Here is a 139,800-nt window from a genome sequence, read left to right on the forward strand (position 1 = left end):
ATGAAGCGAGGCGGAGGGGGAGCAGGAAGAGCCCCAGCTTAGCCCGATCCTGGGGGGACTCAGGAGTGTAAATTACACCTCGGCGATCGTCCGCCTTCTTCCAGGCAGAGCAGCTGGGCTTCCGTACCCCTGTCCTGTCCCTCCAGTGCGATATCCGGGCGTCTTCCATCACCCACACCATCGGCCCTCCGGGCAGCAGCTGGTGGCCTGGGAGCGGATCGCCAAGGACAGCGCAGGTGCGGCCACCAGGCCGGGGGCGCTCACGGAAGCGAGAGGATGTTCGCACAGACACATCTGCGGGGTCGGGATGGAGGACTGACCATGCGCATCTGCAGGAAACCTGGGCCATCCCATGTGATGTGTGTCCCTCTCTCCCAGGGGCCAGCAGAAGGGGAGCGGCATCGGTGAGCAGCTCCCGGGAGCTGGGAGAGGGGTGTGACGTCAGTGGGCATTGTGGTACCAAACCTTTGCCCGGAGCTTTTGCCACGCGTGCCCCTCCTGCCATAGAAGGAGACAGGCTTCGCTCCTCCTCCTGATTTATGTTTTTACAGAGGTTGCCCATAAAAAGAGCATCCGTACGTCAAGTCCACTTGGCTCCATCAGCTCCCAGGGGCTTCTTCACTCCCGCGTGCAATCCTCTGCCTCTTTGAGCCGCTAGCCATCTCCAGGAGGTCTCTCATGCCACGGATGGACAGATGGATGGACGGACGAGGTTGGGGATGGCTAAGAACTTCCGGAAGTTGTTTTCAAAATTCCATGTGGATCTGGGTTTTCAAAGTGAGATCTGTGGGTACCCAAGTGGCCCGAGACCCAAAACACACCAGAAGGTAGAAGGTAGACGTTCCCCTGGCTGCAGCATTGAATGTTCTATTTCACTGTGTTTATTGGTTTGCTCAGGCTGCTGTAACGCAATGCCGCAACGCACATGACTTCCTCTCCCAAGATCAAGGTGTGGGCGGGTGGTTCCTTCTGAGGCTGAGCGAGGAGGTTGGCGCCTCGCCTGTCCCTGGCTCCCGGTGGCTTGCGGGCAATCTTTGGAGTTTCTGGCTGGAGGGTGTTTCACCCTGACCTCTGCCTGCACCTCCCGGGGTGTTCGTGTTCCCCCCTCCCCCCATGTGCAGCTCTGTACCCAAAGGCCCCCTTTTTATAAGGATGCTGGTCCTATTGGGCTAGGGGCCACCCTGCGCCAGTATGACCTCTGCAATGACCCTATTTCCAAAAAGGTCAGGATTTCAAGAGAAGAATATTCGGGAAACTCAATTCCCTGCCCCTCACTCCTGCTCCCTGGGCTCACCTGCCTGACAGGAGCCCTTGCCTCAAGCTCTGGTTCAGACCTGGGCTACGATGTTCTGCAGGTGGTGGTGACAGGGGAACAGGGGTGGCCTTCTCTGTGGTGCCATCAGCACGTCCTCTGTGGCCCTGATGAAGCTCTTAGAAGGGAGAGAGAAGTGGGAGGTGAGAGCAGGAGGCGCAGGGACGGGGGCATCCGGGCCCAGGGACAAGCCACCAGGACAGCCCTGTTCCCCAAAAGCCCCGGATGTCACACACTGTTGTTTGTAAACTTGCTTCCCTAACACCCCCTCTCCCCCAAATTAGAAAAGCACTCCCTGCTCCCGAGCAGCAGGAGTGCACAGTCCTGTGGCCACAGCTCGAAGCTTTGACACTTCGCCAGTTACTCAGAGGCTCTGCACCTCGGTTTTCTCATCTGTAAAATGGGGTCATCGCAGAGCTGGCCTCAGAGTGTGGGTGAAGGTTCATGTGAGGTCAGTGCTGTAGGCGGCTTCCTGCCCTGCCAGTTCCCAGTGAGTGGCAACCGAGAAGAACATAAGCCAGTAATTTCCATGGAGGGGGCGTGGCCAGGGGGCGTGGCCAGAAGGGGGAGTGACCGGAAGGGAGCACGTTGACATTTCCTGGGGCTGAGAACCTGCTGCTGGTGTCCTGGCTGTGACAGCTCAGGGCGCTGACCCGCACCCGCTCCTGCATGTGTTACGCTTTATTTAAAAAACATGTTCTTACTGATTTTTACAGAGAGAAGAAGGGAGAAGGATAGAGAGAAACATCGATGAGAGAGGAACATCATCGATCCGCTGCCTCCTGCACACCCCCTACTCGGGATGGAGCCTGCAAGCCAGGCATGTGCCCTCACTGGGAATCGAACCAGTGACCTCTTGGCTCCTGGGTCAATGCTCAGCCACTGAGCCATGCTGGCTGGGCTGCGTGTTATACTTTAATGAGACATTCGAAGCCAGAAAGTACTAACATTGCCCATTGCTGCTGGTGGTGGCGTCATCAAACCCAGCCTGCGGAGGAGGTGGGAAAATTCTCGGCCTCAGTGAACAACCCTGTAAGCAGTAGCCCAGCCCTCCCATTTAGGGTTTGGGGTACCTCCCAGGTGGGCTGGTTCCTGGGTGCATGACTCCCCATCTCCAGACCTCAGTTTCCCCACGGGTGACATGGAAAGCAATCCCCCTTGCTCAATTGCAGCGTCTCGTCCTGGCTCCCCATTTTAATGATGGGGAAACTGAGGCCCCAAACAGTTCATTACAACTGAGGAGGTACTGCTATTCTTAGAATGGCCCTAACTGCCCTGGCCGGTATGCTCAGTGGTTAGAACGTCGACCCACACACCGAAGGGTCACGGGTTCAATTCCCAGTCAAGGGCATGTACCTGGGTTGCAGGTTGGATCCCTGGTCCCAGTTGGGGCACTAGTGGGAGGCAACAATGTGTCTCACATCGCTGTTTCTCACTCGCTCTCTCCCCATCCCTCTCTCCCTCCCACGCTCTCTAAAAATCAGTGGAAAAAATATCCTCTCGTTTTTTTAAAGCAAAGAATGTCCCCAAGGGCACAGTGACAGCAGCTGGCCTGTAGGCGCTCCGGGGACCAGGCACCCCTGTCCTCGCTCATTCCATCCTTCCTAGAACTCCCATTGTGCAGAGGAGGAAACTGAGGCACCAGGGAGTCAGAGCTACAGAAGCTAGGCTCCTGCTCCTGCCTGCCCTTAGCGCCAGGCCCCGCGGATGGGGGGGGGGGGTGCTCCCGGCTTCCCCCCTCCCCAGCCCCGCCTCCCCCTCCCCCTCCCCCTCCCCCCTCCCCCTCCCGAGCATTAGCCGGGCTGGGCCCTGGCCAAGTCTCAGCTGTCACAGCGTTCCCACCTTTGATCACCAGTCAGCGTGCTTGAAGTGCCGAGTCTCCCAGATGTTGGGCTGATCAAAGGCAGCTGTTGCCCGGACCCTCCCCAGAGCACGAGATTATGGACGAGGGCGGGAGGGAGGCGGGCGCTGGGCGGGGCAGGCACGACGATAGAGCGGCGGCCAGCGGGGTGGGACGAGGCGGGGCGCAGGGGCCGCAGGTTGAAGAAGGACCAGGTTCCGCCAGCGCTGGACAGAGAACCTGATGCTTGGAACACATACGCCATGGGCTTCACTTCAACACGCCGCTACAGGGACCCTCCCACCAGATCCGCAGCCAAATCTCAGAGATTAAGCTCATTATGTCATTAATAATGACATCATTCTTTCCCATGACATCCCCGTGCCGTGGACGCTGGTTTTTCTTGCAGGTCGTCAAGAGCTGAATTTTATATTTCCAATTAATTAAAACCCCGGAGATGAAGCAGAGTGTATACATAATGGTGGGAATCTTGTGTTTCCAGCAGTTACAGGAAGGGGGTGGGGGGGAGGCGGGAAGGGCTACACCAGAAACCTACGGTGGTCTTTGACTTTTATCCTCATTCATTGATTCAACAAAATGCATGGGCATTGTTCTCCAATAATGGTGCCTAAGGTTTGTTAAGTGCTTGTTGGACTCAGAAACAGCTTGTCTCTGTTTCGCACTATTAATATACGCTATTTTTATAATAAAGAGATTTTTCAAATGTAAGCAAAATGTTAAATGGCGGATATCAATTTTCTAAAAGACATGACATAACTACGTAAGGGATAGATGATAGAGATAGAGACAGATAGATACACCGTCAAGATAGAACGCTAAAAAAAAAAAAAAAAAAGCGCTGATGGCCCAGCGGGCATGGCTCAATGGTTGAGCGTTGACCTATGAACCAGGAGGTCACGGTTCAATTCCCGTTCAGGGTTCAATCCCCAGTGGGGGGCGTGCAGGAGGCAGCCGATCAATGATTCTCTCTCATCACTGATGTTTCTATCTTTCTCTCCCTCTCCTTTCCTCTCTGAAATCAATTTAAAAAACTATATATTTTAAAAGCATTGATGTACACAAGAGCCCCAGCACCTGCAACTTGATTGGCAGGTGGCTAATCGCACCCCCGCCCCTTGCCTCAGTTCCCATTTCCCGCGGGAGAAATAGAAATGCCTGGAGTGTGAGAATGGCTCCGATTCCCACCCTCAAACCCCACGGCTACAAGCTCTAACCGGACCTGGGATGATGGCGGTTCCCTTTTCTGAGTGTGTGGCCCGGGCCAAGCCTTTGAATACATATTCTCTAGCCCTCTCAACACCGAGTTAGCAACACTGTCCTGGTTTTACCAGCTGAGGAACCCGAAGGCAGGGGTGCGCAGGCGCGGCTCTGGCCAGCTCTTGGGAGCAGACTGTTCAATTTTCAGGAATTTTGTGCATCGGTTGTTAAACAAGGCTGTTATTAACAATTAAATTGTGTAAACTTACAATTAAATAGATTATATTAAAAATCAAGGAAATGCTCAAAACTCCCCCCTCTCTCATGGTTTTACTGTGCTTTTGTCTATGCTCTAGAGCAGTGGTTCTCAACCTGTGGGTCGCGACCCCTTTGGGGGTCGAATGACCCTTTGACAGGGGTCGCCTAAGACAATCGGAAAACACATATATAATTACATATTGTATTTGTGAATAATCACTATGCTTTAATTATGTTCAATTTGTAACAATGAAAATACATCCTGCATTTCAGATATTTACATTACGATTCATAACAGTAGCAAAATTATAGTTATGAAGTAGCAACGAAAATAATTTTATGGTTGGGGGTCACCACAACATGAGGAACTGTATTAAAGGGTCGCGGCATCAGGAAGGTTGAGAACTGCTGCTCTAGAGGTTGCTTCTGGCTGGTGGAATGCTACCTTGTGTTTATAGAAATAAGCCACGGCGGGGGCATTGACACCAGGGAAATGGGCAAATGCCTTAGAGCCAAGGTACCAAGTCTCCCAGGTATGTAAAGAAATAAAATGCTAGTTTCCTTTAAGCGAATTGAACCCTGTCCTGGCAATGTGACGAGCTTTAAACAAGGTGCATCCTCGCTGCACCCCTGCCCGGGAGATGGATGCTGCTTCCCTGACACATAGCTGAGACTCGGTGTTGGTGAGGATCGTGGCTCTTTATTGAGCACTTACTGTATGCCAGGGTCCGTGCAGAGCCCTGTAAGAAAATCATCTCCTCTATTCCCCACAACAGATGTTTGGGCATTTAACACATTTGGGAAGACCCACCCCCTTCATTCTCCTGTTCCCCTAGTCGAGGCCCCAAGGTTACACGTCACCCTTGGGAATAGGAGGTGCCCTGATGCACAGCTAACGGTGCCCCACCTGCTCCTCCTGGCCTTGCAGAACCCGTCCTCCTCCCCAAACGCTATTTCCTCAGACATAAGAGCAGGCGCAGGAAGTCACTGCCCGTCGTGAGGAAGTCCAGCGCCCGTCCTGGTGCCAGCAGCTGACTCGCACGGCCACGGGGTTGGAGGTCAGGTCGACCACGTCCCTGCCCCATCCCCCAGTCGAGATGTGGCAACGCAAACTCCAGAGCAAGGTCAAGGCCCAGCGTGCTCGGACCCACACTTACGCCTTCAGTTCATCCTCGCGGTCCCCATTTCCTTTATGACCCGGCTCCCCAAGCGTCTCAGCCCTCACATGCCGAGGCCCCCACCCTCTGCCCTGCACTCAGGGTGCCCTTCCCCGAATCGTCTCCTCCGTCCAGCGCAACTCTGGGGCCTCCTTCTCACTTCCTCTGGGTTTCTCCCTCCTGACCCACCCGGGCAGGTGAGCGCCTGCTCTGTGGCCCCCAGGCTCTCTGAGAAACCTCAGGAGGGAGCATTTAGCATCTCTAGTGAGCAGCAAGCTGGGTAGCAGCCCCTCCAAAGACTTGGACCCAAGCAGAGGGAGTGTGTCTTGGAGACAACTGGTCTACCCGCACTGCCGAGCACGGCGAAGCATCACCTCTGCTCAGCCCTCTCCCCAGCTGGCCCACACGGTCTCTCTCCAGCTCTACCCGCTTGAAGGTGGGAGCTGTGTCCCTCTGGAGGTAGGAACCACGTCCCACTGTCTCGGTCAATATTTCCTGCGTGTCAAAGGGCCTCCAGCTTCCCTGGTTACCAGCTGTCCTGGGCTCATTGGTAAAATGGATCAATAGACGTATCTGCCTGTGGTTTGGCATCAGAGGGACAAAGAGCTCAGCCTGATCCCCATCAGCCAGGGGAGGTGTTTGTTATGACTTTGCGGGGTTGGTTTCCTGGGCTTGTTGGCTGAAAGAAGTCCTTCCCAGGGAAGGAGAGAGGGCGTGAGCGGCGTGGGTGCCAGCGAGGGAGCCCAGGCTCGGCCTCGGTGCTCCCGGGCTGGAGTCTCCTCGCCCCTCCGTCCCGCCCCTCAGAGCATGAGACCAACGGGGGGCTGATCAATCACCAGGACTTTAAAGGCCGCGGGGCTCTCATGCCCGTGTCCTCCCAATGTTTCTCTTAGCTGCGTGCTAACACCCGTTTGTTTAGGGCTCACAGCAAATACATCTTGGCGAGGACTTTGATCGCTGGCAGCTGTGTACGTGTGAGTGAGGCGGAGTCCCAGGGGCAGACAGAGCCTGGGAAGGAGGCGGGCTGGCCTTGCCTCTCTTATGCCCTCTGGGTCCGGCCCTTCATCCCCAGAGCCCCACCCCAGCGTGCTACCCTTGGAGGCAGAAGCAAGAGCCAGAGCCCCTGGCTCCAAAGTCACAGAGTCCTGGGTTCCAACCAGAATCTCTTACTTTCCAGCTGTGTGACCTGGGGCAAGTCACTCAACCTCTCTGGGCATCCCTTTCCTCGTCTGTCAAAAGGGCATTAGCATAGTTCTGGAAGCCAGTAGTTTGCCCAGGAATAAATAAGATCCTGCCCTAAAGCACTTGGAGTGAGGGAGGAACTTAAATGTTCGAAGGAGCAAGCATTTTGGTTCTGTTCGCAAGAAAGTCACCACCACATTGTCATTGCAAGCACAGACAGTCAGGTGCCGGGTGCCGCCAAGCCCCGAGGGCCCTGCTGTGCGACCTTGGGCATGTCACTTCCCCTCCTGGAGCCTCAGTCTCCTCATCTGTAAAATGGAAAGCATAACAGCACCTCCCTCATGGGGAAGCGAATGGGAACGTGATGAAGGTGGGACTTTAAAATGCTAGGACAGCGCTCAGCCCATTGTGCGCCCTCAGCACATGTGATCTTCACCCCCATCGTGTCTACAGGGTAGCACCGCCCTCACCTCTCTGAGCGACTCCTATCGGATAATAATAACCCAGATTTGGGGAGGCACTGAGTGAGACCACATGGGAAGAGCCGGCCTTAAGGTGCCTCCATGAAGACAGATGATGTGGTGGGTCAGGGGGTCATTTAGTTCAGCTTTTCCTCAGCTTCTCCAACCCGGGCCGCAGGACGCCGCCCCCCACCGAGGATTCAGATGTGGTGTTGCATGCGGCCCTCTCCGCGGCCGGTGGAAGCGACATCTTTCCCAGCCTTGCTGAGAAGGCCCCCTCTGGCCGAGTAGCGTGCTCCATCGGGACCACGCAGGAGGGCAGGGGCTTCTGACGCTTTCCTCTCCCTTCAGCGTCAGGGGCAGCGAGTGGGAGAGTCTTCCAGGCTGGCTCAGAGCCAAATGCGAGGAAGGACCCAGACTCGTGCCTCTCCATCCCCAGTGCCGCCCTCCCAGTCCAAGCTACCATCCCCTCTCACTGGACAACCGTGGCAGCCTCCTCCATGGCCTCCTTGTGCAGAAAGACCCAACACCCATTCCTGTCTGCTCCATTAATAGGACTCTGAGTTGGCCAACGGTGGCAATGGTGCACCTGCAGAACTACACTTCCCAGCATCCCTTGCAGCTAAAGAGCCTTGGGTTCTGGCTACTGGTAAGTTGTTGGGAGACTTCTGTTGGGAGGACCTTTAAGGGCATCTGATTCACTGGCAAAGATAAAGGAGAGGGAGCAGGAGGAGGCGGGGAGACCCTCCAGGTCAGGATACAGGCCGGGCACTTGGGAAGAAAGCGGGGAAGAAACAACAGCAGCACAGCCTGGGGGTGGGGGGGGCGGGGTGGGGGTGGGGAGCAGGAAGTGGGGGAATCTCAGCTAGCCCACTAGGGGCCCAGAGCAGAGAAGGTCCATCTGGAGTCCCTCCGCAGCTGGGCATAGCCTGGCTCTAGGACCCCATGCGCTCAGGGATGGATGGAGACCAGCCTGGGAGAGAGTGTGGCCTCCACATGGACCCAGGACCCAAAGGCGTGGCACCTGCAGGCGTTTGGACAGCTGTCCTGCCTGTAACCGGCTTTGGTGGACGGAGCTGAGTGGCTCTCCACAGCTGCAATGTCACGTTCTCCCCTTACCTTCCCACACTCCCAGGAGGGACAGCTCCCCACTGTTACTAATGCCCCCCCTCCCCCCTTTTGTTCTCTCGGCCCCCACACGTCTCTGCCTGAGTTAGCTGGACTTAAATAAAAGCAGTCCTGGCCTCTAGGGGGCGGTCCCACTGACTAAGCCAGTGATAGCGAACCTTTTGAGCTCAGCGTGTCAGCATTTTGAAAAACCCTAACTTCACTCTGGTGCCTTGTCACATATAGAAATGTTTTGATATTTGCAACCATAGTAAAACAAAGATTTATATTTTTGATATTTATTTTATATATTTAAATGCCATTTAACAAAGAAAAATCAACCAAAAAAATGAGTTCGAGTGTCACCTCTGACACGCGTGTCATAGGTTCGCCATCACTGGAATAAGCAAAGCCTTGTCGCCTGGGCATTCTAGCCACTGTAACATGTTCTTGTGATGTGTGAGGCAGGAAGGGGCAGGGCGTTACTTTGTATCCAGCTTCTAATAATAAGAGCGTGCAGGGCCGCCTGCAGCACATAGTAGGCTTTATCCACATAGTAGGCTTTATCCAGCAAGGCGCCCCCTGCGGAGAGGAAATGATAAAGCACCAAGGCCATAGCAACAGCAGGCAGCTGCTGTCTCCGCAGGAAGCTAAGGCTCTGAGGGGGACTCCTTTAGCTTGGGGGGTAAAGGGGGGCGGTTGCCAGCATTCCTGGCTTGTGGCTCTGGCGCCCCAGTCTTGAAGGCTGTAGTCTTGAAATCTCTGCTCCGTTTCCCATCGCCGCCTCTGTGAGTGTCATCTCACTCCGATTCCTCTTCCAAGGACAGGTGATTGCACTTAGGATCTGTGCTGCACCAGCACGGCCAGGCTCGGTGAGCCTGAGAGGGGGCGGTGAAGTATTAAGAGCAGTGGTTCTCAACCTTGGCTGCACATTAGAATCACCTGGGAATCTTTTTAAAATCCTGATTTCTGGGCCTCATCCTCCGGAAATTCTGTTTCTTTGTTACTAATGTGGCCCCACCTCATAACAAAGAAACAGAATTTCTGGATGATGAGGCCCAGAAATCAGGATTTTAAAAAGATTCCCAGGTGATTCTAATGGTTGAGAACCACTCATTTAGACAAGAGAAGAAAGCTGAGTCTGGGTAGGACACTGCCCTCTCTGATGGAGAGACAGCACCACGGCCTGCGAGCCGAGTCTTTATTTTATAGCCAGATTTCTCGAGGCAACGTAAGGGCTTGGTCAAGATTCTCTCGGGTTTCGAATCCACTCAATTACATGCACCTGATCAAGCTTTGTTTACTTGCTGCACCTCCCGCAGCCCATATCACTCAGCCACGTGGGACCACAGGTTTGGACCATAAGGTCAAGCTCACAACCATTGCCTTTGGCTATCATTGTGCTGGGACTTGCACGCGGCTTTGCCACGAGAGGATCGTGCCCTCTCATTAGTCCCAGGCTTGAACCTGTCCAAAGGCTGTAGCCGCTCTCCACAAGGATCCACCTGGAAAATCGAGATGCTATCACAAAGCCCTTAACCTAATCACACGTGCAAAGACACCCATTTCCTTTCTCTGGCCACATAAGTCTCAGGTTGAGGGTCTGGGGTGTGGAGATCTGTCTAGTGGGGCCATTTCTCAGTCTGCTGTGGGCTCCCACTGTCTTCATCCTGGGAATCTCCTTCTCCTGCCGCTGGCTCTGCAGACCATCCCTTCATTGAAGAGTCTGCAAGCCCTCAGCGGCCTTCTCTCTGCTCCATGCCCTGCCCAGCAGTGTCCTGTCTTTCCTTCCCAGACAGCACTCTCGCTCTTGCTCTCTGCACTCAGGCCCCTCTAGCTTCCTTTAGCTTCCTCCAGGTTCAGTCACTTTATCCAGAATTATGCAGGGCCCCACTGTTGGGTTCAGGCTCACAAGTGGGGTTCCAGGGTCCCGTCTCTGCACGGGTTTATACGCGATCCTCTGGCGCCGCCTTGTGGCCCACCTGTAGATTTGCAGGGAGCCGTTCTACTTGGGCAGCGCAAAGATCAGCTGAGAAATGCTGCTTCTCGCTGGATAAGGAAAAGGGGGAAAGGGATGGAGGGTTGTGGGACGCGATGGGCATTTAGCAAGAGTCCTGGGAGAAAGAAATGCAAAATGAGCAGAAAGGCGCCAAGCTGACCCTGGCCATTCAAGGGGCTGCTTCTACTCTGTTCGGAACAGTAGGTGGAACACAGGCTCTGGATCCTCGCCTGCTGGCTGAGCGAGCTCATCTGCGAGAAAGTGGCCGCCGGTGTGGCCGGGGCTGAGGGATGGGCCGTGGTGGTCAGTTGGCTGCATCTCACAGGAGCTCCAGGCCAAAGTCAGGAAATGAACTGTCTTTTCAAACCAGGCCTTGGGGGTTTTCTTATGCATAGGAGGCATCCGCCCGCAGCACAGCTGAAAAAACGAGGAAATGAAGGACAGTTCTGGTTTTATTCCCAGTTCATCCCCGGATCATCCTGCCCAGCCTCGGGCCAGCAGGCGGCCGGGATTAAACAGGAACGGGAATTTGGAGCCTCCGGAGTCCAGAATACGGCCCCCATCCACGTGCCTCCTAGCTTTTCCTGGCCACACTCTGACGGATGAGCGATTTGTGACGTCGGCTAAGAATGTTTATGGTTCAGCACCAAGAGCAGGAGGGGCCCCCATTCTCTGAGGTTCAGTGCCCAGCAGGGCCTGGGGGGAGGGGCAAGGTTCAGCCACCACCTGCCACAGGTGAGCCGCCCGACATCCGTGCAGGTGCGGCGGAGGCTGGTGCACATCTGCCCTCCGAGGGGCTGCGGGGGGGGGGGGGGGGGGGGGGGGGCTGTGTGATGCTGGGGCCCCATTCAAGGTGGGAGGTGGAGACCCCCTGGCAGTGGTCCCCAGCACCACGTTGCTACCCCCACTTCCTGACCCCTGGGGGTGACCACAGGCAGAGAGGAGCAGCCCCCTTGAACCTGACCTTGGTTTCTACTGTGTGATCTTAAGCTCGTGTTTTCTTTCCGGGCCTCCATTTCCCTGTGTATCAACAGCTAGGAAGGCCATGGCCTCAGAACCTGTCTACACCTGTGAACGCTAACATGGTCTCTGAGCCTTTCTGAATACTGACACGCTTTCTTACACCCACACGGGACTTGTTAATGACAAAGGGGAAAGTTGTCCAGAGAAGGGACCTGGCCGACAGCTCCTTAACCAGGCAATCAGAGGTACCGCCACCCACTTGGGGGCAAGTTGACATCTTAACCCGAATCTAATCACACAGAAATATCAGATTAACCCGCAGCAAGAGAGAGAGATGTACTGCTCCACCCATTTATGCATTCATTGGTTGATTCCTATATGTGCCCTGCCCAGGGATCGAACCCCCAACCTTGGTGTATCAGGCTGACGCTCTAACCAACTCAGCTACCCAGCCAGGGCAAACTTGATATTTTTGAAGAGTTCTGATCAGGATCTTCTTTTAGGATGTTCCTCTACTGGGTTTGTCTGATGTTTCCCTGTAATTAAACTTCTCACGTGGAGAATATTGAGTTCCGTGTCCTCTCCTCCGTCCCTCCTGCCTCTCCCAACTCCTTCCAGGCTCTCTCCTCACTGCTGGCCTTTCCCTGTGAGCAGTTAATTCCCTCAGGTCCCAACAGGACTTCTCACAGCCCCAGTGGGGAGGCAGCCGTGGGGGGGGGGGGGGGGGCGGGGGGCTGGTCGGACCTGGCTGATCTGTTGTGGTGTTTCACCCCCAGGTGTAATCAGAGAGGCCGGCCCCATGGGCTCCAGGTGCCCTGGGTGACATTTGCTGGAGAGAAAAGGAGTCAGGAGACCCAACAGGAAGTCAGGAGAGCAGCGAGACTAATAACAACCCTCTCCCGGGCTGTTTATTAAATGCTCGGACAGACAGCCCGGGACACCCCTCCTTCCCTGACATGTGGCGACCATATTTTCTCAGCCCGGCGCTGAAACGTGAGGATTGGTCAAGAGCACTTCGTTTCCTTTTAATGCCTCTGATTTGTGAATTTCCTTAGGGAAGGCTGCGTGTAGTTGCGCATTTTTCAAAGGGCAGTTTGTGAAAATAATGAAATAAAAGAATTGGAAACCAGGACTGGCCGGGCAGCCCATACTAGCCCTCTCCTAAAAGGCCAAGGTCTCGGAGCTGCTCCGGAAAGCCCGCTCCTTCCGTCCTGACCCAGGGCACAGGTTGCACAAAACAACCCCTAATGGCCATTTCACTAAAGGGCGCTGGCACGCAGATCCGTAAATATGTTGAATAAACAGGTGACTTGAAGCACAGTGACCCCTGAAGTCAGCTGCTCTGGGCCTGAGGGCATTTTTTTCCACGTGTAGGTATGTTTGCCCCAATAGACAGTCAACGTGCCTTTTTTAAAATAAGGCATGCCGCCCGGGGGCCGCGAGTTTGACATGCTTGGTCTAGATTTAAGATGGGCCTTAGCCCAATGGCACTGTCCGGATAAGAGGACAGAGGCAGATAGATTTGGCTCGGACACCAGGAGGGAGGCGCCCACGTGAAGATGGAGGTAGGGAGTGGAGTGGTGTGAGTTACCAGGAGCACCTGGAGCCTCCAGGGCCGCCAGCAGCAGGAAGGCCGCCCCTAGAGCCTTCCGGGCTGACACCTGGAATGTGGGTGTCTGGCCTCCAGAGCTGTGGCAGAGTAGACTCCTGTTGTTTTAAGCCTCTAAATTTCTGGTGATTTGTTACCGCAGCCCAGGGAACCAATACACCCGTAATCCTATCACTTAAAAAGACTTGTACTTAATACTGCTGAAGAGCCACACGGCTTTGAGCAAGCTGCTGCTTCACTCCTCTGGTTCCCAGTTTACTCGCCGGCAAAATGGGGATGTTTTCTTTCCAATGTCCGCATTCCAGGATTTGCAGGTGATGCTCAGCAATCGGTTCACGGCTCCCGGCAGCCTCTCTGAGCCTCCGTTCCCCATCTCTAAAAGAGAGGCAAGAGCCCTAACGGTTTGGCTCAGCGGATAGAGCGTCGGCCTGCGGACTGAAAGGTCCGGGGTTCGATTCCGGTCAAGGGCCTGTACCTTGGTTGTGGGCACATCTCCAGTAGGAGGTGTGCAGGAGGCAGCTGATCGATGTTTCTCTCTCGTTGATGTTTCTACCTCTCTATCCCTCTCCCTTCCTCTCTGTAAAAAAAAACAATAAAAAAATAAATAAATAACAAGAACCCCTAACCCTGTCCCCATCCCCAGGCTTAGAACTCGATACTAAAGTGCAATAGAAAAGAAGGCTGGAACACTGGGCCCGGCGCCCATACACTAAGCGGCCACCTCAATCCCATCCCCGGCCAAGGGAGCAACACCGCCCCCTGCCGGCTGAGCATTGGTCTCCTCCGGGGCGCCCGACAGCCTGCGCCGGCGCAGAAGGCAAGCGCTCAGGCCCGCCCCTTGTGGGTGTGACTTCCTCGGGGCACTCGGTCTGGCCACGCCCATTTCCGGAAGGGGCTGTCCCAGGCCTGGAGCACGTGACTGCGATCCGGCTCGGGAAAGATGGCGGCGCCCAGGGCTGCGGCGTGAAAGTGTCAGTGGGAGACTCCGTGCGCCGTCGTGGGGTCAGAGCCGCGGGGCCGGGCGCCATGTCGCGGCTGATCGTGAAGAACCTCCCGAATGGGGTGAGTGGCAGGGGCCTGGGCCCGGGGGTCTGAAATGAGGGCCGGTCGGGGGCCAAGGGTCGGTAGGAAGGCGGCTGCGGGGAATTGAGGGGTTTTCCCTCCGAGGCAGGACCCGCGGCTTTCCCCCCTTTGCCAGTGGGAGGGAGGGATCGTAACTGCTCACGGTTTCACAGCCGCCGGTGGGTCCCTGACGCGCAGCCCGACACCCTCCCAGGGAGGAACCGCCCCCACCTCGTGCCGGCCTGGCTCCCCGGCCCCCTGGTCCAGTCGCATTTCGTTGTTGTTGACTCGAGGCTGGGTCACACCCGGTACCTGCAGCCCTTTCCTCTCGTGGGGCTGATGGGCGGCACGTGGGGAGTAATGGGCTTAGGGCCCGCGTTCCAGTTCCCGATGCCGTCATCGGGGCAGGCGGGTTCGATTCAGAACCGAAAACGGGCTCTGAACCCTTTATCCAATGCGTGAACTCCGTTTCCCTGGAGTCCATGGGCCATCCTCACCTCCCTCCCTGTCACCTTTCCTGCGTGGGAAACTGCACACGCTGGTGCGGCCGGTCAGCTCATGCCCCACACCCAGAATGTGCCATCTTGGTCCGAGGTCTTCTGTGCTCTTGCCTCTACTACCCCTTGGGACGGACTCTCTCCCCTTAGGAAGAGGAAGGACCCAAAGCCGTTGCTGTTTCATTGTTCTGGTTTTTTAACCTTATCTCCCCGTTGCCCCTCCCCACCACAGACTGGGCATCGGGAGGCAATGACACAATTTTATTTTTTAAAATATATTTTTATTGATTTCAGAGAGGAAGGGAGAGGGAGAGAGAGATAGAAACATCAATGATGAGAGAGAATCACTGATTGGCTGCCTCCTGCATGCCCCCTACTGGGGATCCAGCCTGCAACCCGGGCATGTGCCCTTGACCGGAATCGAACCCGGGACCCTGTGGATGACGCTCTATCCACTGAGCCGAACCGGCTAGGGCGGCTATGACACAATTTTAAAAATTTGAACAGCACAGTAGTGTATAAGCTGAGAAGCAGGGTTTGTTCCCTCTTCCCCTCCCTCTGTCTTTCTCCAGGAGTAACCATCTTCTCTGGCTTATTTTAGGACTCCCCATAGGTTTCTTCCTCTGCCCAAATATGTGCCCCATTTCTTGGCCTGTTTACCCGATGACTATCTGCTGACCCCCCACTATGAAAGATGAGGAAGCTAGATCATCTGTTCCTCCGTCAGTTATTTTTTATTTTAAAAAGTGTTTTTATTGACTTCAGAGAAAGAAAGGGAGAGAGACATGGCAACATCATTGATGAGAGAGAATGATCAGTCAGCTGCCTCCTGCACGCCCCACCCTGGGGATGGAGCCTGAAACTCAGGTGTGTGCCCTGACCGGGAACTGAGCCTTGACCTCCTCTCCTGGCTCATAGGCCGATGCTCAACACTGAGCCACACTGGCCGGGGGTGTTATTTGTTATTTTTAATCCATCTATCATTTACCTTAAATGGTATACTTTTAAAATATCTATTATTGATCTATCCATCATATCCATCAGCTTTAGGCAGTGTCTTTTTTTTTTTAATCCTCAAGGATATATTTTTATTGATTTAGAGAGAGAGAAAGAAACATTGGTGTGAGAGGGAAACATCAATCATTTGGGGGCCTCCTGTACGTCCTGACTGGGAAGCGAACCCGAAACCTTTGGTGTATGGGACGACGCTCGAACCAGCTGAGCCGCCTGGCCAAGGCGAGGCAGTGTCTCTTGATGCCTCACTGTGATGAATGAGGGTGGCTCCCCTTCCCCTCCCAGCTTCCATTCTGTCCCTGGGCTCTGACCTCCCCGCTCTCCCTCACGGTGCCCCTCTGTCCTAGATGAAAGAGGAGCGGTTCCGGCAGCTGTTCGCCGCCTTTGGCACGCTGACCGACTGCAGCCTCAAGTTCACCAAGGATGGCAAGTTCCGCAAGTTCGGCTTCATCGGCTTCAAGTCTGAGGAAGAGGCCCAAAGGGCACTGAACCATTTCAACAAGAGTTTTGTCGACACGTCCCGGATCACGGTGAGTTGACCGGAATCTCGCCACTGCCTGCCTGTGGAAAACGCTCTTTCCCTCCTACCCCTCTCCCCTTTCAGGCTGTGATGTCCTCCACGTCTCACTGCTTCTCAGTCTTTCCTGCCTAGAGATCCCCGGAGGGTTTGTTAAACTGGTTTCCTGGGCCCGTTCACGGAGTTTCTCATTCAGTGTGTGCGGGAGGGGGCCCAGGAATGTGCACGTCTAACAAGCTCACAGGTGATGTGATGCTGCGGTCCCCACATGAGAACCACTGGTCTACGTCATTCACTCACAAACTGCTCAGCCAGCACTCAAGCGCTTACGTGATGCAGGGGATTTGGAGCGGATGTGGCCCCCTGGCCGGTCCTCATGGAGCCAGCAGCCCACGGGAGACAGGGGGCCGCTTTCAATCACTGTGGTCAGTGCTGAGGAACAAAGGAGGTGCCTTCCTTGCTGGGGGGTGGATGGGGAGTCAGGAAAGCTTCCTGGAGGAGGAGGTCCTACTCTGTCACTCACGTGCATTTAATGACTCGGTAAAGACATCGAGTTCCAGTCGCCATTCTGACCCTCTCTGACCTGGGTGATCTGGGGCAAGTCACTCCCTGTGCTTCGGTTTCTGGCCTGAGAAGTGGGGTAGTCATGGTTCCTTCCTCGCACTGGGGGAGGCTCAGTGTATTTCTACTTGCAAAACAGCAAGGTAAACGTTCACGCCCACAGTGCTGTGAAGAGAGCAAAGCCAGGCGAGGGGAGCATGCGGAATTTGCTTCAGCCAGCTCAGCTAGGCTGTGGCAGCGGCCTTTTTAAAAGCCCGAGCTCCTGGGTGTGAGTGTGGCTGGGCTGGGGCAGTGGCAGGTCCCCTCTGACCACCCTCCCTCGCCTGTGCAGGTGGAGTTCTGCAAGTCGTTTGGGGACCCGACGAAGCCACGGGCCTGGAGCAAGCATGCCCAGAAACCAAGCCAGACCAAGCAGCCTCCGAAAGACAAGGACTCGGTGCCCCCAGAAACTAAGAAAGTGTGTACACGGTCACTCCTGCCCTCGAACCCGGGGTCAGCAGGGTGGTCACCACTTGGGGGCTCAGGGCAGGGGAGCAGGGGTGACCTGCGACTCCCTCTCGGATGGTTCCTGCAGGAGGGCCCTCCCAAGACAATTCAGTTTCGTCTCCCCTCGCCCAAGCCCCCCACTTCTCAGGCCAGGTGGTCCTCACCATCTGCGCCTTCTGTTTGTAGGACAAGAAGAAGAAGAAAAAGGCAGCGAGTGAGCTGGAGGAGGTGAGTCTGTCCTGGTGCCCAAGAGGGTGGGCAGTGGGAGGGGTCCTGGGAGCGCTGGAGCCGAGTCTGGTTTCTTAGGCTTCTTGTCCGGTGAAGCGTCCACTCCGCCCTCCTAGGGCTGACCCGGCTGGCCCCAGGGGACATGAACGTGGAGGGTGCTCTGACCCGCCGGGAGTCAGGAGGGGTGAGCTGACTGAGTCGTCCTGGCCCGTGTTTCCCTCTTCCCGCTGCGGTGCCACCAGCTGAAGGAAAGCACCGAGTTCCGGGAGTTCCTGTCGGTTCACCAGAGGCGGACGCAGGCAGCCACTTGGGCTAACGATGCCCTGGACACGGAGCCCTCGCAAGGGAAGAGCAAGCAGGCCAGTGACTACCTGAACTTCGACTCCGATTCGGGCCAGGAGAGTGAGGAGGGAGCCGGGGAGGACTCAGAAGGTAAGGCATGGACACGCCCCCTCGGGTCCCTGCACGCCTACGGGCCTGTGCTCTCGCGGGCTTGCACAAATGTGGGTCCCTTGGTGCCAGACACTGCCCTCTAGTGGGGTGGCTATCCCAACCGCAAGTACCTCGGCCTTGACTGATCTTGGTCACTTATTCAGCCACTCAAATATTGAGTACCTACTATGTGCCAGGCACTGCTTTAGGCATTGGGGATACAGCAGTGAGCAAACGACGAAGAATCCTGTCCCCACGGAGCTGTCACCCTGGTGGGGGGGAAAGACACCGTAAAGAAATCACTCACTAGTTAGTGTGTTACGTGAAGACACAGAGAGAAAGCGGGGCGGGGGATAGGAGAGTTCCTGAGAACAAAGGTCGGAAGGTGAGGGGCAGCCCCGTCCTCGGAAGGTGCCCACGGTGTAGTGCGAGGACGGCGGGTGTGTGAGCAGTTGCAGCCGAGGATGGCACGTGGCGGGTGAGGGTCGGGAATCCATTGTGGCTTAAAGCACAGAATGGCTTCAATGTGGATGTTACATACGGTAAAGTTTCCGTGCAAAGCTGGGGTCCGAAGAACTCTCTGGGAGTTGGTGGGACACAGTCATGGAGGGGACAGGTGGGGGTGCAGGCGGAGGGAACAGCGTTCTGTGTGGCTCAGGTTGGCTGCAGCCGTGGGAGCTGGAGGCAGTCAGCTGTCCGAGGGGCAGGAGCTCGGGTTTCTCCCTGCAAGCACCTGTAGTCACTGGAGGGTTTAGTCCAGGAGTGGCCAAAAGGTCCTCCAGGTCACAGTTGAAAGAGTGGATGATGAGGGCAGGGCTGCTGCTGGGAACACGCAGCTCCTGACGTGTGGCATGTGGCACCTCAACACAGCAGCATCTCACCATGTGACTGTTTATCAGAGGACTCACCAGGGCTGCGTGGCACAGGGCCCCTGGTGATGGTGGGCTTGGCACCTCGTGCCCCCTGCCAGCCCAGGCCCCTTGCGGGCTGCACAAACACAGTCCCTCGGTGCCAGGGACTGTCCCCGACTCCCAGCCTCCCTGTTTTCCCAGAGGAGGGCAGCCTTGAACCGAAGGCAGCCGTGCGGAAGGAGCTGTCGGACATGGATTATCTGAAATCCAAGGTGGTGCAGGCCGAGTCGCCGTCTTCCTCGGAGGAGGAGGAAGAAGAGGAAAGTGAAGATGAGGCCGTGAACTGTGATGAAGGCAGTGAGGCCGAGGAAGAGGATCCCTGCGCTGCCCCCACCCGGCAGGGCCAAGAGAGGACAGGGCCAGGCCCAGAGCAAGGCACCCTGTCTGGGACCAAGAAACCCCAGGAGGCCAGTGCCCAGGTGTGTGGATCGGGGTGGGTCTGGGGGTCCGGGAGCCAGTTGGTGGTTCACCATGTCCTCACCCATGTACCCTGCGGGCCCCAGACCTGGCTACACATCTCAGCTCTGCCACTTGCTCTGTGACCTGTGCATGCACTTCTTTCTGAATCTGTTTCCTGTCACTGGAGAGTGAGCTGCTGATGGATGCAGCCTGTTATACTTTGTATTTAGTGGCAGTGTACGCAGATGTCAGCCCACAGTCGACAACAATGCGTATGATTAAGTGAGCACTTACTACGTGCTGGGTGCAGTGCCTGCCGTATCCTTTGTTGTTGACTCTTAAGACAGTCTTGAGGGGCAGGCGTTCTTCATGTCCAGTTTCACAGGGGAGGGCGCTGCAGTCCAGGGGAGGGATTGTTTTGACCCAACCAGACAGCAGTGCCCGATGGTGCTCTGCACAGTGGGCACAGAATGAGCTCCGAGTCGGTGGCAGCGAGCATCACGTGACCTCAGGATGCTCTCGGCATCCCCGGCTCGCCGTCAGCGCGCCTCTGCACACTCAGTGCCACTGGGCCGGGGACTCACTCCCACTCTGTTCTCTGCCGTCACTCAGAAAGAGAAGCCAGCCGTCCAGTGGGAACCCAGCACCCCCCACACCGTGAAGCTGCGGGGAGCCCCTTTCAACGTCACAGAGGTGCGTGCTGCTAACTGGGACAAGGACCAGAGCTGAGGGTGGGTGCTGGGAACCCCTGCTGCAGGGGGTTCAGGGTTAGCGGAGGGCTGGAGCTGGGAAGAATTGGGGCTAAGAGGCCGCTGAGTGCGATCCCAGGCCTTGCCTTTCACGGGACGGTGGCTGACCAGCCGAGGAGGACCAGCTGCCCTCACCCATGGTGCACGCTAGGGCTGCGCATGCTTCTCCTGCTGGAAGAAGGAGAGGGTCAGCTGGTCAATATTTAAGGCTTTAGGATCCATACCCTGTGTTAGTGCATTTTAAAAAATGTGTTTGAATTGCCCTCATGTTCAGAAGAGAGAGACTGGAGAGCGTTGGGGACGGCCTGCAGCAGCACTGTAAGTGACTGCGAGCCGTCACCATGAGGGCACAGGGACAGATAGTCCAGCGCTGATGAGAAGCGGGAAAGGCCAGACTTAACCCCAAATATATAAAAGGTACTTGCGGGGAGGGATATCAGACATAGTGCCTTAAAATGCCGATGGTGGCGTTACTATTTTATATTTACATCCTTCATCTCCAGCTTTTCTTCAGATTTTTTCCAAGTTAGTTTCATTTAATGATGGAGAAAAGATGTGTATATACATTTAGAGGAAAGAGAGAAACGAGAAAGGACGAAACACTGGTAACCTTTCTGCGTTCAGAACTTCGGCCCAGGTTTCTTTGTTTGGGCTGCGCTTTTATTACCAGTTGATACAGGGGGAACCTTTCCTTCATCTAGAAAAACGTTACGGAGTTCCTGGCGCCCCTGAAACCGGTGGCCATTCGGATCGTGAGGAATGCTCACGGGAACAAGACAGGTGAGGTCTGGGTGTTGGGGGTCCAGAGGCAGCTGAGGAAGGTGGAAGGTCGGGGCAGTGGAGTTGGGGGACACTTGAGGGGTGGCTGTTCTTGTTTCTGCTTGTGGTCCCCGGCTCCGTGGATTGGCTAGACCCGTGGCCGGTAAACTGCGGCTCGCGAGCCACATGCGGCTCTTTGGCCCCTTGACTGTGGCTCTTCCACAAAAAACGACGTGCAGGCGCGCACGTACAGTGCGATGAAACTTCGTGGCCCATGCGCAGAAGTTGGTATTTTATCTGAACAGGTGGGCAGGGAGAGGGACGCTGGCCACTGGGCCTGCCTGGAGAGCAGGGCTGCGGAGAGCCAGGGCAGGGGAGAGCCTGCCCAGCTTCAGATCCCAGCTCGGCCACTTGCCAGCCCTGGGGCCCTGACCAGGATGAGGGGTCAGTTTCCTCATCTGAGCAATGGGGTGGTCGTGTCTCGTTTAGTTGTGAGGACTCAGTGAGTTAGTGCGCACAGTGTTTACAACAGTGCTGAGCACCCATCCAGGCTCCCTGCGAGTCAGCGTTAGGACTGTGGCGGTGCCCCGCTCGCACGCCTCTTCAGAGACCAGCAGGAGGGGTAGGGAGGGGCACACTTGAGGTGTCAGGACGAGGAACCATATTGGAGGCCTTGGAGCTGGAGAGAGCTGGCCTGTGAGCGTGACGTTTCAGGGAAGTAATCGGATGCCCCCATGGGAGCTGCCGAGGAGGCAGGCTGGCCCCGTGCTGAGGGCTCAGTAATGACTGGACTTCAGCCCCGGGTGCAGGCCGAGGATGGACAAGACCCCCACGCTGGCTCTTCGGGCCTCGGGCTCCGGCAGAGTGGCTGTGGAGATGGCCCCTCAGGGTGGGTCACAGGGTGTGGGGGTGGGGCTGGAAGGGACAGAGGCCTCCTGTGTTCTGACTCCGACATCCCAGCTTGGGCATCCCAGCATTGTCATCCCAGTGTCATCAGTGTAGAGCCAGGCCCCAGGGTCTGAACCAGGGGTGGGGAACCTTTTTTCTGCCAAGGGCCATGTGGGTATTTATAGCACCATTCATGGGCCATACAAAATTACCAACTTAAAAATTAGCCTGCTGTATGTGGTCAGACATTTCATTAGCTCACCCCTGATGCCTTGGCAGGGCCAGATCAAATGATGTCGCAGGCCTTCGACAGCCCGTGGACTGGACTTCCCGTCCCTGTCCCCCTCCCACCCCAGCCTAAACATTCTGTGAAGGGAGATTTGGCCACAGTGGGAGGGAATCTTTGCATTTTGGAGAACTGGCAAAACTGGAAGTTCTTCCCCTCTCTGCCCAGCTTCTCCTGAACACCTAGCACAGTGTGGGGGACTCCTGCACGTGTCTGTGGACTTGACCTTTGTCATTGTCCTTCCTCAGGGTATGTCTTTGTGGATTTCAGCAGTGAAGAGGAAGTGAAGAAAGCTTTGAAGTGCAACAGAGAATACATGGGTAAGGACAGGGGGACAGGCCCGGCTCCGCGTGGAGACAGGGCAGGGTGCATTCATTCCTTTATTCATTCCTTTACTCCACGTTTGGTGAGGGTCTGCTCTGTGCCAGGCACTGCTCTGGGCACTGGTGAGACAGCGGCAAGCAGAACAGCTTGAGCAGCTGCTGTAGAGTAAATGGACATAACGGGGGGAGAGAGGGAGGCATCTGATGGGCTGTGCTGGGGGGAAATGCAGAGCAGGAGAGTCAGGATTGGAGGAGGCACGTTTATGAACAGGAGTGTGTCCCCTTGGGCCTCCCCGAGAAGGTGAGAAAACCCAGAGGAGCAGAGGGAGCAAGCCCTGGCTTGGTGGGGCAGGCGTTCCATGCAGGGAGCAGTGCAGGCAGCATGTGCAGGTCCCTGAATTGGGAGGTCGCCGGAATGGTCTGCGAGACGTGATCGTTGACCTGACCTTGGCATGGACAAGTGACTCAGATCCAGCCGCCGGCCCCCAGTGAAGACACAAGTTCTGTCGGGGAAGGAGAGAAACCAAGCAGTCTTGTCAGCCAGTCAGGCAGTAGGTGTTTATTGAGCACCTACTGTGTCCACGTGGAGGAGATAGTGGTGGTCACGGTCTAATCAGGCCCCGGGTGATGCATGTAGAGTTCACTAGTGCAAGGCGACGTGCTCCTCAGCGTTGGGTGCACACGTCATGTGTTGTGTCCTGAGGCAGAGTAGCCGTCGGTGCCAGGACACATGCCCTGAGCTCAGGATGCAAATCTTGATGGAGGCGGCCCAGGCAGGCTCCCCCCAGGTTGACACTGACTTGCAGGATGGATGACATGGGGAAAGGGCCTTCGGGTCAGGCCAGCTGCAGCCTGAGCCTGAGCCTTGGCATCTGGAAGGAGGCAGTGGCGGTGATGAGTTTGGAATCGTCAGTCAGGAGTCACTGGCAAGTTCCAGGCCTCCCCCGGGCCCTGACTCCTCTCCTTGTGCAGGTGGCCGCTACATCGAGGTGTTCAGGGAAAAGACTGTCCCCGTGGCCAAGGGGCCCCCGAAGAGCAGCAGCAAACCCTGGCAGGGCCGGACGCTCGGGGAGGACGAGGAGGAGGAGGACCTGGCCGACTCGGGGAGGCTCTTCGTGCGCAACCTGCCCTACACCAGCACCGAGGAGGACCTGGAGAAGATCTTCTCCAAATATGGTGGGTGCAGCTCCCCCGGAGCAGGCGGCTGAGGGCAGGCAGGCCCGGCTTCCAGTCCCAGGCTGCCCCTCAGCTCTTGACCTAGAGCTCATAACGTCCCCTCCTATCTCAGTTTCCTCATCCATGAAATGGGCTGATGATCCCTGAGGTGCTGTGAGAATTCACACACGCTGTGTTTGACAGTAAGGGTGTTTTTGCTATCATCATTGTTGCTATTTCACAGGACATGAACTCGAAGACCTGTAGTTTAGCTGGGTCACCCTGGGCTGTGTTTGGTTGTAAGGTCACGGCTGTGAAGGGAAGGAAGTTAGGGTTTAAAGTGACGGTGAGGTCTCAATGCCGCTGAGATCCCCTGGAGGGTCTCCCACTTTTATTCGGAGGCCGTCTCTGGGTGGTGGGGGTCGGGGCGTGGTTGAGTGCCTGGTGTGGGGGCAGGGAGGCCCTGAGCAGGACTCTGCCATTGGTGTAACCTTCCAGCCTGCGGTTCCTGCTGTCCTGAGCACGGATCCTTCCCCCCAGGCCAGCACCCTAGCTGATAGCAGGGCCGGCTGCACACGAGAGGGAGTCAGTAGACTGCAGGCACTTCCAGGGCACTGAGCAGGCGCTGTTAGGACACTTCACGTGTCAATGCCTTTAACCCTCCCAGCACCCGTGAGTCGGTGCTCTGATGATGCCACTTTACAGATGAGAAGACTAAGGCACCTGAAGACCACACCTATAAGTGGTGGAGGCAGGACCCAGCCCAGCACCTGTATTGTCAGGAGAGACGCATAAAGGGTTGTGTCAGGGACACCTTTGACCTTTGAGGTGGTCTCACTGCTGCCTCTGGCCATGGGCCAACCCAGAGTGGCAGCCTGATGCTCTCGCCAGTGAAGACTGTCACCTGCTCAGTGCCGAGCGTGCAAGCCCATCCCCACCCCAGACACTGACCCCTCTCCTGTCCGCAGGCCCCCTGTCCGAGCTGCATTACCCCATCGACAGCCTGACCAAGAAACCCAAGGGCTTTGCCTTCGTCTCCTTCATGTTCCCTGAGCACGCGGTGAAGGCCTATGCGGAGGTGGACGGGCAGGTGTTCCAGGTGACTGCCCTGGGCCCAGGTGGCCAGGAGAGGCCGTGTGTGTGCGTGTGTGTGTGCGTGCGTGCATGCGTGCGTGCGTGTGCACACCCCCCATTTCTAAGGAAGCACACTAGTGGCCTAGGAAGCTGTCCTCACACCCACCCAGAAGGCAGTGCCCTGATGGCCGGCCGGCTCTGGTTCCACTGATCCGTCAGCACCTGGGACAGCGCCTGGCACCTAGTGGGCACTCCCAGAGGGTTTGCTGAATGAATGAATATGCTCTCCTGGAGAAATAGCACTTGGAAGAGGAAGAAGGAAGGAAGGAGTTGGGCGCGGTCATGTTAAATGGCCACAGTGGAGTGTAAGGCGCTCTTGTCTTTTCCCAGCGCCTCCAAGTAAGGTGCTCAGTGCGCACCCCCAGCCGAGGCTCCTGTCCCCCTCTTTCCTTCTTTCCATTTGTGCCTGCATAGTGCAGTGATCTCCCTGTGGCCTCCGGACCAGACCTCCCGTGCAGGCCTACGTGTGCAGGGGCAGGATGGGCCCTGGCCTCGGGGTGGGGGGTGGGTGGCACTTACAAGCTGACCAGTCTACCTCATGAGGCTGTCACATGGCCTCTGTCCCAGTGTCAGGCCCCCGGGTTCTGTGGCCACATCCCCATTCTGGGTCGAGGGTAACCACATGGTCGTTCAGCCTGAGGCCACGTCTGAGAGGGTTTTAGCAACGCGTTCTGCCGCCTGCTCTCTGAGAGGCTGCTATCCTGGGGAGGATGTGGAGGCACCTTCCCCCTCCTCCCCCTGACTCCCTTCCCCTCACCCCTCTAGGGCAGGATGCTCCATGTATTACCATCCACCATCAAGAAGGAAGCCAGCGAGGATGCCAGCGCCCCGGGATCGTCCTCTTACAAGAAGAAGAAAGAGGCCAAAGACAAAGCCAACAGCTCCAGGTTCTTACGCGCACTCGGCCTCGGGCCCTGACCAGGCTCCTGCTCCCTCGCCCCCTCTTCCCCAGCCGCTGTGGGGCTCTGGCTCCTTGGGGTGTGTCTAGCCTCGCCATAACCTTGCTGAGCCCGTTTCTCACCTGCAAAATGGGAGAATCGTAGTTGTGCTTAGCTATGCGGAGTCCTAGGGGTTAGACAGGTTGACAAGCAGAGCTTAGTCCCTGGCACAGAGTGGGTGCCTGACACAAGTGAGGGTTGTTCATGTCATCGTCGCTGTCCTCATCTGCAGGCCCTGGGAGGTGGCCCACACCAGGGAAGCTGGGGGAGAGAGGCTTTGGGGTTCAGAACGGCAGGCCGAGGGCTCATTTCTTAAATGTTTCGCATCTGAAACAATATTCCCGTCACTGCTCTGCGGTCTGACGCCCCTCTCCTGCCTCTCAGCTCTCACAACTGGAACACGCTGTTCATGGGCCCGAATGCAGTGGCCGACGCCATCGCACAGAAGTACAGCGCCACCAAGAGCCAAGTGTTTGACCATGTGAGTGAGCGGCCCGTCTGATGTACCCGGCTGAGGGCCAGATGTGAGGGGCCAAGGGCCAGGAGGGGCCATCGTGCTGGGTCGCCTGGGAGGGGGCCTCTGCTGCCGCATTATGGGCATCCTGGGCCCTGGCACGTCCCAGCCGCCCCTCGACCCTGGCTCTTGCGGGGTTGTGTGGAGCCACCCTGAGAGGTGACAGCCAGAGCCAACCGGTCAGTGGGGTCAGGGAGGGCATCGGGGGGTCCTCTCCATCCAGGCCTTCCTCTCGGGCTGTGGGACACGGGAGGCTGCTCGTCACCTGCCCGACAGCCAACAGGCCTCTTCCTTCCCTCCCACAGGAGACCAAGGGCAGCGTGGCTGTGCGCGTGGCCCTCGGGGAGACCCAGCTCGTGCAGGAAGTGCGGCGCTTCCTCCTGGACAACGGGGTCAGCCTGGACTCCTTCAGCCAGGTGGGTGCACACCGGGGGAGCTGGGAGCTGGGCTGGGTTCAGGTTGGCAGCGTGGCAATAGGTTTGAGGACCCGGCCTGTTGAGGGTGATGTTTGCCATTAATTTTTAGTCTCCAAAGATAAGAAGAAAATCACACAGGTTCAGACAAGGCGCCTATCTGACTGGATGGTGTCTCTCAGAGGCCTATGCAGGAGGGCTACCTCGTAACCTTCATGCAGACCAGGGGGCCCAAACATCCTGTCCCCCCAGCTCCTTTCTAAGAGCACTGCTGTCTATCTGAGTGGTAGGCCATCCTTGAACCAAGTAGGGGAGTGGTCACCTCCACGTGCTCCCTCCACCAGGTGGGGTTCTCGGGGTTATGGCTGATTAAGTCTCGGGGGTCCAGTGAGCACCTAACATCCTTATCCCCCCTTTCATTCTACAGACAAGGAAACTGAGGCCCTGAGGGTGGGGGCTGTCTTAGAGGTCCAACAAAGAGACTGTGGCAGGAGCCTGGGCTCAGTCTCAGCTTCCGCCTCCCAAACAGCAACTTCCTGAGGTTTACCTGCCTTAGACTTGACCTGAGCAGGGTGGTTAGGATGGAAGGATGGGAGGATAGCTGAGTGGGTGGAAAGTGGGGGCGATGGATGAGGTGGGTAGGGAGGTGGGTGGATGGATAAGTAACTATCACTAGCTATCATCTATCAGGACTTACCAAAGCGCCCTTCCGAGTTTCACTTTCCTAACCCTCGTGGAAAGCAGCACTGCTGTTCCTGATCATACAGAAGGGACCGTCACAGGTGCAGTCCCTGCTTCCAGGTCACGCAGCTCTTCACGATGGAGCCAGATTTGAATGTGGCCCCAGAGTCCACGTCCCTAATCGTTACACTTGCAATCTGAGTTGCACCTACAAAGCCCATGGGTGCCCCGCCTTTCCCACCTACAGATGTGCCCACCCCTATGAGGAGAGCCTGTGGGGCCTACAAAATGGGTGTTAACCATTAGCCCATTTCACAGATGAGAACACTGAGGCCCACAGGGAAAGCAGACCGGGGTTTAAGGCCAGGTCAGTGGCTGAGCTGAGACTCATGCTCATATGATCCCAGACCTGGAACTTTCCCATTACATGTTTTTGGCTCTCTGCCCACCTCCAACATTGTTTTTCATGAAACAGTTGCTGACGTTCACACAGCGCTTACGCTCTATGCGCCCTTTGCCTGTGTTAGCACAGCTGTTGCAGCCTCTCCCGGAGCGGTCCTGGAGATAGCCCGTGTCCTTATGTTAGTGAGGGGCCGAGCGCAGGTCAGTGCGTCTCTAGTGTCTAGTGCAGCCGTGGGCAAACTACGGCCCGCGGGCCGGATCCGGCCCGTTTGAAATGAATAAAACTAAAAAAAAAAAAGACTGTACCCTTTTATGTAATGATGTTTACTTTGAATTTATATTAGTTCACACAAACACTCCATCCATGCTTTTGTTCCGGCCCTCCGGTCCAGTTTAAGAACCCATTGTGGCCCTCGAGTCAAAAAGTTTGCCCACCCCTGGTCTAGTGTCTAGGTTTGTGTTCTTCCAAAAGCAGACTCAAGAGTCAAGGGCAAGTATGGTTTTGGGCAGCAGACACAGTGAGAAAGGCCAAGGGGAGGGCAGGAGCCCAGAGGAGGGCATGCTTATGACAGCACCTCGTCCGGCAGGGCCGAGCTGGATCTGGGGCACCGGCAGAGCCCTGCCTGGAACTGTCCCACCCTCAGGACCAGGGATGCACCAACCCCTAGGAGCCCAGGCTGCTCCCAGCCCCTGTCGCCTGCCATGATGTGACAGCAGGCGCCTGCAGTTGCAGGAGAAGGCCCTGGGCCTGGGCCACGGATGCAGATGCTGCCTGAGCTAGAGCACCCGGATGTCCCACAGGGCTGCGGTGGGCAGTGGCGGGAGCTGCCACGGCTCCACAGTGGAGGGACAGGGATTTCACCCAGGGGGTCCACTCTGGTGCCCTCACCCTTATCCACTCCACGGAGCCTCCTCTTATCCAGGGAGCCACGTGCCTGAGATGGTGCCGTCTCCTGGGCCGGCCTTTGAAGTGCCTGGTGACTGAGGTCCCAGGGGGCACCTGGTCTGGAGTCGACCACACATCAGTGCTGGTGGCAGGGCCTGCCCTCCTGTTGTCCCTAATATGTCCATCTCCTCCCTGGCAGCCCGCTGCGGAGCGAAGCAAAACCGTGATTCTGGTGAAGAACCTGCCGGCAGGCACCTTGGCAGCCGAGCTGCAGGAGACCTTCGGCCGCTTCGGCAGCCTGGGCCGCGTGCTGCTGCCCGAGGGCGGCGTCACCGCCATCGTGGAGTTCCTGGAGCCGCTGGAGGCCCGCAAGGCCTTCCGCCACCTGGCCTATTCCAAGGTAGGGCGCCGGCCTGCGTCCCGGGGATGAAGGGAGCGGACACAGCGACTATCTGAGCAGGGGCCTGGCACATGGGAGCCCCTCTAAAGCACTTGCTCTGTGCTCACTGTGAGCTTGGTCCCCACTGAGATCACAGGTGAGAAGCTGGAACCTCCAGAAAGAGGTCTCAGCCTCGGGCTCCTCGGCGTTCTGCTCCCTCGGACTTGATCCTCATTCTTCTGCTTGTGGGATCTCGTACCTACAATAGCTTAGCAGTCAGTTCTGCAGGCGGACTGTCTCCTGTCCTTGGTAGAAACGAACATACACTCACACACAGATAGTAATGAGTGTGATAGTCTCCTGTGGCCGCCATAACAGGTTACCGCCAACTCTGTGGCTTAAAACAGCAATGTGTCCTCTCACAGTTCTGAGGCCGGAGGTGGGAAATGGGGGTGCTGCAGGGCCGTGCTCCCTCTGAGGCTCCAGGGAGGCCCCCCTCGCCCCTGCAGCACCTGGTGGCGCCAGTGCCCGTGGCTGTGGCTGCTGCACTGACCTCTGCCTCCTCACGTGCCTTCTCCTTCCCTCCATTTCTGGCTGGATCCAGGGCGACCTCACTTCCAGATCCTTCACTCAGTGACATTTGCAGACCCTTTTCCCAAATCGGGTCACACAGGTGCTGGGGGTCAGGACGTGGACGGCTCTCCTGGGGCCACCTTACAGCCACTGCAAGTAGCTTCTCTCTCAGGCACGTTAGCCATGTGCAGCCTCTGTCCATGTCTGGTTTGTCTTTTCAAAGAAGAGCCGCACGCACGTATGTGCACGTGCGTGGCTGAGAGTCTGTTGCGGGGAGAGAAGTGTGTCTCCAGTGGCCCCACTGCATTTCCTGCACGAGAGCTGCTTCTCATCCTGGTTCTGTCCCCCGCCCCCTGCCCACTCACACCCCGGCCAGAGCAGCCCAGGGGACACACGTGCTCGGCCCCTCCCCCAGCCCTGAGCTGCAGCAGGCCCCGTGGTTCTCAGGGATCAGGCGGCGGAGGGCTCTGGGCTGTGTGCCCCTCCTGGCTCTTTCCGGGGCGAGTCACTCGTACTGTCTCACCCTCGGGCTCTTCGTCTGTGTAAGACACTGAGTCCCTCCTCACCTCTGTCTGCAGTTCCACCACGTCCCCCTGTATCTGGAATGGGCTCCCGTGGGCGTCTTCTCCAGCTCAGCCCCACAGAGGGAGGAACCCCAAGACACACCGGTGGAGCCTGCGGAAAAGGATGGGGCGGAGCCAGAACCTGGTGAGAGCTGAGTCCCGGGACAGCGGTGAGGGAAACGGGTGGGCGGCACCATTTATTAGGTTTAAAGTTCATTATTCGTCCCAGAGACCAGTGGGTCTCAGACTCTTGGATTTCATAGGCGCATTAGAAAAATAGAGCATAAACATGATGGGTGCAGCGCAAGGCCATCAGCTTTTTGGCTTGTCAGTTAGAGGTTGCAAGGAAAATAAACTACTTAGGATCTATTCCTAGGGACTCAGAACACAGCCAGTGAAAACAGCCTTACTTCACCCACCCGCCCTGATGCCTCCTGGGCCAGGGTGGCTGGGGGAGGAGTCAGTCTGGAGGGTGGAGGGTCCGGGCGTGGCGCAGCGCCCTCTGGCGTCCAGGGGCTGCAAAGGCAGGGAAGGGAGGTGGGTCCCCAATCACAGTGGGGACCTCGCAGTTCTCTGGTGGAGACTGTCCTGAGGATGGGGAGACACTGCACGGGACCCACCAGAAGGGTCAGGGGCGCCCCAGTGATGGCTCACCTGAACCCCCCTGTATTCCCAGTGCCCCCTAGGCCAGTGCGGCCCCCAGTTGAGAACCACTTAGTCTGGAGACCGTGTCCGCATCCTAGAATGAAAGGCCTTTAGAAAAGTGTTTAAAAGGACTGTGATGGTCCTTTAGCCAGGGGCCATGATCTTGCCCATCAGTAATATTTCTCCCCCTTTCCCTCTATCCCTTTGGGGTTACCAGTTTATTGAAAAAATAAGTCTCCTATCTACCGTATCCATTGTTCCTATTTTTAAAGTGTTAACAGTAAAAAGCAAAAGTGCAGGTTGAGGCCATGTCTGTGCTGGTTGCCAGCCCTGTTGTCAGGTGAAGCCCCAGAGCTCACCCGGGGCCTCTTTTTGCCCTTTTTGTTCCTTTCTAACACCTGTCACGTACACAGTCCCCTCTGTCCCCTGCGCTGTTCCTTGTCACCCGCTCCTCCCTGACGGCCGCCTCTCTGCATTGTTCCCGCGGCTTCCCCAGGCCCGACCGCACTGCACGGGGCTCAGCAGCCCAGCCCTGCGTGTCCTCGGCTCCCCAGGGAGGCGGGCAGGAGGGGCGTGGACGCGCCTCTCTGTTCACCCCCCTCTGCGCAGCCCTCCGCTCTCTGTACCAGTCCTGAGGGAGGGGGGCTGTGTGTTTTATCTCCCCACAACCAAGACCCTCACCTCCAGATAAAGGCCTCCGAGGGGGAGGGGGCCCCGAAAAGCTGCTCGCTGCTGATAACAGTCTGTGCTGGCGGCCTTCGCCCAGAGCGAAGGGGAGGGGGCGACTAAATTCTGCCCCCTGATTACAATGAGGCCCCACGCGGCGGTGCGTGACTGGATTTTGTTGTGCTAACCCGATGGCAGCGCGTCCTCCCAGGCCTCCCCAGCTCCCTCCAGCCCCCTCTGCCCACCCTGGGCCCAGCCCTGCCTCCTTTCTTACTTCTTCCCTCTTCTGGTTCCTGGTGATTTCGTTGGCAAACATCTGTTTGAGTTTCACAGTTCCTCGTTTATGCTTTCTAGTCTTTCTACTGCCTCTCCATGCGGGCCAGGAGCAGAGGGTGTGTAAGTGGGCGTCTAACTCCATTTTTTTGGTCAGGAGCTGCGGCTCCGTGAGTAAGACAGTTGCCCAGGGCCACGCTCCTATCGGCATCACTCTCATTTCCCAGGCCGCGTGCTCTCCCAGCTCTGCGCTGCCTCCTGACTGCGGTCTGGGGCCCCCTTCTCGTTTTTCTCAGGCCCCCTTTTCTCAGCAGATCTCAGGGCTGCGGTGCCCTTGTCTCCTTAGTTCTTCCCGCAGCCCAGGGGGTTGCAGGGGTTGCAGGGGCAGGAGGCGGGCGCTGGGACACAGGTTTAGGGAAACGGCAGTGGCGCTGTGCTGTTGGAGGAAGGCCAGGCCCATTCGATCGCCTTGTATTTCAGTCGGATGCTCCTCCCAGGTATGGGGTCAGGAGTGCTGGTTGGCTCACTAGAGTGGGAGGGACCAGATGAGCAGGCAGGTAGCAGGTCCTGGCTGTCCTCACAGTCCCCTCATTCATCCTGGGCCGGGCCTGAGGGCAGCTCACTCGCCAGGGAAGGAGGCTCCGCCTGGTTCTGGGGTGCTGTGCTGCCTCTCAACTCAGCTCTGTCACAGCCCCGACGTCACCCCTTCTGGGCAGGTACCCGGGGCTTTAAACAGACACAGACCAGCCCCTGCCCCTGGCGTGGGGGGACTCTGGCCACGCTCAGAGCTGCTGGGCCCCCGACGCCTGGAAGCCACACTGGGCCTGGCTGGAGTCCCGACCCCGGGAAAGGCCGAGGGAGGGGCCAGTGGGCTTTGCCAGGAGTCTGCCCAGGCAGGGGGCGCGGAGCACAGAGCCCCGGCTGACCGCTGGCAGCCACGAGCTGACCACTGCTTGGTGCAGAGCTGCGACATGCCTTTGAGCTCATTGCCGAGGCTTTTTCTTTTTAATATATTTTATTGATTTTTTACAGAGAGGAAGGGAGAGGGATAGAGAGTTAGAAACATCGATGAGAAAGAAATATCGATCAGCTGCCTCCTGCACACCTCCTACTGGGGATGTGCCCGCAACCAAGGTACATGCCCCTGACCGGAATCGAACCTGGGACCCTTCAGTCCACAGGCCGACGCTCTATCCACTGAGCCAAACCAGTTAGGGTTGCCGAGGCTTTTAAACTGGACTTTCAGCTTCTTTGGAAACATCTGAACGTCTGACACCCTGGGCTGACCTTCCTACGTGGCAGCTGTTGGCCAGTGTCAAGAGGGGGCTGCCCCATAAACTGCCGTGAGCCCTCTTGGTCTCCATCATCCCCACTGTTCTTTTTTTTTAATCTTTGTTAGTCTTTCATAAACCTCTCTCCAACCTGCAGGCACCTGAGACTTAAAATTCCGGCAGCCCCAGAATTTTCCCTGGGAATGTGGCTGCTGAGGTCCCTAACAAGACAGCACACTGAGGCCTGGAGCCGCGTGCAGTGTGGGCCTCAGTCCCTTCCTTTCTCCTCTCATCTCCGACGCAAATGCGAGGAGAGCCAGGGTGGAGCTGTCCTCCCAGCTGAAGGCTGTAGCCTTCGTTTCCATTGAGATCTCATTCGGAACCAGAGTCTTAGCTGCTTTGCGTGGAGTCCCTTGTTGGGTAAATTGTGTGGGAAGGAGCCTTTGTGTAGATGATTCTTTTTGTCCTGTAGAGATGCTGGGTTCTAGCTTCACCTCCAAGGGAGAGAGGACGCCTGTCCCACTGCTGTTCAGCTGTCACCCATTCCCTTAGGTCAGTGGTCGGCAAACTGCGGCTCACGAGCCACATGCGGCTCTTTGGCCCCTTGAGTGTGGCTCTTCCACAAAATACTGACTTCTGCGCATAGACCACGAAGTTTCAATAGCACTATATGTGCGCGCCCGCACGTGGTATTTTGTGGAAGAGCCACAGTCAAGGGGCCAAAGAGCCGCATGTGGCTCGTGAGCCGCAGTTTGCCGACCACTGCCTTAGGGCTTCAAAGGGTTGTCCTGTGACAAAGCAGTTGAGGCTTCACTAGGACTTGCAAGCATTAGGCCTGCAGCAGAAAGGGAGCGGGATGGAGAGGCTTTGGTGCTCAGCACAGGTGTGGGGACAGACCTGAACCCCAAGCAGCCCCCGCGGGTCTCAGAAGTCTGAACCATTTGGGTGCTGGTGTGTGCGAGAGGCAGGGATGTCTCCGTCAGCTCTGGGTGGCACGCTGAGTTGCCTCGCCCCGCCCCGTGCCAGCCAGCCAAGCAGGGTCTGGATCTGCAGGGAGGGATGGGCCCCCTGCTCAGAGCCCTGAGGCCGAGGGGTGAGGGCCCAGCTGGTGGCTGCCTTTGCTGAGATGGTTTATTTCCTAGAGGCTGTGGGAGGGGCATCAGAAGCTTGGATGTGGGGGGGGACGGACTTGTCCCCAGCCCCGACCGTGTGACTTGGGGGGAAATGGGGGAGGTTGATGGAAACTGGAAACGTTTCCGGGGCATCCCTGTGAGGCTTCCGTCACCTTGGGTGGAATTCACACTCAGCACCAGGGCTGCCGCCTGTGTCGCAGCCACACACCCGCCTGCCAGCTCCCCGTGTCACATCTGCTGTGCCCTCTTCCCACAACACTGTTCCTTCGAAGCAGGAGTTGGGGGTGGGGGGGGGGGGGGCAGATGAAGCCACAGCCTCTGTCACCCCGTCTCCAGAAATAACCAGGAGCACCCTAAGCATTGCTTTCCTGCCTCGTGTGCGCGTGCGTGTGCGTGATAGGATGGAAGTTACTAAACTCCAGAACATTGGGCATACGTGAAATAAGCCCAGCCTGCACAATGGGCGAGTAAGTAGAACCTTAAAGTGTCTGCAGTCACAGCTGGTTCGCAGGACGTACTTAAGGAGGGGTGAGAACGCTTGTTTGAACAACTTGAAGTATGAATGAGGGCACTCAAACACAGAACCGACCAAAACGCTATTTTTCTTTTCTGAAAGAAAAACTGTCCCACCCTGGCCACTGTACCTGAATGGTTAGAGCATTGACCCACACACTGAAGGGTCGCTGGTTCGATTCCGGGTCAAAGGCACATTCTGAGTTGCAGATTCGATCCCCAGCCCCGGTTGGGACGCGTGTGGGAACAGCCAATGTTTCTCTCACCGATGTTTCTCTCGGTCTCTTCCTCCCTCCCTTCCACTCTTCTAAAAATCAATGGAAAAAATATTCTCTGGTGAGGCTTAAAAACAAACAAAACCAGTTGTCCTGCTTCCTTCCAGGCCTGCGAGGAAGCCTGCGAGCCCTCAGGACAGTCCCGGGAGCTCTGCTCTGTCCCCAGTGTACAGAATGTGAGGGCACTGAGTGACCTTGTGTATTGTTTCCTGTCTTACTTTCCTCCTAATTTTTTATCACGAGCATCACGTTCTATTTAGCACCTCGAGCTGCCCGTGAACTTGTCCGTGTGGTCGCACATCCTTCGGAAGCATCGTTGTCAGTGACCACACCCCTTATCCCAGGCGTTGGTGGCCCTATAACTCTCCTCTCCTGCTCAGGAGCGTTTGGTGTGTGTGTCCCGCGTTCCCACGTGATGCCTGACTCTGAATCGAAATGTCACGTGTGGGTGAAAACACTCCTTTGTCAGTGCTCCCTGAAGCTGAATGGAACATCCCTTAGCTTCAGGGCTATTGTTCGCGTTCTGTAATTTCTGAAAAGTTGTAAAGCTGAGTTTTAGTTTGAAAGTTCACTAAGTATTTTTTCTTTTAGAAAAAATAAAACTTGCTGAAGGTTTGGGGGTCAATAAAACCGTTCACACAGCAGTTTACTTGGAAGTTCAAATGAGTGTGGGGAGTCCGAGCCTTCGAAGGGTCATAGTTTGGGGTCTGTGTTTCACGTTCCTTTCTCTTCAAAACAGAGGAAGGGGCGGGACCGCCTCTCCCTGTCCATCAGCACTTGCTAACCCAGCCCAGGCTGCGAGTGGTGCCCCTCCTGGCGCCGCCCCCCGAGCAGAACACTCTGGATCCAGCAGGTTCTGAGCCTGAGGCAGAGTAGGTGTCATTTAATGGATTTTGGGTGCTTCTTTTTGTTTCTGTTGTTTTGATGGGGATCCAGTGCCAGACAGCGAGACCCGAGAAGGTGAAAAGCCAACAGAGGGAGGAGCAGCCAACTCTTCGTTGAAGATGGAGGAAGAGGAGGAGGAGGAGGAGGAGGAAGAGAGCCTTCCTGGGTGTACCCTGTTTATTAAAAATCTCAACTTCGACACAACTGAGGAGACGCTGAAGGGGGTGAGTGATGGCTCCGGGGTGCGGGCTGGGAACCCCCCGGCTCACGTAGTCGCTGCCTGGCCTGCCTGTCAGCAGGTGCTCGTGTTGATCTAGTTGAGCAGCCAACGCCCACCGCCTGACATCTCTGCTGGGCCGTCCAGTGGACGTGTCGCCCAAGACCCCAGCAGCAGCCAGACCAGCCTGGGTCTGGGGAGGGAGGGCACCCACAACACCCAAGGGACACGCCGGATGCCTGGGGAGACGCCTGTCCTGCGAAAGCGCAGTCAGTGTCAGCGGCACGGACTTAGGGAACAGCCTGGGCACCCCCGTGTTTAAGGCCCCGCCTGGGACGGTTGCCGGATCAGCCGGGAACGGCGGTGACACCTGTTAACTCTCTTCCAGGTGTTTTCCAAGGTGGGCGCGGTGAAGAGCTGCTCCATTTCCAGGAAGAAGAACAAAGCAGGTACTGCCTGCGGAGCCTCAGCCGGAACCAAATGGTTCCGGAAGAAACGGGAGCTTTGGGTGGGGGGTAAGGGCGACTCGCACCGGGTTGTTTTGAGAGTCCTCTTGTTCTGAAATATTGTCACTGCTGAACCCGCTTGGCAGAGCGGCCCTGGCTCCTGTGTCCCAGAGACCCTGGTGCCCAGCGGGGCAGCCGCGCACATCAGGGTCTGAGAACCTGGACTCCAGCCCCTGGACTGTCAGACGGTCTGGGAGCAGGCACAGGCCGGTAGAGTGGCAGACACCTCTCCCCCCAACCCCCCCACCTCCCCCACCCCCCCAGCACCTCTGCCCTGGGAACTTGCTAGGGAACAGCAGGAAATGCCGATCCAGGGCTCTCCCCTTCCTCTCTGAGAAGTAGCCCAGACGGAGAACATCTGGAAGGTTCCACCGAGGCATTAGCCACGCACCTCACTGGTTGGTGGGTGCCAGGGCCATGCAGAGGCCACTGTGGTATCTCCATTTGGCCTCGGGTGTTGTCCCGAGTTGCTCGGCCTCTGCTGTGTCTCCTCTCCAGTCCTGGCCTCCTGCAAGATGCTCTTAGAGATCTTGTTTTGTGTGTCCTGTAAACACCCCTTGTTTCCACAGCCATGCAGTCCCCCTCCCTTCAGTTTGGTGGCATTTGCAGGGATGCCGCAAGTCCGCCTACAGCTGTGTCCTGAGAGACACACAAGCTGGTGGCTGCAGCACAGTGGGAGGGGGCCAGGTGGGGCAGCCCAGCTCAAGGTTTCACGTCAGCCCGAGGCTGGGAGGTGGAGGCAGCAAGCAGCAGGCAGCAGGCAGGGGACAGAGGCTGGAGGTGGGAGCAGCCGAGTGCCGGCGGGAGTGCGCAAGGCAAAGGCAATGGCGGGAGACGGGAGAGACAGGCTGGTTCCAAAAGACAGGCCTCCATCAGACCCCAGCCAGTCCTCCTGGAGTTCACCTTGTGGGGAAACAGAATAGGCTCAGGAAATGTGTGTGAAATGCTGGGGGAGGCATGCATCACGTTTTGTGTCGAAAGGGCAAGATGCAATTAGAAGTCTTATGTTGTGTGTGTGTCCTCTAAACCCCGCCCAGTGCTATGCATCCGAGGTCGGGAAGCCAGAGCTCATACAGTTTGAGCTCCCCATCCTGACGGCCTGAGGCCGCCTCCCTCCCTCCTCCAACCTCATGCCCGATCGTCAGAAGCACTGTTAGAGTGAGCTTTGGGCGTGTGGGACTGTCCCGCCCACGTCCACCTCAGCATTACCTGCAGGAGGGCAGGGGACTGCCCGGGAGAGGCTTTGCTGCTGGTCACTGCCATGCTTGTCCCCATCAGTCCCCTCTCCCTCCCAAAGGCGGAATTCTATTCCGAAGCTAATTATCACGCCAGTCATCTGTTAATTCCAGGCAGCCTGCCTTGGGGGTGGCTGTATCGCTTCCCTGGCTGACTCTATGAGATGACTAGTAATGAATGGCGAGCCAGGAGCTGAAACATTAGGGGGAATGAAGGAGGGTGTGAGGAAGAGGATACGAAGCCGAGGGCCAAGGGCCCTTGCACTTGGCCTTGCGCTCCTTCTTTGTGTTCCCCCCCACCAGCCCCGCAGCGTGATTCCCGCCTCTCTCTTCCAGGGGCGCTGCTGTCCATGGGGTTCGGCTTCGTGGAGTACAGGAAGCCGGAGCAGGCCCAGAAGGCGCTCAAGCAGCTCCAGGTAAAGGGTTTCTCGGGAGAGGGCCGAGTCACAGGCAGGCGGGGGGGTGGGGTCCCGTCAGCCCTCCATACTGAGCGGGAGCGCGGATCGCCCACGCTGCCTCCAGTTCTCCAGGGACTGTGGCCCAAGAGCAGCCAAGAACCTTCCTCAGGGTCTGTAGTCACTGTGGTGCATTCATTCATCCATCCACAGCTCGTTATCAAGGCCCGGGTGTGCTCACCACCCAGCTCTCCTTCCTCTCCCAGAGGTGCGCGTGGGCCGGGCCCAGTGGCAGGGCGCCCTACAGGGTCACCGCCCTGGGCAGCTTCGCTCACTTGTAGGAACAGTCCAGAGCTCCCTGGTCACGGGAATGGCCTTACGGGTCATAACTGGGCACGTGGCCAGTACAGTTGTTCTAGTAGAACTTGACCTTCCCCTTGATTCAAGGCAGCTGCACGGAGGGCTGAGTTGGGTTTGGGTAGGATGATGGGGACGTGATGGCCTGGGGGCCTCCCTCCGCCTTCCGTTTGAAAGGCTCTCTCCAGCAGGGCTCGCACACGCAGGTGCCCACGGGGGCCAAGCGGTCAGTGAAGGGGCAGGCATGACCCAGAACAAACCCCACACTCCCGCCCACTCCTTGGCCTCAGAGGAAGGTGGGCCCGGCGACCTGGGTCCGTGGTGTTTTGTTCCTGCTGTTTTCTGAGCGGCACTAGGAGTCGGCCCTCCTTCCCGCCCATGTGAACCCGGATCTGCGAGGCTCTGCTGGGCACAGCGTCATCTGTCCTCGCGGTGCGCGCACGTGTGCACATTGTGCAGAGAGTCGTTCGCACGGAGCCATGTGTGCTGTGTCTTATGGGCGATTTAAGGGATTTTTGAGGGTGATTTTCCTAATATGCCAGTTTTGCCTCGAGGGACCGACCTCAGAGCCTTGCTTAGATGCAGCTCCACTGGGCTTAGCCCTTTTTTGGAAGAGCATACAAACCAGACTGAACTCCGCCAGCTGCGCCGAAGGGGCTCGCTGGGCTGAGAACACTTGCAGCCGTGGAAAATCCTGTGCCCTCGCGTGGCAGAATGGTCCCAGTCCCTCGTGGCTTGAGAGGACATTGGAGTGCCAGGTCTCTGACCACCAGCTGCTGCCGGCTCAGCACGGGCGTTTCTAGGAAAAGCCCTGCTCTGTCCTGGGCTCCAGCTGATCCCTCCTCCCGGGACCTGTCAGTCCCCCCGAAGGTTCCCGTCCCCTCGCTCAGCCGAAGCCAGACCTGGGGCAGGGCAGGGGGTGGGTGGGGTGTTTCTAAGAGGAAGAGGGACAAGCGTGTCGTCTTACCTCGTAGGGTCACGTCGTGGACGACCACAAGCTGGAAGTGAGGATCTCGGAACGAGCCACTAAGTGAGTCCCCGGGGCCTTCCCTTCCCTGCCATCCGGGTTCATCCTCTCGGTGGTGCTGCTGGTGCCCCGAGGGGCGTCTCACGGCCCTTACATCCTCTCCCCAACCCTTCCTAATTAAGGTGGTGGCGTGCTTGCCAGCTCTATCACCGTTTCCCTGAGGGACGGGGGCCGGCCAGTCCTTGGGTAAATGTTTAATACACGCAGCGGAAGGCAGGGGCGCAGGCAGGAGAAACAAGCACACCCCACTACCTTGGCCGGGCCCGTAAACCAGGGAAGGTGTGCCGCTGGCTGCCATGTGGGCCGAACCAGAAGTGTGAAACCTAGACGTATCCCTTCATGGGGCTTTTTATTATGGAGCCAGACAACAGTGCCCACACGGCCTCCGTTAACTTGAGATTCAGTAGGTGTTAGAGGTGGTGACCAGCGACAGACCAATGCCCAGGGCCAAGCTTCCTGAAGCAGTGAGCTTTTTTGAGCTTTAGTTTTGCCCCGACATATCCACCTGTCCGTACGTCTAAATGGGCTAGTATACGTGAGGGGCTTCGCACAGCGCCCAGCACAGAACGCGTGCGCAGTATACGCCATCGTCACCATTGCCATTGCCATCCACCGGCCTCAGGCGATGAAGCGACCACATCTAACGGCCCTAGGGCCGGTCTCAGATACTTACTTGGTACTTTCCAGCCACTCGGTCCTTGTGTGGTCCTGGAGCAAACTCGCTCTCAGTGAGCTCACCTGCTGTCTCCTCCCTCTTCGTCTGCTGATGCTGCCTGACATTCCAGCCCAGGCCGCCCGGATGCTCCCATCCCGGTCTGTGCCACAAAGAGCATCCTTAGCGAGAAGAAGGCTCAGTACAGGAGCCCTTGGAAACCCGATGGGATCCCGAGCTGCGGTGTGAGCACAGGGTCCAGGCTCCTGAGGCCCACAGCTGTGGGTTCCAATCCAGGGCCGGGTGACCTTGGGGGTGACTGTGCCTGGAATTGAAACGCAATGGCCGGAGGTTGTGCGGAGCGTCCGACACGCGCGGGGCACACGAGAACTCGGCCAGGGGTGGATCTGGCGACCTTTCTTCAGTCCCTGTGCCTAGGGGGCCGGGCTGTTGGCCACACAGCCCCAGACACAGTGAATAGAAACGTTGTTGAATGTCCTTGGCTGTGAGACAGCGATAGGCCCAGGAAGAGAAGTGAAGCCGGGGCTCCTGTTTCAGCGGAGATGGTAGGGAGGGCCTCTGTGGAGGTGACATGGGGCGGACTTACAGGAAGCAGCCGTAGCAGCAGTCATCAGAGGGGTGTTTATCACACGTGGGCGCTGCACAGTGTTTGACATGACCTCTCTCGTTAAGTCCTCATGCATTTTGAGGTTGGCACCATTACTAGACCCTCCATGGTTAAGGAAACTGAGGCCTTAGGGGCCAAGTGACTTGCTCCAGCCACACAGATCCCAAGCGGCCGAGTTGGCGTTTGCGCCCGGATGTTAACTCGCAGCGAACCTTGGCCCTTCCGTAGAGCGGGGGGGCTCCCCGGGAGCAGGGGCAGGAAAGGCAGGGCTGTGTTGGCGGAGTTTCTTCCCTCCCCCCTGGTCCAGCTCCCTGAGCAGAAGCTGGATATGCTTTGGTGAGTGATGAAAGCTCACCAACAAGACCTTTGGACCAGCTGGGGTCTTCCTGCGTCTGGAATGAGACAGAGGAGACTGGGTTTGGGGAGAGATAGGCCTCTCCTCACCAGGGCTCTGTCTTCAGTCCCAGTGGCCTCTAAGTCTCTTGGATGAAGGGCAGGAGACCCCCAAGGGTGGGATGTGTGACCGGAGAGAAGATGATTATGGTCTATTCCCCGGGGAGGCTGCCTCCTGCCCTGTGCCCGCAGCCTCGTGCACACTCACTCCCTAACTCCCTCGCCTGAAGGGAAGACCAGCCTTGGTTTTTGGGGAGGGTGGTCAAGTCAGTGTAAGGCAGCAGCTACCGACCCCCAAGTGACCAGCCCCTCCCCCACCCTGCAGGCCAGCCCTGACATCCGCTCGGAAGAAGCAAGTTCCCAGAAAGCAGACCACCTCCAAGATCCTGGTGCGGAACATCCCCTTCCAGGCCGACAGCCGGGAGATCCGAGAGCTCTTCAGGTGAGCAGCGCCGGCTCCGTCCCGGTTCGGTCCGGGGGACGGCATGTGTGGGAACCTGCCAGAGGTTCGGGGAGGCGGCCTTGGGGCCGCGGTGGCACCCCTGAGGGCCAGCGCCGTGGTCTCTAAAGGTCATCTGTGGCTGCCTGTGATTTATCTCCGAGTCTCAGCTCTGCTCTCCAGAGCGTGGGACAGAAAGTAGTAGAAAGGGCCGTCTTCTCCCCCATCAGCTCTCCCCTTGGTCTTGCTGACGTTTCTACCGCTCAGGGCCCTCCTTTGGTTTAAGCCAGTGGTTCCTCACCTTGGCAGCCCCTTCGAATCACCTGGTGACTTACAAGCTTGCCCCTGTCAGGCCCAACCCCCAGCGTTGGATTCCCTTGGAAAGTCCAGCCAGGGTGGGGACCACGGGGCTGCATGGCTGTGTGTGGAGAGCACCTTTTAAAATGAAGGTGCATCCCCTACAGAAGTAATGCCACCCAGCAGAGACCTCTCGGGCCCGGCAGAGGAGGGGACCTGCAGGAGCAGGCCGGGCAGGGACTGACGTGGTGATGTGCAGAAATGCAGGTTTGATCAGCCAGTTCTTCCCACATTTGGAAAGAGAAACTGGCAATCCGAATTTTTAGGGGAGTATGTTGGCAAGTCATTCGCTTTCTAAAATCAAACACCGTGCAGGACAAAGTCTGTGTGGACTGGATACAGCGCAGGGGCCACTGGGCTGCAGCCCTGCGCTCGTACCTCACACTGTCCGCTTTCTCAGGTTGGTTAGCTGCCCCCCAGCACCAAGTCCCGGATGCTATGAGAGGTAATAAGGAGGCTGTTTAAGCCCAGGCATGCCCAGGTGTGTGCTGGGCGGCCCAGAGAGAGGCCTTCTGACCCTCAGAATGGAAGGGCAGGTGACATTAGCCCCAGCCAGGCAGCTCGTCCAGGCTTGAATGGGACCTAAGAGAGTTCTGGAAACCTACATGGGTGAATAATGAAGGATTCTGGATACCAGGCCTCGGCCATGCAGCCTGTGTGTGTCTAGTTCCAACATGAAGAGCTGGGTGTATTAGAACTGCCAGTTAGCATTTTACAAGGTCAGCAGTGGATGCAAAGTTAAGTTCTGTGTTCCAGAGACTAGAGCGAAGTTTCCTGGTGTGAAATCTACCCCTTTGCTCTCACTCGGTGGTTTAAAGAAAGGGAAGCTGGTTAGAGGACCTGCTTTAAAATTCTCCGTCCTCCCCGCCGTGCTAAGTCACATGCTGGCGCACGATTCCCGCAGGCCTGGGTCCCTGCAGGCGTGGTTGGCCGGGGTTGAAGCAAAGACACCGGCCCCACCGGGTTCTGAGTAGCAGGGCCTTCACGGTGGGCCAGGTCCCCTGTGTGGGGGCAGCCTGGTGAGATGGGGTCTCACTCTGGGGGGTGTTTTCCTGCAGCCTGGATAGCAGTGGAGAGGAGTGTGCGTGAGGGCGTCGCTATAGTGCGTACGGGTCCTGGCCTGTGGTGTCCGCTTGGTTAACATGCCTCCACTCTTTAAAAAGAATCCAATTTAAGACCTGCCAGCTCCAAACGGGATTGCTCCAAACGGCACGTGTGGATCAGGAAATAGTATCCCGTCAAAATGACAGTTTTACTTGGTTCGCAGTCTGTTTAGGATGACACTTATCCAGGGAACAAAAGACCACACGGCAAGGGAACAGCACTTTGTTTAGTCTTGTGTTTTATAATTTATTTTGAGAAGACAGGGAATTAGCGTCCACTGAGCGTAATTACATGCGGTGCCTTCCCCCTGCCATTGTTCTGTTGGGATTTGCATCAACCCCTGGAGACGGGAAGGCCTCTGCCAGGGCTCACCTTGCTTTGTTGTGCCTGTGAGATAGGAGTTTGAGGCTGTTCCGAGGGGCGGCCAGCAGGGGTCGCTGTGAGCCTTCTCGGGGAGACCAGCTTGTCCAGGAAACCAGAGACTGATTTCAGACAAAGCCAGTGGCCACCAGGGTTTGGGGGAACCAGTCTGATCCATTTTGCCAGGCACGTTTTGTGGACTTGCCCTACCAGGTGTAATCAAGATCCCAGCTCCGTCTTATGGAGCTCTCACTGCTGTGGGCGCCTGGCTGCGCTCCTTCCCAGGCAGTGTCTTCCCCTTTAGCTGCACAGCAACCTGCAAAAAGGGGGGAGGGATGCTGTTGCCTCTTCTGCACCCCGAAGGGAACTGAAGACCGGGACACAAAGCATCCTGCTGAGACCACTCAGCTGAGCCCGGAGTTGAATGTCAGTGTCTGACTCAGAGCCTGGGCTCGGCCCACTCCTGTCTCCCAGGTCTAGAGAGGGCACCGTCGTCTCCCGGAGCACCGAGTTATAGCTGCTAAAAGTGAGGCCTTCAGCTCCCCTCCCACTGGCTCACTCCCAACCCCAGCCAGTGTAGCTGGCCTGGCCTGTTCTCCCGCAGCCCACATTACTGTCCGCCATCCCGTCCCACCGCTGCCCTGGGAGTGCTGTCCACGTGGTGATTTAGTGTCCACCTTACCCCTGCCCCAGACTACAATCTCAGACACACTGTCTGCCTCTCTGCTGTGTCCACAGCTCCCTGATACAGAGCCGGTGCTCAGTAAATGTTTGCTGAGCACACACAGCCACTGTGCAGAGCCTTGCTCCATGGAATCCTGATAAAGACGGAGCTCGCGAGGCACAGAGAGGCTAAGGAGTTGCGCAGGGTCACACAGCTCTGCAGCAGCATGGCCAGGTGACTCTCAGTCTAGAGCAGGGGTCCTCAAACTTTTTAAACAGGGGGCCAGTTCACTGTCCCTCAGACCGTTGGAGGGCCGGACTACAGCTTAAAAAAAAAAAACTATGAACAAATTCCTATGCACACTGCACATATCTTATTTTGAAGTAAAAAAACAAAACGGGAACAAATACAATATTTGTATTTGCATGTGGCCTGCGGGCCGTAGTTTGAGGACCCCTGCTCTAGAGGCCCTCCCCCAATTGTCCCCAAGGGTCAGTGATGTCAGTGAGAGCTGCTGGCTGGTCAGGTGGCTGCAGGCTGCAGAGGGAGAGCTTTTCATCTGAGCCTCTTTTTTTGTTGTTAGTTTCTTTCTTGGAGGTGTGAACCACCTGCTAGGGGTGTGAATGGGCGAGCTCACAACAGGTGTCTGGAGGCCTTAATTACACGCTTGCATCTCCTGTGCCCGGTGCACCTGTTGTGTCGGCTTTGTGGACAGCGCTGTCTGTCCCTGATCTCTTCTCCTCGTTTCCTCTCTCAGCGACCATGACCATGACCGTGGAGGGAGGGCTGAGGACAGCTCGCCTGCTGAGTCCTCCCTCGCCCAGGTGTGGGGTCATTGCCTGATTAACTCCTGGTTTGTCAGCAATACTTTTCCAAAGCTCTGAGCCACCAGCACTGTCATCTGCCCTGAGCAGAGGGGGTTACTTCCTGTTTACCAGGCTTCTTAGGGAAGAGGCCCTGCAAAAGAAAGAAAAGAAAAGAAAAGAAAACAGCCTTGAGCAGCTCCAGTGCCTTGGAGAAGGGGTGTGGGGTGGGGAGAGGAAACCCTCAGCCGAGTTCTCTGAGGGGAGGGGTGGGGAGGGTGAGGCTTCCCTAGGTGCCCCTCCCTCACCCCTGCAGAGAGACCCAGGATAGAGGGTACCCCATCCCATCACTCGTTTTCGTGTTGTAGGTGTGCGTCACACCAGTGGCAGCGTTGAGTATTAGTGTCAGAGACCAAATGACCCTCAAGCCTATAAATGATTGGCTCTCAGGGTGCTGATCCCCAAACAAAGTTTAAACATGGCCTCGTGGAGATGGGCACACCCTAGGTAAGGGTTTTGGTTTTGTTTCTAGTTTTAGTTACACAACTAAGGTGTTTTTTCTCCCCCTTTTATAAAACGTACAAACATTACAGGCAAGGCTGTAGCCCGTTGACCCCCGCTAAGGACAAGAGGTGAGGTCCCAGCACCATCTCTGGGTTCCCTTCTCCAGCCACTCCCCACTCTGACCCGTTTCCTCATGGGGGCTCCTGCCCCTCCCACTGTGCTGAGGTTTGTCTTGTTTTAAGACTGTTTTTCAGAGCAGGTTAGGTTTACATTGAGAGGAAGGTGCAGAGAGTTCTCACATGTCCCTTGTCCCCACCCACATAGCCCCTCCCTCATTACCCACATCCCCCACCAGAGTGGGACATGGGTTACATCAGTGAACCTACACTGACACACAGTAATCACAGATGGTTCCCCCTTGGGGTGTACATCCTGTGGGTTCGGATAGATAATGACACTGTCATTACGGTGTCAGAGTAGTTTCACTGCCCTAAAGTATACCTACTTTGCTGGGAGCATTTGGGCAGTTTGCAGTTCTTTAGCTAGTTCACGAATAAATGTTCCTGTGAACATTCCCGTGTGTGTCTTGGTGACCGTGTGCCTGGTTTCTGTAGGGTGTCCATGGAGGAGGGGCATTGCTGGTCATGGGGTGTACACAGCTCAGGTCACTAGATACTGACTCGTTCCCAGGGCACTTGTATCAGGTGGCACTGCCACCATCAGTTTGGGTGTTCTGGTTGCCCCTCATCCTCGTCAACACTTGGTATTGTCTGTCTGTCTCTTTTTAGCCATTTTGGTGGATAAACAATGACATCATCATATTGTGGTTTTATCTTGCACTTTCCTGATGGCTAAGGAAATCAGATGTCTTTTCATATATTTATGAGTATCTGGACACACTGTGTTGTGGAATGCCTGTTCAAGTCTTTTGCCCATTTATTAAAAATTGGGTCATTTGGTTTTTTTCTTTGCCAATTTTTCTTACTAACTTTCTAGTCACTTTTTGTATTATTTCTTGAACTATTCTGAATCCTAGTTCTTTGGTGGCTATATGATTGGAGTCCCTCTCTCTCCCATTTTGTCGTTAGCTTAATGGTGTCGTCTTAATGGTGTCCTTTGGAGAATAGAGGCTCTTAATATTGTCAATTTGTCATTTTTTCCTTCATGGTGAGGTTTTCTGTGTCCTGTTTAAGAAACCTTTGCCTCCTCCAGGCTCATGAAGAAAGTCTGCTTTCCTCTGCAAGCTTTGACCTTTCACCTTTAGTCATGCAGTCCGTCTGAATTGATTTTTGTGTATGGCGTGAGGTAGCGATCGAGGGACATTTTCCCCCACATGGATATTCAGTGGGTCCAGCATCATTTATCGCAGAGACCATTCTTTCCTCTGCTCTGCAGTATTGATTTTGTCATAAATCAGGTGACTGTGTGTGAGGGTCCGCTCTGGACGCTGTGATCCGTTCCATGGGTCTATCTGTCTACCCTGTGCCAATACCTGCGGTCCTAAATACCGCGGCTTTGTTATCGAGTGGTGTCTAGTGTCTTTGTTCCTCAAGATCGCCTGGGCCCGGTCAGCTCTTTGCATGTCAGGCCTCTGGGCTTTTATAAAACCACAGCAACTGCAGGTTCTGAGCAGAGGGGGGTTGGGGGGGTCTCGCTTATATTGTCAGAGATCTTGTGGGGAGCAGAGGGGTCAGCATGGGTTTGAGGAGGCACCCCGGGTGGTTTCTGTGGTCACCTGGGCCAGAGCTGACTGGCTGGACCCAGTGTCAGGTGGAAAGGGGGAGCTGCCGGGTCGATTTGGGGATGCATTTGCAGAGAGCCTGATGGCTTCAGTGCGGACTAGGATGCAGAGAGGACAGCGGCTGGGAGACGGCACAAACGGGTAGAATAGCCCGAGCGAGGCCTCAGCCCCACTCGGCACACCACCCCTTCCTCGCTATGATGTGTCACTCACAACCACTGGCCGCAGTGGCGGTGCCCGGGTCGTGGGTCTCCGCTGGCCTGTCCATGGGTGCGTGAGTTCGTGGGTTCTGGTGAACACTCCTGTGGGGAACACCTGGTTCAGGGTCGCCTCCTAGCTCCTGGATGTCAGCGGCTGCACCAGCATTGCTGTATCGCTGACCTGGGATCGAGGCTGTGTTGATGTGCCTCCGGGCAGTTGCGCAGCCCTTACTCTCTCTAAGATCAATAAAATAAAATATTTTTTAAATGTTATTTTTAAAAAGTTACTGCCACTGACCCCGGGGCCAGGACGCAGCAGCGCTTGCTCAGACAAGATGTCAGGTTACCCGGGTTCTCCTTTCTTGTGCCTCCTCGTCCTCATCGTCAGCAGTTGGCTTGGAAAGGAGACTGTGTGATTTTCCAAGTGAGAGAACACGGGCGGGGGGTCAGGAGACCTGAATTCTCGCCCAGCTCTGCCCTGTGTGACCTTGGATGTGGCGTGACTTCTCAGAGCTTCCGTTTGTTGAGTGAATCGGTGACGGGTTGGGCGAGGCCAGGCAGGGTGGGTAGCTGCCGCCTTGCAAGCCGACACCCAGCCTGGCTGGCCATGGTGGCCTAGAATTGGGTTGGAGAATGGCAAGGCCGCCTGGGCTCCTGGGAAATGGCATGGCAACTGGTGAGTGATGTCCGCCACGGACCGTCCGCAGTAGGTACACCACCGCCGCAGGCGTTGGCCTAAGAACATGGTGTTCGTGGCATGTGGCGAGGGCTTTTCCGATTCTGTCCGACTGGCCGTGCATCCCAAACCAGGGCCCACAGGAAGCCACGGAGTTTTCCTCTAAAAAGCCACAGGCATCTCTGAGGGCTGGAGAGCGTGGGGTTGCAGCTTTCTCCCTTCCTTTGCGATTCCGGAGGCTTGGGCTTCCATTGCAGCTGATGTTTTCTTTCTCTCCACAACCGGCCGCTCCAGACCCGGTGACAGAGGCCCAGGGAGCACCCTGGGGAGGCCTTGTGGGTCCTTGGGGGCCAGGCAGGGTGGCACTGGGCGCCCTGATTCCCTGCAGTCGGACGCCGTCACTGCAGCCTGCGCTCACCTTGCCTTCACACCTCCTCTCTCTCCATTCACTTCCTTGCCAGCTACAAGGTCTCTGCGCTTTGTCTGGGCTTGTGGGGAGGACGCCGTCGGCTCATTGTTGCGGCTGATAATTGTGCTCCTGTCTCCGAGTCCCGGGTGCTGAGCAGCAGCGGGAGCCCCGGCCATCTCGGGAGGCTTCCGTTTCCTCCTGTCTCGGAGCTTCCCCTGGAAAACGGAGGTCTCCACACACTGCTTTCTGGTTAAGAAAGAGCTTGTCCGTTTAGCAAATATTTACTAAGCATCTCTAGTGAGGCAGGGACGTGGCAGGTGCTGGGTTACAGAAGCAAACGGGAACTCCGGGAAGGGACTGCCTTGGCCCAGGGGGCCGTGCACCCCAGGTCCACCCCACTGAAGCCCATCCGTAGAGGGCAGGTCTTCTACATCGTCAGCCTGGTGACAATCCAGGACTCAGAGTCCATCCCTATAGAAGGGCCAGGGTAACACTGTCTGGTTTGCTGGAAGGACAAGGTCAGTGATGCTGGCAAGGATTTGGCCTTCGGCCCGGCCCAGGGGTAGCTGTCATCTAGTGTGGCTCACACCTACAGCTCCTGCAATGCACAGGGCAGCCCTGAGAGCCAAGGGACGGGCTCCTACGCCCAGCCCTGCTGCTAGTTAGCTGTGTGCTCTCAGGAACGTTACCTGACGTTACCTGACCTTTCTGGTCCTCCCGAGGACACTGGGCGAGGGAGGTCAAGTGCACGATCGTCTGTGAAAGGGTTTTCTGCTCTAACGGAACATTTTATGAAATCGGGGGCCATGCCCCGTGTTTCTCAAACCCGAGTAATGCCTAAGGAGTCCTCTTAAAGACAAGGAAACATCTCGTGGCCCTTCCCCCACGGCAATCATGTAAATATTGTTATTAATATGCGACTTAAGTGTGTACAAATGTAAAATTCCGAACAAACTGACAACTTATGCTCATGGTTCTCTTAGGACTATAAAACCAGAACACATTTTCAAATTAAACACAAACAAAATTTAAAATCAATGAAATTCAAATTAAGAATGTTAGTTTAGTGTGATGGATGGCATTGTTTTGCAGGAACGAGATCCAGAATGTGGGTTTTGGTATTAGGAAGATGTGCCGCGGGTCCAAATCTATAATCTGTCTCGATACTCTCCCATCAGTAACACCAATGCAGAGTGCCTTCTGGTGGCTCTTAGCACCGTCTCTGCCCCCTCTCTGTCCATTGTCGCTCTTTAACTCCAAAGCCAACCCTTTTAAAACTTGAATTGCACCCTAGCAAAATACTGAGCGTGGTTAGAGAGTCGGCCCATGGACTGAAGGGTCCCGGTCCAACTCCGGTCAAGAGTACCCCTGGGTTGCAGGCTCGATCCCTGGCCCTGGTTGGGACACATGCAGGAGGCAACCAATTGATCACATCCGTCTCTCACATCAATGTTTCTCTCTCTGTCTCTCCCTCCCACTCTCTCTAATTTCTCTCTCTTGTGTCTCTCTCTTCCACGCTCTCTTGTTGAATATCAATGGGAGATTATCCTCAAGTGAGGATTGACAAAAAACAACAACAGCCTCCAATTGCATTAAATGAAGATAGGACAGTGCCACTTTGGTGAGGTGTTGTTTTGACCAGCGTTTTATGTCATTTCAAAACTCTTTCATATACAAAACTCTTTGGAATCTTTCTCTGTTATTAGCAAGTCAGACCTTTAGTCCTTTAAAAGTCTTTCTTCTGATGAGAAAAGCAACCCATTGCAGAGAGTTTGGGAAATTGAACAAAAGCCAAAGCCACCCGCCCACATTCCCACCAGATGACAGCGATCGCTCTGACGGGCTTTCCCGCATCCCTCCTCTTCGCACGCCTTGGTAGGCGGGCAGGTACTAATATCGCCATCTCATGGGTGAGGAGCTGGCGGTCAGAGAGGCTAAGGGCCTCGCCGGAGGTCTTGTAGCTGCTTAAAGGCCGCACCGGCCCGAGCCTGAGTTCTAGTCTCTGCCTCCTTTCCTGGGCCCTGGAGGTGAGGTTTGACGTAACCCCGGATTGGCACCCTGCCTTTTCATGGGTGCCAAGAGCCTCTTGTCCTTCCGAGTGTGGCGTGTAAAAGCCCAGCTCCGAGTAAGTGACGGGGCTGGCGCTTCCTGGGAGGGAGTTTATATTTAAAGTGGCCTCCGCTGGCACCGACGGGGTTATTCAGGTCGCACATTGTCACATGTGAGCCGGAAAAGCTCCGTGTTTACCCGACGCGTGGACGGAGGAATAGAGGCGTCTGTGAGGGAAGGCGTGGGCAGAGAGAGAGAGGCGTGTGGAGAAGGTTTTAATCCACGCGCCTGGATTAGACAATTAGACTCAGCCTACCTTGAGTTTAAATAAAGATCCTTAATGGCTTGTTCGCAAAGGTGCCTTTTTTTTTTTTACCTCAGCCTGAGCCTTCGCCTCCGCTTCTCTTAATATAGCCAAGCTTAACCCAGAACAGCAAAAGAACAAAAAATAATAAAAAATTCAGTGGGTTTTCTAAGGGCCCTTGAACCTCTTGGGTGAATGTGGAATTTTCCCAGACATTCTGAAGCCTCGAGTAAGTGAATGTTAACAGTCCTGCCCACCTGGACAGCCCAGACCCTGCCTTGACCGGCAGAGAGAGACCCAGCAAGGCCCAACCCAGGCAAGTGCGAAGGAGTTCAGATCCGCCGCCTCTCCCCGCTCGGAGCCCCTCCGTCCTGGGAGCCGGGAAGTGCTGACCACACAGTTTACCCTCCCTGGGGCTGGTTTGTGCTTTTCTGAACACGCTGTGTGTGCTGGCATCCCCGTCCCCAGGGAGAAGCAGCCCACGTTCTAGGGAAAGAGTTGGCTTGATGAATAAAAACAGAAAAAACAGCCCAGCGGCCTGCTGTGGACTGCGGGAGCGGGGCCAGGCCCACGTGGTGTGGCCTGGGAGGGAGCTGCCTGATTGATGGACAGAAGACTCCCCACGGGTCGTTCCCACTCAGGTTCCGTCCGCACATCCAGTGCAGCTCCGCCTGTGCAGCATCCCTCCCGGGGAGGATTCCGGACCCGCTCCACGGCCCTGCTCTGAGGCCCTGCGGGACCCCTGGGAGCCGAGGGGATCAGGACAGCCTTGCACGTCTAGCTGGTTTGGTTGGGTTTTTTAGTGGATTTATTTTTTAACTGATCTCTCCACGGTGGCCTGAGCTTCTCTCCAGCATCCCCACGCATTGCCCGCCATGCTCGGGAGCCAGGGGTGGGGAGCATGTGGCCGGTCCCACTCACGAAGAGTCCCTCATTTGTATCTCATTTTCGAGTTATTATCGAGCCGCCGGTTGTGAGAGTGTTTTGACAGCAGCTGTCAGCAAGGTGCAAGCGGCTGCCATCGCCTCCGATTGGCTGAAGACACCTATGGCAGCTGAGTAATGCCCAAGCCTACCCAGCCCTGCCCGAAACGGGAGCAGGAGGCCCGGGCGGGGAGCCCAGGGAGGAAGAGCAAAGGCAGGGTGACCCCCGGCCACTCCAGGCCCAAAGCCGACCGTCTCACTGCAGCCTCCGTGTCGTTAGCATTTTTCTGACTCCTGCTGGAGAACCGGCCGTAAAAGACTCGGATAGTGTCTCGTGTTTTATTTGTTTAAATTGAGGTTTGGGGCAGCCAGGGGAGGGGAGATGAGAGAGGATCCATCCAAACAACCATTTAGTCTTGTCAGAGTTCATTTACTGAATTAGCGAGGTTACTGCTCCCGGCCCCCAGCTGTCAGCCCGGAAGCCAGAGCGGGAGCCGGGAGGGCAGCGATGGAGAGCGGAGCCCAGGCACTTGGCTCAGTGCAGGCTGCTCCCTCCGCTCAGCTGGAGAGCAGGGAGCGCACGTGTTCCCTCTGCCTCGGAGAGTCTTCTCTCCACAGTATACATCGTTCCGCATGTGTCCTTCCGGGCGTGGGCATGAAGGCCTGGGATAAATAATGCTTAGTATTCACTGCCTTTTACCCAAGCAGTTTAAAATTCATTCCCTTCTTTTCTTTCTTTTTTTTTTTTAAGTATAAAAAAATGTTAGTGCCACCAGAAAGCAGATGTTTTGTGGTTGGGAAGCGTGCTTCTACCTTAAATTGAGGGTCCGTGAGGGTAGTCTCAGACATGGGGACTGCAGGAGAATGTCAGCTTTGCGTGTTGGACAGGGGAAACCACGTTTCATTCCTGTTTGCTACCCCTCACACCCCCACACCCACGCGGACTTCCACTTCTCTCACTTTGGGTGTCAGCTGCTGCCATCAGACGAGATGTGGGCTGACGGGGTGTTACAGGTGCGTGCTCACTGCATCCCCACGGATCTCCCTTGCCCGCTGGGACCGGAGAGCTGAAAACATAGGTTCTCTTCGTGTTCAGCGCCCATCAGGGGACATTGGGTCGTGTCTGAGGTCATGTAGGGTTGTCACAACGTGGGGGGAGCTACTGGTACCTGGTGGGTGGGAGCTGGGCTGCTGCCAAGCACCCACCAGGGCACAGGACAGCCGAGGACGAGGAAGCGCCCACCCCAGGTGTCGGCATGCTGGGGTGAGACACCCTGGGCTAGACTGCAGGGCAGGGCTTCTGTGCCGAGGAGCCGGGGCTGCGAGTGTCCCTCAGGAGGAGCACTGCAGGCATGGTGGCTGTGCCTGGCCACCCAGCGCTCCCATCCCTGTGACAGCCAGAAACAGCCCCACAGCTTCCCAGAGGCCCTCTGGGGGGCAGTGCCCCCGGCGAACCACTGCCGTTCGTTGGCTTTTCATGGTGACCACGTGCGCAGTGCCAGGCTGAGTTCTCACCCGCTCTTTCCATGTTTAGTCTCCATGCAGTCGCAGGAGACCGCTGTTTTCACGTGCGTGTGAGAGGCAGGAAGGGCAGTGAGGTTAGAGAGGCTGCATCCCCTGCCTGCAGCCCAGAAGCAGGGAAGACGGGGTTAAAACCCCTACTGTCGGGCCACAGCCCTAGCCACTCTGTTCATCTTTGGTCCTCACAGAGCCTCAGTTTCCTCATCTGCTAAGTGGGAGCAAATGATACCCATCCTCCCACCTCGTCTTTTTTTTTTTGTGGATCTTTTTTATTTCTTTTTTAATCCTCACCCAGGGTATACTTCCATTGATTTTATTTTTTTTTAAATCTTCATTGTTCAGATTATTACAGTTGTTCTTTTTCCCCCCATAGCTCCCCTCCACCCGGTTCTCACCCCCTCTGCCCTTACCGCCCCCCCACTGTCCTCGTCCATAGGTGTACGATTTTTGTCCAGTCTCTTCCTGCACCCCCCACACCCCCTTCCCCCCGAGAATTATCAGTCCACTCCCTTTCTATGCCCCTGATTCTATTCTATTCACCAGTTTATTCTGTTGGTCAGATTTTTTATTCACTTGATTTTTAGATTCACTTGTTGATACATATGTATTTGTTGTTACTTTGTTGTTCATAATTTTTATCTTTACCTTTTTCTTCTTCTTCCTCTTCTTAAAGAATACCCTTCAGCCATTGATTTTAGAGAGAAGGGAGAGAGAGAAACGTCCATTGGTTGCCTCTTGTATGCGCCCCAACCAGGGATCGAACCTGCAACCTAGTGTACTGTCCAGGTGCACAGTCAGTGACGTGTGGTCCATGGACATGCACCCAGGAGAGGAAGGTCTGTGCACCTTCCTGTCCTTGCATCCACCCAGCAGAGCTATGGAGCCTCCTAACGAGACACCCACGAGTCGGTGGTCCAGGGAAGCGGGGGTGTTCGCAGAACGAAGGGTCCTCCCCAGCCTACGGAAGCTGCCTCTGAAGGCACCGGAGGTCACGGGGCGGAACAGCGCTCCCTTTCTTGTCCACACCCACCGTCCAAACTGCAGAGGAGGCTCCTTGCCACCCTGTCCTGCCCTCAGCTTCATCCTCCGCCCTGAAGGAGGGAGGGGGCCAGTCACAGGCTTTGACAAGCGGTTGCTTTAAAGGGAGCCGCTCCAGGCTCTGGTTATGAGAGGAATGTAGCTGGCGGCCGGAGGAGGATGCTTGGAGTAGACATCCCTCCGGTTTCTCTGATTCGCTTGTTTCCCTCCCCCAAGGCAGATCGGGAAGACATTCCCACCTGGGTCCCGTACAAAGCGTCCTCTCCCTTCCCTCTCTGCAGCTGCGGGCTGCCCTGGCTACGGAACGAGAGTATTTTGGGAGGTGGGGACATCAAGCCACAGGGCACTTGTCCTCCTTCCTGCCTCCCCACGACAGATCGTTAAAGTATTCCAAGGGAGCCAGAGCTCTGAGGCTGAGTCACGCGGCAGCGATGTCATGGCAACTGTACCGTCTCCCGTCCTGTCACTTCCTTCTGCAGCCCGAGCCGCCAGGAAACTTGGTCGAGAAAAGTCATTATGGGGCCAGGTGGGGAATCCAGGACAAGAGGGTCCCAGGGCTCCCTCCGGGTCCCTGCCCCTGCCCTGGTAGCGCAGTGTCCGGGGGGCAAGGGGGTGCAAGTGCCTTGCCTGTGTAAGGAAGCAGATTGGGGCGGGGGCATTTGTATGTGATATGGGTGCTCGTGTTGACAGGCCCGGACTCCAGGGTGTCCACAGACGAAGTCAACTTCAATGACGGCCTGTTTTCCAGGAGTGGGGGCGGCAGAGAGGGCCCCCTTCTTTCTGCAGACCTCGTTTCCCCTTTGTTCGTTTCTTTCCTGGGTTATCGAGTGCGTGTTAGAGCCATGGGGGTCTGGTCCTGGCAGAGCTGGAAGAGACACGTGGGGAGTGGACAGTAAAGGGGTGACGTCAGAGACGACACGCACCGTGCGGACTTTCGGGTGCTGGGGTCGACGGTGCCTGGGAGTGTAGGTCAGGGAAGGCTTCCCTGAAGAGGTGGCTGTGACCTGAGACCCCGATGATGAGAAAGCTCTAGCCTTCACCCCAGCCCTGAGTCACATGGCTAACCCAGAGTCCAAGGGGGGGGGGGGGGCTGGCAGGGCGGAGGGCGTGTGAGCACTCGCGAGACTGGCCACCGCAGCCCGCGCCAACCTCAGCATGGGGGCGGGGGAGGGGGGTGCGTGAGGTCTGGCCCCTCGTGCTGCTCCCCACAGGCAGCCCCTGCAGCAGTGTCTTGTGTTTTCTGTGCACATGTTAACACACCCCTCCCCGTGCCACCCTTTTTTTTTTTCTTCTTTTAACTCTTTGGCTCTTGGCTTTTTTTTCTTCCACTTAGTCACACATCTTGGTGAGGCTCTAGTTTAGGGAGCAGTTTCCTAACGTGGCCCCCCACATAGGTGGCCTTGGACTGCCTTCCTCCTATCTCAGGTCTGTGCTGTGGTGTGTTGGTGAGTGAGGGTGTGTGCCAGGCAGGGAGCGGGACGGGGCGCCCTGTTCCCTCCCAGTACTGAGCACTGAGCACTGCGTCTTGTCACAACTGTGGCAGAGTGAGGGGGTTCCCTTACCCCTCCCTGCAGGGAGAAGCTGGGTGGGGCTGCGGGGCCTGCCAGGCTCAGCCTCTGTGATGGCAGCTCCCAGGAATCAGTCCCTCGTGAGGGCCCCGCAGGTAACGGCACGTCAGGAGGGCGAGGTGAAGAGGCCTAATGACTCTCACAAGCCTCCCTCATTACCGCAGACTTGGGTTTTCTCTGGGCCTCTAATGAGTGCCCCGATCTAATAAGTCCCTGGTTAAGGAAAACAAACAGCTCAGGGAGCCGGAGGCAAGGACACCTGGTGTTGGGGTGATGGAACAGCGTGGTGCAGGGATGAGGCCCGGGCTGGGGGCCAGTGAGGGTGGTGCCTCCATGTGGAGTGGGTTGGGCCAGGGCGTGGGATTGGCGAGAGCTGGGGTCGCCGGACTCCTGTAAAGAGCCTGGGCTGGTTAACTTTGTGTGCCAGCTTGACAGGCCACCAAGTGCCAACACCTGGGAAGGCATGGTTTCTGGAAGCTGAGGCCCAGCGTGGACGAGCCAGCTCACCCCACACTTGTGCTGACAGCCTCTACATCATCAGTGCCCCCGACTTCCATCTCCCCCAGTCTGAACACGGGGTGCTAGCTCGTCCTTGCTGTGGAGGAGCAGCTCCCACCAGGGTGGGAACACCCCTCGGATCCAGGTGGGCGTTCTGTCCCCCTGGGAGCATGGATCCCTGTAGGGGACCCACATCAGGCATTATTTACTCCCACCGGCCTCGCGAGGGTGGGAAACCTCTTGATTATTTTCCTCCAACGTGAACTCCCACGCCGCCCCTCGGCACACGTCACCCGAGCCTGCTGCCTCCGAACAAGCTGCGGCCACACTTCCTGTCTTCCACGTGGAACGGAGCGGGTGGCACAGCAAAATGCTCGCAAACAGCCCCTCTCCTGTGCGAGTGAGCGAGCCCGTGTGTGAGCGAGCAGAGATAAAGCGCCGCTAGGGCTTTGTGCGTCGCCAGAGACAGATAATTTACCTTCCCTCCTCGCGAACTTTGCAAACGATGCTCTTTAACTGGCTTGTGAGATCAACAGTGCTTGTTGCGAGGCCTGCCTCCCCTCTGACTGTAGATTTTGCCTCTTCTCTCCACCTCTGCTGGGTGCCTTGGGTTTCTTATCGTGGCCAGAGCCCTCCCCACCCACGCACACCCAGATCCCCCTGGTGGGACCTCCGGCTCTCACACACACACAGCTCCCCGGGAACCCACCCTCCACGGCCTATTTCTCTCTGCCCCTCCTCCCAACCCCCCCTGGGTCTCTGCTTCCGATGGACCATCCGATTCTAAACTTCCTCTTCTCCTTCTGCAACCGAATCACATGCTGTGTTGGTTTATTTGGCCCCAAACAAATGGTCCCCCTCACAGATCCATTTCCACCTCTCACTGCATCTTAAACCTCGCCAGCCGTCCTGAGCTCGAGCTGTTTTATTGTTGTTTTCCTTCCCAGACTTTTAAAAATAATACTTGTCCCGGCCGGGTGAGTGTCCCTCCCCGCCCTCCGCGCTGGCGGGCTCAGCACCATGAATCACCTCCGCTGCTCCCTGTCTCCCTCCTGCTCCGGGAGGGCCTCCAGGGCCTCCCATCGAAGGCCCGTGCTGTGTTTGCATCTTGCATCCTGCAGGGTGTCTCAGCTGTCATCCCCGATGACAATCATCCTGGCTTTTGGTGATGCTCAGGTGTTGAGACCGCTCAGTTGCCTGAGGCACACCCCAGCCTGAACCCTACGGCACCAGAAAAGGGGTCACCTCTCACTGTGACTTGTTGGTCTGGGGGCCCCCAGGGAGACAGAGTGACCATATTCTGCCTCTTCTCAACCGTAAAGTCAGATGGGCGCAAGAACCTGAGGAGTGAGTTCAAGGGCAGACGCGGCGACTCTGCCCAGAGCGGGCGTAGCGCAGCCAAGTAGGAAGTCTGCCAACTCCACAGTCCTGGGTGAGCGCCCTGCGAGCTTAGACAGGCCTCTCCTTGGTGTCACGTGTACCCTGAGATGCTGCCACCTCGGGATTGCTCTAGACCAGGGGTGGGGACCATCTGGCCCGCAGGCCATAGAAGGCTGGTGAAGTCATTTGGTCTGGCCCTGCCAAGGCAACCGTAGGCAGGACTCGAAATTCAATAAATCTAGGAGCTTTTCTCATAGCAACATAAATTTATAGTAAGTGAATTATATTAAGCAAATGATGTTATAAATATCCAAGTGGTCCTTGGCAGGAAAAAGGTTCCCCACCCCTGCTCTAGACCGTGAACATAAGAGTGTCCGGTGCAGGGTCGGGCACGGGGAGGCGCTTGGCAAATGTGGGCCCTTCCCCACTGTTTCTTGTTTCTGGTTTTGAGGACCTGGGTGCTGAGAGGGCCCAGAACAGAACAGTGAAGAAGAGGCAAGCATCCTCTCCTAACTCACTCACTCAGCAGTCTGCTTGTGCTGAGTGGCCTGTAGGTGCTGTGGGCGCTGTCCGGGGTGCTGACCGTCAGTGTCCAGCTGGGAGACAGACTGGAGCAAATAGAGGACAGAACACACAGTAGAGTGAAAAGTCTGCCGACCAGGAGTTGGAGGGAGGCAGGGAGCAGCAAGCACACGCCTCTGCAGGTGGCGGGCTGGGTGGGAGAGCCTTCGAGGCGCGTCCTCCTCCCGGCGTTCTCTGCCCGTCTCGCCGCTGAGCGGGGCAGCTGCTAGGTTTATGGTCCCTTACTTTTGTCTCGTGCTGAGTAGGTCTCTAGGCTGCTGGCAAGACGTATGGTTCTTGGCTCTGTGGGACCTGGCACTCACCGCTAGGTGCAAACACACCATAACTCAGCCTGTCACCCGCACGATGCCTGTCACTTCTCCCGTCTCTGAGGAATGAGGGCTTCCCCGGCAGCGCCCGCTGCCTGGCCTCCAAGCACCAGACCCCTGAAAGCGCTGCTGTGCATGGGCGCCTTTCTGAAGTGCTCGGGGCCTTCCCCGCCTGTGCAAAGAGGGCTGCGCCAGGCTGCACTGGGGCACCGTCCACCAGCGTTGCGTCTTCTGGCTTCAAACCTCCCAGGATGTGTTCCTCTGGACCAGAGTGGAGGTGTTGGTGATCGAGGGCTGCGCTTGGCACTCTGGGGGTGGAGTGGGGGGGCAGCATTGATGGAGAGTTTCCTAATTCCCCATGACCGGAACTTTCACCTACTCCCATATGCTCCTTAAAGTCCCTACAAAGCCCTGCAGGCTCTGCAGAAGGTCTTTATCTGTTCGTAAGACCATGCTTCTCCGCCCGTCTTGCTCCGCTCAGCTGCCTCCATGTTCCCCAGTCAGGAGGTTCCAGATCGTGGGGAGACTGGCAGGGAGTTAGGACAGGCATGGCTCATTAGAGAGCAGAGAAGGCTGATAGCCTGAATTTGTGATGTGCCTTCCTCGTTCAGGGTCTGAGAATTGAAATCAGTCCAAAAGAAATGAAGGCGACAGGGCCCCTGTGTCGGGGGAGATGGGGCCAGGGAGTGGACAGTGAAGGGAGGTCCCAGGTGCTGGGGAGTGAGTGGCCATCCTTGTCAGGAGGCCTGGCTGTGACCTGGCGGCAGGTGGCATGAGGGGGTATGGGCCAGTGGCAGTGGGTGTCACCCACCTTAGCACCCAGACCCACCCTGAGGCAGGGTGTCCAGCTGCCTGTTCCGTTTTGCACGGAAGCTCACCCCACCTTCTCCTGCCTCGTAGAGACTCTGGGAACAGCATGGTCAGGTGTCTGGATTCGGTGGTTACATGGGGGCCCAGGAGTTCACCTCTTAGTAATCCTCCGAGCGAAGCAAAAAGCATGGAGTAGACACAGTCCCACCGCAGCTGCTGACCTCCCCCACCCCCCACCCCCACCCTCCACCCCCACCCCCAGAGTCACTGTGGAGATGTCGGGCATGACGGAGATAATGGCGATAAGCAAGATTCCCGGCGGATTAATTCTTTAACCAGATTTACGCGAACAAGAAAGAGGCTGGCTTTTTTTTTCTTTTTAATTTTTTCCTTCCTCCTCTCAACATTTCCTGTACTGCGGATAACAACACCAAAGGGTGTTAAATTGGTTCTGAATGTCCACCTCTGGCTGGCCACATTCTTGCAACGATTTCATTAGCCTGAATTATCCACTTTATTTTCTTGTAATGGGATTAGCTGTACTTGAGGCAGCTGAAGACCAGAGGGGGAGAAAGTGAAGGAGAGCGGCGCTGTGTTTCATTAACTCACTCAGCAGAGGCGGGGACTGACCGGCGTGTCCGCCCCGGGCAGAGGAAGGGGACACGGCTGCTCCAGTGGGCTTGCTCAGCCCAGGAAGGACTTGGTGCCTGGGTCTGGCTGAGGGAGGCCTCCTCGGGGACAATTGCTTTCAGTTATCTTACAAAGCGAGCAGGACATGTGGATGAGATGGAGAACTGCGTCTGTTCTCAGGGCTCTAGGAATCACAAAGCCACACCCTGCCCTCTTAGGTCGGCTCTTTGCTGGGACCTCTGGGGTCCCCCGGGAGGGGTCTGCCTGGCCCACCTGCTCCTTCTCCGCTTCCATCCGAAATATCCCAAGGGCTTGGGGGGCGTACCTTGCTTGGCGCCTGTACAGATTCTTTTAGTGGACATGGGCATTGCCAACAACTTCTGCTTCTTCATCCCTGAGAGGCTGGAACCGTGGAGTCAGCAGCCATGTGAGGGGGAGGGGGCCCACTTTACAGGTGACAAAACTGAGCCTCAGAAAGGTGACATGGGGTGCAGGAATGGGTCTGAACCCAGGCCTGACTCCAAACTTAGGTTCTTCCAGTGAAGCTATGACCTGGCCCCTCTCTGTCAAAACCAGGCGTCTTCTGTAGCAGGTCCCCCCGCACAGTCCCCGGAGAATTAGGTTTCGCTGAGTGTCAGGGCAGAGGCCTCCCACCTCACTGTGTGTGCTCAGACCGTCCGCAATGACCGCCTCATTCCTTTTTATTTCCCAAGCTGTATTTCCCAGCTGCGTTTCATGGAATACCAGGGTCCTGAGAGATGCTAATAGGTTTTCTTGTTTCGGGGGAGGGTGACTTTGAGAAACAATCTTCTCTCTCACTCTTCCATGCACCTAATATATATGGATATTAGTTGTTGTTAATCCTCACCTGAGGATATTTTTTTATTGCTTTTCAGAGAGTGTGGAAGGGAAGGGAAGGAGAGGAGAGGAGAGGAGAGGAGAGGAGAGGAGAGGAGAGGAGAGGAGAGGAGAGAGATATGAGAAGCACATCGGACTGGTTGCCTCCCACAGAGCCCACAACCCAGGTATGTGCCCTTGACCTGGAATTGAACCCACGACCCTTAGTGTGCGGGGCCCACACTCTAATATCTTTAAGGTACTGACAAGGTCTGCAGTAGAGGAACTTTAACTAGATGTTTCCCAAACTTATTTAATCCCACAAGCCCTTTTATACAAAATACCTATTAACACCACTCAGGGTAAGTTTGAGAAGTACTGTTTTTTAAAAGTTATCTCTGATTTTAAAAACTATTTTGATGACATTTCTGCCTAAGGACTCTACTCAGGTTCAGCAGACAGCGTCCAATCTTAAGTTGCTTCTTCAATTCTTCAGCCGTGCCAGATGGGCCCCTCACGCAGAGCAGGGTTTAAGAGCACGGCTTCAACATTCCATCCGGCCTGAGGGAGTCCTGGCTCTGCCATGTACTAGCCTCTTGAGTTTTGGCAAATCCCTAAAAGCAGCCTGAGCCTCGCTTTCTCCATTTGGAAAATGGATGCATAATCCCTGCCTCACAGGGTTGCATAAGGTTATACCTGGGATCTGCTTGCTGCAGGACCTGGCCTGTCGTGTGCCTTCAAATCGTGGGCCTCCAGAAAGGGCCCGGTACTGTCATTTGGGGGAACAGTGGAAAATGTTGGAGATTCCTTTTCTATTTATGTTTTCTCTCATTCATTAAATTTTGTCTGATGTTTAAATATCTAACGATGAACATAAAAGAGCAGCGCATACAGCCATTGTTCATAAGTTACAAGTGTGCATATACTGGGGATAAACACTCCAAACTATTTTACTGAAGGTGTGCACAGAACCTGGAGCAGGGGGACTGAAAACCACCAGCTTACGATCAGTGAGAAAGAGGCGGTGCCTGTGGAGGCCAGAACATGTCGGGTCCGCTGTCCTTCCCAGCACAGAGCCCGGGGCCTCACACAGGACGTGCTTGGTCCACAGGCCTGGATGGCGAGGCATTGACATTCCTACCGAGCCTCCATCTCGGTCTGGGTCCGGGGGCGGGGCGGGAGGGGGTGCGTTCAGTGCATGTGTAGCCACAAATGTGTCCACGCCTTGGGTAGATGCTGGGGGACAAACCACAGTGGCAGGACCCTCTTTGTCCTCCAGTTGCTTAGAATCCCACACATGTGAACACAGGCAACCGAGGGGGCAACAGGCTGCAGCGGGCCAGGAGGACAGACAGAGAGACCCTCTCGGGAATAGGGCCTAAGGAGATTCCATGGTTTTCTAAATAGACAGGCCCTCTGACCCCTTAGGGCCAACTCAGAACGGGAGTGGAGTGTGAAGGTGCTGCAGGCTGCGTGTGTTGTTCTTGGTGACACTGTGGCTGGCCCCTGCGCCCTCCGTTAGAGCAGACTTGTTCACTTGGAGGGCTTGTTCCAACCTGGATTGCCCCACCCCACCCCCCAGTTTTGGAGTCAGAGAGACCGGTGGCCTGAGTCTTTGCACTTCTGATGAGCTCCCGGATGCCCCTGATGCTGCTGGCCAGGGGTCCCACAGAGCTGGGCTCTCCGGCTCCCTTCTGTCATCTGCCTGCCCCGAGGTCCAGGACCTGGTGGTCAGCATCCTCCCCCTTCTGCTGGCCTGGCTCTGGCATGTCTCAAGGTCTCAAAATGCCTTCACCTCCCTCTCTCCTCCTCCCCCTCCCTCCCTCTCTCCCTCCCTCTCTCTTTCCTTCTCCCTCTCCCATCAGTTCAGCCTGGAGCTTTCATCTCCCGGTGGCCTGTCCTCTCTGCCAGGACCTCTCAGGAGAGTCTGGGTTCTGCCTGGACCAGGGGCGCTGACTGATTCAGAGGCACCATTTACTGCTTGTCCCCGGGATCCCTCATCTAGAAAACGAGAGGGTCACGCTCGCCTGGAAAGGGCCCCGTGAAAGGCTATTGAGAGCAGCTAGGCGCCGTCCTCCGCACTTCCTTCCCCACTTTCTTGGAAACCAGGCCATTTTTCAGCCTTCGAGAGGCAGACATGAAAGGGAGCCGTGCGCTGATGGTGATAAGGTAACCTTTCTCCCTCTGGCCCTCACCGTAATGAGCGGCGAGTAATTGGAAAAGTTCCTTCTAAAAGGCCCTCTTTAAAAAGGAGCGAGAGGGAACAAAAGAGGAAGAGACGCCGCGAGTAACCACCTCCATTCCGCGGCTCCCAGTGCCAGCGCCCCTTGCTCAGCGTCGGCTCCATGGGGTTGGTACACGCTCACCTGCATGACCTTTTGGGGGAGTGGGACCACGCTGAGACCCCTGCCTGTGCCCGGGCCAGGGTTGTCTGGAAGGAACCCTGTCTTTTCTCCAACGACAGGACCTGATGGTGGACTCATCCTCCAGCCACAGGCCCTCGGTTAACATCTAGTCGCCCGTTGTGCTGACTGTGATTGATTTCCTGCCATTGAAGGGACAATGTGAGCCTTTGAAAGGAGCATGGACCCCCCCCCCCCCCCCCCCCCGCCACACTCTCCTGGGGTAACTTGTGATTGTCGTGCATGCAAGGCTGTCCTCAGGACAGGGGTAGAGACAGACGGAGTGTCTGCCCCGGCGTGACGGTGCTGCCACCATCGCCTGGGCATCGTGTGTGGTGGTTCCCGGGAGAGCAGGGCCCGGCACTCGGGGCGGTTAGCGCTGGCTGCGCGATTGAATGAGCACATAGTGTCGTTTATGTGCCAGGCACCGTCCTAGGTTCTGCGGACACTGGGAGCCTGTCATCTCGGATTGTTCCTCCTGTTTCTAGAACAGGGAGGGAAAGACAAAAAGTAAACACACCGTCTCAGACCAACTCGACAGTGGCCGGGGGGTCAGGCCCAGAGCATCACCGAGCAGAGTGCCCCCTGGAGGTCTCTGAGAGGTGGCGTTGGAGCTGAGATTGGAAGTTGGTTGTGGGAATATCTAGGGAAGGAGGTTTCCAGGTTATGGAAGAGCAAGGTCAAAGGTCCTGAGGCAGCTTTGGGACGGGAGGAAAGCCAGCAAGGCTGGAGGGTTGGGCGAGGCTGCCTTCCTGTGTGTCCGCATCGCAGAAGTGGGGGAGTTGGACAGCGGGTCCTGTCCCCCAGCCTCCCCCACTCACCTGTCACCGAGGGAGACAGAGGTTTGTCCACTCCACTGGGGCCCTTGGCCGCATGGCCACTCTGTAAAGAAAGGGGACCTGGGACAGGACACTGGGCAAAGCCTCTGCCAACCTGCCACGTTCATTCACCCAGTGGGAGTACTCCATGCCTGTGGGTTCAGGGGTGGACGCTCCTGAGGGTGGTGAGCATGGGGGGGCGGAAGTGCGCAGAGATCTGAAGCCCTGACCATAGCCGTTCGCAGTTGAGATGAGGGGCTTTATCCCGAAGTCCTCTTGTGTCTCTGAGGCTGAGGGGGGCCCACTGTCTGCTCTTCCCGAGGTGAGGGTCGCCTGAGCACAAGGCTGACGTCTGGCACCGTGCAGGGGCTCAGGGACAGACCCCTACTTGGGGCCCTGCTCGGCTCATTATCACCTGTGGGACCTTGGACAGGTCACCCCTGGGGCAGGTGCTGCCTCTCGCGTGACCTTGGAGGAAGCACATGACTGCTTTGGGCCTTGGTTTTATGTTACGTGTGTGTGATGTGTGTTAGAAACTCCTCGCATATGTGAAAGGCATTTTCATGCCAAGAGATTTGGCTCCTTTTTCTGACCTGGGGAAGGAACAGAAAGGAGCCGTAGTTGATTCTTAGAAAAGCTCCCCTTTGCCTTGCGCGGAAGCTGCTTCCCCTCAGCCATCCTTGAGCGCGGGTGGGAGGAAGTCGTGCCCAGACTTCCCCACAGGACCCCGCACTCCTGCTGGGACCGGGTCCTCTCACGGATCCCGATGGGAGAGTGATAAGGACGATGTCCCGGGAGCAGCACAGCCTGGGCTCCTCCGTGTGCCCGACCCCCACTTGGTGTCAGCGTGCGGGCCAGGGGGGTAGGGCGCCTCCCAGCCTGGACTCGGGCATCCACCGAGGGTTCTCTCTGCCTCCCGGGCCCCTCCCCCCTCGCTGCCTTCCCCTGACCCATCATTTCCATCCAGGAGAGAGGACGAGTTGTCCCTTGTTTGGTAGCAGAGCCGTTGCCATCCAGGGCTGCAGGCCGGGTCAGGTGCACAGCACACCCGGGGAGGAGGTCCGCCTGCACGCAGGGCTCTCACGCGGACGTGCCTGCACTCGGGCTGTGTGCAAACACGATTTGCACGCCCAGACTTGTTTATGAGGCTGGCGTAATTGGCTTGCCCGGCGCAGCACCTCGGCGCCCCCTCCCACTCCCTCCTGCCCCTCACCCCCACCATCTGCACACACCTCAGAAGAAATTAGAAACGTGACCACAAACGCCAGTTGTTGGAAACCCACAAATCCGCCACCAGTCATGCGCGCTCGGTGTGGCGGAGGGGGCGGGCCGCGGCGTGGGGGAGTAATTGGTGAACCCGAGGTGAATGAAATAATTGGAAAAGTGAGGTGTGAGTTCGTTACTGAAGTGTGAGCGTGGTGGGGGAGGGAAGGAGGGCCATGTTTAAAAGCCCGGTGTGTCCCTTTTATTCACAGCTTCTGATACAGTAATTGCTATTTTGTGGTTTCTATTATCTACACAGTGGGGAGTGTGCGTGTCTCGTGTCTCCTTCCCCAAGCGGCGGCGTCTGGGCTCGGGGAGGAGTCCTGGGTGCCTGCGGCTTCCTCCCTCTCCGGGCCCTGCCGGCCTCACCCGTGGCGGCCTCGGCTCCCAGGACACGAAGTCCACACACAACTCCCTCCCAGAGCCACTTAAAATGGCTCCGCGGGCTTGGCTGTCAGATAAGAGCCTTAATAGTGGCTGGTAGATTTATATATCGCTCATCTCCAAGGAGCTAAAGTTACTTCATCGATTTTTTTGTCTCCCCCAACCCTTTCTTTCTCCCCATTTTAATTCTCTCGCTCTCAGATCACTAGCATCACCCTAATACTACCCCCACACGCTCATACAGGAGCCAAAGCCCTCCACGCCGGCCTGGTTCTGGCTCCCGGAGGGAAGCCATAGCAGGTTTGAGCCCGAGGCCTGGCGGGTCACATGGCCTCGCTGGCCCTTGGTTTTCTCACCTGTAAAATTAGAGGGGTATCACTACTGCCCCCAGTCATCGTGCCTGGAAACAGTACATTGAAAAGCCCCAGCCCCTCACAGGCCCCCAATCACTGGGCCCCGGGGTGACGGCAGCAATGGTGGTGGTTTCACAGCCTCGGGAAGTTCCTTCCGAGATGTAGCCCTGATCTCCTGCTGCTCCATGGGCCCCAGCTCTCTCCTGTCCTCTTCCCAGACAGAAGGGGGCAAGCTCCCATCAGCCTCCCTGAGCCCCTGAAGAATCATGGGACACAGCCTTTCATTTGCCCGGCAGATATCTGCCTGCAAACCCCAGACGGGCTGTGATCCTCCCCCGCCCGGCCCCCTCACTTCTGATCCCTGCCCACCATGCCCCCTGGATCCAAGGTACCCCTCTGTCTTGCCCTCCCACCCCCCGCCGAGCTCTCAATGCCACTTCCCCAGGCCACGTAAGCATGGCTCCTCCAGCCTCTCCTCATCAGCTCTGTTCTCCACCTTTTAATTATTTCCCTCGCCTTTCTCCGGACCCCGAGCTGCTTACCATGCACGGAGCATCCACAGCTTGCCGTGTTCTGCAGAGAGGGAGGAATTAACCTCTCAGTCTCTCTCCCTCTCTCTCCTCCTCTCCCCTCTCCCCCTGTCCCTCTCTCCCACATGCGCACACACAGGCTGCTCGCCGGAAATGAGAGAGGGCTGAGAGGAGATCTGGGCAGAGGCTGTGAGACCATCAAGGGTCAGGACTATGGCCGTGGGCAGAGGCAGGAGGTTTGTCCACGGTGCAGGTGGGGGGAACTGGGCTTGGTCAGCCTCCCTTGTCCTGGGGTCTCGGACAAGTCACTGGACCCCTCAGAGAGCCCTCAGGGCATTCCTAGCCTCCCCATTCCTGAAAGGGGCCAGTCCCCTCCAGGTAACTGAGAGGTGAAGCGGGCGCAGCAGAAAGGGAGCTCAGCATCAAACACCCCCAAATTCACATTCTGGCCCTGCCACTTACTAACAAGAACTGCTGCCTCCCTGAGCCTGTTTCTTTATCTGTAAAATGGGATGGTAACTCTGGTCATTAGCATTCGTGCTGTTCGTACGTGGCCCGTGGCCTGTTTCAGGTAACCCTCATCACAGCGCTCTGAGTGAGGATAGGCATAATGTACCAGGGGTCGTGTCTGCCCTTAGGGCTACCGTTCGCATGTTGGTTCATTTCAAAAATACCGCCAGGCGTCCACGCTGATCCAGGCACTGGTCTCCCTGCTGCAGGCCCCGTGAGAAACAAGACGGTGTGATTTTTACTATGGCAGAGCGGGTCCCAGCCCCAGGGGAAGGCAGAGAGCTGCACAGGCGTCCACAGCCCATCACAGGCTGCTCCTGGCTGGCGGGTGGTGGGAAAGCGGGGCCTGAAAGAGCCCGGAGCCTGGGCTGGGGTGGGAAGCGGGTGGAGAGACCAGCACAACCACAGGTTGTCCGGGACGTGTCTATACTGGACCTAGCGTGGCCTGGGCACACAGGCAGTCTCTCCGAGACCTCCCTGTGCCCGTCAGCCTCCTCACACCAGGTGTGAATGCTCGCAGACTCCGCCCTCAAGGCCATCAGACCCTCCGTGCCTGCTTCTCTATGGCTCTCTGAAGAACTGGAGCCCAGGCCCCTCTATCTGAAGGCTCTGACGGAACCTCAGCCACCCCTACCCCCAAGGCCAGCCGGCAGAGGCCCGGAGGCCAGGCTCCACGGAGGAAGAGGCAGCCTGTCTGTCGTGGGCCGCGGCTGCCTTTAGGTGGCAGAATAAAGCAGGGTTTGCGGCCTGGCTCCTCAGCTGTCACATCATCTTCTTGCCTGTCCCCACCTGCCCGGCTTCTGAGCCCCAACCCGCCCCCTCCACATGGGCCAGGAAGACTGACAGGGCTCCACTGCCCGAGCGCGCCAGCCCTCCCCTCCCGGGAGGCTGGCCTCGGCACCAGCAGCCCCGGTTCTGGGTTCTGTCGCCTGTTCACAGAGGCGCCAGGCGGGGGGAGCGGCGCGGCCGGCACAGCTCCGCGGAGACGTGCAGATTCATCCTGAGGACTCATCATGCCGCATTTACACAGTGTCCTGACTTGGGAAATTGGGCTGGCAGATGCCTGGTCATGCTGGCAGGGCCTCGGGTTAACGCTCGGATTCAGCTTATATCGTTTTGCCAGAGCAAACGGCCTTTACCGTGTTTTTTACCCGCTCGGTCTTTGGCCCCAAAGCCTCCTCAACCGCCATGTGTCTGTGTGCCCAGGCGCCATCAAGTGTGCAGAGATTTTCAAATACAAAATAATTCCTCTCCTCAGATGCCGGGCACATTAAATATTTACCGGCAGCAGTTTGCACATGTACATTTGATAAATGGACATTAGGCGGGGTGGGGCGTGCGGGAGGGGGAGGAACGGAGGCCCGATGCTTTTGTCTGGGAATTTCTCAGAGGTTTATGCGGGAGGACAGGCGGGCCAGGGGTGGTCCCAGCCTGTTTACCTGTTTGATCCTCTCTGGGAGTCGAGCCGCCTCCTCCCCCAGAGCGCTGCCTGACCGGCTTAGCAGACATCAGAACGGACGTGCAGAGAGAGGGGACGGGCTTAGAGAGAGTCGCTGTGTGTCACTCCGGCGTCTTGCACTGAGGATACATCCAGGCCCGGCCTTGTTCAATGCAGAGCTCCGCCGTGGGGTGGGTTCAGGGCGGGAGACAACGCCGACCCCGTGTGGAGCCTCGGCTGGCACACACGAGCAACCCTCGCCTCCGAAAGTCTGGCCACGTGTGTACAGGGCTGGACACCCCGTGGGCCAGGGGGGGAGGGGTGTGCCAGCCTGTCAAGAGAGGAGCTGAGTATTGTTCGTTAGCATCTTCAGCCTGCTCATTCCCCCTGTGCCCAGCATGGTGGCGGGCCTGGAGGAGACGGACGCTGGTGCCCTGAGCTGGCGCGAGGCGTGTGCGCGTGCTTGTGTGTGTCCACCCGCGCTTCCCTCTCCTGCAGGGAGGCACCGAGCCTGTGAGCATCAGCCTGCCCCTCCCCCTGGGCAGACCTCCATTCTGAAACTGCCCTGTGTGCCTTCCTTTCTAGCACCTTCGGGGAGCTGAAGACCGTCCGCTTGCCCAAGAAGATGACCGGGACGGGCGCGCACCGGGGGTTCGGCTTCGTGGACTTCCTCACCAAGCAGGATGCCAAGGTGAGGGGGCCCCGACCACCGCCTCTCCTTTCCGGGCCTTTTGTAGGAGGGGCAGTAGAGGTCTGTGGATTCTCTCTTTGTTGCACGCCCCCCCCCCCCCCCACCCTGCTAATTTGCACGGTGTCTGGGGAGAAAAGGCCCCGGGTTTTGTGTTTGGAGAAAGGCACAGTTCTGTGCTCCCTTCCTCCCTCCCCCACGTCTCCATGCAGGGACCTGGGATACAAAGTGGGCCTCCCAGGCCTCCCAGGTCAGACAGAAAGCACCTGGTCGTGCTCCCCAGTGGGCAGCGCAGAGATGCTGTGCAGAGGGCCCCAGGGGCAGCTCCTGACAAGGAGAATCCAAGGCACTGAGTGGGACCTGGGGGACTCATCTCTCCCTTCCTCCTTCCTCCTTCCTCCTTCCTCCTTCCTCCTCCCTTCTTCCTTCTTCCTTCTTCCTCCTCCCTCTTCCCTCCTCCCTCCTAGTGGCTGGGGCTTCGGCTTTGAGCTGGTTGCAGCCCAGCCTCCCTCCAGGCTCCCTGGAGATACAAAACGCCCTCCGATCTAAGCAGGGCAGCCTCTGGATTGGGGTGTAGAACTGACTGGTGCTGCCTGGCCTAGCAAATGGGGGCAGAGGCTGGGCCAGGGGTTCCAGCTGTGTCAGCGGTCACCGCCCTGGCCAGACCAGGTCAGAGTCCCTGGGAGGTGGCGATGGCGCTGTCCTCTGTCCTCTCCTGGAGCCTGTGCCTCGGGCGGCATCTCTCCTCTCCCGGCCGATAAAGCCTCGCTCAGGTCTCACTAATGGCTGCGAACCCCCCACCTCCAAGAATAGCCGGGTGTTTGCTGGGATTGCACCTCACGGCCTTTAGCAAGTTGGTGTTGCCAGCGGCCCAGTGGGTGGAGCGAAGGTGATGCCTCAGACACAGCTGCGGCCTTTGTGGGCCCTGGGAACACGCACAGGCAGAGAGGGCGCCGCGGGACCTCAGGGAGGCTGCCAGCCACCTTTGTCTCCGTGTCTTGAGCTCAAGTGCCTGTTTTGTCGACACGTGGCCACGTTTGTCCAGACATCTGCTCCTCTTTCTTCTCTGCTGGCAGCCTTTCCCTCGCCTCCCACAGTGGCCGCAGGGACGGCAGCATTGCCGCGTGCACCAGCCCTGCCTCGGCTCAGGAGCCGGCACAGCCGTCCAGAGCACCGGCCGCTCAGCTTTCCTAGCCCCGAGCCTCAGTTTCCTCATCTGTCAAACAGCAGTGATAACAGGTGCCTCCTCACAGGGTGAAGGCAGACGGTGCCCAGGAAACCTGGCACCGGGCCTGGCACACAGGCGCGCTGTTTCCTCCTCGTTTCCGCCAGCCAGGTCCCTTCAGAGCTGTCCGGCCCTTCGTGTGTGGGCCAGTGCCAGGGCCCTGCTGGAGCGCAGACCTTGAAGCCAGGCTCCCCGAGTTCAGATCCTCGTGCTGCCGCTCGCCTGCCCTGTGAGCTTGGGCAGGTGGCTTATTTGGCGTGTGCCTCGCTTTCCCCTTCTGAAGCGGTGGTAGGGTTTTCCTCCTCGAGGTGTCGTGAGCTTTGGGTGAGGTGACTTTCTTAGGACAGGACTGGCCCCAGCAGCTCTGCCTGTTAGCTGTGAGGAGGAAGGGGACGGTGCGGACGGTGATGATCTGAAAAGGGGGCGGGAGGGAGCCATCCTCCACACTCGGCCTCTCCGGGATGGGCGTGGCTCGCAGGCCTAGCGGGTTAGACCCGGCACAGGCTCCCTGTCTTGAAATTTCATGGGCCCACGGCCAGGTCGCGGTCGTCATCAGAACAGAAATGGGGGAGCTCTCAGGTGGGCAGGGCAGGGCGCGTGCCCGGGTGGCCAGGCTGCAGATGTGATTGCCAAGGCCCATCCAGCATCTGGTGATGTGTGAACATGGCTCCTCCCCTCCGTCCTTCCCTGCCACCCACTCTGGGCTCCAGGAGGAAGGGCACCCAGGGGAGTGAGGACTCAGCCCACAGCCCCTCGCCTCCAGCAGGTGGCAGCCTGGCTGGGAGGCTGTTTCAGGCCCGGCCAGCCCGGCAGAGGCTCTTCCCTTTCACCATTGTGCGGGCACCCATTGTGCCGCCACCGAGCAAGCGGCCTTCCGCGAAGCCCGGCCCACAGAGCGCGTCTCTCCTGCGAAGCTCCCTGTGCTCTTTTTGCTTCCCGGGAAGCTGCCTGGCTCTCCCGTCTGCCTGAAGGACCTGATTGTCTTCCGAGTGGAACACGTAGGGCTCTCCACTGACCCCGAGGCGCGCACTGCCTCCTGGTGAATGGAGTTGTGAATATGGTAAATATCTAGTTAGCTCGAGAGTGGGCGCGAGTTACAAGAGGGTGAGCAATGCTGCAAGGAGATGTTGAGCAGAAACCCCGAGGATCTTTTCTGCCTTCGCAGGAGGAATGCTGGGACTCGTGGGGCTGACAAAGGCGGTTCTGTGGGCCCTGAGCCCCGGGTCCTTGGGGTGGCCTTCCTCTCTTGGAAGCACTCCAGGAAAGCGACCTTTTGAAACCTCCCCGGGCCTTGATGCCCCCCCTCCCCCCCTGGGCCTCACCCCTATTACCCATCATGGGAAGATAGGTGATCGGTCACTCTTGGCTTCAGCACCTACTTGAACTTGGAGCTATGAGCCTCCTGTGGGGGCCCCACGCAGTCCTCAGATGGGAGTGAGGGAGGAAGGGAAGAAAGGATGAGAGGGATGGATGAGCAGATGTTCCGGGGGAGACATAGGGAAGGAGTAAAGCTGATTGTGGAACCTCGAGTCTGGAAAGCAGTGGTTTCTGGGCAGGGCCAGGCCGGAGCCTGAACCCAGATGTGGGCTTCCAGCACAGTGCTCTCTCCCTGCACCTGTCAGTCTGCTGGGCCCCAAGCAGGTGTCATCTGCGTGCCCCCTGCCCTCAGGGAGTCTGAGTCTTCCGACCCTGCTCCATGACCCGTGTTCCACCCACACCTCGTGGGGAACTCTGTTATCTGGGAAGCCCCTCGGGTCGAGACACACCTGGAAACAGGAAGAGGATTCTAGCACAGGCCCCAAGAGGCTGCTGGGGCCCAGCTCAGAGTAACCAGGCAACTGACTACAATAGCCAGAGGCTCCCATGGCCGACGGTGTGGCTTTGTACCCGGCATGGATACCACACATGCAGTGTCTTGCCCCAGCCAGCAGCAGCCCTGGGCTTGGGTGGGAGGTTTGCAGAAGTCCCTCCGCGATTCTCTGAGCCTTCGCTAAGCTGCGTCTGTGCACCATGCCCTGTGAACCTGCCCTGGGCACAGGCTCAGCCCGATGTCCCACGCGGTACGTGTCATCCCCCAGGTGTGATGGTCCAGCATTCTTCAAAGAACCTTCCCCCGCATGGTGGAGAGAAGCGGGGGTGGGCAAAGGTAGATGAGGACAGACAGGAAGTCAAGGACTCGAACCTTCCCGGGTGCCCTGGTCTGCCTGTACATGCATGGCTGTCCGCAGTGTCTAAGGCGCCAGCCACGTGGTCTCTGGGTGCGGATGATGTTTCTGGAAGGGCAGCATCTTGGCTTTGATAAAAGCTATCAACTCCTAAAAGCCTGATCTGCATGTGTAATTTTTAACCCTCCAGGGAGTCTAGGAGATGGGAGGTGGGGAGCCATATGACAGATGGGAAAACCGAGGTTTGAAGGGGTGCAGTCACTACCCCAGGGTCCTACAGCCAGAGCTGGGCAGGGCTGAGAAACCATCTACCACCATCTGACTCCAAGCCCAGGAATGCAGGGCCTCCTCCCTCCCTTCATCCATTTATCCACTGAGCTTGTGGACCAGCCCCTCCTCATTCCAGCACCCCCATCACCTCTCACCCAGCCCCACCATTCCCAAAGAAAAGGACTTGCCGACAGTTTGTAAGAAAACCCAGAATTGTCCCTTAAAACATCCCTTGGGATCAGGCCCAGAGTGGCAGCTCATCCCGGCCCCAAGAGGAGGAGTGGGCTTCCCTGCAGCAGGATCCTACCTGGGCAGGTGACCTGGGGTTCCCAGCGCGGTGTGCCCATTCCCATTGGCCGAGAAGCCACCAATAGCCACTGGGATTCCATTTAGAAGCCACCGCCTCCTTTCTTCTCACAGAGCAGGTTGGTCGTGGAGGAAAGAGGGAAGGGCGACAGGGAAGGGAAGGAACGCAGAGAGGAGGCTAGCAGCCGGACACCAGAAGATCCTCTTCCCATGCACGCGCCTTTAATTCTTCCTCCCCAGCCCACCACGCTGTGTACTTCTGCAGTTGCAGCTGTTTTTATTTGCCGCCGCCGCTGTTGCTTTAAAAGGTCTATTTTCACATGGAATGTTATCCAATTAGCAGAGCAATGTGTTGGCTTAAATAAACACTTGGGGGGAGCCGGCAGTAGGGAGACGTGATGGCGGTCAGCGTTGGCAGCCAGAGCTATTCTCACCGTGGTAAACAACCACAGCTTTAATTGCAGGTCGCACAGTGAAAGTCGCCTTCCTCATGTCTCACTTTTGGATGCTGCTAGGGGAGGGTGCAGACACGGGGCCGGGCCCATCCCGGTGGGGGTGATGCTGAGCGCCCTGCTGGGGCCCCCGTTAGGCTCTCTAGGCCTGTGGCCTTCCCCTTGTAGTCGATGGACCAGGCGTCATTGGGATAAGCGAGCCAGACATGGCTGCTTAAGCAGTGCTGGCTGCGTAAAGGCACAGTGAACAGTGATCGCCACCAGATGGTCAGTGGCGAGCGTGCAGCACACGCGTTTGCTTAGTTGACTGCAAGGAGGGAACAGAGCGCGGTCTCCATAGGACTGTGGGGAGGCAGCCGGGGTCTGACGGGGACATGGCTGGTGGAAATGAGGGACCTGTGGGGTGTGTCATCCCTGAGCAGCCGCGCAGTGGTTAGCAGTGTGGCCTATGGAGTCAGCTGCCTCCTTCCAGCTGCGTGACCATGGACAGGGGACTCCATGTCCCCAAGCCCAGGTCACTCCTCCGCTCAACAGGAAATGGTCACGCTGCCCCTTGTGGCGATCGAGAAGATAGAACAGAGCTGCGCGTGAAGGGCCTCACGCAGGCTGCGCACCAGCACCAGGGAAGTGGAGGCAGCTGGTGCTGGGGCCCCGCGGCTGCGCACCAGCACCAGGGAAGTGGAGGCAGCTGGTGCTGGGGCCCCGCGGGTTGGAGGTGGTGGCTGAAGCCCGGGTATCAGTAGTTCTTTGTTCCCCAAATGGTAACTGGAAGCAAAGTCAGGGCATGGGGTTTTGTCCCGCTTCTCTGAACGGGTGCTGGGTGTGCGCCTCACCCAGGTTTTGTGCAGGCGTCGGAGCCTCTGGGTGAACAGAGAATGTGCTGGAATCTGAGCCTTGGATTTCAGGGCAGAGGCTCGGGCTCAGCCAGCACCTCTGTGGCTGGGAACCCGGATCAGGACAAGCCCCCCTCCTTCCTCAGCGGGAGCAGCACAGGGCACACCCGACTCCCTGGTGCACAAGCCCGGGAGACCAGGGTGGAGAGATGGGGCTGCACAGCCTGAGAGGACGGGGGTTCGATGTCCTCCTGTAAGTGCCTCGGAAAGGCAGCGAGCCCACCCCGTGCCCCTCCGTGGAGCCCACGGCCATTACCAGGCCACACGTCTCATGCCTTGTCGCTTCTGACCTGGGCTACCTGGGACTGGTCCTCGTTTATCTCCCAGAGGTCAGAGGTGATGTCCCCTTCACATCCCCTCTTTTGGTCTTTGGCTCACAGCAGGGCTTCAGGATGTTGAGTTGAATTGATTGAGCTGAGGGGATGGAGGGATAACTGAATGGAAGAGACCACTGTTTATCTGAAGATTTAGGCACAACAGCCTGGAAGAGGGGCCCTGGGTGTTTCTCTCAGAAGCTTGTCCTCAGCTCCACGGGATCATACCTTGGAGTGGAACAGGGTGCCAAGTGGGGGTGCACGGTCAGTCACCCATTATTGTGCAAAGAGCCCCTCTTCCCAGCTCCAGCCCTGTGGGGCCAGAAACAGCGGCAGGAGGGCCCAGGGCCTGTGTACAGGACTCCGGGAGTGTGGGGGCAGGAGGAGAAGGACGGTCCCTGAGAGCACAGGACCCAGCATCCCGAGGCAGCAGGCTCCTCCCAGCAGTCCCAGGCCCCGGTTCTTTGCCCGCTGGGCAGGGAAGGAGCCCAGCAGCTCCAGCCCAGCCTGGCGCCCTGCTCCCTGGGCTCCTGGGCGCACGTGGTCATTGGCCGGCTTAGGTCACGTTTCCTCCAGGCGATGACACAGATGGCTTGGGACAGGTTGGCAGTGTCCGTGTTCAGGTGGCTTTGGCGTCTGCAAGACACAGAGCAGGAGGGGCCGAGAGGGCGCCCTGGACTTGGAAAGACAGAAGCCCGTCCTCGGCTCTGCCCAGAGCCATGGCCCTGGGACAGGAGTCCTGCCAAGGGCATCCAATGGGCCTTTGTTGCCAGGAAGGAGGTCTGTCTCCAGGGAGAGCTATGGAAAGGTCGGGCCGCACCACGCTGGCAGCCGTCCAGGGCCCTCCCTGTTCTGGAGAGACGCTGCCAGGCTGGGCACAGCCGAGCCCACGCCATCATCCCCCTCCGCCCCGGCGGGTCTCCTCCCGGGGAACGCGGGAAAGGCAGCTGAGGCGAGGGCTCGGGGTGTCCTTAGTTGGTGGCTCAGGTCAGAGGAGATCAAAGAGGTGTGATTCCGGGACCACCGAGCCAGAGAACCGGATGGGCAGCTCGACGCCAGCTGGAAGCGCAGAGTAGTCCCTGCCGGCTCACACCTCTGAGCGGGGCCGGGGCACGAGGCCTGCTATCCGAGGTGGGAGGCCATCTGCCCCGGGCCGAGGCAGACACTTCAGGCCGCCATCTGGGTCAGGAAGCAGAACCTGCTCCCAGATGGCCCAGAGGAAGAGCACTGAGAAGCCGGGAGACGAGTGCATGGAGCGGGAAGGGGAAGGAAGCAGGAGGCTGACCTGCGTAGACGGGGCCAGTGCCTCAGTTTCTCCTTTGCTGACATGGGGAATCGTGTCAGTCCTCGTGCATAGGGGAGGCCATGTGCTTAGGGCTCTGGAACCCAGGAAATCCATGGCCCACAGCCAGCGAAGGCCCTTGGGCTGCAAGGGAGGAAGCCAGGCAGCAGAAGCAGGGTTTGGAGAGACACCAGGGCCAAGTCGTCTGACTCCACTTCCTCTGTTGGGACACGCAGCCCCGCGGTACCCACCGAGCCTCCGAGGTGCTGGCCGACTCGGCAGAGGTGCGCTGTGCCGGAACCGAGGTCAGACCTCTGTCTCTGCGGAGAAGGTGGCGTGGGTCTCAGTGCTTCAGGTGTAGCCCAGAGGCCGAGAGGAAGGTGCTGCTGGACCTCAGGCCAGAGGCTGGGGCTGCACTTTGCCTCCGCTGTGCCCAGGACCCCCCAGGTACCGCCTTGCATCCCCGCACCTGCCCACGTCTGTGTTTCTCCTCATACACACACACACCCTCCTCCTCCTCCTCGAATACCTCACATAGGACAAACACTCACCAGGCTCTTTCAATAAAATTCGGTGACTTTGATCACCCGATTTTAGCCTGAGTCACTGTCCTCGCCGCCTGTGACACTGAGGCCACCACATTCCCGCCACCAGGCAGTGGGCACATAGGACTGCAGCCTGATTTCGTGTTAATCTGACTCCTGCTAGGAGAGGTAACTCGGCTGTTCCTAGAGACCCACGTTCTGTGCTCAGACCTCACATACAAAAGGGCTTTTGTGTCCTGCCTGCCATTGTTCCTGCTCTGTAGGTGGTGATGGGAAGTGGCGGGCATGCAGCATAGTAACAATAACAGCCAGTGCTCAGTGGCTTACCCTGTGCCAGGCGGCCTTGCCGGTGTTAGTGCATCAAATCCTCCCAACCATCCTTCGCCGCCTCCTCTCTTCTGCACATAAGGAAACTGAGGCTCAGAGAGGGTAAGCAGCTTACCCAAGACCACACAGTTCATAAGTGGTAGAGCCGGGATTTGAACTAAAGTGGCTCAGGTCCCAAGCCCCCAATCTTACCTGCTGTGAAAAGCCCTAACGAAGAAAAGGAGGTGAAAATTGGAGAGGGGTTCTGTCAGAGGGAGGCCAAGAGGGAATTTTCAGCAACTCGTTCAGCGAATGAGACCTCTCCAGGGTCTGTATGACCCAGGGACAGAGACTGGGTTTCCAAGGGTGAGAGGGGATCAGACGTCTGACGGCTGGGGTCAGAGGTCGCGTCTGGGCATTCGCCGGGCCCTCCCAGGCTCTGCTATTTTAATCTTCCAAGTTCCAACTCAGCTTCCACCATATACACTCGGCCGCCCACCCGCCCGCCTGCGAACCTGGAACTGCAGCTCCTCAGGGACCCTGGCGCCAGGATGGAGCACCCGCCGTGCCAGCTCCCGACCAAGCTCTCTCCCGTCTCAAACCCCAGCTCCCATCAGGCTGTTTCCCTGCCTCGCCAGCTGAGAGCGCATGTGTTGTAAAGCTCTGAATGGGCCATTTCGGCTCGGAGTCCAGATGCACGTTTATATCCTTGTGGAAAGGAACGCAGAGGCTCTGCTGGCAGTCACAGAGAGTTTTTTAAATTAAAGTTAAAAAAAAAGGGAGAGAGAAAGTTTCCTGCACCTGGCCCTTCTCGGAAAAGCATGGCGGAGAACAAAGCATTCCTTCCACCGGCCACATGTCTGGTTTGAGAAAGACGCGGGTCCCACCCGCCTTCCACTCGAGCTTTGCACACGCTGTTACTGAATAGCTGTGGGCCACCATAGCCTGTTTACGGACGAGGACACGGGCTCAGAGGGGCAGCTGGCTTCCCCAGGTCCCTGTGTCATTGTCGTAGGGGCTGTAACAAAGCCCCACAGCCTGGGTGGCGTAGAGCAACAGAATGGTCTGCTCTCACAGCTCCAGAGGCCAGAGGCCCACAGTCAAGGTGTCCTGGGCTGGCCTCCCCTGGAGGCTCTGAGGGAGAGACTGCCATGCTTGCTCCTCGCCTCTCGCCAGCCAGCTCCTCGGCGTGGAGGCTCGGCATTCCAGCCTCTATCCTCACAGGCTGGCTCCTAGGAGGACACCAGTCCTTGGATTTGGGGCCCACCCCGTTCCAGTATGTCCTCCTCTTAACTAAACAAACTACCTGCAAAGACCCTGTTTCCAAACAGGCCCACAACCTGAGGGGTTAGGGTTTCCACAGATCTCCCTTTGGGAGACACAGGCCCACCCCTCCCGGTCATGCTGCTGTCGAGGGCCAAAATCCTGGTTATACGCTGCCTCCTCGAAGCATCTAAGAGGCAGGAAGGACACACCCACGGCTCTCCTTCCGAGGCAGATGCTGCGTCCTGCCACCCAGCAACTCCCCGCGGCCGCTGTGGGTCTCCTGTGCTGACGAGCCGAGCTGGGGAGCCAGCCTCTCCAGCTCAGCGCCTGCCTGGCCTCTGCAGAGAGAGTGTGCAGGCCACAGGTCCGCACTAGCAACGCCACAGCGAGAACAGCACCTAATGAGCGCTGACTGTTTGCACCCACACTTTCTGGGCCTGTCAAGTCTTTTTCATCTTCCCTAGCACCCTGGGACTGGAGAACCATTAACATCCCCATTTTATAGATGAGGAAATGGAGACTAGGAAGATTCATTCTGTCAAGGTCTAGAAGTTAGGGCATGCGGGGCCCAGGCAGGGTGGCTCTGGACTCTGGGCTCCTGACCAGGAAACAGTGGCCTCTGTACCCTGGGATGCTTCAGGGAGAGCCCCTGCCCACGCCATTTAGCTTGAAGCACAGCGATGTTTGACAGAAACTCGCCGGTTCTGTGTGATTCCTTTTGTGTGATGTCCAGAATAGGCAAATCAGGGACAGAAAGTAGACTGCTGCTCCGGGGGGTGGGGGGGGGGGGGTGACTGCTGGTGAGCATGGGGCTTCCATGGGGGTGATGATGATGGAAAGCTCTAAGGTTGGTTGTGGTGCTTGAGGTCATGCAGCTCTGTGACTAGTAGAGACCATTGAATGGCATGTGACCTAGATCTCAAAGCTGCCACGAAACAAAAGCCAAAAAGAGGGAAGTGGGCAGAGTGTGGGGGTCCGAAGAGCGAAGACAGTGAGAGGGCAGAGCGCGGGGCTGGACCCAGGCCGCTGAGGTAGGAGCTGGTGGCTGGGAAGGAGGGGGCAGTGAGGAGACGGCGGGCAGCAGAGAGATGGCCAGAATCGCCAGGACCAGCGAGGGACAGAGCCCCACGTGAAAATGAGGGGCCTGCCTGGTCGCCATCGAGTGCGGGCAGCACTCGGCTTTCTTCCCTGGCGCTGCCCCTGGCAGCCGGGTGGGAGGAGCAGGTTAACGGATGTGCCCTGGGAAAGACGCTGCGCCTGGCCAAACCCAACGACAGGCCCGGACGGCAGCATTGACTGCAGGGCCCTTGCAGCTCGGGAACGTCACCCACTAAGGAAATAGACGTGCCAGCGGCTGGCACGCCTCTCCCGGGAGGTGTTATAGGCACCAAAGGTGGCCTTTGGGTCTGCAGTGCCGGCAGGACAGAAAGCAGTGCTCCAGGTCAGGGCTTAGCTGACACGCTGTTTTTTTTTCTCGTCCTGTCCCCAGAGAGCCTTCAATGCGCTGTGTCACAGCACCCACTTGTACGGCCGGAGGCTGGTGCTGGAGTGGGCGGACTCCGAGGTGACCCTGCAGGCCCTGCGGCGGAAGACGGCCGAGCACTTCCACGGTGAGTGGCGGGGCTGCGGGATAGCTGCCTGACCCATGGGCCTGGGGCCGGCGCCGGGAGGCAGCCCGTGTGGACGGCATCGGTGGCCACCATGCCCTTTTGGCTTCTGTCGGGTCACTGGGAGATGTGGCGGGAAGTCGGGGAGAGGAGTGGGGTCAGGCTGTGTACCCTGCCTCCCTTCCTGCCGGGCTTGTGGGCTGGCTCCCAACAAAGGCTCCCCTCCAGGGGCCTCTTGGGCCAATTTCCTACACCCTGCCCCCTGTGCGGGACCCTGCGCCGTTACCCAATCTTAGGACCATCTGCTTCCTGCGGGGCCTACGGTAACAGCACCGCATTTCACCTCTTACCCACGTGGTATCACGTGGCCTCGCGATTGTTCAGTCCCTCCCCAGAGAGGCTTAGTGGGCACCTGCCCTGTCCTCAGGTTGGGGTGCAGCCGTGACCCTGGGGCTGTGGGCTCAGGTGGAAGAGGCTGGGGTGCAGCAGTGACCGTGGGGCTGTGGGCTCAGGTGGAAGAGGCTGGGGTGCAGCAGTGACCTCAGGGCTGTGGGTCCGGGTGGAAGAGGCTGGGGTGCAGCAGTGACCGTGGGGCTGTGGGCTCCGGTGGAAGAGGTTGGGGTGCAGCAGTGACCGTGGGGCTGTGGGCTCAGGTGGAAGAGGCTGGGGTGCAGCAGTGACCTCAGGGCTGTGGGTCCGGGTGGAAGAGGTTGGGGTGCAGCAGTGACCGTGGGGCTGTGGGCTCCGGTGGAAGAGGTTGGGGTGCAGCAGTGACCATGGGGCTGTGGGCTCAGGTGGAAGAGGTTGGGGTGCAGCAGTGACCTCAGGGCTGTGGGCCCGGGTGGAAGAGGCTAGGCACGTTGTTGGAACGAGAGGTCCAGAAAGGCCTCCCCACAGGGGATGTTTGTACCCATGAAAGGGCTGCCTGAGCAGAGGGACCCAAGGTGGTGTGAGCCTGACACACGGGGTCGGGGGGGTGGCAGGGAAGGCAGGGGCCTGGCCTTGTGAAGGGGCTGGGTGGTCTGCCTGCAGCTCCCCCCCCACACACACACCCATGGTGCTCCGACGTGGCTGCTGCCTTTGTCCCCAGTGAGTTCCAGCACCGACAGTGGTGCCCGGTTCATAATGTTTTCCTGGACGAGCCATTGCTCCTGCCCCTGCACTGCTCCCCTCAGCTATCCCGTCCCCATTCCCATCCCCACCCCCATCGGCAGCTGGGCCCACTGTGTCACCTGGGGACGTGATGATTTCCTGTCCCAGCAGTGACACTTGGCCTCCCAGATCAGACAGCTTAGGGGCAGGTTGGGGGAGGTCGCTCTGTGGAGGCGTGAGCTTTCCAGGTGGCCTCGCTGGTCCTGTGGGGGCAGCGGGCAGACCTGAGCAGGTCACAGCGATGCAGGACTGCGTCCCCCGCACAGAACCCCTCTGCTGACCCGGCGCCTCTGTAGCCTATTGCCTCCCACTACCCCTCCCAGAGTTCACGGGGCCCAGCCGGGTAGGACTCAGGGTCTTTGCACATGCTGTTCCCTCTACTGAGAATGCTTTGCCCCTCAGGATTTTTGTTTGTAACCTGGCAAGTGCCTATGCAGCCTTTAAGGCCCACTCGAATGGCACTTCCTCCAGAAAGCCGCCCCTCTCCCCGCCCCTCCCAGGTATCAGAGATTGCTCAGTCTTCTGCTCTCCCACCTCTGTCCCCAGAGTGGGACTGTCATGCTCATCTCATCACCGATCAGTTCCTCTCTGGGCCCCCCCGGGCCTGGCACAGTGTCAGGCACAGGCTGGGCCGTCTGTCCGAAGTGAACAAGAAACCAGAGAAATCGGGGTTACGCACAGTCACTGGCTCACAACTCATAAGCCCCCACGTCCCGCCCCGCAGAGAGAGCCATCCTATCGACAGCATTGACAGGCCCAGCGCCCCTCGCAAATGTTTGTGTAAGGGCTCTGCCGGCCCGCGCCACCCCTGCAGGCTCAGCACTTCCCCCGCGGCCGAGAGAAGCCCCTTCAATAAATCGAGCTCCACTGCCTCCCCGCTCGGAAGGCTTCTGTGGGATTGGCTGTCCCCACGGCCCCATCGCCCGCCGCTGAGACCCGGCGGGGCAGATGCAGTGATACAGGAACAAAGGCCGACGTGTATGTGTGCTCTGCCCATAACCCCCCAGCAGCCCTGTGAGACGACACGGTCAGCCCCGTTTCATGGGCATTGGAGTAACCAGTGACAGTGTCGTTTGTGAGCAGCTTGCTCTGTGCCAGGGCCGCTCTCAGCATGGGGACCGCTCGTCTCATCTCATCGACGGCTATGAGCACTGCTGCCTCCCCACTGTGGCCAGAGACACAGGCTCAGCGATGTGCCCACCGTGACTCAGGTGGAAAGTGGTGGAGCTGAGATTTGAAGTCCAGACCAATGAGAGCCCCTACCTCTCCCCATCAGCCCCCTCCCGCCGCACACCCTGCCTTGTGCCAGCCAACGCCATTTCAGAGGTCTTGGCCTTCATTAGATCTGGGGGGATGTGTCTCCTGCGTGGCTTCCTTCCTCCTCACTCACCAAGGCCCTGTCCCTAGAATCTGCAGGCTCCCTCCAGAAATGGAGAGAATGAGTGATAGTGACAACAGAAGTGTCGTGTGGCCCTCAGAGTTGACGTGTCCTTGTAGAAGCCCTGCGGTGCACGTGCAGGCGGAGACGGCTCAGAGTGGGGCCGCCCCGAGGTCAGTGCTGAGTGTCGTAGCCATTGCCCTCCTGGGTGCTGGAAGGGCCGCCGGCTCTGAGCCGGCCAGTTGTGCCAAAGGCGAGCGCTCCCCAGAGCTCTGAGCCCCTCCCAGCAGCGAGGAGGACAGCGTCCCCACGGGAATCCCCCAGTGGTGGGTGGTGGCAGGAAGAGCCCTGATGCAGAAGCGCGTAGGGGGCGTGCGGGGGGAGGTGAGAGTAGTGAGGCGCTGCACCCCAGGCCGTCCCCTCCTCCCCTCCCGCCCTAAGAGGTGGGCGCCCTTAATCTTCCAACTGGACAGAGGAAGGGACAGAGACGCAGTCACTGGCCAGGGTCACCCAGGCAAGCAGTGGCCGCAGCTGGCTGTGGTGCCCCGCACACAGGTGACAGTTCCCAGCCGGATGCTGCGGGAAGGGGTCCAGGTGCTCTGGAGACAGCCCCCCTTACCACCCACCCCTTTGTCTGTCTGATCTCTTCAGGCAACAGGAGGTGCCTGCAGCGGCCTCGAATGTTCAAAACAGGGCTGCTGGCCTTCTGCCCTCCTGGCTGGACCCTTCCCCCTGCTCTGCCCTCGCCTGTGGCGAAAAGTGCCCGGCCCATTTGTGTCGAAATCCACATTGTTCAGAGCTTCCCAGGCCCTGGCAGACTCGGGGCAATGGGAGCTGTGCCCAGTCCCGCCCCGGCCCGAGCTGTGCCAGGAAGGCACTCAGGTCTCGGGTGGGGGGCCCTGAGCCCCATTTGCCCGGCCTGAGCAGCTCAGCCACACAAAGGGCTCCCTGTGGAATGTGGGCCTTGGAATGAAAGGCCGGCATCTTAGCCATTTGGTAGGGCCGGCAGGAAGCTAGCTGGTGACACCGCAGCCTCCTCGCTGCCCTCTGGGTCAGTGGGAGGGGCCAGGTAGACAGAGTGGAGCGCTGGTCCCCGCCACAGCCCTCATTGTGGCCACAGTCAGCATCGTTACCCCAAGTTCACCCTGGGCCTGGGGCTCAGCTTCCCCAGCAGACCAGCCACTAACTGGTGACCTGGGGCCCGGCCCCCATGAGCAGCCTTTCTCCTCCCTCAGGTCCATGATGAGCCTACGTCACGGTGGGCAGACAGCTCAGTGTGCATCAGGCCAGATAACACGTTATTGTTGTTGCTGTTATCATTATTATGATTGCTATGATAACCTTCATCTGTTAAGCCTTATTCGGTGTGAGATCCTACCTACAGCCTTTCATGGGTCTAAATTCTGCAGAATCCTAGGAGGTAAGTACAGTCATTACCCTCTGCTTCAAAGATGAGGAAACTGAGGCACAGAGAGGGCAGATAACTTGCCCAAGGCCACCCAGCTACTAGAGGCCAGCCGAGGCGGAAGTCAGACCTGGGCTCTTAGCCATCCTGGCTGGACCATGTCTTCATATCAGTGGGTGTGTAGCTGTCCCTTACGTCACTCAGCCTCAGCTCTGTCATCTGTACAATGGGACCAGGTGCCGTCCTCATTAGGGGAATCGTGGGCTGTGAAGGAGACGAGCCTGTGAAGCTCCCGGTGCACGGCCACCCACATGCCACAGACACTATGCATCCTGCCTCCTCCTCTGGGCTCAAAAACAGTTCCCTCATTCTTACACTCTGGTTGGTTCAGGCCAAGGAGGAATGCTCTGTTAGTACACAGTAGCATAGCCCTGGGTGTGGCACATAGTAGGCGCTGTTGGTACACAGTAGCATAGCCCTGAGTGTGGCACGTAGTAGGCGCTGTTGGTACACAGTAGCATAGCCCTGAGTGTGGCACGTAGTAGGCGCTGTTGGTACACAGTAGCATAGCCCTGAGTGTGGCACGTAGTAGGCGCTGTTGGTACACAGTAGCATAGCCCTGAGTGTGGCACGTAGTAGGCGCTGTTGGTACACAGTAGCATAGCCCTGAGTGTGGCACGTAGTAGGCGCTGATGGTACACAGTAGCATAGCCCTGAGTGTGGCTCGTAGTAGGCGTTGTTGGTACACAGCATAGCCCTGAATGTGGCACGTAGTAGGCGCTGTTAGTGTACAGTAGTGACGAAGAGGAGTGTTCCCAACATCTTGGCTTTCAGCGCAGTTGTGGGAAATAAACATGCTGGATCTGGTGCTCGCTGTCTCTCTGGGGTCCCCTGCTGCCAGCAGAAAGAAGCTAGTTTGGTTTTAGGCCCCCCTGGACTCCCCACACCCTCCAGGTGGACACCTTCATTCTATCCATTGTCCCTGGACAAGGGCGGGGTCATCTTTTCCCTTACCAGTTGATGCTTACAAAATACCCATGAAATTGAACAGCAAAGAGCAGGTCTTTGAAAGTCATTTGAAAAGTTGACCTGACCAGGCAAAGACCTGGACATCAGGCAGGTGCTTTCGGGAATGGACCAGAATAGTAAGATGGCCGCTCTGCACGGGATCGTCCTCCCTCTCCCAGTCCTGCCCCCGCCTCCCTTCCCAGCCCAGCATCCCAGCATCCGCCTTCTCCTTTCTCGCTCGGCCCCGGCAGGTGAAGGTGAAGTGCAGTTCGGAGCCTGGCGTGTGGGAGGGTGGAAAGAGCGAGCAGGGAGGGAAGAAAGGAAAGAGGCCGCTGCTGTGTCCTTTTCTTCCCGAGTGTGTTACGAACCAGCAGGGTCGCAGCATTGAGGGGCTTTCAGGGCCTGGCAGGCCGCGGTACCTGCGCGCGCGCCGAGAATATAATGGCACAGAAGCAATCCGCCCGCAGAACCCTCTGTTTTCAAACGGGCACAGCCAGGGAGGCGCAGGCAAAGCAGGCTTTTATTTGGCCGGGAGCACGGCTCTGCTTCCCGCGTTGTCTTATTCCCGCTGGGAGGACTGATGGGCTGTGGTTAGCACGGCACCTTTCACCTCCGGAGCCGTGAGTGCAGACATGACCCGCATGGCAAGTGGCTGGCAGCAGCCCGTCCCCGCCCGCCCGAGCCAAGCCAGGCCCAGATGGGGCGCTGTCCCGTCAGTCACTGGCCTCTAGCACACAGCTGCCCTCCCAGCCGGGAGCCCTGTCCCGTCAGCCCAGCCCCCAGCCCCATGCCTTCAGGGCTCATCCAGAGGGTCAGTTTCTACACGTCCCTGACACCCCTTTTCCTCTCGGCCCCATCACACCCTCACCTCCTCTTCCTGCTGCTCTGTGCTCACATGCGTGATTGGTGTCACTGTTTGTGAATAAACGAGCATAAATAAGGACCTAGTCATCAGAATGGCCTGTTCTAATTGAGCATAGAATACAGACGAGGGACAGTGCCGCTGCCAGCTCAGTTCAGCTCCGCCGACCCCACAGGTAGGGGTTCCCGGGGCTCAGAAAGGCTGGACCGTGTGCTCTAGGCCCCACGGTTAGCCAGGTGAGCGCCAGCACTGGAGCCTGTTGGTCAGAAGCCAGATATGCCTAACCTTGAGCCTGGGAACACCACCTGTCTGCAAAGAGCAATCATGTGACTTCTTATTGAAGATCAAGTCAGGCGAAAGAGAACGGGGGAGAGAGCTTTGTCGGGGACCTACCATGTGCGGGGGGCAGTGCCAAGTGGTTTCCTTGTGGCCTCACAGCTCCCTGGAGGGGTGCTGCTCACATTTGTCTGAGGTGCACACGGAGGCCCGGAGGGGTCTAGTGAGTTGCCTGCGGGCACACCGCTCTGCACTACAGAACCGATAACGCTCTCTCCTCCCTCCAGCCCTGGAGTTTCCAGTCCCTAACGCTTATCTGACCCTGGCTCCCAGTCCAGGTCAGGCAGTGGTTGTAGACCGCAGCCACAGCCAATGCAGCCGCAGCCTGTTTGTAAGTCAAGTTTTTTGGTGCGCAGCCATGTCCGTGCGCACGCATGTGTCTTTGGCTGCGTTCTCACGCTGCGAGGGCAGAGCAGAGTCGTGGCCCCAAAACCTAAAATACTGTCTCACCCTTTCCAGAAAAAATCTACAGCCCCTAAGCCTCATGCAACGGCTGCTTTTATTTTAGCCAAAAGCTGCCAGCAGCTAATTCCTCCACCACGACCCGCCTTTTCCCAGAGAGCTGACAATTCTGAAGGCCCAGTAACCACACCTTCGCCCCCCGCCCCCCCATGGATTGCTCTGCTTTCCTGGGAAGGAGGCCCCGTCGCTTGCTTCTCCCTCCATTTCCATTCCTTCCTTCACTCAGTTCTTCCCTGTCACCGATTATCAGGCCCTCCCCGCACGGGGAACAGAACAGTGAACATGGGGCTATTTGAGTGGAGAGACATGATAAAAGGGAAAAGTTAATAACAACACAGTCCTGTGGATAGCAAGCCGTGGGAGGGAGTCAGGAAGGATAGCATACTGTGCCCTCGGTGCGGACTGGGAGGAGCCGTCCAGTACGGTGGTTGGGAAAAGTCTGCTTGAGGGGTCAGCGTCCTCACGTGATGCGCGGGAGCCAGCCAGCCAAAGATCTGGGGGAAGAAGGTCCAGGTGGCAGTCCTGCAGGTGCAAAGGCCCTGGGGCAGGAGCGTGTTCCTAGCAGGCCCTTGTGGCCAGAGTGGGGAGCGGATGTAACAAGCAGGGCTCCCTTGTGGGGCCTGTGTGTGTGGTGGGGAGCCTGGCTTTTACTCAAGATACAGGGGGAGTCCCTCGAAGATTGAAGGAGGGGAGTGTGTGCTTGACTTACTGCTGGCCCTCATCCTCACTGCTGTGTGGGGCATGCATTGTGGGGGGACGAGAATGCAGGGAGGGGCCTACGGTAGTCATTCCAGCAAGCGAGGGGGTGGCCTGGGCAGAGATGAGGGTGGGAGGAAACAGGTGGATTGAGCACTGTGATGGAGGTAGAGCCAGCAGACTTGCTCCTGGAAGTCCGGAGGGAAACTGAGGCAGGGACAGAGCCCTTTGCTCTAAACCGCTCAGAGGATGGTGGTGCCGCGGGAGGCTGGGAAGCGGCGGTGTGGAGGCAAGGCCCGGACACTGGGTTGGAGATACCTATTAGGGCTCCCCGTGAGATGTCAAGCAGATAGATCTATGAGTCCAGAGCTCAGGGGCGAAGTCTGGGCTGGGATATAAATTTGGAAGCCATCAGCACACAGATGATATTTAAAGCCTCCATCAGTTCACCCCCCCATAACTTCATTCCTCATAAGATGGCACATTTTCAAAAGATTGGGGCCAGGGGAGCCTGTTATCCCCACGCCAGCCCCTGCAAGTACACTTCCTTGATCTTGGCCGTGAAAGTAATCGTCAGCTTTGAGTCACAGTCAGGAGAGTTCAGGCGCGTGGCTGAAGTCACAGATTGTACCATTCAGAAGACCCCTTTGCCGTGGGTCTTTCCAGCTCCCTGGAGGCAGGCAGGTCCCGTAAGCTCCCCTGGCCTCAGCTTCATCCCTCCACTTGGGTGGTTCTGTTCCCTCCTTCAGGCTTCTCAGTGGCAGGTGAGGGGAACTGTCCCAGTCGTCACAGAGGGCCTGCGGCTGGGGGTGGGGGGGGGGGGGGGAGGCCACTAGGGGGGGTGGGAGCCTGAGGAAGGTGTGGTATCCCTGGTGTGGAGGTGGGTGCCCTTCCCTGTCCGGAGGAGTATGTTTTGTTCTCCCCCACTTCCCCGCCCCCCTCTGTGCTGGGAGGTAGCCCCAGGAGAGAGGTAGAAATTGGCCTGGAGACCCGCTTTTCTCACACGCCCCAGCCACCCCAGCTGGTGGAGGCAGAATGGAGAGAAGAAAAATGAAGAAGCGGGGATTGTTTTGGTCAAGGCAGCTCCTAGGTAGCAGCTGCTAGCAAGGGTGCGAGCGTCTGGCCTGGCCGAGGGGCGGGAGCCACGCTCCCAAGGCCGAATGCTCCTCCCTGCAGAGGTGCTGGGAGGCTGAGCAGGCCGGGCAGGTGTCCTCCGGTCTCCCCCTCCGCCCCCCACGCCCTGAGCCCCTTTGAGTGGTGTTTTGGAAATATTTCCAAGCGCTTGGCAATATCCTGCACACTCCTGGCCCCTTCCCCCGGGAGCGGCTGTCCGTGCGGGAAGGTACTTGCTCCCAATCCAGCTAAATTGTTATTGACTTGTGTTCTCTGCGTTCCGCAAACATTTCACTCAGCCGTCGCCAGCCAGGCCAGGATTCCCTGCTAGGGCTAACGGGGAAGCCAGCTGTGCGGGCCATTTCTCCTGCTCTTCCTCATCCATCACGGAATTAAACTGACAGAAGGAGAATTTCAGAGCAACTTGGGAGGGGCAGGGGCTGGGCTCGGATTGGACGAGGCCCGGGGCCTGGGGACCAGAGCGCTGGGGGCAGGGGCGGGAGGTGGTGGGCTTCCCTCCAGGGTTGGCTGGCGGCAGGGGGCGGCCAGGTTTGTTCTGGACTCGAGGCTGGCCCCGGCCGAGAAACCGCAGGAAAACACACAGGCGAGGAGGTTATTACTGCTCCATGATCACAGGCAAAGCCAGGGGGGCCCTGCAGACAGAGGAGAGAGAGAGTCGGGCTGCGTGGGCGAGCCCTCCACTAAGATCAGCCACAGATCTTTGTCTTGCCTACAAGACATGGAAACAAATGGTGTGTTTTTTTAATCACCGCTCTTTTTATCAGGTTTGGCCTGAAATTTGAGATTCTGGCTTCTCTTGAAAAACGGATCTGACCACCTGGTCCTGCATCCCAGTGAGCAGCGGGGGCTGAGGTGCTCGGCTTTTGCTTTTGCCACAGCCGGCAGCCCTCCCTGTAGTCACCCACCTAGAGCACCGACTGCATCACGTGTCCGCCTGGCCCTTCAGGCCTTGGCACTTACAGATCCTGGTACAGACATCATCCCACATCAGGCCTGTGAGGCACCGTTACTCTTCCCTTCCTTTCAGCCTCTACCCCAACCCAAGGCCTGTGCCCGGAGAAGGGGACAGGGAGCTCATGTCGACCAAGCCCCTCGAAATCGAAGGATCCCTCCAGGCCTGCGGCAGGGAGTGGGGGTGCTTTCCAACCTGGCCGGCTCCCTTTTCTCTTTTCCTCTGCAACGACTCACTGTCACCTGCCTGCTGAGGGTTGGGCGAGGGTCGCCATGATGGGGCCGGTAGCTGAGCCCGGGACCGTGGGTGTCACTGTGGATCCAAGTTCAAAGCCCCGCTTGGGAGTGGTCACGTGCCTTCCCCAAAGCCCCAGAGTGGCTGCCTCTACACCTGACCAATGGGACAAGAATATCCCCAACTCAGGGTTTTCTCAGCCTGCTGCCTGGAGCCTGAAGAGCTCCGACCCAGGACCCAGGACGCAGGCGCTCGCTCGGCTGGCACCAGCTCCTCCCGCTCAGCCCGCAGCACCCACTGAGTCTGCAGGGTCCTCAGCTGACTGGGCTCCACTACCCTCTGGGTGTCCTTGCAGGCTTCCAGCGTTTGCTACCCGGCACCTCTGCGTGCTGTCTCGCCTGATGTCATCGACCCCCCGCAGTGGGCACCGTGCCCTCTGCAGACAGGACCCTGTAATTCAGAAGCAAGCGGGGACTCCGGCTCTGCCCACCCTGGGGCCCAGCATGGCTTCCAGGCTGGTGGGTCAGCATATCCGTTGGGGTTTTCTTGGTGCTGTGTCCCCAGCACCAGGCCCGGCAGAGTAGATGCTCAGTGAGTACTTGCTGTGAATGCCTGCCGGCAGGAACCCCACGGTCCCCCGTGAGATCAGGAGAGCAGCACTGTACCCACTCGACAGAGAGGAACATTGAGGTGTGGAGTTTAGCTCCCTTCAGTCTCCAGGCCCATGTGTGTCCCGTGGCCTGGGACAGCCCATGGCCCACTGACGTACCCAGGGCCACTTGCTGATGCTGTGGGTGGGTCGCCCCAGGAGGGGGCCCTGAAGCCTCGGCACCGGCCCAGGGTTCACAGAGACGGGGAGTGACAGGAGCAGCTTCCATCAGCGACAGTAAGTAGGCCAGCCTTTATGGAGCGCCTACTGTGTGCTAGCCTTTCTAATGCTCTTAAGCACCCTGGGCGCTGGGTGCTGTGCAGTAACTGCAGACTGAGCCCAGAGAGGCGCGGCCCCTGGCGCGGGTCGCCCAGCTGGGAGCCGGGAGCAGCAGGCGTACAGCCCGCAGCCCGGCTCCAGCTGGCACGCAGGCCCTCCCCTACCCGGCTGTTCCCGCTGCCTGGCCTCCGGGTGCCGCTCAGATGCCTTCTCCCCACTTGCCTTTCCTCAACGTTCTGCCTCCGAAACAAACCCCCACGAAGCGCTTTCTCTTGTCCTCCCGTCAGCTCCCCGCCCACCCCCTTGCGCCTTTCTCTCTGCCCGCCTGTGCCTTCCATGCAGGGCGCCCGCGCCAGCCAGAGACGGCAGAGAGACACGGGCTGGCATTCTGTCAAGGAATTAATTGAAAAATAAAATCATTAGATGGGAACTCCAGAAATGCAGAATGGTGGTTGGAGGGGGGAGAGGGGGCAGGGCTGGGGGGCTGTTGGGGGCCGGCTGAGCTTTTTGTCAAGTTAATTTCTCGGGTGTGGATGTTGGGCGACATTCGCGCGTTGTTTATCTTCGGGTGCAGCTGTGATACTGAAAGGAACGCAGCTTGTTGCGTGTATTTATTTTACACCTTTTCCCGGTTCTGCATTGTGTGTGTTTGGTGAAAACCCACTGAGGCTTTGATGGCAGGGAAGTGGGATTTCTGCAGCTGTTCCGGCCAGCAGGTGCTCCTCGCGTGGCAGAGCCCGCGGGGGCTGCTGGGTGGGAATTCAGGGCCTGATGTGTCTTCTGGGGGCACCTGGGCGTCCGACCTGAGCCAGAGATGCCAGGCCCACGAGAGGATGCTGTAAGGGTGTGCCCGCGTGAGCCCAGACCCACGCACTGGCCCTCGCAGCCCCCCTGGGAGGTGGGTCCTGTTTTCACCCCCAGTGCGCAGACCCAGGGAGTGGAGGTGACTTGCCCAGGGTCGCTGAGCCATGAAGTGGCAGGCCTGGACCTCAGCCAGCCTGCCTCCCAAACCCTTCACCGCACAGCGGCCAGTGGGTACCCTCGGCCTCCATTTTCCAACTGGGGGAGAGGGGACAGTGTGGGTCGTGCCTCCTTTGGCCTTGATGTACTAGCCTTCCTATGACAGTCCCCGCTGTCGGCCTGATGGGAGAGAGACATGGGACACCCACGCCTCTCACGGGGCCAACAGTGACAAAGACACTGGTCTCAGCATCATCGGGACCCTCCCAGGTGCCGGCATTTCTCTTTTCACTCCTTTAATCTTCCCAACAACCCATGAGGGGCAGTTATTAATAGTGTGCCCATTTTGCAGATGGGGAAACTGAGGCATGGAAGGGCCGAGTAGGGCTGTGGCATCAGTGCCCGAGCTCCTGAGCAGTGCTCTGAGAGGTGTTCACGGGAAGGAGGACCCCTGGCCTGCACCAGCCGGTCAGGGAGGCCTGGGGTCGGCAGAGAGAGGGTGGCCGCCGAGGAGGGCAGGGGTGGAGGACTCGCCCTTTCCCCCCTTGTAAACATGAGGGATTGAATCTCGGACAGCGAACATGCCCTGCCCGAATCACACAACTTGGAAGTGCTAAAGCCACATGCGCCTCATTCTAAAGCCAGGCGTGGCAACCACATGCCCTCTCACGGGGTCCTGTGGGACCTTGGCCCTGCCCCCTGCCCTCAGGTATGGGATGCAGTTCAGACTGCCACGTGGTCACTCGGGGTATGCTGCTATCTACGCCTCTGTCTTCCCACCTGGGAAATGGGCTGATGGCGCCCACTCCTGAAGCAGGTGCTGGTGGAACTCGGGTGAGATGCTGCTTGTAAAGTGCCCATCTTGTGCGTATTTCTTCTCCGGCTGCGGCCCCTCCCTCTGGGCCTCAGTGTCGCCAGCCAGGTGACATCCCTGCTTAGCCGCTGGTTTATTTCATGGCTATCCGGACATTATCAGTTTTAATTTTAGCCATTTATTATTTTATTCAGCAAATGATCACAGAGCACCTACTGTGTGCTGGGCCCATAAGACAGACCCAGCCCACCCCACCGCCACTCCCATTGTCAGTCGCTGCGAGGGGGTGTCCGTGACAGGCCGCAGCCCTGTTTTGCGGCCCTTCTATCCCCGGCTCCTATTACCTGCCCACAGATTCCTTTCCAGGGGCCATGGTGCCCCTCCAGAGCCTGGCGATTACAGGAAGCCAGGAGCATCGAGGAGGGAGCAGGAACGGAAACGGGTGTCTGAGCCGTGGGCTGCCGCCCGCCCAGCCCATTCTGTCCCGTCTCTTCTCATGACTAACAATGATGGATACAGCTGCCAGGCCTTGAGGCTCCCCGGACAGACGTGTGAGGGGGCAGCCTCCCTCACCTTCCTCACCCTCGCCAAGGGGGCAGCTCGCCATGTCCCCCCTTCCCACTCCCTTTGCTCATCCCCTCATTCGTCAAATATTAATGAGCCCTCACTAGGCCAGGGAGTGTGCTAAGGCAGAGGACACAATGGACGGAACAGTGTCCCACACACAGACATGCTGCTGCAGGGAGAAGTGCAGACGGGCTGAGGGCAGGGCGTCCTGTCAGAGACAGTGGTCAGGGGAGTCCTCTCTGAGGAGGGGACGTGGCAGGCCCGAGCCCAACTCCCCCCACTCCGTTTCCTTCCTGGAGGGCCAAGGGGACCAGCACGCCTTCTGCCTCCCTTCGTCTCCCTGGTGTCTGCCATCCACGGAGGCTTTCATGAAAAGTGGAAAGACGCCTTTGATGGGCTTGGGTTCCATTCCTGTCTGTGGCTCAGTTCCCTCGCCTGTGAGAGGCAGTAATAATACCTACCTGCGGGATTGTTGAAGAGAGGAGTCGTAGTACATAGTAGGTACTTAGTCAATAGCATTTGGGGCCCAGAGGGCATATATTTTGCTGAGCCCGCCATGCCTTTCATATGTTCATGCTGCGCATCTGCACCCTCTTCCCCCTCCCCTCAGAGAACTCCTCTGCATCCTTCAAAAGCCAGGTCACATCACCCATCCTCTCTAAAGCCTCCACCCCAATGGTTACTCCCTCCGTGCCTCCTCGGGAACCCTTGAGCGTGTGTTTATTCAGCACCTACCGAGTGCTGCCGCCTGCTGTCCGGTTACGAGCCTGCGACCTCCAGGGACACAGCAGCTACCACTGTTTCCTCAACCTTTGCCCTGGCTGGGCTGCCTCCCTGAGGGTTTTCAAGGCCCCACACCAGGCAGAGAGGCCTTAACCTCTGACCTGCTGGAGGGGTCGCCTCCCTCCCCTTCCAAATGGGACCCTTTCCTCTGTGGGAGGGGTTGGCCCCAGAGCGGAGAGTTTCTGGGCCAGAAAGAGGCAGCTCCCCAAGGCGAAGCTGGAGACTAACCCACAGTGTGTCTCTCTCTCCCTCTCCCTTTCTCCCTCTCCCTTTCTCTCTCTCTCTCCTCGCTTCCCCCGCCTCCTCTCTCATGCCTCCCCCTTCCATGCTTTCTCCCATCTCCCATCTTATTCTGTGTCTCCCCTCTCACCACATCCCATTTCCCTTGCGTTCCCATTCCTCGTCCCCACCCTCCTCCCTCCCTGCCATCGCCCTCTGCCTGCCTCCAACCCCCTCGGCTGTTCTTTTCTCCTCTCTTGCCATCTGGGCGCCCACAGAGCCCCCGAAGAAGAAGCGGTCTGTGGTGTTGGACGAGATCCTGGAGCAGCTGGAAGACAGTGAGAACGACAATGAGGAGCAAACCCTTCAGCTGTGAGCTGGCACCGAGAGGGTACGTGGCTGCAGGGCCCTGAGGACGGGACAGCCGCTCCGCCGCTGCGTCCCACCACGGGGGCCAGGGGCCTGGTGCACCGCCCGGGGTGGGAGCAGCAGGCAGCCCACCCTCCGCTGGTCCAAGGTCAGAGGGGATGACGGCCGCCTGCCGGAGCCCTGGGTCCTGAGCCGCTCTGGGCCTGCAGGAGGGCCGGCCCGGCCACCTGAGGGAGTCCATGGCTGCACAGGGACCTGGAAGCAACAAAAACAACCGGCCTCCCTGCAAGCCAGCTGTTGGCTTCACTCACAGGACTTCTCCGAGGTCCTGAGACGCTGCAGGGTCTCATCCCGCCGGCAGGAAGGTCAGGGTACAGAGGGCCCCAGCTCATGGGAGCTAGGACCCGGGCACCCCACTGCTCCTTGGAGCTGGGAACCGGCCGTTACCTTACCTCCTGGCCCAGCCTCCTCACTGACTGGTTCCCACTCAGGGCTTTTGTGAGAAGGAAAGGCTGGGGTAACGCATGGGAGGCGCCAGGCACAGTGCTTCCACCCTCGCTCTCCCTCCAGGGCTGCTGAGCTGCAGTCCCGCCTGCGTCTGTCCATCTGTCTGTCTGCCCAAGGGGATGCTCACAGCCTGGGACCACCTCCGTCCTGCCCCATCCTCGTCACCTGGGACTGCAGGCCCTGCTGACCTCGTGGTCAGTCTTATGGGTTGGGCCCAGCTGGGCCTGTGAAATGCATCCAGGTGCCCAGCCCAGCAAGCAGTGCCCACTGCACACACCTCCAGCCCAGAGACCAACCTCCCCCGCAAGGAGGCCTGTGCCCAGCACTTACCAGGACGCAGGATAGTGGAGAGGAAAGAGCTGCAGCCGTGCCACCTGGGTCTGAATCGGCCTGGCCGTCCCCAGCTATGTCACCGCAGACCACCGAGGTCCCTGCTGGCTCTCAGCATCCTTTTCGGTAAAGTGAGGCTGTAGACCCACCTCGGAGATGGTGCTGGGACTAAAGCCATCAGTGCTCGAACTATGACTTGTCTACTGCGTAACGTGGGGCCTGCGGGTGGGGCTCCACGTGGGAGTCTAAGAACCTCCGCCTTTCTGTGTAAACCTGGTCTGTGCATCGTAGGGGGCTTAGTCGTCACCCAGTTCTCAGAGTGGCCTGGGACCCACGCTGCGCTCCCCGGCCCCGCTACCCTGCGAGGCTGAGCAGCCCCAGCTTATCACTGCAGAGCCTGGAGCTGGGCCCTGTGAACCGCACCCCGGGGCCCAGCATGGCCCGTCCCCACTGGCACAGAGGGGACCACAGCCTTCGGGCGGGGGCTGTGGTGGGGTCGATGATAAACCTCCCCAGGCTAGACGCGTGGTGACCAGGATCCCCAGCCACCGAGGGTCTCGGGTGACAGGCCTGGAGTCCGCCCGTTCTTCCCACTGCTCTGTGCAGGGCCCGTGGGTCCTGCTGGGTCAGCACCCAGGGTTGGCAGTTCCTCTCTGTTAAAGCAGATGTTTTGTCAGAGGGAAGGGACAGGGCTGGGGATTGCCAATCCCTGGTTCAGATTCCAGCTGTCCCCGCACAGACTGCTGGGTCAGGAAACGGCATGGGGTGGGGCGGGGCCTGGCTAGCCTCCTCATTATTATTCTGGAGTGAAGGAAGGTGTAGCTAGCGAGGTCATAATAAAGTAAAACCAGGTCAGTACTGGGCCCGGCCCACAGGAGGTGCCCATCTCACCCCTTTGGGAAGAGGGGCCGCCTGTTAGGAGAAAAGCATCCGTCAGTGAGGGTGACCTGGGGGAACTTGCAGCGACAGACAATCCCCAGGGAGGTGGGCACCAAAGAGCTTCGGGAAGGGGCTCTGTCGAGTGTGAAGTGATGATGGGACCTCGGTGGTCCCGGCAACTGGAAGGTTTGGGAGAAAGGAAGGCACAGGGAAAGGAGTGCCACCCGGGCCCCGATTCCTGTGTAGGCCGGTGTCGGGGCAGGCGGCAGGCTCGTCCCCCTGGCAGAGGGGTGCTGCACCCCCCTGGTCGGGACAGAGCTGGGGAGAGAATGCTGGGGGGGAGGGAAGAGTGCAGTGGGCTCCCGGGAGAGCAGAGGAGAGGTGAGCCAGGATCACGGGGTTCAGCGGGGTCGCTGGCACTGGCAAAGGCCCACGGCCGTGGGGTGGTGTCTGGGTGTATAGGGGAGGCCTTCCGCCTTCCTCCTGGGCAACACAAGCTGGCATCCTCCAGCGGGCCTGCACTCGGGGCAGGGGCTGAGGGAAGGAGCAGGAGACCACGGTGAGCCCAGGTTCCCGAGGAAGCACCTCAAATCCGGGAGGGCGCCAGGCACCTGTGGCTTCTCAGAAAGGCGGGGCTGGAAGGGCACAGGCCAGTGGCAGAGACTGGCAGGGCCACCTGCTGATCCTCACCCCAGGTGTCCATCCATCCATCTGTCCATCCATCCATCCATCCATCCACTCGACACTCAGCAGGTGCCCGTGTGCGAGGCACTGGTGGGCACCTGGGATACAGGGTTAGAGACTCTGGCCCGTCCCCCAGGCCTGGAGACCCCCAGTCAGGCCGAGGACAGCCTCCAGAGCCTCCTTTCCTTTCGCCGCCTCCTTGGCCGGTTTGTCTTTCGTGGCCAGGCCGCCTTGCAGCGCCGCTTGCCGCAGCCTTCGGAGAGGATTAGCGCCCGCCGGGCGCACAGGCTTTGCTGAACAGAGCCGAGCTCGGTCTCAACATCTAATTCAATTTGTTCTGCCGAGATTGAAATATGAAATGGTTGCCAGTCAAACGTTCAAAGGACGCGAGCACCTGCTGAAATTTAAATTTTAATGAAAATGACTTTAACCCTTTGGTGCGCCTTGCAGAAGCAGGGCACACTCGTTCCCAGGAAACGCCCCTCGGGCTCTCCACCCGCTTCCCTGCTGAGCGTCACTCATAATAAGGAGTCTTTTCCAGCAATGTTAGCACTAAAGGATGAGGGGACACTGCTGGATGGTCATTTGTCCCCCGTATTGCCCCAGGTGTTGAGATAGACAGCTTCCCATAGATGACCTTTGCGAGCCCTGAGCAGACAAGCCCGGGCCGGTTAGATGCCCTCGGACACCTGGCTCCTCCTCGGCCCCTGTGCCAGCGGGAATGTTGGTCTGTGTTGTGGTTTCACGTCTGTCCTCCCTCCGATTGGGAACCCCAGGCGAGCCCTGCCTGGCGGGAGGGAGGTGCTGGCCAGCGTAGATGAAGGCACGAACCACGTCACCCTCCCAGCAGCTGTGGGCAGGGAGCCGTGGAGCTCAGAGAGGCACATTCCCCAGGGGGCACCGCACAGGGGCTGGCACCCAGCTCCACGGGTTCATCTCCTGCTCTCCTGTCTCCAGGCAGAGGCGGTGCAGAGCCTGGCCCCGGGCCGGCAGTTACTCATCAAATGCCGTCAGTCCCTGGCTGGGTGTGCGGCTCAGCATGGGGTGGCCCTGGGACGCAGGGACTCAGAGCTGTGGAGCCCCAGAAGAACGTAAGGCCTGGTGCGTGCGTCCCACAGGTGGTGGCTGAGCCCGCCGTGCAGCGGTGTGAAGGAAGTTATTAAGATCCTAATATAAGTGGTAAAGAAGGGACATGAATGGTCCAAACCAGGCATGGGCTTTGGCAAGCTTCGGCCCAGCCGCCGCCTGTTTGTGTAAATGACTTTTTATTAGCACAAGCCACGCCCATTGGCTTGGTCTTGTTCAGGGCTGCCTGGCAGCAGCGGCAGCAGCTGTGTGGCCACAAGTCAAAGTATTGACCAGCTGGCCCTTCACATCAAGTTTGCCGGGACCTGAGGTAAACCCCACTGATATGGCAGCTCAGAGGTCAGACCAGAGAGGGCGAGCGGCTTCGACTAGGTCACGCCGTCGCTGAACTCTCCACTATGTGCCCTTCATCTTCCACCTCTGGAGCCAGGGCCCTGGGCTTTGATCCCCGCTCTGCCACTTACCAGCAGCGTGACCTTGAGCAGCTCCTTGACCTCTGAGAGCCTCAGTGTCCCCACCTGTGAACTGAGAGCACCAGCAGCCCCAGCTCACGGGATGTGAGGATTAAATGAGTGGGCTGTGAGCACTGTACCAGCGTTCGCTGTCCTACGCCCCCCACCCCAACATCAAGGAGTATCCCCCACTCCCACAGGAGGCCACAGTGCTCCAGCCCCGAGCCCAGGCCCTGCAGTCCAGTCAGCATCGCCAGAAGCCAGGGCTGCGTCCCTCCAGCTGCCTAATAAACCCACTTCCCCTAATTGCAGCTTTTATGAAAATGACCCCCTGGGACCGCAGCGCCCCATCCTTGGGCGAGGTCAGCACAGGCATTTTTCTGTTGTGCCGATTTCCGGTGGCAGCTGCCCCCCCGCTTCCCTGGGAACTGTCAGGAGCCCCGCTTCTGGTCCCCAAAAAGATTCCAGGCGATACCGCTGCCCCCTTCCCCCCACCCCATGTCTGCGCATCACCCTGCACTTTGCAGAGCCCTTTCCCAGTCATGAGCTCCGCTGTCTCAGCTGAGTCACAGGTGGAGCCAGTCCCCTCGCTGCACAGGTGAGGTGAGGTGAGCGCCAAGGCTGACATTCCAGGAACGCCTCGGAGGGAGGCCCCCTTCCCTCCGGGCATCTCCACCGGCCAGGGCACCGCAGTCAGGCTTCCTCTCCTCCCCTCGGCTTTGCGGAGAGGTGGTGGGCCACGCAGCACACACTGGACACCCTGGTTCCGGTTGTGGTTCTCAGACTGCCCCAGAGGAGCTGGGATGGGGGCCGAGTGGATTGAACCCCAAGCCCTTACCTCCACCCTTCAGTATTTCTACTCGTGGAATCGGATGCCCAGCTCATAGGATTAGCATCTCACTGCAACAGTTTCAAGCCCCAAGGTGTCTTGTGGACCCCAAAATGCAAGCCAGCTCCTTCATCTGGTGCCCAGCCGGAGCCCCAGCCACTCCAAAGCCAGGGGCAGCGGCCAGGGGCCTGCAGAGATGCTGTGTTGGTTAGAGCATTTCAGACCCAGATGTCAGCGGTTAAAATGAGGAAGCTGACTTCTCCTGGGACGGTCGGAAGGTAGGCAAGCCTGCGGCCTAAGGCGCTGCCTGGCCATGCTGGGTCGCTCTCTAGATCAGTCTGTGCCGATTTCTGCCTTTGGAGGTAAATGAGGACGGAACCCCGGGTGAGCAGTGTCTAAAGGCCCCACAGACGCTTCCACGGAATCTTTCTTTGTCTTGGTTTCTGGGGGAAAGGGCCCGTCAAGCTCCCTTGGATTCTTAGCCCAGGAAGAGCTTAAGGACCCCGGTCTCAGATGGCGGTTGTAGGGAACACCCCAAAGGAACGCGGGGTCATGTTGCGTCCAAATGTGTTCGCTACCTGCCCCATTGGCCAAAGCAAGTCACGTGGCAGAGCCCAAATTCAGCAGGAGGGGCCTCCCGCAGGCCTGGCTGTGGGTGGACGGGGTGATGAGGGGGCACCGACAGTTTGGTGGAGCCCAGCTTGTCTAGAGACATAGGCATTCAGAGACGCTTCATTGCCAAGACCAGGGATGTTCCAGCCAGGCAGGTGGCCCAGTTGGGATGGACCACCAGGCTGATTCCCGCCTGCTGGAAGGTCCTGTGCTCATTGCCCCCCCACCCCCCCGTCCCCTTAAAAGGTGCTTAGGTCCTCCAACAGCCGGACCCACTCATGGCAGCTCCTAAGACTCGTCTCCTCAGACCCGTCTTCCCTGGGAAACGTTTGGCTTTAGAAATCAGAGTCTGGATCCTGCTGGGTGGCTCGGTGAGCTGGGGCACCATCCCCTGCAGAAGGTGGGGGTTCGAATCCCAGTCAGGTTGCGGGTTCGGGACGAACTGAGGGCACATATGGAGGCAACCGATGATGTTTCTCTCCTTTCTGTAAAAAGTAAAAGAACTCAGAGTTGGGGATTTAGCCGCATTTCTCTGCATTGTGGCTCCTCTCCATCCCTAAGCCTTTTCTGCTCTCAGCTGGTGCAGCTGCATTCTGGGGGAGGGGGGGCGCGGAAGGTACGTTCTTTCTTCTTTGAGAAACCCAAACTGTAGTTCTCTGTTGTCTGAAAGGGAGCCCAGTTTCTCTCTCTCCTGTTCAGTGTGTAGGGATCCACCCAGAAGAACATGCACGTTCTTCCCAGCCCTCAGCAAAGCAGCTCTCGGAGGGAGGGAGTGCAGCGGGCGTGCGCGTTTCCTCTGAGTTGCCAGTCAGGTACTTTCCTGCGTCTTGTCCGGGACTCTCAGCTTTGGACAAGCCACTGGGCCCTCAAGACGGGGCCCTTGTGGGGAGGGAGGGGGACCCCGGGCCCTTGCGGGGAGGGAGGGGGAGCTCTGCCCTCCAGCCCAGAGCACAGGCCTGAGAACCCCCAGCCTGGATGCTGCTTTCCAGGCTCCAGGCTCTGCACCTGCTTCCTCTCGGGGGGTGGGTTCCGGGCCGGGGCGCGCTTTACTGAACGCTGCCCTGTGCAGGCCCAGGCCCCTGTGGAGCTCTGCCCCAAACCCCAGAAACAGGACCGTCACCCACCCAGAGCAGAAGGTCCTGCTGGCACCTCCTGGTCCCGGCCACCGGGGGACGGCGGCTGTCAGCCAGGGGCCGCTCCCCCAAGCTGAGTGTCCCGCCTGGGGGCCGCCGCTGCATGTGGGCGGCTCAGATCTCGTGTCCTCACTGCCTCCTCCCCGAGGCAGGGAGTCACGTGGCAGCCGAGTGAGGTTTCAGATGTATCCACTCATGAATATCAATCAGGCCTGGTAATTCACAGTAAGTGCGATCCAGATTGACTAATAAGCAAGGCTTTCACCCCAAACTGGGTCTGGGGACGGGCAGGTGTGGGCACGACGTGACCAGAATTGGAAAACCCTGCAGCCGAGCTGCAGACGGCAGAGGTCCTGAGGGGCCGCCGGACAGCCTGGGGAGCGGGGTCCCCTCCCAGGCAGCAGCCAGCGCCCTGGGGGTGGGAGCAGGTTCCCTCTACCCGCTGAGAGCCTCTCTGGCTCTCCTGACACGGTTGTGGGGTCCAGGCAGACACCCAGGAAAGATGGGTTCCCCGGGGCAGGCCCCCCCCAAGGAGGAGGCCAGGTCCTGAGGGTCAGGTGGAGCCCGGCTGCCGCGCTCCCCCCCATCACCTCCCCCGCAAGGCGTGTGATCTGAGTGGGGGGCAGCCGGTGGGGACAAGTCAGGCTGCTGGCTGACATCCAGCTCTGCTGCTTGTGAGCTCTGTGACCCGGGCAGGTGAGGGAGTCGTCGGCCTCCGTCACAGACAAGCCTGTGTCCAGACGTGACAGCGTCGGCAGAGGAAGGGCTGGCAGGTGGAGCAGGGAGCGGGACCCCCGCTGAGGAAGGGGCAGGCACGCTGCCGGTGCCACCGGGTGCCTGTGAGGATCCAGGAGGAAGCTGGCCTGGCACCTCCACACAGTGCCGGGCACATAGCAAGTGTGCATACACGGCAGCCACTGTGGGCTCATCTTTGTTCCCTGAGCTACGCTCTGCAGTCACAGCGATTCTGAAGCAGATGCCGGGGCACCTCCAGATTCCGCAGCCTGAACTGCAGAGACGGGCAATACTCAGGCGGGGCCTTGGGGGATGGCCGAGCCCACTTGCAGCTGCTGCTAATTTTTATTTGCATCTCAAGTGTGTGCCGTGGTGGCTGGCCTCCCAGTCCTCTCTGCCCGCCCTCGGGGTGGCGAGGAGTGGCCTTCAGAGCTCCGAGCCCAGCCCCCGCCTCCCAGGGGACACTGGGTAGTTTCTCATTTTCCCCTTGAGCAGTTCCACAGCCCAGTTAAACCTGCATGAGGCTCCCCGCGCTGGGGAAGGAGGCAGGTGAGGGAATAAATACACCCAACTCGGGGCTGGGCTGGGCGCTGCCCCCAACAACAAAGCTGAACCAGGAAGAGCTCCAGGGAAAGTGACTTACAGATACAGCCCTGCCCTCCCCGGCCCAGCGGGAGTTTCGCCAACTTCAGGAGTACCCCCGGCACATAGATCCCGCTCTGCAGCAAACTGTACCGAGACCCGAGACCCGTTCCGCTCCTTCTGTTTTAAAGCAGAGGCCCACCCCCTAAGCCTCGCGAGGTCCGCCTCCCTGTGGCTCAGCGCAGAATTCTTCGGATTGGGACACTCAGTGGCTATCGGAGGGGGTCATGTCACGTTTATCAGGACCGTCTGCTGAGAGCCTCCCCTGAGCTAGATCCCGTTGTTAATGCCTGTCCGTAGCCCTGGGTGTGGGATGCCTGTGCCCATTTTCCAGATGCAGCAGCTGAGGCTCAGGGTCACACAGTTCAGAAACAGCAGTCAGGCTTCAGGCCCCAGGGTCTGCCTGACTCCAAAGCCAGTGCCCTTTCCAGAAAATACCCTGACGTGGGAGCAGCGAGGGGAAGAAAGGCCCCCCTGTGCCCACCATCTTGGAAAGCGTCTCCCGCCCGCCCAGGTGCTGGGCAGCGCCGTCCTGACAGCATCACTCTACCTCCGGGCCCCTCGTCCCTCACAGCTTTCAGTCAGTGGAGCAGCTGGAATGAGAGGCCCTCGCAGGGCCTGCCAGGCCCACAGGCGGGCCAGACACCACAGATGGGCCCTCCAGGTGCTTCCTCTCCCCAGCGGGGCCCTGGGAGCCGCTCCGACCAGGCGCTGTCCAGATGGGGCTGCGGAGTCCAGCTTCAGGGGCCGAGAGCTCCGTGGCCCGCCCGCCTTTGTCCCCCAGTCTCTGGCCTCGGGATAGTGCTCACAGTGACAGTCCGCCACGCTGGCCTGCGCGCTGTGCCCTGTAGGCCTGTTCTGTCTAGTTCTCGGCCCTTGTGTCCCGGCCTCCGCTCAGATGAGGCCCAAACAGACGGCCTTCCCTCCCAGCCTGCACTAAGTCCACTCATTTTCTTAGCCGTTGCCACCTTCTGACACGCTTTCTATTTGTGTATTGTTCCTTCCTCCTCCCTCCCCCAACTAGACTCTCCCATGAGGGCAGGTGAGCCCGAACAGCGTCTGGGCAGAGGCAAGTAGAATTGATCCTGATTGGAGAAACCTGTTAGGTAGTTAGAGAGCCGGTCCTGTCTCCTACAGTCAGAACAACCCTGCAAGGTGAATCTTATCCCCACTTCACAGATGAGAAGACTGAGGCCTGGGGCTGGGTATCGAGGCCGTGACATCAGTCGCCTGCACAAACGCCCCATGTCTCCCTTCAGTGGCGCTGGCAGCAGGAAACTTTCTCGTCCAACAAGGAGGGTCATCGACTCTTGGCCAGGCACTGCTTTCCTAAAGAATAAAATCAAACAAGAAGTGGGAAACTTCGGTTGGCCTGTGGGGCTCGGAGCCTCAGGCCGGGCTCGGCCGCTGTCTGTGCCTGAGCGAAGCGGCCGGGGCCTTGGGGTTTGCTCGCAGACGGCGGGCTGAGGTCTGCGCCTGGACTTACTTAGAATTCAGCCGTTAGATCGCTCCCTTCTCTCTGATGGCTGCGAGTGATTGACACTTACAAATTACCCAGCCGAAAGTGTCGAGTCTTTGACCCCTGAGTAACATCTTTGGCAAGCCTGAGACTTGCCAGCATTTTGTCATCTAATTACTACAAATCCCTTGAAAATTCACTGGCTGGTGAATTTTTAATGCGGGGCAATTTCAATGTGATGCACTGCCCAGATGGGTCCTTGCCTTTCCCATCTCTCTTTTCCTCCTCTCTCTCTCCATCCCTCTTTGCTTAACTTGAATCATCTCAAACTTCTGAATGGAGCCCCGCCCTGAACATCTGGGGGAGCTGTTGGAGGGTGTTGGGTCTTTGCCTCCCAGCCTTTCCGTGCTCCATTCTTCAGAAATGCATGCACAGACGGTCACCAGGAGAATGTCCCACTCCTGCCTCCTGGACAGCACATGGGGCTGCCTGCTCCCCCCACACTCACCCCCACCCCAGCACAACCGACCGGGCAACACCCACCAACCAGCCTCCTTCACAGCACACCTTGGCTTTCCGCGGGCCCGTGGCTGTCGGGAAGGTGGGTACTGTCACACTGTGTGTGTCCCAGATCGTCCTCATGCATTTTCACTTGCTCTTTAGATCCTTGGATAACGGTGCTCAGGGCGAGAGAATGGCTGTCTTTCCCGGAGGGAGAATGAGAGCCTGTGCCTTCCACTCCGTGTGCCTGGACCGCCTCCTGCCTCTTCAGACCCCGAGGGGAAGCCGGCTTTCTGCCTCCAGGCACCACACTGCCCTGCTCCTGCTGCAGAGTGCACTTGGACCTTGGACCCACCGGAAGCATGGGGAGCAGGACCTGTCTCCGAGCGGGGGCGTGGAAAGGGCTCCCGATCCTGCGTGGTTTTTATATGCGTTCCTTCCCTCACCCTTGATATGTATATAGGATTTTTATTTCTAAATACAAAAGCAAGGTGCCTTCTACACGCTGTCCCCACTGCAGCCCTCTGTGGGGACTCCTCCTCCATGACAACACGGAGGGGGAACCTGGGCCACCGCGTGCTGACCCGCCAGCCCTCTCCACCCCGCCCCTTCCCCCCATTCAGGGAAACTCGGGTCTGCCTTTCAGCCCGGGTTCTGGTTACATGTGTACATGGCTGATAAAATATTCCACTTCACCCCTTCTCCCGCGGGACCTGCCGTCTTACGGGAAAAGGGTTTGTATGACAGCAACCGCGACAGCCTGCGTGTCGCCTGGAAACCGCGTGGGGGGTGGGGGGGGCTGTCTCCGGCTGCTCTTTATTCTGGTTCCCTCTTCAGGTTCCAATAACTGGCATCGCTGGAGAGAAGCCGGGGCCTCCTCCACGGGCTGCCCGGGGCCCAGGTGGTCGCCCTCCCACCCGTGAGGGATGTGAGCAAGGTCCCCAGTGTTCGCTGCCTGGCAGCACCCACCGCCCATGGACTTCACCGGGGTCACCAGGGCAGGCAGAGGTCGGCTGTGGATGCCGAATGTTTGAGCCCCTGCCCTTGGACACCCTCAGAAGCTGGGGCGGAGCAGGATCTGGGTGGGGGGACGTCCCAGAGAAACAGATGGGCACAGCCCAGCTGATGGGAGACAGGGCTGGGCGAGTCCGCGGAGGGGGTGGGGGTGTCACGGCTGCTGAGGAAGGAGACAGCGGTCTGGGGTTCTGCCCAGAGGACCCGGAAATGACTCGGGATCCCTCCGAAGTGACTCCTGCTTCTCTCCTCCCCCTGGTCCTCTATGTCTCTCTCACTAGTCACTGGAGTTCTTCAAATCCAGAGGCACCCGGGGGGCGGGCTTACACAGCAACAGCGGACTTTGCTCCGAGGCCCAGAGCAGGGACTTAATGCTCCGCATTGAGCGCTGCCCCCCCGGTGAGTTCTGCGATGGGCCAGGCACAGGGGGCAGAGCCCACACCCTGCACCAGAGGAGCTTCGAGTAGGGTGCGGGGCTAATCAGACAGGAATGGATTGAGGAGGTGTCACATGGGTGGTGTGCGTCTTCTGAAAGATCGGGAGAAGGCGGGAGAAGGCAGGAAGGCACACATTTAATAAGCACCCACTAGGTGCTAGGCACCAGGGAGGCAAAGATGACAGGCCTGGCCTTGGATGGTTAAAGTTTAGTAAACGTGACCTTTGCATGGAGTTGACCTTTTGTTTATTTTAAATATTTCTTTATTGATTTCAGGGAGGGAGGGAGGGAGAGAGAGAAACATCCATGATGAGAGAGAATCATTGATCGGCTGCCTCCTGCATGCACCCTCCTAAGGATCAAGCCTGCAACCCAGGCATGTGCCCTTGGCTGGAATCGAACCCAGGACTCTTCAGTCCACAGGCCCATGCTGTTGCCACTGAGCCAAACCAGCTAGAGCTGGAGGTGACCTTTTAGAAGGAGAGCATCAAGGGCGGGGGGGGGGGGGGGGGGGGGCGTTGTTGGGTCGAAGAAGGAACAACCACAGTGGCCCTCATGGGCGAGAACCCACGTGCCCACCGAGACCCCCTCCAGCCTGGCTGGGCGGCTCAGGGGCGGAGCCTTTTCCAAACAAAGGTGACTTACAGCCCGTCCTTCCTTGGCGTGGAGGTTAGTCCAACCTAGCAACCCTGGGGCCCACGTGGAAAGAAACACAACAAGAGAACTGAATGATTCATTCCGTCATCTGTCGTCTGTCCGCTGTGCCGCCGTCGCCAGCCTCGTGGTCCTTAAGACAGGAATGAAGCGAAAAGGCTGGTGGGAACTAGGAATGAGTCTTTATTTTTATTATGACCTGAAATTTCTCTTTTTTTTTCTGGTTTTGTTTTGGGTTTCTTGCGGGGGGTGGGGTGTTGGTGTATGCATGCATGCACACTCATTTTCCTCTAACGAGTGCTGTTAGAAGCATTTAGAGTCCGGGGCTTGTTTGAGCCATGGTCCCCACTTCACAATATCTGCCAACAGTTCTGAGATGATCGGCATATTTTTCATTCATTCGGTAAATACTGAGAGCCTGGCACTGCGCTTTGCACGGGGACCCATGGCCAGGGCAGCCAGTTTTACCTCTTTGGGTCCCATGAGGAAAGAGACGATAAACCAGGAACAGATAAACACATCATTCCAGGTTGGGATGAGGACTGGAGAAGGCCACTCCCAGGAAGTGACTCTTAAGGCAAGACTCGAAGGCAGAAGAAGCCACCCGCGGGTGCCGGGCATGGGGGTGGGCGAGCAGCATCTCGGGCAGAGAGACAAGCAGGTTCAAAGGCAGCAGAAGGACACTGACCTCACGACGTAAAGGTGGCCGGGGTTCCCGGAACACGTGGGTGAAGGAAGAGGGGACTTGAGAGAGACTAGTCTCATAGAGGCTGCTGTGGAGGCCTCACCCTGCAAACGGCCAATCAGAAGACACAGGCGATGCGGCAGCCGAGTGTGGGAGGTGGGGTGAGGAGAAGATGTGGCAGATGATCCCTCACCTGTGCTCCCTTCCCATTGCCTTTCCTGCCTCCCTGGCAGCTAGAGGTGCCTGAGTCTGTTAGCCAATCAGACCACAGCAACTATCTGCTAGCAGCTTCCAGGAGTGTTTGTTTTCCTGATTAAAAAAAAAAAATAGCAAAACTGCAGGCCGTCTTCCTCCTTTCATTTTGCCTTTAACTGGGATGTGATGGCTGGAGCTGTGGCAGCCATTTTGCAGCCTTGAGGGGAAAACTAAGAGAATCGCAAACACAGGAGCCACTTACCACTAGCTGCCTATCTCCAGCCTTTTCATTATATGAAAAGAATGGGCCCCATTCGTTTGAGACACAGCTAGTCGGTTTTACTGTTATTTGTCAAAAGCATTCCTGGCCTGGTACTTGGAGTAAGGGATTGGGGCTGGGGAGAGGCGAATAACAAGGTAAATGAGTCTGAGGTCAAAAGCAGCAGCCTTTGGTTCTAAAGTGGGGCGCCAGGAGTAGACGAGCCATCTTTGATGGTAAAATGAACCTGTTTTAATTTCTCTACTTCCAGTTCCATGTGTATTAGGAAGGGCAGAGGGGAAATGAGTCAAGACAGACTGGGGTCCTGATTTTACCTGCGATCCCGACCTCACCCCAAAGCAAGTTGGGTAAACAGACATCGCCATTGGAGGAAGGCATCTTCTGGGTATAGTCACGTGTCCGTTGAACCTAGATGGGGAAAGGGCCAAGGTGAAGGAGAAACGAGCGAGGAGTTTTTGCTGCCAGGGCTCCGAAGAGGCCCTCGCACTATCCCTGGCTTCCCAGAGTCTAAGGCACGTTGTGACAACAAATGTGTGTAATAGGAAAGAAAAATTATCAGAATGGGCAAATTATTTACACAACGATAGAAGGAGAAAAAAGAACATTTATTCAGCGTTGCGTGTGCTCTCAGGAGGCCCACATCAATTCTTGTCAAGCGAAGGTGTGCATGAAATAGAAATCGTGCAATAGCCACCAACCTGGAGTTGAGGCTTCACAGATGCGCCAGGTGGAAGGCACGCGTCACAGGGACGGGATGGGCGTGTGGGTCCGGTTCCCAGAATCCAGCAGCAGGCCGGTCCCGGTCCTGCCCCGTAGTCTGGTCCCCGCTGAGGGCAAGCTTCCCGGAGGAGGGCCTTGAGGAGCCGCCATGGGGCTGAGAGAAACTATCACCCGCCCCAGTCCAGGACACCAGTGCAATCGCTGTCTGCCTGAGCCAGTGGCATGTTGACATTCAATCAACAAACACTTGTTGAAGACCTGCTGTGTACATACTGTCCTGGGTGTTGGAGTCATCTAAGACCAAAGGGTTATTAACATAAAAGATGGATGTCAAGGAAGCTGCTGGACCGTAGAATCAAGAACATTCTAGCCCGGCCTGTGTGGCTCAGTGGTGGGGTGTCAGCCTAGGAACCAAAAGTCACAGTTTGATGCCCCATCAGGGCACATGCTGGGTTGTGGGCTCTATCCCCAGTAGAGGGTGTGCAGAAGGCAACTGATCAATGATGTTTCGCTCCCATGGATGGTTCTATCTATCCCTCTCCCTCTCTCTCTAAAACCAATAAAAACATATTTTTTAAAGAAAAGGAATATCTAGGGTCCTCATAGGTTTAGAAAAAAAAAAAAGGACATTCTAACTGCCACGTTCTCTGCTGGGAAGAACTGTCAGCCGTCTCAAGCAGGGCACGGTCAGTCTATGCCTAGAAAGCGCCAGATGTGGCATAAATGCTAGAGGTCTAACTGCTGTCAGCATCCGCCTCATCTGGACCACTTCAGGAGAGAGCAGTTGCAGGAAGGACCCGAGGCTTTGCCCTCTGCCCTGGAGGTCATTGAAAATCAGTGACCCCCAGGGCAGAAGGTAGGAGATGCTCAGAAACCCCGCGTGACTGGGGCGCGGCTCTGCGTTATGCCCTGGTCTGCAGCAAGTCGGCCCTTTCACCAGCTTCTGGGAGGCGGCCGCATAGCTTTCTAACTGCCTTTTTCTAACTCAAAGCATCGGTGTTGACACATTCACCATGGAAAGTTGGGTTTGGGGCATAAGGTGAAAGTTGAAAGGAATAAAATGTAATTAAGAATAGAGACAGCGAAAGGTCGGTATGTGTCCCGGCTGGTGTGGCTCAGTTGGTTGGGCCAGTTTGAGTCCCAGTCGGGGCACATGCCTGGGTTTCGGCCTCAATCCCAGGTAGAGGGTATGCAGGAGGCAGCTGGTCAATGTTCTCTCACATCAGTGTTTCTTTCGCTCCCTCTGTCTTCCTCTCTCTAAAAATCAATAAAAGATCTTAACAGGAAGAGGGTCTTTATAAGAATGTTCACAGCAGCTTCGTTTGCAGTGGCTAAAGAAGCAACCCCCGTGTCTGTCGGCAGTAGACTGGGTCGGTGATGGGGGTCGTGCTGGGGAAGAACTCGGGGAGGCCTGTGTGTGGGTGTGTGATGCGTGTGGGCGTGGACATTTTTAAAAATCACGATGTTTACCTGGAAACGTCTGGAAAAATCGACATCAAACCATTAACTGTGGTTACATAGATGGTTAAGGACACAGATGGACCTTCATTTGCTAGACCTTTACTTGCAATGTTTGAAATTTTAAATCAGACAAATAAAGCAGATTTTTTTCTTTAAGTTAGTAATGCTTATCTTGCCTATCTCTGGAGCAGACCCTGTGTATGTAGCTGGGTGTGTGTGTGTGTGTGTGTGTGTGTGTGTGTGTGTGGAGGCGGGTAGAGAACGTTCCGGAAAGCCACAAGCTGGGTGGATGGTTGCCTGGGTCCTGGGCACCATGAGGCTGGATTGCCAAGCGATGCCGCTGCCCTCAAAGGTGACCCACGGCCGTGCTGTGGTCCCTGAGGTCCTGCAGGGGTGCACCCACGTGGGAAAATCTGCAGGTGCCTCAAGCCACTGGAACCTCCTGGGGCCCTGGGCCTGGCCCTGGGGGTGCCCACAGACACCCCGCAGGTGTGAATGCCGCCCCCGCCAAGTCCCCGCAGTTCACAAGACAGGAGATTCTCATTTTCACCCAGCAGACAGCCTGTCAGAGAGCGAGGAGCCTCCTTCTATTTTTTTTCTGAATGATAATTTCTCCCCCCTTTTTTTGTAGCTAAAAATCACCCAGGCTTGTCCAGACGAGAGGGCAGAAAATTATGCGGTGAAAGAGAAGGGAAGATAATTTCTCTGGGTCACAGACATTCTCGCTTGTCATCCGTCTGCAGGAGACGTGGAGAGGGAGGGAGAGCCTGCTGAGATGCGAGGCCCCGAATGAAAATGAAGGCTGGCCCAAATCCATCACTGTCCTCCTCGCTCTCCCCGGGGGGTGGGGGGGGCAGCCCCGCAGGGAGACAGGGGGGCTTTGGGCTCTGATCAGGGGCCGGGAAAAGAGGGAAGACTGCAGAGGGTGGGAGGGAGACTGGCCCTGCTGTCACAGCTGGACCGGCCCACTTCCTGCCTCGGGCCTCAGTTTCCCCATTGAGAAAACACGGCTGCGAACTCCCTCCTCTGCTCCCCGCCTGCACCCCTCCCACACACGGGAGATGCCAGATGGGAACGTTCTGGAGAATCTGGACCGTGAAGCACAGGTACGGGAGGGGAGGCGCCGTGCCCAGCAAGGGCAGACGCAGCCTGCAGGCACGTCCTGAGAGCCCCATCGTGGGAACTCCTGTGGCTACAGGCTGCGAGGTGGGCTCTGATGGCCTCGTCTGGAAGCCGGGAGCCGATGGAAGAGGCCAGACCTTACAGACCCTGGGAGGAACTCCAGGAATGTGTGGCTAACAGCTAGGATCTGCCTGCCCCACAAGCAGGTCCTCTCGTTGTCCAAGGAGGAAGAGTGTGGACATACACACAGAGGGTGGGGCGACCCTCAGGTGCTTCAGAGGCCTCCTGTGCCTTTAAAAAACATCAAAATCCCCTACTCTGGCTTCTCTTTACTCCCATGTACCAGGATGGGCTGTATCTGTTCATTCATTCATTCATTCATTTAACAATTGCTGATAGAGGACCTACCATGTGCCAGATTGAATGGTTGGGGGGACCAAAAAGCTGGAGTAAGCAAGATTCTTACAAGGAAATGAAGGCAAACATGGTTGGAGCAAAGTGAGTGAGGGCAGGGGGTGGTTCAGTTTCATACCAAAGGCACAGGGAAGCTGTATCAGTCAGCTCTGGCTAACATAAGGCTGCAGAACAAATCGCCCCGGTCACTTAAAACAATAAGCATTTTTTATTGCTGCAGGAGTCTACCAGTCAAGGCCTGGCTTTGGCTGGGCTCTCCAGTGCATCTGTGGTCAGCTGTCTGTCAGGTAGGTGGCTCTGCTGACCGAGGCTGGCCGCTCTGCCAGGCTTGAGGTCAGCCAGCCGGCAGTTGCTGCAGAATGGCCTCTGCCAGGAGGACTGGGCTCTCCTCCACGCACTCACTCTCCTCCAGCAGGCCGCCCGGCTCATTCCCCAGGTGCAGGCAGGGAGGCTGCAGGACAGAGGGAAGGCTGCAGGACAGAGGGGAGGCTGCAGGACAGAGAGCAGAGGCTGCGGGACAGAGAATGGAGGCTGCAGGACAGAGGGGAGGCTGCAGGACAGAGAGCAGAGGCTGCGGGACAGAGTGGAGGCTGCGGGACAGAGAGCAGAGGCTGCAGGACAGAGAATGGAGGCTGCAGGACAGAGGGGAGGCTGCAGGACAGAGAATGGAGGCTGCAGGACAGAGAGCGGAGGCTGCAGGACAGAGGGGAGGCTGCAGGACAGAGAGCAGAGGCTGAGGGGCAGAGGGGAGGCTGCAGGACAGAGGGGAGGCTGCAGGACAGAGAGCAGAGGCTGCGGGGTACAGGGGAGGCTGCAGGACAGAGGGGAGGCTGCGGGACAGAGAGCAGAGGCTGCAGGACAGAGTGGAAGCCAAACCAACCTTGGAAGCCAGTTTGGTCCACCATTTATCTACCCCTACAATATAGCACAGTGCTGGGCGCAGGTGAGGGGCTCCGTCAGTGTTTGGGGGATGGGGTACAGGTGGAGGGAGGACGGATGGATGTTCTTGGCTTCGATGGAGCCCGAATTGATGACAAGGGGTTAAATCCCTCGGCCCGGCCGATGGGGAGCCCCAGTGCCCCTTCCCCGGAGCTGCAAGGAGCAGAGAAGACAGCATCTTCCGCCCAAAGTTTAATTAAGTGATCAGCCTCCACAGGCTAATCCTGTTACCGCTGCCCGAGCTGACCGCAGGGGCGGGTGAAATGTCAGCTGTCGGGAGGGCCTGGTGGGGCGCTGAAAGCCCCTGGAATTTGGGGACAGGCAGGGGGCGGAGAGGAAGCCAGAGTCCCCATGGGGGCAGGACGTCTGCTCTGCAGACAGAACACAAAGGGGAAGCTCTCTCTAAATCCCAGCTCAGGAGGAGGTGAGGAGGAGGAGGAGGAGGGAGTCTGCTAAACTTCTGGCTCAGATGAACTCTGCTGTGTTGCCTGTGGCTGCTGCCCATCTTGGAGGTCACATTCCAGAGGAGAACCCCCTGGTCCCACATTCCCTCCTCTTCTGAAGCAGCGGACGCTCCATCATCCAGACCAGCTGGGCTTGGATTGTCTATCAACCATTTCCTGTGTGGCCTGGGGCAGGTTACTTAACCTCTCTGAGCCTCCATTTCCTCATCTGTACCCAGCGAATGCTGTTCCAGCGGCTCCTCTCCTCTGGTGATTACATTATTCTCAATGAATGCAGGATTGTCTTTTGTCTCCCCTAACCACGTGTCTGAGAGCAGGCTGTGTCTTCAACATAAGGCCACCTCCTGCCATTCCAGGGGCACCTACCACCTGGTCACCTGAGACCAGCGCCCCCTGAAGGTGCGGAGGTCAGGCAGGCAAAGTGACCTTGCAGGCAGTTTTGCTCATTGCCAAGTCCCAGCCCTGAACCCGGTGCCTGGCAGGTGTTGCTTCCATGTTCTACATGTGACTCCATCCCATTCATTCATGAAGAAATGTTTGCTGATGCCATGTCAGGGTTGTGTTAATATGTACAATGGGCATGGGGTGGGGCCGGCCATCGGACAAGACGATTCTTGCTCTAACACGCAATGGTCTGGGGGAGACTGAGGATCCCCCTTTTTGCTGAAAGTGATTCCCTTAGCTGGCACCTGCTCGTCCTCCTAAGGGCAGGTCTTGGCAGTCCCCCGCCATGAGGACCTCAGGACCCTGCTGAGGTGGGAGAGAGGAGCAAAGCCCCAGGATGTGGGGGAGGCGGACATGGCGCCCGGGGCCGTGGCGACATGCACAAGAGCCACAGGCTGACCCCGAGGTCACCTTTATACCCAGCCTAGGAGGCAGGTACTACCGTTACCCCATTGTACAGACGAGGAAACTGAGGCCAAAATGGTGCCCAAAGTCACACGATGGTATGTAGGGAGCTGGGCCACCAACCAGAGTCCAACGTCTTAATGGCCCGAGCTTTTAACCTCTTTGCTGTAAGGCTTCCTGCCTCCGTTTCCCCACCTGTCAAGTGGGGCTCTCAGTACCCTCCCTGCGGACTGGCTAGGGGGTCGAGAGGAGTGTGGGGCCCCAGAGTCCTGCTCTGGGTGCTGAGGGCCGTCGGGGAGGCTGAGGCAGTGGCCCAAAGCGGTCGGGCTCCGGCCCTGACACCAGACTTCACGGGGCAGGAGCAGGGGGTGGGGGGTGGGGGGGCACTTACCTCTCAGAACCTCTGTTTTCTCACCTGCAAAATGGGGTGATTCGTGGTGCCTACTCCCAGGGGGGCGGGGGACCACGGGGCTGTGTGTGTGCCCGAGCGGAAAGTGGGTAAGGGAGGCGCCCCAGCTTGTGGTGGCGCTCGGGCCTGAGTCCCGGGATCGCTGGCCGGGGCTGGAGAAGAGGCGCGTGTGCCTTTGCCACGGCAGCGCCCAGAACTCCATAAAACCCGCACGCTAGTTCCGCCGGACTCCGGAGTGAACAGAGGTAATTAGCACACTTCCCACAGAGAGTAAAACCCAAAGGTCAGACGACGCCGGGCCATTAACGCCGGCGCGGCCTCGGCTCCCGCCCTGCCGCCGGCCGGGTCTCCCTCGCCCGTGACCTTCTCCCAGGCGGCTGGCAGCATGGCGGGCAGCGCCCAGGCCCGGGGACTGGACTGGGGGACCCGAGGTGAGCTTCCCGTTCTGCTCGGCTCTGGTACCAAAAGAGCCTCATCTTTTTCACCTGTTCAGTGGGCTTTCCTGTCTCCTAGGATTGTAGGGAGAATGAGTTCGTTCGTGGATCTGGAATGCGAGGCGCATGGTAGCCACTCTCTGTGAAGTAGGCAAATTCCACAAGGGCCAATAGTGCCCAACACACACTAGGTAGAGGAGATACGCTGGTACCCCACCCCCATCCTCTTACCCACTGCCCCCGCCCCCCACTATTGGCTAAGGCTCCCAGCACCTCCCTTCTCCACCTGCATGCCCTCTGCCAACGGGAGCTGCCACTGAGGGTGGGGGTTGCCACGCCGCCCCGGGGGCCGCCCACAGCCAATGCCTGGTGGATGCGGGGATGCGAAGGCCAGCCTCTTGCTTCAGGAGTTGGAACGGCTGTGGCACCCTCTCTCTTCGCTTCCCCCTCCACTACCGTGGAGATGGGCAGCCCTGCCTCCCAGCTCTGCGAGGAGGCGGATTGGCTGGGTCCACGTCCCTGCCCTCCATTTGGGGTGTAGGACCTGGGCCGCCGACTTAACCATTTTGTGCCTCAGTTTCCTTGGCTGTCAGAGGAGGTGGCGACAGAAGCTGATTCATAGGGAGGTTGGGAGGACGACACAGTTTAATGAGTGAAGCGCCGGGAGCCGCGCCTGGCTTTCCCAGCCACGCCGTGTGTGGCCCCTGCTGCTCTCCTCTCCTTCCATGTTCAGATTATTCATGGGAATATTATTATAATGAACGAGCCGTCGCGTCCAGCACCCCACACAGTGCCTGCGGGGCCCGCCGTCCTTCTCCTTCTGCCGATGCGCGTCCCAGCCTGTCCACCGGCTGACCCACCCCAATTAGGTGACGCCCATGTTAATATTGACACACAAAGGCGCCAGCTGGTGACCTCTGAACTCGCCTCACTTGGGATCACAGGCTGATTTCGGCCGCGGCCCTCAGCCCCGAGAGCAGGACTCCTAATCTTCTTTGACATCGAATGGAGCTGGCCTCACCCCGACCTTTGCTCCCGGCCTCCCTGATCCCGGTGATGCCGGGCCTGACGGGGAGTCGCCTGCCCATGATGGGCGCGGCCTGGACCTCGGCGGCAGGCGGCCTGGGCCACCGCTTGCTGCTTGGAGAATGGAGAACCTTTGGGTCAAGAAGCTCCGCTGGATTCCGGGTGGAACAGATCCCCAGGGGCAGGTTTCATGCCGGGAAGCCCAGCTGAGACTGCGGGGGTGAAATTGCAGGGCTCACTCACCCAGGGGTCTTGGGAGGGGGTTGCCTAGGAAGGGGGTCGCTTCCCAAGTGTCCTCACCACGGGGTTTTGTCTCATTGCTCCGGGCTCACAGCGAGGGGTCCAGGCGCATCGCCATTGCCCTGTCCCTGCTGTGGGTGAGTGACCGGAGCTTGGTGACCCGCTTTAGAAATGGCCTGTGCCTCTGCCCTGAGTCTCCACCCCAAACCAGTGCCAGCCTGAGCCCCTGACCTCCAACACTGAGCCCAGGAAGGAGACCCAGAACCTGGTGCTGCCCGAGGAGTTGCCATGGCAGCAGGCAGCTGGCCCAGCAGGATGGGAAGTTTTGTTGAGCCTCCCCAGCTCGCTGGCTGCCCCGAAGAGGGGCGCACGGACCTGCCACTGTCCGTGGAGCTGGCACTGGGGGCCTGGCTTTGGACGTCCCACCACAGGAGAGGTTTGCCCGTGGGTGTGACCACTGAAGAGACGCAGCTCGCTGGCCCCTTCCAGCTCTCTCTCGGGGAGCTCACCATCAGCACCAACGCAGACGTGCCCATTGCGTGGGCTGCATGGGACTTAAGACACGACAGTGGCGACAGAGCCCTGGGTTCAAATCCCGGCTCTGCTTGCTCCTGGGCTGGGCAACCCCAGGCTGATGACTGGGCCTCTCCAGGCCCCTCACCCAGGAAGTGGGGGGACCAGCAGGGCTCGGAGGTCAGGCGGGCTCGCCCTCCGGCACGGGGAAAGCGCTTGATAAATATCAGATCTACAACGAATAGGATGGGGTTTCTTACTTGGGAAAAGTGTTGAAAGTTAAAAGCCACGAGTGTGGAGGCCGGAGACAGACCTCGGTGACCGGCGGTGGCCTCTCCTTCCAGCCCCGGAAGCGGAGAACTCAGGCTCCCCCAGCAGAGCCTGCCTCCCGAGCCACCAAGGCTGTGGGGCTGTGGGGGGCTGGGCAGGACCGGCTCGTGTGCTGCAGGGCCTGGTGCAAGAGGAAAACGTGGGCACCCTGTTCCAAGTGATGAGGGCTTTCAGGTGACAACAGAGCCTTGAACCAAGCACCCACCCTTCTCAGCACAGGCCCCGCGGCGGCTCGGGCTCTCCCGTGAGGCCGGCCCTCGGCTGCCTCTGTGAGCCTCTCGGTGGGCACCAGCCTCCAGCCACAATCCTGGCAACACTAGGAAGGGAACTAACCAACGGACCGAAATGGCCTGAATCTGCACGCCGCCTTGTAGAGGGTAATGATATCAGCCCATATGACAGGTGAGAACACTGAGGCACAGAGGGACAGACGACCAGCTGGGCCACCAGAGGACATGCAGGGCGTGGCTGAGACCTAGGTCCTTGGGAACCTACACCCCAAGATCTGGAGGCATCTCACCCCACGAACCCTTTCCTTCTGAAAGATGAATGCACGTTCCCCTCCACCCCCGATCCAGCGGCCTCTGATGTATGTGGTTTAACCCGAATACAGGAGGCCACGCAACTGGAGTTTTAATCCCAGCCCCCGTGGCACCTCCTTCCCACAGCACCCGTTCCTCCCCCTGGGGGTCCCTCCCTCCAGCGGGAGGGGGTCTGGCCGCCCCCAGCGCTCCTCCGGCGGGCGGGGCCGAGAGTCAGCCAGGGAAGCGAGCCTGGAGAGAGAGCGAAAGGACATGTCAAATCAATCATATTTAAACAAAAGCCTCTCCCGCCCAAGGGCCCTTTTAAAAGCTGCTTATTTAATTAAAAGTCCCATTTTCCATATTTATGGCCCTTATTCAGTTAAATATTAACCGCTGGGGCCAGGGCTGGTGTGTGCTTTTCGAACGGTGTGTGGGGAGGTTCATTACCGAGGACGGATTTATCCGATGGTGACGCGGGCGGAGGATCAATGTGCCTCGCCTTGGACAAACACCTCCCGCAGCCCTCCTCCCTCCTCCCTGCTCCCCTCCTCCCCTCCTCCCCTCCTCCCCACTGGCCTCCTGCATCCTCTCCATCTCTCTCGCTTCCACGTTGTCTCTGCCCAGAGACGGTGAGACAGCCAGACCCCCAGAGAGGCAGCGAGACCCCCAGAGAGGCAGCCAGACAATGCATCCTCTTTCTCTGTGTCTAGCTGCCTCGGTCAGGACCAGGAGCTTACTTCTGGGGCCCCAATGAAAAATGAAAATGGGGGCCCCTTGTCCAAAAATGAACACTTTCAAGGTGGCTCTATGGCTGCACGGGTGGCACATCCCGGCCTGTCACCATCTCTCTTGAGATGCGTGTGCTGGGTCCAGAGAGGCAGAGGGGCCCACGCCAACCCCACTCGCTGCTCTTCCTGGCCCCACGTCACTGGGAGACTGGGAAAAAGAGAAAAGGCCCTGCCGGTTGCTCAGTGGTTAGAGCATCAGCCCTTGCACCAAAGGGTCTCAGGTTCGATTCCCGGTCAAGGGCATGTACCTGGGTTACAGGTTCAATCCCCGGCCTTGGTTAAAGCACGTGCAGAAGGCAACCAATAATGTGTCTCTCACATAGATGTGTGTGTGTGAGTCTCTCTCTCCCCCGCCTCCCTCCCTTCCACTCTCTCTAAAAAGCAATGGGAAAAATATCCTCGGTGAGGATTAACCAAAAAAAGAAGAAAGAAAAACAGAAAAGGGGGGAGCCTGGCATCTCTTAAGGGTTTGATCCCCCAAAAGCTCAGGGGCAGGGGCTCCCAGTTTCTGGAATTGCTCGGGGATGATGGTCCCTGAGCAGGAATTAAAAAGGAGGGAACGGGCCGGTCAGGAAGGCGTCTGGGCCTGAGCAGGGGCTCACGTCTGGTCGTGACCCACAGCGGAATCTCACCAGTGTTCCCTCGGGCCAGACACCACTCGGCGCTGTCTGAGTATCAACTCCTGTATTCCTCACGTCCACCCCATAAGGTACGGACCTTTCTGATCCCCACTTTACAGATGGGGAAACTGAGGCTCCGGGAGGTTAGGTACCGAGCCCAAGGTGACACAGCCAGTGAGGGGCAGAGCTGGGATCTGCCCTGGTCCTCTGGCTCCTAACCATACCGTAGAAATGGCCAGAGTCGCTGAGAGAGACTGAGGGCCGCTGTCCTTTACACGCTGGTGACCTCACGCAAGCTCCCGACCTCCCTGCGCCTCGGCTTTTCCATCTGGGAAACAACGGAGGGAGAGTCTTGGGGCCATTTCTAATCTAGGGTTTGGCTGCTTCACCCGGGTCCTCTACCCCACGCCGCTGCCCCGGCCGCTGCCCTTGGCAGACACCCTCAGCGGGCCTGGGACCCACTGCTCTCTCTTCGCCTCTTCTGAGCCCTGCCTGTGCCCACGCATGCGTCCTGGTGGCCTTTGTCTGGTCTGCTCCCGATCTGCCCCATGATGTGACCCTCGAGATGTCAAGGGCAAAGCCAGACGCCTCCATCCTGGTCTGTTCAGTGCTCAAAGGGGCGGGGCTTGCTCTGCCCCCACCACAGGAAGCAGTCTGGTCAATGGAAAAGGTACGCATTAGGGCCACAGGTCCTAGGTTCGAATCCCACTTCTGCACTTACTGGCTCCGCAAACTTAGGCTGCTTCACATGACCTCTCTGAGCCTCAGTTTCCCCATCTGCAAAATGGGGACACAATTCTCGTAAAGAGCTTAGCAATGCCCACACCCAGGGACCTGTCTGCCAGCCCTGCAGGACCCGAAGGGACGGCCGGAAATGTGGCTGGTCTTGGCCCCTCCGAAGTGACAGCTCCGAAGGGCGTATTGCTCAGTTCCCGTCCACTTTGTGACCTGGGAGGGGAAGACTTGGGCTCCATTCCACCTCCGGCTCTTCTGTGACCTCAGTCCTTGTGCACCACTGCTCCTCCTGGGCCTCAGTTTCCCCATGTCTGGAACAAGGAGGTGGCTGGGTTTAGAAAACCTCTCGGGACCATTTTCAGGGTTAATGCATCTCGGCAGTGGAAGCGGTGAAGAATCTGAGCTGAGTGTGAAAATCTTGTGAAATGTGCCCATTTCTGTTCAGGAAGGACCGTGTGGTGCAGCTGCCTGTCAGCTGTCAAAAGCCAGGCTGGGGAAGGCATCTTCTACATCACACACATGCGTGCAAACAGACATGCGTGCACATACAACGTGCACAAGAACACACTCCTGTATGCACACACAGCACATACATAAATGCACACCTGCATACGTGCACATATATGCATGCAGGCACATGCAACATGCACATGACCACACGCCTGCAAGCACACGCATGCAGACACACATGTAAACATACCTGCATGCACATTCGTGCATGCACACACCACAGCACACCTTTTGCCTCGTGTTCTAACCTCCATTTGGATCCTGTTAGGAACTCGGTTTCTGCCACCACCTCCCCCTCCCCCAAGAGGAAAAAATATTCTGAAAAGCCAGATTAGAACTTCACACACACATCACCGGGAAAAATCTATGTCTCATTTTCATATCTAGCAAAATAAAATGACACAGAACACTCCAGCAAACCCCCAGAGGGGGAGCGTGTCTGCGGGAGAGAGGGGTGGGGGAGACACCTTTCCCAAAGTGGGGAGGCCCTGGGGCAGCACGGGAGGGGGCAGACCTGCGGAGAGGCTGGGGATGAAAGTGATCAGGTCACGTTCTCCTGGGGTGGGAGGAAGGCGGGGGTCCTGGGGGCTGCATGGAGGGTGGGGAGGCAGTGAGAAAGGGAGAGAGAGGAGGAATAAAATCTTGGGGATGGTGGTGTGAGGGAGAGAGAGAGAGAGAGAGAGAGAGAGAGAGAGAGAGACACTAGGTTATCAGAGAAGTGTGAAGACAATAATACAATCTGACATTTCTGAAACAAGACCCCCCGGTTGCCATGGCAACGCCTCATGTGGGAGCAGCTCCCAGGAGACGGTTCCGAGATGTACTATAAATGATGTTTGATTAGAATTTAAATCATTTAGGCAGAGAGAAGATAGGCCTTTTGTCAGCAAGGGGACCTGGGGGTGGGCAGGGAGGGGGCCGAGGGGGGTCGTGGGGGAGGGGGGCGCAGACAGCGACCTGGACTCAGCTCCGTCAGGCTGGGCGTGGGGAGCGGGATCGGAGGTCAGGCCGGGGGTTGATTACTTTTGCCCTCGGCTTCATTCCCGTTTACAGTAACCTTTCCACGGTGGCCAGAGGGACTCGGAGGGCAGGAGGGGCCAGGCCTGGGGGGACAGGGGCGTGGGAGGGAGTAAGAGTGGCAGAGACAGGGAGAGGTGGAGAGACATATGGAAAAAGCAGAGAGATACAGATGGGGAGACAGACAGACAGACAGAGGGGCAGAGCTTATGAGAGACAGAAAGAATATAGACCAAGACATAGACTGAGAGACAGGGAAAGGAGGTACGGGGAGAGGAGAAAAGACTGTAGGGAGAGAAACAAAGAGAGACAGAGACCAAGAAATAGGGGGGAAGAGACACAGGGTGAGACAGAGGAGTGACAGCTAGAGCACTTGATGCCGAAAGACAGAAAGACAAACAGCCAGAGAGACAGAGGCAGACCAGAGAGCAGGAGAGAAAAGGGGACTCGTGGACCCACACAGGTGGAATCCCGCCCCCGAGCACCGTGGCAGGCATGTGGGAGCCTGTGGTGAGCCCTGCACTTAGAAAGCAATACCTCCACCTTCACCTCCCACTCTGGTTCCCCTGCCCCCGGGAACCCCCAGGAAGCCCCGGGCATGGGGATTTCCAACTACATGGGTAGCACCATCTGGAGCACTGTGTTGAGAAAGGTGCTGTGAGCATGTCTGCACTTCGTGAGCAAGAATGCCACCATCGATTAGTGATGTCTGCCCTGGGCAGGGACACGGTCACCCATTTGCTCCCCTGGGTGAGATCATTTCTGGGTCCTGGGGAAAGAACCATCCTCTTCCGTTTCTAGGTGTTAAACTGATTCTGGGCAGTTTTTCCTACTGTTGGGTCAGACTGTGACCGGACGGGGGCACCTGAAGGGTGACTCCTACAAAAGCCGAGGAGGCAGGGAGGGAGCATCCCATCATTCGTGAGTGGGGGGGGGGGGGGGTGGTCATGCAGCATTCCTGTGTTGATGAGCTGCACCCCAGAGGGGTCCCTCGGACTGGAACCCCCATTAGGAGAGGCCTTTGGGGGCCCTTGATTTGCATAAAGAAAGGAGAGGAGCCCCTTTTTAAAGAATATATTTTTATTAATTTCAGAGAAGAAGGGCGAGGGATAGAGAGAAAGAAACATTAATGATGAGAGAGAATCATTGATCGCACGCCCCACAATGGGGACCGAGCCCACAAGCCTAGACATATGCCCTGACCGGGAATCGAACCAGGGCCCTCTGGTTCATAGGTCGATGCTCAACCACTGAGCCACACCGGCTGGGCGAGAAGCCTTTTGAATTGAATGGAGGCATAAACAAGATATTGCGTGTGGCACGCTTAGCGCGGTGGCTGGCACAGGGGGTGGCTTGTGGCAGTTGCCTCTGGTTCCTCATGCTCGGCCCAGCTCTCATTACAACTCTGTGCCAGGAGACTGAGTTTCGGGTCTGGGCCACCAGCGTCCGACCTCTGTCCCGGTGCTGGCTAGTGCCATGGGAACCGCGTGGCTGCACGTTTAGGGTCGAGGCTTGGACTCGTTTCCCATGGCTGCTGTATCCAATGACCACGAAGTGAGCAGCTGGAAACAACACACTCTCCTAGTCTTACTCTTCTGGAGGCCAGGAGTCCGACAAGGGTCTCGCTGGGCTACAAGCAAGGACCGAGTTCCTTCTGGAGGCTTAAGAGAGAACCACGTCCTTGCCTCTTCCAGTTTCCAGGAGCTGCCCACATTCCTTGGCTCGTGGCCTCTTCCTCCATCCTCACGGTCAGCAATGTTGGGCCAAGTCCCTCTCCCATCGCTGTCTCTTCTGCCCCCTCTTCCACCGGGAAGGACTCTTGTGATTTCATTGGACCCGCCCAGTTAATCCAGGACAATCTCCCTACTTAAAAATTTATATATATATATATATATATATTATTTTAGAGAAAGAGAGGAAGGGAGAGGACAGAGAGAGAGAGAGAGAAACATCGATGAGAGAGAATCATTGTTCAGCTGCCCCCTGCACACTCCTTACTGGGGATGGGTCCCACAACCCAGGCATGTGCCCCGACCAGGAATCGAACCAGCAACCTTCAGTGCATGGGACAATGCTCAACCAACTGAGCCATACTGGCCAGGGTCAATTTCCCTATTTTAAGGTTTGCTGAATAGCAACCTTCATTCCTTTTTGCCACATACCCCAACATTTCACAGGTGCGGGGGATTAGGACATGGACAGCTTTCGGGGGGTGTTATTTTGCCTACCACATCACCCCTGGGCTCAGCCCTTCTACAAGTGGAGGACGGTAGCCAGTGGATGAGGCTCCAGCCTTCTGGTCTTCCACCGATAATTCCCAAAGGCCTTCGCCACCCTCCGCAGGAGGCCCCGGAGAAATCAAACCTCCACTGTCTGCAGGCGCAGCCTCGGGGATGTACCCTGATGCTGACCCTCCTCCTGCCCTGAGTCACTCTCCCTCGCCCCTCGCTCGCGCTTCGGAAGATCACCAGCCAAATAAGCGATCCGTACCCACATCCTTGTCTCAAGCGCTGGCTTCAGGGAAACCCAGACTGAGACGGCGCCCATCGATGCTAGACCGCATTGCTGGCCAGGTGTGCTGCACACCAGGTCAAAGCGGGGAGCAGACACACTTTATTTTCACGGAAAAGCTTCTGGTTTTATCTGGGACTTCAGGCACAGCTGGATCCAGGTCCGCAATGTCATCGACTTCGTCTCTTTTTCGATTGGGAAGCTGTGCTTTCTTCCGTGTTAGTTTCATTCCGGCAGCCTCTCCTCACACACGGGCAGATGGCCCCCGGCTGCTCGGGCATCAAACACAGCAAAAACGAGAGTGGTTTTTGAACCCAACAGCTCCATCGAACATCAGGAATCCTTGTTCCTTGGCTCCGACGGACTCGTGTGGGGTCATGTGCCTGTGCCTGAGCCAATCACTGTGGAGAGAGGGGGTGTGGTGCTCTCATTGGCCTGCCTGGGTTCACTTGCCTATCCCAGCACCTGGGGGTAGGGTCTGCCCCACGGAGGCCCCCCTGTCCTGAGAGGGAGTGAGCTGAGGGCCCCCTAAGAAAATTGGGGTGCTTGTAACATAAAAGGGGGCACAGGAAAAAGCCCAGATGTCTCCACAAACAAGATCATCACGTACTGTTAATTTTAGGTAAACCTCTGCCAAGGATGGGAGACAAGATGTGCCCAGCAGGTGGGGGCCTCGAGCTGGGAGGAGGGGAAGCCAGGCACGGTGCCAGTCAGCAGTGCCAACCCATCCTGGCTGGAGGGAATTCTCAGGATCAGAAATCTGCGGGCTGAGAACTTGTCTATATTTTTGCGATTTCTATTTCCTTTGCTACAAAGCTGAGGGACAGCCAAAAAGAAATAAAGTTCCTTTCAGAAATGCCAGCCTGTCTGTGCCGTATGAAATGGCATATGAAGAGAGACAGGGCCTTTTGTGGAGGCTTGAGGGGAAGTAAAAGGGGGTCGGGTGGCAAGGGAAATGTATGGGGAGCCCCACCCCCTGGCAGGGAGAAGCAAAGGGGGGGCGGGCGTTCTTTCTGCACAAGCTGAGTCCAGGAGGATTTACATGTCACTGATCCTTGCGGATCATGCAGACCTGGGTGTGAACCCCAGCCCTGCCACTTCCTAGTGGTGGGGCCGTGGGCACAATTTACAACTTCTCTGAGCCTCAGTTTTCCCATCTGCGAAATGGGAACGATGATCATAGTACCTCATCCTATGCCTTTTGTGAAGATGAACTGAGATGATCCCTATGAAGCCCTTAGCCCGATGTGCTTGACCTCTGAGGGGCGCTATCCTGACTTGTCCACTGCCGTGGTCCCCTGTCACAGGGAAAATGAGGTCCTCGCCGCGTTCAACCAGAGCGTGGGAAACGCAGCAGGCACAGCGGCGAGCACGCCGCATCCGTGGCCTCCAACTGCTGTAACAGATCACCGCGACGCCATGGCTTCACACAACACACATTTCTTCTCCTCTGGTCTGGAGGGCAGAAGTCCAGCACCCAGGTGCCAGCGGGCTGCACTTCTCGGAGGCGCTGGGCGGAAATCTGTTTCCTGGCCTTTTCCAGTTTCTAGGGTCTGCCTGCATTCCTTGGCTCGCGGCCCCTCTGCCATGAGCACCTCCACCCCTGGGTCCATGCAGGACCGTCGAGCCAAGGCCAGGCATGGCCAGATGGCCGAGCAGCACTAGATATGACGCTGAGGCTACTGCCCGGAGGAACGCACCCCTGCCCGCAGGGCACCATGCCGGGGCCTCCGTCTCAGGGGATGCCGCTGCCCAAACACTGAACTCACCAGCTCTGCCTCACACCCGACTCGGCCTGCCAGGCCCGTGACCCGAAGGCTGTGGGCTCCTGGCAGGAGCCCATCTGTGGCTTCCAGCCCAGGTCTACACGGCTTCCCTCCCCCACCTCCTTAGCCAGGGCGTCCCGACCTGTGGGTAGGGGAGGCAGATGGTATGGATGGGGAAGGTGTGGACTTCAGAAATGAGTGGGGGGAGATGGTAAACGGGGGTCAGTGGGAACAACGTGAGCCGCGATGTGGGGGCGGACCAGAGACCTGGGCGTACAGTCTCTCTCGTTCTCGGGTCTTGCCTGGACTCTGATTCTGGCCCCTGTCCCTCTGCCTGTGGCTCTCTTTATCTCTGTTTCAGCTGCCTCTGCCTCGGCCTTCCCTTCCTGCCCCCCCCCTTCCTCTCCCTCTCTATTCCTCTCTCACCCCCCCACCCCACATGGGCATGTACTATAGCTGCTGCCATTGACGGGATGTGTGTTCCATGGGGGACACTGTCCTGAACTCTTCCGCTCTGTTTGCACGGCTCCATCCTCACTCAGCCCGGGAGCTGGCCAGGGAGACGGTGGCCGGACGCCCTAGGCCTCGTCGCACACTTTGCACGGGACATACCTATTCCCCAATCTTGTTGTCTATCGGGAATTCCCATTTCACTGGTCCCCTCAGACTTGTGTTTGCTGGATCCGGCAGCCTCCTGCTCCGATGGCCGGCGAGAGGGGGAAGCGCAGGCGTCGATGTCTCCACTGGGAACACCTGTAACTCCCACTCACGGAAAACAGACGGCTGGGTGGGTGGGTGGCTGCTCTCGCCCTTCCATGGGTGTGTCAGGGCGCCATGCGCTCAGACACCAGGAGGGGTGGGGGCCGCGTGGCAGTTGTCCTGCTTCCACACACGGACGCGGGCCTCTGCGCCTCGCGTGACCCCTGAATGCAACGTACTTCTGTGTGCTGTGAGCACAGCCGCCCTCGTCACAGTTTGAAAGAGCTTAATTCATTTGCTTTTGGCTGAAATGCTCCCAGGCCGGGAGCAGGCCTGCCTCATCCTCTACTGTATCTCAACTCGGCGCCCGGGAGACGAGTCGCTCCGGACAGGTAGGGGCAGAACATGAGCGGCAAGCCCTGGGGTGGCGGCTCCTCCGTTCCCGGATCGCTACTCCTAAGCGTGTACTTCGGCCTTTGCTACTCCGAGTGTGGGCCATGAAGCAGCCCCTGCGCCCGACCTGGGAGCCGCTTAGAAATGCGGAATCTCGGGCCCGCCCGGCCCTCCCACGTCCACTCCATGCAGTTCCCCACTCACTGGCGGGTAATTTCATCCAAGTCTCCGAGTCCGTTTCCTCGGCTGAGAAATAAAACCTAATAAGATCCTTTACTGCTGTGGCCCATTGCGGGCGAGAGAAGGGACTGGAAGCTACGAGCTGAAGACGCTATCGGCGAGGTGGCATCGTTCTCGCATGAGCGGCCCGAGGGTTATAAAACCGCACCCTGTGCTCTCGCTCCCTGCCTGGCTCAGCCCCTTCCTCTCTGTTTCCCTGCTCCTGGTTCCCAGCCCCTAAATAAAACCCAGGCTCCCTTCCCGCCTCTCCCGCCCGGCGCCCGGCATCTAACAGCGTCAACCGCGGGCAGAATTGCTCAGGGGCTTGTCCGTGTCAGTGTCTTGAAACAAGCATTGCACGTGTCAGTCTGAAGCAGGTCGGGGTGGGGGCGTCTGGGGGGGTCTGGGGGGTGAGTGCCCCGCCTGGGTTTTGTCTGGCTGCAAACGTGTCGTTTGATGCCGGCCTGATCAAACACGGCCCTGCGCGGGCGAGGTGGGGGCGGTGAGAGGAATTAACATCTTTCTCTCCGCAGACCCTGCCAGCACCCCGCCCCCTCCTACACTTGGGCCCCATGGGGATCACATCCAATTATAGACGGACCTTCCAGGTCCAGCGTCCGCCTTCACATCCCGGAACCAGCGCGCGAGGTTTTCAAAGGAGGCAGCTGACACCCACTCATGTTTCCCACCGGCCGGGCTGGGTGCCGGGTGCTTCACAAACGCGCTGATGGGCTTCCTGGGGGGACAGAATGAAACTCGGGGTAACGCATTTCCTGGAATCAAAAATCCCATCAACTGTGGCTTTGCCCCCTCGATTGAGTAACCACCACGTGAAAAGTGGAAGTCGACCGTTTCCTGGACCACTCATCCCGGTCACCTGAGCTCTGGGTAGAAACGCAGGGTCTCGGGCCTGCCCCCCAACCTGCTGAATTAGAATCTGGGCTTTCACAAGACGCCCCCCCAGGGCAGCGCATTGAGAAACCTGTCTTGATTTTGGAATCATTAAAATATGGGGGTGAGGGGGAGACATGTTTTAGAATCAAGGACACAGGGAGGTTTCCATTTCAGATGAGGACATTGAGGCTCAGAGAGGCAGAGTTACTGGCCCAAGGTCACACAGCTTGTGGACGTGGGTGACAGAGCCAGCGTTACAGCCCAGCCTGGTGATCCTCCGGCCACACGGCCCTCCTCCACCCCTGAGAGGGAGATGCCGTTGTCTGTCACCAGCACTGATGACTGCATGTTCTTTTTATGTCCATGCAAGTTAGTTCCCAGAGACCAGGCGTGTGTCTCCTGTCACTCTGAGAGCCTGACCTTGGCGACCCGATGGGCCTGGCTGTGAATATTTCCCGGCTTGAAAAGAAGTTCTGCTGGGTTTAACGTCGGTGATGCTGGTGCCCCATGAGGTCATCGTCACATACTGGGTGACCCTGCCTGGGAGGGCGTCTGCCTGCCGCCTCGGTCTCGTCTCCACGTGTCCCCCTCAGGGAGGCTGTCCTTGATCGTCTGGTCTTGGGCAGCCATCTCTTTCTGGCACCTGGACATGGCTTAATCCTAAGTGTGGCACGTGCCAGGGACCGACATGATCGTGTGCATGTGTTGACTTGCTTGTGACCTGTCTCTTCCCCCTGGAATATCAGCCCCGAGAGGGCCGAGACCTTGAGCCCTCAGCTACCTAGTGCACTGCCGAATGCCCACTGCGGGAGAGGGCCTGGCACGTGGTAGGTGTTCCGTGGACATTTACGTCAGTGGATACATGGATGGATGAATGGATGGACGGATGCGTTAGTTGGATAGATGGGTGGATTATCAATTGTTCCAGGGAGGAATGGCCTTGGGCCGCGGGTTACAATTGTGGGAGTGGCCCCTCCCCCAGGCATCTCCTTGGCCCCGGACTTCTGTGCAGGGACCGGTCTGCCCAACACGGCCGTGGCCTTTCTGAACCCCAGAACTGGTTTGTTTCCGTCCCAGAGGCCCCGAGCTGCCGGTGGCCTTGCCACATTTCGAGAGTCCCAACTGATCTCCTTCGGTGATTCTTGGCCGTTTCCGGAGCCTAAGCCCACAGGCTTCGGGGAGTGTGTCTTTAGTCCTCCCTCCCTCCCTCCTCTCCCATTTCCCTCTACAATTAATTCTCTCGTCTTCAGCAGTAGCATCTCCAAGCACCCAGGGCTGTGGGCTCCACCAGGTGGCAGTCTCAATGGTGAGATGCAGGCCCTTCCATCCGCTCTGGGGGCAGGTGAGGATGGAGGGGCCCGTGGCTCCCTGCTCACCTGGGGGTGGTTCTGAGGACTCCGTCCGGGACCCAGGGTTCCAGGGCAGGGTAGAGCCTGCGGCCCTGCAATGAGGTGCGCTCCTGGGCATCAGAAAGAAGGGGCTCCAGATTGGCCTCATCTGCTTGTTAGATCGAACTTCAGGCAGGCGGCCCCACCTCCTGGAACCTCTGTTGCTTCGTCTGGGAAACGGGTAGAAAGATGTCCCTGTCGCAGGGCTGTGAGGATTCGGGGTAAAGAGCCGGGTTTGCTATTCTGGTGGGGAGGGAGCCAGAGAATGCTGGGAAGGCATGCGTGGCGAGATGGTCAGACGGGCCCCCCGGGGCTGGGGCATTTTCCCATTAGCAGGCACTGGTCATCTGAGGTTGGAAGCACCCTTGGGCAAGGTTTTGTCCTGCGTGGCCCCCTGGTTGGAGAGCGCAGGATTATGATAAAAAGCGTGTGTGGTTTAGTCTCAGCAGAGTCACTGGGGCCCCTGGGCTGGTGACTGCAGACTCGCTCTCCTCAACAAGTCTCCTTAACGAGCGGGCGTAAGGATGAAGCCTTCAAAATGTGGGCAAGTCCTCTCTCGGAGGCGATGTGGTAGCGCTGAGACCTTGGTGGTGGGAGTCCCCAGGTCTGGAGGGCAGGGCAAGGCCCCCGGCCCAGAACCGCTGTCTGAAGAGCTCCAGCCCTCACACTGGGGTGCAGCTTGGCCTCATCCCTGGGTCCAAGTGCAGCCTTCTGCTTGAATCTTCCGCTCCCTCTGAACTGGTGTTTCTCAAAGTCTTTCCAGGAGGTACCCCTTGTCCCAGATTCACCTGCAGGTTTTTCCATACGGAGATTCCTGACCTTCTGGGGAGCCGGCTGGGACTCTGCATTTTAACGCCACCCCCAGGGCATCTGTGTGCACGCGGATGGTGGAGAAGTGAGGTCCCGGATCATCTTGAGGACCAGCAGAGCACCTTCCTTTTATTCTTCTTATATTCGAAGAGAACATTTTTTTTTTTGTCCATTGCAAATGTTAAAGAGGTGGTCAGAGGCTGGTTCCATGTGGCCCGTGTGGATGCTCTCTGGTTAGCCGTGGACCAGATCAGCACATGCGCCTGGACGTGGCCGGCAGCGACCATCCGTGTGGACGTGGTCGCATTGTTGAATTCTGCTGAGCACCAGCGTGGGCCATGCATTGCATGGGACACAGATTTGTGAGTCTGCTGGGTGGACTGCCAGGTGCATTGGGGGAGATCAATAAGCAATTATAATTATTACTTGAGGCCCAGTGCACGGATTCATGCACCGGTGGGGTCCCTCGGCCTGGCCTGCGGGGATTGGGACAAAACCAGCTCTCCGACATCCCCCAAGGGGTCCTGGATTTCGAGAGGGCGCAGGCCAGGCCAAAGGACCCCACCGGTGCATGATTGGGGCCGGGGAGGGACCACGGGAGGGCTACAGGGCGTGTTCAGCCCGTCTCACCCTGTCCTGATAGGCCGGACCCCAGCAGCAAGCTAACCTACCAGTCAGAGCATCTGGCCCCTGATGGTCAGTGCACATCATAGCAACTGGTCGAACGGTCAAACGAACGGTCAGACACTTAGCATATTAGGCTTTTATTATATGGAATGACCATTAATAATAGATGCTACACAGTCTGGACAAGGAAGCCACAGTGAGGTGGGCACCTGCCGTGGAGCCCAGGCCTTGCACGTGTCGCCAAGCCAGCCCGATGTGCCTCTGCTCTCGGTCCTGTGCAATTGTAAGTGCTTCTCTGCCCGGGGGAGGCCGGGATGGGCTGTTCTTAGTCTCTGCCCCGTGGCAGGTGAGAAGGTGGGAGAGACCAGGGACCCACTGGGAAGGCAGGCGATTCTGGAGTTGGGTGGAGGTCAGGAGAGATCCTCAGGCGTTGGTTGTTGGTGAGACAACTCCAGAAGAGTCCGTCTGATGGCCCAGCTGAGTGGACCTCACTTCCACTCTGGCCCGGGCAGAGCGCACCGGTCATTCCCCCGCCCACAGTCCTTTGCACACCCCCTCGGAAAGCGCACTCACCTTGAATGCATGTGGTGGCAGGGTGGCAGTGTGACTCAATGGCTAGGTACACAGGCTCAAGAGCCAGACACATGGGTTCCAATCTAGGCTTCAGCACCTGTGAGCTGTGTGTCCTCAGGCAAGTCACTTAACCTTTCTGGTCTCAGTTCACTCGTTTGTACAATGGTGATAATAAGTGCCCATCTCAGGGGGGTTTAGCAAGGATTGAAACAAGGGGTGTATGTGCCCTCCAATATCCATCGTTTCTGTTTACTTTCCTGCACCTCATTCATCACTGAAAGCCCATGTCCAGCGCAGGGACGGGCTGCGGTACATTGGGTTAAGCCACTGGCTCTCTGAGTGACCGCAGCCAGCGTTCACCAACTGTTCACTCTTGTCAAGCACTATTCCAGGCATCGAGCTGCACCTATGAACTCAAGTCATCTTTGCACCAATTCCTGAAGAGGTCCATTATTATTTCCATTTTTCAGATGCATGAACCAAGTCAGAAGTCGATTAAGTAGTCCTTCAGTTGGCAAGAGATAGTTAGAATTTGAACCCAGCCAGTCTGTATCCAGAGCCCATACTCCTAACCATTGCACCGGACTGCCTCTTGAATAAATGATGAAGGAAGGGAGGGAGGAAGGAATGGAAGGAGAGAAGGATAAATGAGATTGTTTAGTCAATCAATGAACTCCTGGGTAGATGAAAGAGTGACACTGACCTCAGAGAATTGTCATAAGGATTAAAATGAGTAAAGGCACTGGGCCTGGTACATAGTAAATGCTCAATAAACATGAGCAATGGTGAGGATGGTGTGACAATGATGACAATGAAGATAGAATGGATAAATATCTGCATGAGAGTGAGTGGGACCAGTGGGTTGACATTTGGACAATGTGACCAGCCAGATCTCTCAAGCAGCCAGGAAATGAGACAAAGAGACTTGAATTTCCCTCCCCATTCCACAGAGGAGGGCGTTTGAGTGTCTGCGAAGATCACTGCTGATAGTGGAGGCAGGATTCCATTTCAGAACAACCTCCTGGGCACAGCCTCTGTCTTGGGTCTTGACCTGGGATGAAGAGACTTTGCTAGAGGACTAAGGCAGAATTAGGCGAAAAACACATATTTTTCAGTTCAACAAGCGTTTATGGGGTGCCTGCTGTGTACCTGGCACCGTGTGAGGGGTTTTCGGATGTGCTAATCAATGTCCTGTTCACCTTTCCTCTGGCTTCTGGCTTCTGGGGCCCAGAATCTTGGTGATCAGGAATAGACAGAACCCAGAGTGGCTGCCTTCAGAGGAAAAGAGGTTTCTGGGTGTATTAGTCAGGTTACACTGCAGTAACAAGCAGCCCCACATCCCAACAGATGTCCATATCTCATTGAAGCTGCGTGCCCAGGGGTGGCTGGTGAGGACTGTGTCATCCTTACTCAGGTCCCAGCCTGAGGGAGACCCCAACCTATGGAGTCACCTGGGCTATGGCATTTTAAGACTTCCACCTGGCAGTGACACACTTCACCCCTGCTCACATCTCATTGGCCAGAGCAAGTCACATGGCCATGCCTAACCATCAAGAGCTGGGGAGGGCCATCCTACCAAGTGGCCAGAGGAAGAGAATCAGAATTTCAGTGGCCCCCCACACATGATCACCACATAGACCCACAGGGAGGAGGAGGGGCTGGGGCTGGGGCTGTGAGCCGTTCATTTCCTGCTTCTGTGCGGGAGAGAAACTGTGAGACAGCAGGCCGGGTGCACAGCCATGGAAGGCTGGAGTGGGGCTCAGCCTATGGCTGGGGTCAGGGCTCAGTCTGGGACCTGCTCAGTCTGTGATATGAGCTGAAGTTTAGTCTGGGATTAGGTCAGGGCTCAGTCTTTGACCAGAATTGGGACTTATTCTGGGATTAGGGTCAGTGATCAACCTTTGACTAGGATCAGGGCTCAGTTTGTGGCTGTGCTCAGGGCTCAGGCTGTGGCTGGGATCAGGGCTCAGGCTGTGGCTGGGATCAGGGCTCGGGCTGTGACTGGGGTCAGGGCTCAGGCTGTGGCTGGGATCAGGGCTCGGGCTGTGGGTGGGATCAGGGCTCAGGCTGTGGCTGTGCTCAGGGCTCAGGCTGTGACTGGGATCAGGGCTCGGGCTGTGGCTGTGCTCAGGGCTCAGGCTGTGACTGGGATCAGGGCTCGGGCTGTGGCTATGCTCAGGGATCGGGCTGTGACTGGGCTCAGGCTGTGGCTATGGCTGTGCTCAGGGCTCAGGCTGTGACTGGGATCAGGGCTCGGGCTGTGGCTGTGCTCAGGGCTCAGGCTGTGGCTAGGGTCAGGGCTCAGGCTGTGGCTGTGCTCAGGGCTCAGGCTGTGGCTAGGGTCAGGGCTCAGGCTGTGACTGGGATCAGGGCTCAGGCTGTGGCTGTGCTCAGGGCTCGGGCTGTGGCTGGGATCAGGGCTCGGGCTGTGACTGGGATCAGGGCTCAGGCTGTGGCTATGGCTGTGCTCAGGGCTCAGGCTGTGACTGGGATCAGGGCTCGGGCTGTGGCTGTGCTCAGGGCTCAGGCTGTGGCTGGGGTCAGGGCTCAGGCTGTGACTGGGGTCAGGGCTCAGGCTGTGGCTGTGCTCAGGGCTCGGGCTGTGGCTGGGATCAGGGCTCGGGCTGTGACTGGGATCAGGGCTCAGGCTGTGGCTATGGCTGTGCTCAGGGCTCAGGCTGTGGCTGTGCTCAGGGCTCGGGCTGTGGCTGGGGTCAGGGCTTGGGCTGTGACTGGGGTCAGGGCTCGGGCTGTGGCTGTGCTCAGGGATCGGGCTATGAACTGGGGACAGGACTTGGTCTGTAATTGGGATCAAGGCTCAGTCTACAATCAGCGTCAGGACTCAGTCTGAAGCCACAATCAGGGCTCACGCTGGGTCCAGGATGAGGACCCAGCCCTTGACCAGGGTCCGAATCCCCCTGTGGCCCCTCAGAACTCACTTACCAGCCTGTCAGGCCTCACCAACCTGAGCCTCATCTCAGTCCCAACCCTCAGACCCCGGGCCCCCTGCCCTGCCTCCTCTCCCAGAATGAGGGTTCCAGGTGGAGCTCCCCTCCCACCCTGGCCCGGTTGGCCCGAGGCTGCCACGGTCAGTGTGGCCGGCGTGGCCGTGGCCGGCGTGGCCGTGGGCACCAGGGGACCCTCCTCCCTGCCGCCCCGCGCCTGCCTCCCCCTCCCGCTCCGCCAGCTGCCGCTCCGTCTGCCGGCTCTCCCGCCCGCTCTGCCTTGGAGACAGCTATAAGTCTCCCGTGAAATATATACAGTGTAAATATATAAAAAGCTTGTGCCTGCCTGCTGCTTATGTATTCATGAAATAGTAAATAAATTTTATGGGATAATTTGAAGGCTGCCAGGAAGCCGCGAGATGAAAACGGAGGCCTAATGAGACGGAGCGTCGGGCACACGCGCAATCGATCTGCCGCCGCCGGGCGAGGCCGCGTCTCCCGTGGCCCCGGCGCCGCCGAGACACTTCGGAGGGGCTTCTGGGGCCATAAACCACGGGTCGCTGCCATGGGGGCGCCGGGCTCGGGGAGGCGGTGATGGGGGCCGACAGCCACCCTCTGGGAGGCCCCGGGGGCAGAGGCTGAATTCTCTTCGTGGCTCCGCCAGGGACTGGCCGGGTGACCCTGACCCAGTCCTGTCCCTCTGTGCCTCAGTTTCTCCACGTGTGTGATGCGCAGCTGGAACACGGGGTCCGGGCTCCAGAGCCCTGCCCCTCCTGCCCTCGTCACAGCGTGGAGCCCTGTGTTCCTTCTCCGCTCCCCGGGTGAAAGTCTGTCTCCACTGAACTTCCGCCCCACCCGGCAGGGGGCTAGGCCTGTTTTTCGTTCGTTTGTTTGTTTGTTTGTTGTTAATCCTCACCCGAGGATATTTGTCCATTGATTTTTAGAGAAAGTGGAAGGGAGGGGGAGAGAGAGAGAAACATCATCGTGAGAGAGACATCGATTGGTTGCCTCCCGCACGCACCCCAACCAGGGCCCAGGGTCGAGCTGCAACCGAGGTCCATGCCCTTGACTGGACTTGCACCCAAGACCGGCGCTCTATCCACTGAGCCAGCTGGCCAGGGCTTGGCCTGTCTCGCTTAGTGCTGAGCACCCCAAGTGCCTGGCACAAAGGAGGGTCTCAATGAATGGTTATTGGTAGGATGGATGGTGGAGTTGATGGGTGAGTGGCCGTGTGAGAGAAACATCCAGAACAGAGCCAATCCCGCCTATCACCGCCACCTGCAAGCCCTGTCCCAGCCACCACCTCCGCCGGGACCCGCGCAGTCGTCTTCCTTCTACCTCCACTTCCACCCCCTCCAGCAGCGCGTTCTCCCCACGGCCACCAGCGGAGGGCGTTAGGGTTTCTAACGGGGTGTCTCTTGGCCACCAGGTGGGGTGGGGTCTTTGAGAAGTTTGAGGCTTGATGCTAACGATTATCTCTCAGGTGCACCTGCCTGTTGCCTGTCCTTCCTGGACATGGGTCCACTTTGGACAGCAAACATTTGCCGCTGACAGGCTTTCCCCACTGAGCACAAATGCCTCCCCTCGGCCCCTCCTCTTCCCACCCCCGCTTCTCTCTCTCCCCCTCTTTCATCTCTCTCCCCTCCTCCCCCCTTCCCCTCCTCTCTCTCCTGTCCCAGTTGGGTTATGTGCACATCCTTTAACCCAAGGGTCCTCAAACTACGGCCCGTGGGCCACATGCAAATACAAATATTGTATTTGTTCCCATTTTGTTTTTTTACTTCAAAATAAGATATGTGCAGTGTGCATAGGAATTTGTTCATAGTTTTTTTTTAAACTATAGTCCGGCCCTCCAACGGTCTGAGGGACAGTGAACTGGCCCCCTGTTTAAAAAGTTTGAGGATCCCTGTTTTAACCAGTCATTATAGGTGGAGGTATGAAGGGCTCTGATTGGTCAGGACTGGTCTTGTGCCCACCCTGAGCGGAGGGTTGAGGGGCAGCTTTGCCTGAGCCATGGGGGCTGAGAGAAGGGGAAGGAGGTTCCCCAAAAGGAAGGTGAGCAGGAAGCCGGCAGAGAAGAGGGAGTGCGGGCTCCAGGCCACCCCTGACCAGCAGGGCCGCGGGGACAGCCCGTGTGCTCCGCTGAGCTTTTGCAATCACTAATGTTCCTGAATCAGGACCCAGCCGCTCACAAAACACGCTCACGGGTGAGAACTCTTGGGAATCACAGTTATGGTTGTTTGCAAACCAAGTCTGGACCGTCAACAGAAAGCCTTCCAGTGTCTGTGCTCAGCCATCAGCCCAAGGCCATCTGGGCCCCTGCCAAGTCTGAACCCAAGGAAATGACATAAAAACAATAGCGAGGAGATGATTGGCCGGGAAGGAGGCTCCGTGTCGACAAAACCAACCGTGTCTGCTCTGCCAAGAGGGGCTCCAGGGTCACTGCACCCATCCTCCCCCCTAATCCCCCCTCCCCCACCACCAAGAGGGCCTGAAGACAATCCCCAAATCACCTGAATCGACCACCGACGATGTGGCTCGGAACCTCAGATGGTGCTGCCCTCACTGAACTGGGATTTCGACAACGAAGCCCACTTCTTCCATTTTCTGTAAAGATGCCATAGAGGATACTTACTGGCTTTACCCCGTGCAAGCTGTCTGCCGCGTGTAGAATTCTTTCCTCTTTGTCAATAACACGTGTCTTCTGCTGGTTGCCCGGAAGCTCAGAGCCTAAAGTTTACACTCAATCAAGCTACGGCACCATGGGTCTTGGTGCCGGGGCGGTCTTGGATACCTTGGTTCTGATTCTGTTTCATTTTACTATCCTTATTGTCAGGTTGTAAATGTCCTTAAACTCTTCAGAAAGAGGTGGGTGGGTGAATTAAATCTGTAAGCGTATGTAAGACAGCGGAGCCAGTGGGGAATTCACGGGAAGACTAAGCCAGGACAGCTTCCTCACAAGACATGGGTTTGACCCCTGAGTCCCTCTCCCCACCCCTCTCTAATTAATCCATCAATAAAAATTTTTTAGAAACTCAGTAAATGGTGCACTGAAGAGTAGTGGTCTTCACTCTTTGTAAATTTTATTTTTTAAAACAAGGTACCCTACCCAGATCTTGCGTTCTAATCAATTACCAACACATTGAAGTGTTCCATGGGAAAGGTATAGATGTCTGCAATTTTCCTGGAATTGCATCTGAAAACCTGAGATGGCCTGACGGGTGGAGAGAGGGCTGGCCAGGAAGCGGTCTGTGATAAGGCGGGATGGTGAGAGGATTCAGTGGTGAGTAAGCGGACGGTCACTGACAGAGCCGTTCACCTTACGGTGGAAATTATCCACAGCGCGGAGGTCAGTGAGGTTAATGAGACCTGCTTCTCGGGTTGACGTGAGGACCAAACAGGACGAAGTCTGCAGAGTGACCCTCCAGAGAGGACGCTGGCCGTGGGGTAACAATTATGGTGACAAGTAGGCGGTGCACGGAGCACCGGGAAGCACTGGGAAAGGGTGTGCGAGGACCCAAGGCCCCGGTGCCAGAGCCTTCCTGCTGTCACAGTTCCAATGCCTTATCTGTTTGAACGGCTAATACTTGCATGTGCTACAAATTCAAAAGCTACGAGCGTGTCTAAAGAGTGAAAACTTCCCTCTGTCCTTTGTCCCCCAGTTGAGTCAAACAATGACGCCACTTCCGCCCCCTCCCGCAGCGCGTTCTCCCCACGGCCACCAGCGGAGGGCGTTAGGGTTTCTAACGGGGTGTCTCTTGGCCACCAGGTGGGGTGGGTCTTTGAGAAGTTTGAGGCTTGATGCTAATGATTATCTCTCAGGTGCACCTGCCTGTTGCCTGTCCTTCCTGGACACGGGTCCACCTTGGACAGCAAACATTTGCCACTGACAGGCTTTCCCCACTGAGCACAAATGTCTCCCCTCGGCCCCTCCTCTTCCCACCCCGCTTCTCTCTCTCCCCCTCTTTCATCTCTCTCCCCTCCGCCAGTTTCTTATATTTCTTTTCAGGGATAGTCTGTACTGTATACATCATTGTGTATGTATTTTTCTTTTTGTCATAATAGCATGCCGTATACGCTGTTCGAATGTATTTACACCATATACCCTGGTGATTCATCCATGTTAATATGGAAAATCTGTTCTTATTCTTTTTTTCTCACCTAAGGATATGTTTGTTTTATATTGATTTTAGAGAGAGGAGAAGGGGGAGAAAGAGAGAGAGAGAAACATCCATGTGAGAGAGAAACATCGATTGGTTGCCTCCCATATGAGCCCCAAACAGGGATCCAACCCAAAACCTGGCCATGTGCCCTGACCGGGAATTGAACCCACAACCTCTTGGTGTATGGGATGACACTCCCACCAACTGAGCCACCGGACCAGGGCTGTCCTGATTCTTTTATCTGACTGCATAGTATTCCATTGGATGGAGAGACCACCGTTTCTTTGCTCAATCCCATATTGATGGACGCGAGGGTCGTGTTCCTGGAACGTTAAACGTTTTCAATGGTGCCATTGTTTTCAAAGACTCCGGAACCCGCATCTCTCGATCAACGAGTCGAAGAACAGGGGGTGTCTCTGATCAAAGCCCACAGCGCCTCATTAAGTCCTTGGCTTTCTTCACTCGAGCTTTTATTAAATTATCCCAATTTGTCCTTTCAAATAGATGTCTTTTCTTAAGTAGTGATTTACCACAATTAAGCCCCCCAAAATTAAATTAAACGAATTACATCTCTGAGGTTGGGTGTCTGCGGGAACCGAGGCTGGGCGCAGCGACAGTCCAGATGCTATTAAAAGCAAAGGCAGGAGACTGTGCAAGGGGTTCGAAGGGGAAATTCATAGCTCCACTGATACGCCATGATAAATAATTATGAGTTATTAATTTTAAATTACATCTTTAATGCGTTGCATGATTTTAATTCCCCCTACAGTATTAATATCGGACTGGCTTTGATTAATTTAAAGCAGAACAGAAAGGTGCCAATTAAGGGAACTCGCTGGGAACTTCGAGGTGTTTAGATCTGTCTCTTCATCGCCCCCACGGCGGGGGGCAAGGTCATTGCTCAAGGGAAGCTGGTGATTAGCCACAGGAACCCACGGAGGGATGTGTCAAGAAGCCTGGGAGATGGATGTTAACTCTTTTTGTGTCTCTGAGTGCCAGGGAGGAGAGAGACACGGATGGCAGAGCAGTGGACGTGTTTTTCATGAGCCCGAGGCAGGTCGGAGTAATGCTTCCCGGAGGACTCCCCAGGCCCAGGAGGGCCAGGTCGCTCCACGCAGGAGCACTGAGCTCCCTACGCTTTGATGGACCTTAAAACATGGAAAAAGGGGGGCAACACAGTAAATGTGAGCCCTACGTCAAAGAGGTTCCTACCCAGCTGAGGGGGAATAGGTGACGCTGGGACATCAGCCCACTGTTCGCACCTGGCGCATGGGAGACGCTTCGGGGTGGCCGACGGCAAACACTTTCTTTTATTAGGTAGCTAAGTGTTCACTGTCACGTACACTGTAGAAATATCCTAGACATCATGGCTTACGTGAAGGTTGAATTTAAGTTTTGTGGTTTTTTTTAAGAGCCATTCAAAACAAAATGTTGAGTAATTGTTGCATTTGGCATGTGGCCACCGCAAGAAAAAAATAATAATAATGATTACAGTGCTGGTGATACGCAAGTAACTGACGTTAGCATGATCAAATTAATGTCATTATAGCCACATATGACAGCAAGCCCTCAGCTTGGAAAAGGAGATAGTATTTGATAAATATGAACCAATGAATAAAAGGTTTCTAAGTAGCTGAATGGTTAGGAGGGAATGCCTGGTATAGCAGCTCTCTCGTGGGATGGGCGGGGCGGGGGGGGGGGTGTTTTTTGCAAGGGAAACAATTTTTTATTTTACTTCATAGCAAAGTGTTTAAGGCGTGCTAGCCCATCCAACTTGGTGTCATGGATAGTAGCACTTAGGTTAAGGTTAAATTTTAAAAACTGAGTGATTCAAAACAAAATATGAAATAAAGCCCAGTTGTGTGTGTGGCACGTGGCAAATAATAGTAAGTATAACGGTGCTACCCAAGTAACTGAGGCTGATGAATATCATATTAATGTCACGACAGCCACCGATGATAGGAATCCGAGTGGAGGCTCTAAATTAATGGCCCTGGATGAGAGTGAGCGGAAAAAGAGGTCCCCAGCAGCCACAGTGTGAATCTATCACCTCGTCTTTTCCACGACAGATCGGCCTTGCTCTCACCAAAGCGCGTTCCCATTTGGTGCTTTTGATTCTTAAAATAACCCTGGAGGTGGGCAGTGCCAAGAAAAGTACCTGACTCATGACGGGTCCCCAACACGGGTGGCAGGGTGAGAGAACCGGGGAAGGGAAGGAGGAAAAGTTTCAAGCACGTGGCGTGGCTCATCTCGTGTAATGCTCACAACAACCCTAGGAGGGAGGCGTTCTCTTTGATCCTGATTCACAAATGAAGACACTGAGGCCCAGAGAGGTCAAGCAACTTGCTTGAGGTCATCCAGCGTTCAGGCATCAGAGTCAGGTATTGTTATCAGTATTTTATGGTCTCAGAGCCTGAGGCACAGAGAGGTTAAGCAAGTGGCCCATAGTCACACAGGCATTAAATGACTGGAAGCCAGGCAGTCTCAATCCAGAGCTTCAGCTCACAGCCACTGAACTAAACCGCCTTATAAAAGAAATATACACCTTACAGATGGGAAAACAGAGCCTTAGGGCGTGTCAGCCCTGAGGGCACCAGCTCAGCGTAGGACTGACCTCAGGTATCGGGACTCCCTGCCCATGCTCCTGTCATCACAGCGACTATGTCTAGGTGACCC

The 139,800-nt window shown here is 57.6% G+C and overlaps 1 protein-coding gene across 1 annotated transcript; it reads left to right on the forward strand.

Moving 5' to 3' along the window:
• Positions 1 to 14,037: 14,037 nt before the first annotated feature.
• On the forward strand, positions 14,038 to 104,258 carry RBM19 (RNA binding motif protein 19). Its single transcript, XM_070399617.1, has 25 exons — positions 14,038 to 14,168; positions 16,027 to 16,209; positions 17,089 to 17,214; positions 17,430 to 17,471; positions 17,714 to 17,903; positions 18,956 to 19,233; positions 19,826 to 19,906; positions 20,664 to 20,742; positions 22,144 to 22,215; positions 23,191 to 23,394; positions 24,342 to 24,472; positions 25,273 to 25,394; positions 25,830 to 25,926; positions 26,265 to 26,375; positions 28,541 to 28,741; positions 29,872 to 30,001; positions 35,569 to 35,741; positions 36,123 to 36,183; positions 37,812 to 37,891; positions 39,202 to 39,257; positions 41,253 to 41,369; positions 68,916 to 69,021; positions 79,532 to 79,652; positions 93,818 to 93,930; positions 103,920 to 104,258. Exons 1-24 carry the CDS (start codon positions 14,133 to 14,135, stop codon positions 93,913 to 93,915), a joined length of 2,895 nt encoding a protein of 964 aa, XP_070255718.1. The 5' UTR covers positions 14,038 to 14,132; the 3' UTR covers positions 93,916 to 93,930; positions 103,920 to 104,258.
• The last annotated feature ends 35,542 nt before the right edge of the window (positions 104,259 to 139,800 follow it).

This window comes from Myotis yumanensis, unplaced genomic scaffold (assembly GCF_028538775.1).
Source record: "Myotis yumanensis isolate MYYU_CA2020_CCGP unplaced genomic scaffold, mMyoYum1.0.hap1 SCAF_19, whole genome shotgun sequence".
In the NCBI taxonomy this organism is placed as follows: Eukaryota; Metazoa; Chordata; class Mammalia; order Chiroptera; family Vespertilionidae; genus Myotis; species Myotis yumanensis.

Coding starts and splice junctions, on each gene's coding strand:
- RBM19 (XM_070399617.1), top strand. CDS start 14,133: ATGTCGCGGCTGATCGTGAAGAACCTCCCGAATGGG. Junction 14,169..16,026: donor TGAAGAACCTCCCGAATGGG/GTGAGTGGCAGG, acceptor CCTCTGTCCTAG/ATGAAAGAGGAGCGGTTCCG. Junction 30,002..35,568: donor TGGGGCGGAGCCAGAACCTG/GTGAGAGCTGAG, acceptor ATGGGGATCCAG/TGCCAGACAGCGAGACCCGA.